General features: G+C 43.4%; 1 protein-coding gene and 1 long non-coding RNA gene across 2 annotated transcripts; both read left to right on the forward strand.

Annotated features, from left to right (window-relative positions):
* Positions 1–29,467: 29,467 nt before the first annotated feature.
* Positions 29,468–108,865, forward strand: LOC130362063 (uncharacterized). Its single transcript, XR_008891261.1, has 3 exons — positions 29,468–29,627; positions 102,063–102,120; positions 108,465–108,865. It is a non-coding gene; the product is annotated as an uncharacterized LOC130362063 (long non-coding RNA).
* On the forward strand, positions 43,006–44,614 carry LOC130362062 (uncharacterized). The gene is made up of 2 exons (XM_056565962.1): positions 43,006–43,667; positions 43,754–44,614. Exons 1-2 carry the CDS (start codon positions 43,621–43,623, stop codon positions 44,352–44,354), a joined length of 648 nt encoding a protein of 215 aa, XP_056421937.1. The 5' UTR covers positions 43,006–43,620; the 3' UTR covers positions 44,355–44,614.
* Positions 108,866–144,179: the final 35,314 nt, after the last annotated feature.

Raw genomic sequence — 144,179 nt, forward strand, 5'->3', positions numbered from 1 at the left:
TAATGAGAACAAGTACAGGATGCAGAATATGGCAACCAAATATTAGCTTTGTATGTATTTTTCTTATTCAGCTTCATTCTTAGACTTGATGGTTGTATCGTCCTCAGATGTAACGACAAACAACTGCTGTCTGCTGTGCAGATGTCAGAGAACCCTCAAACATGCCAAGTACATTTACTGCCTAGGTCTCAAGATAGTTCAGACCTTATTTCCCCCCTATAAAGTAAAGTTGTAGCAAAAGACAAAATCCCATAATCATTTTCACAGGGAGTGGTCCCGTATTTAGATCTAATGTATGTAGACTGCTTCACTATATGCATGGAAACTGATGCTATGTGCTATGCGAATGTCGCTAACGTTATTGATAGACTGATTTTCCCAGCTTGCCATGTATCATTAGTTGGACTCCTCGTCTATTTCATGGTCTGTGCCCTGATAGTACATAAACCCTATAATACACCATCCCTTGAGTTAACCCTTAATGATGCAGCCAATTTTAATTTTTGTATCACATTTTTTATTCCTTTCAATAACCACAACTTTTATATTTCTTTTATATATATGCTTCTGACCCATTTTTTTTTTGTGTGTGATCAGACCAATTGTACTTTGTAATTTTTGTAATACATTATGCTGCAAAAAAAAAAAATGAATAAAAAAAAAGCCAATTTGGGTGGGATGTTTCTTTGTTACTTTGTTCAACTCGTGATCAAACTGGCATGTTATCTTGACTCTTCAGTTCAGTATGATTGCAGTAATATTCTGTTTTATTTATGACTCACTAGTTTAAAAAAAATACCTTTAAAGTGTATACTTAAAATTGCCCTATTCTGACCTCTATAACATTTTTATCTTTTTTGCCTATGGTAATGTTTTGGGATTCATTTTATGCGCCATGATCTGTAGTTTTTATCGGCACCAATTTGGCACAAGTTTGCTGGCTGCTAAAAATGTTGCAACAATTTAAAACAGCATATATCAATGATAAATTATACCCTTTGAGTTTTAATGTAAAAATTGTTATCTAAGGATGTGATGAAGTCAGGTCAGCCTACAAATATAATATATACATAAGAGCGCTTCTATGCTACAAAAGTGTTTTCCAAGTAAGGCATGTTAATACTAGAGCAATGTAACAATACAACAGGATGAACATGTGCATATGCATGTAATACATTATTGTATATTGACAGATGCTGCCCCATCTCCAGTTATGCACCACATTTGTTTGGTTGCATGATCTGATTTTAGCCATCTTATCTTGAGAAATTATTGAAGTAAAATAAAATCATAGGCTGCTTTCACACTATAGAATTCTCAGTTTTAAATTTCCGTTATAATGACCCATTATCAAAGCCATTAAAAATGGCCGTTACAAAATCCCATTATAGTCTATGGGATTTTTACATTACCTGCATGCACTACTTCTCCCGTTACTTTCTCCTATCACAAAATAATGTCCCTTATTCATAACTGGCTATGACTGGTTAAAACGGGTAATGTACAAATCCCATAGACTATAATGGGATTTTGTAATGGCCGTTTTTAAGGGTTTTGTTAACAGGTCATTATAACGGATCTTTAAAACAGAGAATTCTATAGTGTGAAAGCAGCCATAGAGGAGTAATTCTTTGGCGTACAATGTTAAGATAATGGTCTATCTTTTCATGTGCATCTTACAAAACATACAAATGCTTTGCTGCCTAGGGGTATGTTCACACTGAGGAATTGGAGAGGAATTTCCACAAGTAATCTGCTCGCTTTTTCCTCTCCAAATCATTCAGCAGTGACATCCCCATAGAGTTGTACAGAATTTCTACCCCTCAGTTCACATTGAGGAATTTCCTCAAGCAGAATTCTGACGAGGAAGTCTGTTCCGCTTGAAGAACATGTTCTTTCTTTCAGGCGGAATCAGCGTCGTTCTCCCATAGAGATCAATGTTATTTTTTTTTTTCAGTCAGAAGCATTTCCACGCGGAATTCTCGCGGAATTTCCGCATTGAAAAAAAAAAATTTTATTAATAGAAATACTTGATACTCCTCCTCTGCATGAAACCTGGAATTCCGCGCGGTTTCCGCGCTAAATCTCTGTGAGTTCTTGTGGAAAAGTTCTTCTTGATTTCCGCCCTAATTCCTCAGTGTGAACATACCCCAATAAAACTTTATTATAGGCTCCAGTAAACATTTGTATGAAGCTGAACTATATTGTTGCTCTGTATTTTAAGTCGCTTCTGTAGTACATTCTTCATTAAATCATCTTCTCGTAAGTGTCAACCTTACTATTTTTTTCCGGTTGTAAAGCTAGCAAACAAGAGCATTGGACGTTATCCAAAAATTTAGATGAAGGCAGTGTGGTGCATTGTTATGGATACATGGACTATAGCAATACGTTGCTTCATGCATCAAGGTAGGAAAGCGAAGGAGGCCTTGTCACCACCCATGTTTTCTTTGGACTAGGATGCAATCTTAATATAATCCTTTGCAATGTATCTTTTTAGAGCAACCTAATGTCATGTATATCTCAACCTCCTATGCACATCCTTTTCCAAGCAGATTACCGGAATGATTGTAGCAGCAGGGAGATATGAATGTTTTCGTCTTGTAGGAGGGTATGACTCACACAGTTAGAGCTGTGACAGTGACAAAATGACTTTGTGAACCCAGAATGACAAAAATGAACCGCTCAAAGTAGTACTGTGAGGTTTGTCAGGGAAGCGAGTGGTGTTGATACAAAGTGCATTTTATCAACTCTATGTATTCTGAGTAGCTTAGGTAAAAAGAAAAGAAATGTATCATCTGAGCCATTGCCAGCTACACGTGCTACAAGAGTGGCCAAGAGAATTTCATCTCATATGTTTTACAAACTGATTTCCACTATTTCAGTAACAACCTATAAATGTATGTACAGTGGTCCCTCAACATACGATGGTAATCCGTTCCAAATGGACCATCGTTTGTTGAAACCATCGTATGTTGAGGGATCCGTGCAATGTAAAGTATAGAACAGTGGTCTACAACCTGCGGACCTCAAGATGTTGCAAAACTACAACACCCAGCATGCCCGGACAGCCGTTGGCTGTCCGGGCATGCTGGGAGTTGTAGTTTTGCAACATCTGGAGGTCCGCAGGTTGAAGACCACTGGTATTGGAGGTTGTACTCACGTGTCCCCGCCGCTCCGGACCGTCACCGCTCATCACCGCTGCCCTGGATGTCGCCTTCCATGGCTGACACCGCATCCCCGGGGTGTCCCCGACGCTCCGGCAAGGCCTCTGCTTCCCCGGGATCGTCGCTCTCCATCGCTGCCATCATGTTGCTACGCACGCCGCTCCTATTGGATGACGGGACAGCGTGCACAGCGACGTGATGATGACAATGAAGAGCGCCGACGATGCAGGGGATCCTGAAGAAGACGTGCCGGAGCCCCGAGGACAGGTAAGTGATCGTCAGCGGACCACACGGGGCACCGTAAACGGCTATCCGGTGGCAGCTGAAGCAGTCAGCACTGCCGGATAGCCGTTTATGCGATGGCCCCGACATACAAAAGCATCGTATGTTGATGCTGCCTTCAACATGCGAGAGGCCATTGTATGTTGAAATGATCTATGTCGGGGCCATCGTAGGTCGGGGGATCACTTTAATTGATTCATTGTTGAGTATCTTTATACATTATATTTACTTGTATTTATGCATTATATTACTATGTATTCATGTAATACAAGGTCCGCATGACTGACTGTAAAACACTACAAAATGTCTCCTTAACCCCTTAAGGACCAAGAGCGTACAGGTACGTCCTTGGTCCTGCTCTCCTGATATAACGCGGGGTTACACAGTAACCCCGCGTCATATCACGGCGGGCCCGGCGTCATAGTGAAGCCGGGACCCGCCTCTAATAGCGCGCAGCGCCGATCGCGGCGCCGCGCGCTCAGAGCTGAGCCGCGCGGCTAAAAGCGAAACCGAAAGTGGCCGGCTAGCTCAGTCGGGCTGTTCGGGATAGCCGCGGCTAATCGCGGCATCCCGAACAGCTGACAGGACAGTGGGAGGGCCCCTACCTGCCTCCTCGCTGTCCGATCGCCGAATGACTGCTCAGTGCCTGAGATCCAGGCATGAGCAGTCATGCGGCAGAATCGTTGATCACTGGTTTCTTATGAGAAACCAGTGATCAATGATGAAGATCAGTGTGTGCAGTGTTATAGGTCCCTATGGGACCTATAACACTGCAAAAAAAAAGTGAATAAAGATCATTTAACTCCTCCCCTATTAAAAGTTTGAATCACCCCCCTTTTCCAATAAAAAAAAAAAACACAGTGTAAATAAAAATAAACATATATGGTATCATCGTGTGCGGAAATGTCTGAATTATAAAAATATATAATTAATTAAACTGCTCGGTCAATGGCGTGCGTGCAAAAAAATTCCAAAGTCCAAAATAGTGCATTTTTGGTCACTTTTTATATAATTTAAAAATGAATAAAAACCGATCAATAAGTCCTATCAATGCAAAAATGGTACCGTTAAAAACATCAGATCACGTCGCAAAAAATTAGCCCTCATACCGCCCCATACACGGAAAAATAAAAAAGTTATAGGGGTCAGAAGATGACAATTTTAAACGTATTAATTTTCCTGCATGTAGTTATGATTTTTTCCAGAAGTCCGACAAAATCAAACCTATATAAGTAGGGTATCATTTTAATCGTATGGACCTACAGAATAAAGATAAGGTGTCATTTTTACCGAAAAATGTACTACGTAGAAACGGAAGCCCCCAAAAATTACAAAACAGCGTTTTTTTTTTCAATTTTGTCGCACAATGATTTTTTTTCCGTTTCACCGTAGATTTTTGGGCAAAATGACTGACGTCATTACAAAGTAGAATTGGTGGCGCAAAAAATAAGCCATCATATGGATTTTTAGGTGCAAAATTGAAAGAGTTATAATTTTTTAAAGGCAAGGAGCAAAAAACGAAAATGCAAAAACGGAAAAAAAACCCGGTCCTTAAGCGGTTAAACCAAAGTACAAGCAGTATTTAAAGTATTTTTTTCTTCAGTCTTTGAGCCCATGATGCCAAGTCATAATACAGTGTAATATGTTCCTATTACCTCTGCACCACTTTTGTCCTGTTTCATACACTGGACCCACACGTGGAAGAGCTGTAGTGCAAGGATTTTTATTTTACTGTTGTCTCTGCCCTTTCCCACCATTCCATGCGGCCAAAGGCATTATGTCATAAGTCACATGGTTTCCAGTGGACATGGCTATGCTGCAGTGGGTGGATAGCAGGGTAGGATGGATTTGCTGAAGTAATGCTATTCCCCCCCCCCACCCCCCCCCCCCCTCCCCCCACTGCAATGCAGCCTCGCCCCTTGGAGACAGTGTGACTTATGACATTGCATGAAAATGGGACAAAACAGTGCACAAATTTACACATATTACAAACTATTCTAACCTGGCATCATGGGCTCAAAGGCCGATGAAAAAAATCCTGGAATACCCCTTAAAGGGTAACAAGTGTAAAACTAAATTTAGTGTAAGCATATATTAGAAACATAGGGAGAGATTTATCAAAACTTGTCCAGGGAAAAAATAGCAACCAATGAGATCACTTCTTTCATTTTTAACAAGGCTTCTGCAAAATGAAAGAAGCAATCTGATTGGTTGCTCTGGGCAACTTTTTCTTTGCACAAGTTTTGATAAATCTCCCCCAATGTGAAGAATTTGACTGAATTTATTACTATATTTAGTAAACACAGTAAATACGAAGTTCAACAAGGTGAAGGGATAAAGGAAACCGCATGGCTTAGTTTCACTATAGAACATGTAGATCTTTATCCTCCCTTGCAACAATTTATCTTCTGCAGTGTTGAAATAAACCAACCACTCCTAACCCCTTTATCTAAACCTTATGGGCCCTACATTCTGTAGAACCTGAATCATCACCCTTCTCCTAGAAGAAATGTAGAGTTCAGATACAAACCCATCAAGACTAATACTATCTATGGTTCACATGTAGTATTTTGGTCCGTACTTGGGAGTATTTTTGCTACAACCACAAGTGGGTCTAAAACGCAGAAAACAGACTACATGGAGATATTTTTCAGTACAATTGGTTTTATCTACTGAGCCACAGCTTCCATCCACAGAGGAGCACAGACTTAGATGCAGCAGAATTCCACTAGGCAGCCATTAAATTCAGATTTTCCTTCTGCAAAAAGTGTTTAAAGGGGTACTCTAATGCCTCAGAGTTCAGAACATTTTGTTCCGAATGCTGAGTGAGGGCGACGGGGCTCGTGGCATCATGGTCATGCCTCCTTGTGACATCACACCACACTTCCTCAATGCAAGCCTATCGGAGGGGGTGTGGTAGTAGCCACGCCCCCTCCCATAGACTTTCTTTGAGGGGGCATGGTGTGAGAGCACGAGTGGGCGTGGCCATTACGTAACGAGCCCGGGCGCCCGCACTCAGCATTCGGTACAAAATGTACCGAACACCGAGGCAGTGGAGTACCCCTTTAAGTAAATTCAATTTTATAATGTTCATACTTATTTCTTTTCTATTTTTAAATTTTAACCTCATTACTGTTGTCTGGGTTTTCACTTCTATCATATGTTGATAAAATGAATTATGCATATGACTTCAGGCTTTTCATATCTTTTGTGATGTCAACATAATATATCACAATAGCTGATTCATTCTATCCGTACTTCTGTTTAAAGTCTACAAATATAGCTCATTCACCATATTGTCTTCATTTACTGATATTTATAGGATGGTTACATTATATGTTGTTCTGCCTCCAATCTCTGTTCTCTTGAATCTTCTTTACGCGAAGATCAGCAATCTATCAGTGGCTGCGGGTAGGAGCACAATTTATGTGTATCATTTATAACAGTCTGTGCCTTTTGTATAATTTTCTGCTCTGGTACATATATTGACCTTAATTTAAAGGAGTTATCCAACTGTTGAAAATATATTTCGGTGATTCTAATACACATAAATAATAAACTTACTAATATGTTTTCCACTGAATGCCCAGGGATGCTATGCTATATTATGGTTTGATGAACATTGGTCCAATGCCTCCCTAATGCATGTGATGACTACAGTGATGCCACCGAACAAATCGTCATGTGATGATTTTTCTAGGCAATGCTACGCCCCCTGAAGAATATTGATGAAGTTCAAGTTACAATTTATTTTATTGAAGTTGAAGTTTACATTTGTGAGTTACGACTTTTGGAAAAAACGTTAGAGAGTCAGGCACATGCAGACCATATGTTATACTGTATGTAGCTTTTAAATGAGAAGGGGAATGGTCAGGCTATAATGGGTGGTTACCGAAAAGGAAGGCAAGGGGGAGGTTTTTTCGAAACAGACTGAAGAGGGGGGCTGTTTTTTCAGAGGAAGGATTTGAAGGCAGAAAATCATGGGATAAATAGTTTCCCTGCTTCCAGAACAGCCCTAGTTGCCTACAATAAAAAGTGGAGAAAAAGCACAAAACCAAGAAAGAAGGACAATATCAGTGCACATACAGGTTTATTTTTCAAATTTTTTTTTTAGCAGATAACCCCTTTAATAACAATTGTAATTTTATTATAAGATGGAGGCTTCACATTATGCATAAATCCTTCTCTAATGCTTCAATGAGTCAAACACAGCAGCAAGACACAGAAACAGTTAAACATGAAAACATTTAATTTGCTAATAGGTGTGTCAGAGCACCCAATCACAATGTAGCATAGGCCATAAAAGATGATAACTTCCTCTTTCTTTGCTGCTCTGACAAAGATAAGTACTGTTATTCACCTGTTATCTTCTCATATATATTATATTGGTATTTTTCCATATATTACCGTATACTTAGTGTGTTGCATTATATATCACACTCTCTTCCTTGCCTTTGCTTTCGGCTCCCTAATATATCTCTTATATTTTTCCTTATATTTATTTTCCTTCTCAATAAAGTTACATTTTCTTGTCCTTATCCTCCGGTCCTACTCGGTTGGCTTTTCGCCGTGTACGGGCTCTTTTTTTCCCCGTTACATTGCTTTTCAGTTCTCGTGAGACCTCAGCACCTGGTTGGTCATCAGCCATGACTCACCTTATACTTCACCTCACGGGAGCACGTCTCAGTTCTGTCAGAGGCGCGGCTCCTAACAGACCCTGTCATTGTGTCTGCGGTCTGTTCTCTCCTCCTTACCCTCAGTCAGTCATATTCACTGTGAATTCTCACTACCTGCCCTATACTTGACTCCCTGCCATTTATATAAGATAGTATATATATATATATATATATATATATATATATACATATTTATATATTTATTTTTTCTGTCACACTTCATATGTCCTTGGGCCAGACTATTAATTATTATTATTAACACTATTATATACTAAGAATAATTTTTTCCTCTACTGTATTAACATAGCAAAGGAGGATTCCTTCAGTAAACCTTTTTCTCCTGAATTGTCTTATACAAAAAACTATGACGATGTTGATATGGATGTTATTCAATCTATGGTGGACCAATCAGTTTTTAGGTCCGTACAGTCAGCGGTTAAATCCCCAATGTCCTCTATGCAGGATGTTATATCCAAATCTGTGACAATGGCTATGTCAAAATCAAATCCTCAAACCTCTCCTCAGAGAGAAGCTAAGACACCATATGATCTCTTCTGGTCAGCAGAAGATTCAAACACAGAGATGGCTGTTGGCCTTAACCCCTTAAGGACTCAGCCCATTTTGGCCTTAAGGACTCAGACAATTTAATTTTGACGTTTTCATTTTTTCCTCCTCGCCTTCTAAAAATCATAACTCTTTTATATTTTCATCCACAGACTAGTATGAGGGCTTGTTTTTTGCGCGACCAGTTGTCCTTTGTAATGACATCACTCATTATATCATAAAATGTATGGCGCAACCTAAAAACACTTTTTGTGGGGAAATTAAAACGAAAAACGCAATTTTGCTAATTTTGGAAGGTTTTGTTTTCACGCCGTACAATTTATGGTAAAAATGACATGTGTTCTTTATTCTGAGGGTCAATACGATTAAAATGATACCCATTATTATATACTTTTATATTATTGTTGCGCTTAAAAAAAATCACAAACTTTTTAACCAAATTAGTACGTTTATAATCCCTTTATTTTGATGACCTCTAACTTTTTTATTTTTCCGTATAAGTGGCAGTATGGGGGCTCATTTTTTGCGCCATGATCTGTACTTTTTTTTTATACCACATTTGCATATAAAAAACTTTTAATATATTTTTTATAATTTTTTTTTAAATAAAATGTATTCAAAAAGTAGGAATTTTGGACTTTTTTAATTTTTTTTCGTTCACGCCGTTCACCGTACGGGATCATTAACATTTTATTTTAATAGTTCGGACATTTACGCACGCGGCGATACCAAATATGTCTATAAAAAAAATTTTACGCTTTTTGGGGGTAAAATAGGAAAAAACGGACGTTTTACTTTTTTATTGGGGGAGGGGATTTTTCACTTTTTTTTTACTTTTACTTTTACATTTTTTTACATTTTTTTTTACACTTGAATAGTCCCCATAGGGGACTATTCATAGCAATACCATGATTGCTAATACTGATCTGTTCTATGTATAGGACATAGAACAGATCAGTATTATCGGTCATCTCCTGCTCTGGTCTGCTCGATCACAGACCAGAGCAGGAGACGCCGGGAGCCGCACGGAGGAAGGAGAGGGGACCTCCGTCCGGCGCTATGAATGATCGGATCCCCGCAGCAGCGCTGCGGGCGATCCGATCGTTCATTTAAATCGCGAACTGCCGCAGATGCCGGGATCTGTATTGATCCCGGCACCTGAGGGGTTAATGGCGGACGCCCGCGAGATCGCGGGCGTCGGCCATTGCCGGCGGTTCCCTGGCTGCGATCAGCAGCCGGGATCAGCCGCGCATGACACGGGCATCGCTCCGATGCCCGCGGTTATGCTTAGGACGTAAATGTACGTCCTGGTGCGTTAAGTACCACCTCACCAGGATGTACATTTACGTCCTGCGTCCTTAAGGGGTTAAAGGGGTACTCTGGTGAAAACCTTTTTTCTTTTAAATCAACTGGTGGCAGAAAGTTAAACATATTTGTAAATTACTTCTATTAAAAATTATTAATACTTCCAGTACTTATTAGCTACAGAGGAAATTCCTTTCTTTTTGGAACACTGATGACATCACGACCACAGTGCTCTCTGTTGACATCTCTGTCCATTTTAGCAACCATGCATAGCAGATGTATGCTTAGGGCAGCATGGTGGCTCAGTGTTCAGGGACTTGGGTTCAAATCCCACTAAGGACAACAATAAATAAAGCGTTATTATTATGATTATAATAATGTCAGCAGAGAGAACTGTGCTCGTGATGTCATCAGAGAGCATTCCAAAAAGAAAATAATTTGCTCTGTATTATTCAGCAGCTAATAAGTACAGGAAGGATTAAGATTTTTTAATAGAAGTAATTTACAAATGTTTAACTTTCTGGCACCAGCTGATTTAAAAGAAAAAAGGTTTTCACCGGAGTACCCCTTTAACACCTTGGGGACAGGGGGGGAGTCCCATTTTTGCACTTTCGTTTTTTTCCTCCTTACCTTTTAAAAATTAGGACAATTTTGTACCTAAAATTCCATATGATGGCTTATTTTTTGTGCCACCAATTCTACTTTGTAATGACATCAGTCATTTTACCCAAAAATCTACGGCGAAACGGAAAAAAAAATCATTGTGAGACAAAATTGAAGAAAAAATAAAATTTTGTAAGTTTTGGGGGCTTCTGTTTCAGCGCAGTACGTTTTTCGATAAAAATGACACCTGATATTTATTCTGTAGGTCCATACGATTAAAATGATACCCTACTTATATAGGTTTGATTTTGTTGCACTTCTGGAAAAAATCATAACTACATGCAGGAAAATGTATACGTTTAAAATTGTCATCTTCTGACTCCTATAACTTTTTTTATTTTTCCACATACGGGGTGGTATGAGGGCTCATTTTTTGCACCGTGATCTGAAGTTTTTAGCGGTACCATTTATGTATTGATCGGACTTTTTGATCACTTTTTATTCATTTTTTCATGATATAAAAAGTGATCAAAAATATACGCCATTGAATGTGCAGTTTAATTAACCATATATTTTTTATAATTTGGACATTTCCGCAGGCGGCCATATGTTTATTTTTATTTACACAGTTTTTTTTTTTTATGGGAAAAGGGGAGTGATTCAAACTTCTAGGGAAGGGGTTAAGTGACCTTTATTCCCTTTTTTTTTCACTTTTTTTTGTGTTATAGCTCCCATATGGGGCTATAACACTGCACACACTGATCTTTTACATTGATAAATGGTTTCTCATAGGAAACCATTGATCAATGATTCTGCAACTTGACTGCTCATGTCTGGATCTCAGGCACTGAGCAGTCATTCGGGGATCGGACAGCGAGGAGGAAGGTAGGGGCCCTCCTGCTGTCCTGTAAGCTGTTCGATCCCGAACAGCCCCCTGAGCTAACCAGCAATGTCTTACTTTCACTTTAGACATGGCGTTCAACTTTGAACACCGCGTCTAAAGGGTTAATAGTGCGCGGCACCACGATCAGTGCCGTGGCCCAACGTTATAGAAAGGCGATTTTTTTCTACCACTTCCTCTACCTATAAGCCTAAAAAATCGGCTAAAAAATGTAAGGACCAGGTCATATTAACTGCTTTCCCAGAAAGCGATTTGCATTATGCCTCTGTTCAGCATCCCGGACCCTCAGCCCGAGAGGTGGTTACAAAAAATCGTGCAAACAAGGCTTCCGCAAGAATGAAGCCTAACTTCTTCAACACTTCCCCTAGCCAATCCTCTGCTAAGGAGGCAGAATTCTCTGATCAGGATGGCTCATCTGCCTATGAGAATCTGCCAGATAAAGGAGATGAGGATTTTCTGTCTTCAGATAAATCTAAATCTATCATTTTGGATGCTGCAGGAGTACCCTTCTTTGACCCCAGCCTTATTAAACACCCTAGGTCTGGGGAGTGGGTTCCACACCAGTTAGTGGCAAAATATTTGTGCTCCTGGGTCAGAAAACCTGTAGACAGGACTACCAGAAGCAAAATTAAAGCCGAATGCCCTAGACCCACCCTATCAAATAAAATGTCCTGTACTCCGGAACTAGAACTTATTCTAGTAAAATATCTTAACAAGTCAGGAAAGAATTCAGGATAGATCGATCCTTTAGGACAGTGCAGGACAGATTCATGGATCTGCTGGGTCCACTTACAAAACTTTTAGATTTTTCAGAGGAAGCCATCGCCTCTGATAAGCCAGTGGATATGAATATCCACCAAGGTTGGGCCCCAACGGGCAATTTATATAACCTACAAAAAAAGGACCAATATATGTAAATAATGCAAACCGCCACCAATACTATAAACCTAACAAAGGCATCTGCCCAAATTGAATAAACAAGTATCACAAAATTGTAATCATAAAAATGTATGCTTTATTTATACACAAAAATACATATAACAAACAATGGATATACCCATCCTCTCTTAAAAAAACATATACACATGACATAAGACAATGTTAAAAAATCAAGTAGATGGGGGGAACATCCTGGACAAAAATGATGATATGAAAAAGTATGAATATATCCGCACTCACAGAGGTATATGGCTAACAAAAAAATATATAAGGATATATGTTCATCAATATTGCACTATGCCCATATTAGAGGATATAAATAGTCAGACAAATATATGAATCTCATATATTGAGTAATTTTATTGGACTATTCCTTATGTGCAATAACTTGGAATGAAAGGAAAAAAACAACGAGGAGCGGACACACCTATGTTCTTTATGTCTGCATACACACTTTGAATACTTTCACCGGTGGAACTTACTTCACCGAGGGAATCTGAGTCTGTCCTGCTCCCCTCGTGCCGGTGAACTTATGGAATACGCCCGCATACAGGTGAGCTTCAGGGTTCTTCCTTCTTTTCTTTCTTAGGCTGAAATGGTGATCCTGGCTCAAAAATGATGTGTGAACTAAGACTAATAATAAAAGTACAATTTATTTAAAACAAACATAACACTATTTATTTAACACCGAGATAAATAGTGTTATGTTTGTTTTAAATAAATTGTACTTTTATTATTAGTCTCGGTTCACACATCATTTTTGAGCCAGGATCACCATTTCAGCCTAAGAAAGAAAAGAAGGAAGAAACCTGAAGCTCACCTGTATGCGGGCGTATTCCATAAGTTCACCGGCACGAGGGGAGCAGGACGGACTCAGCTCCCCTCTGTGAAGTAAGTTCCACCGGTGAAAGTATTCAAAGTGTGTATGCAGACATAAAGAACATAGGTGTGTCCGCTCCTCGTTGTTTTTTTTCCTTTCATTCCAGTGTATAGATCGGGTGGTAATATTCCACCAGAGAGGAGTGCAGCGGCAACCACAGAAGTTCTCCTTATTCTAAAACAATAATTAAATGCAAGATAAAGTTGTGAGTGGTCTGTTTTTTGGCCACTCACAGAGTGTAAGTTCCTGTTTTTTTTTTTTTTTTCTGTTCCTATAGTGAGAACTGTATGGGAATAGAATTGAAACTGCAGCTGCTCCCCAGTTTTTTCTTTTATTGCTTTATGTGCAATAAAAAGGGGGGGGGGGGGGGTTATATAGGTGAAAATAATCACTAAATCTATAATAAGGTGGCCAGTGCATGTGCACATTTGCAACATAAGGTGCAGGGCAAGGTGCAAGATATCATATCACAGCATATAACAATGTTCCAATATACCATACCAATCAGTCTGAGGTGCGCAGAGTAGGGATCGACCGATATTGAATTTTTAGGGCCGATACCGATAATCTGTGGAGGTTAAGGCCGATAGCCGATAATTGATACCGATATTCCGGTATAAATTATCGGTTATTTCTCTCCCCCCCTGAAGCCACTGCAGATCATTGATTTGAAGCGGGTGCTTTAAATCAATGAACTGTAGCGGCTTTTGCGGTGCCAGAGACCGCCGCCGCCACTTGCTTCTCTCCCCCTGCTTGTATAATGCCCCCCTGACTTATAATACCCCCTTTCCTGTGCCCCTCATATATAATGCCCCATGTTCCGTGCACCTCACATATAATGCCCCCTGAGGGTGCAGAACAGGGGGCATTATATGTGAGGGGCACAGGACATGGGGTAATATATATGAGGGGCACATGTCAGGGGGCATTATATGTGGGGGCACATGATGGGGGCATTGTATGTGAGGAACACAGGACATGGGGCATTATATGTGGGGGTGGGGTCACAGGACAGGGGGTATTATGTATGAGGGGCACATGACAGGGGGATTATCTGTGGGGGCACATGAGAGCCCACCCCTGTCATGTGCCCATATAATGCCCCCCTGACTTATAATACCCCATGTCCTGTGCCCCTCACATATATTGCCCCCTGTACAGTGCCCCTCGCATATAATACCCCATGTCCGGCCCCCTCAGGGGGCATTATATGTGAGGGGCACAGGACATGGGGCATTATATGTGAAGGGCACAGGAGAGAGGGTATTATAAGTCAGGGGGGCATTATATGGGCACATGACAGGGGGGGCTGTCATTTGCCCCCACATATAATCCCCCCTGTCCTGTGTTCCTCACATATAATACCCCCCTGATATGTGCCCCTCACTTATATTTGCCCCCTCACTTATAATTTGCCCATCCATCCATACAGCGCCCGAGCAGTGCTCACCTTTCTCACACGCTGCTACGTTCTTGTACTGTGAGTGAGAGCTGCAGGGACTTGATCTCCGGGCGCTGGCGCGATGATGTGATGTCATCACGCCGGCCTGCCGTGGATGGTGTCCCCACGGCTCTCACTCCCACTGCAAGAATGAAGCAGCGTGAGAAAGGTGAGGGAGTGGAGGAGCGGGACAGCTGACAGCTCCCTCTCCACCATGCTGTCAGCTGTCAGGCAATTGCTCCGCACGGCAAAAAGTTCAGGGCCAGGCCTGAAGTCCCGCGATTCGTGCGCAAGCCTTGTTTTGCGCATTATCGGCATTATCGGCAGGTTAGAAGCCGATACCGATAACGGGGAAAAACGTGAATATCGGCCGATAATATCGGCCGTGCCGATAATCGGTCGATCCCTAGTGCAGAGTATGCTCCAGGATGTCCCCACACCTCACACTCCAACGCATTTTGCCAAGCTTCTTCTAGGGGGATTCTTTCGTGAAGGAGATAAATAAATATGTAGCTTTATTTTCCTCACTGGATAAAGCTCAATATAATCTTAAAAAAGTTTTTCAGGGAAGGGTTTTTGACAAAGCTGGAAAACGCGGGGGTCGGTTTTTCTGCCGACAATCCTATAGAGGAAATACCCATAGAACCCCTTCCCGTTATGAGGTCACCACCTTTGCACCAACAACCTCTTTCCAACTGGCCCCATGCATACAACTCCCTTCTTTCCATCAAGAGAAAGATCCTGGAGACCTGGCTCCCATCGTGGATACCCTCATTCCAGATCCTATACAGGTAAGTCAGAATCTTCCGTGTTTTTCTCACATTCCATTGGGGGGGGAAGAATAGCACATTTTCCCCAGGCTTGGGCAATGATTACTTCAGATAAGTGGATACTAAATACGATTCTAGGTTACCAAATAGAGTTTGTAACCTCTCCACTTCAAATACATAAAACAAATCCCATTCAATTCTCTCAATCAGATGTCAACCTAATAGACTTGGAAATCAAGAAACTATGTTCCAAGGGTGCAATTAATTATACCTGTAAAAAAAAAGATAGACGTGGGTTTCAGGCCTGTGATCAACCTAGAAACCCTCAACAATTTTGTTCTGTATCAACATTTCAAAATGGAGGGTATTCATCTACTAAGAGATTTGTTGATCCCAATGGATGGCCAAAATAGATTTAAAAGATGCCTACTTTGTGGTGCCTATGCACCCCCTGTCTCAACCTTACCTCCAATTTTTATGGAAGGAACAAAAAATTGCAATTTACCAGTCTGCCATTCGGTTTATCTTCGGCACCATGGTCTTCAAACCAGTTGTAGCCGCATTAAGATCCCGTGGTGTCAGATTAATAATCTATCTGGATGATATACTGATAATGGCCCAATCTGTGACGTTGATCAATACCCATGTCCAATGGACTCTAACTTTACTTACGAATCTAGGTTTCTTGATAAATCAAGAGAAATCTATTTTAACTCCTTCAATGGAAAGAGAATTTTTGGGGTTCTTAATCAATACCCAAAGTGCTCTATAAAGCCTTCCTACAATAAAATTAAAAACTATTCGGAAGGAAATTCGAGCTGTATTGAACAAACGCCCGATATCTCTTCGTGCAATTGCTCTTATAGTAGGTCTCTTATCATCTTCTATTCAATCAATCTTTCCAGCCCCTCTGCACTACAGAGCTCTACAATGATTAAAAGCTCAACATATGAGAAGTGGTTTGGGTTATTCAGATGAAATTTCCCTTACTCAAGAAACCAAGGAAGAACTTTTATGGTGGCTACATCACATTCAAGACTGGAATGGCAAAGCCATTTTCAACTCCATGCTGGATCTCATCATAGAATCCGATGACAGTCACCTAGGATGGGGGGCTTGTTGTGGCTCTCTTTTTACAGCCGGGAAATGGTTCACAAAATAATCTTCCCTACATATGAACTGCCTAGAGTTGTTAGCAGGTTCCTTTGCTCTCAAAAGCTTTGCAAAGGACAAATCAAACTGCTGCATGCTTTTACGGATGGACAATATATCTGCAGTGCAATTTATCAATCGATTAAGAGGCACCAGATCGAAGACTCTTGCCAATATTGCAAAAGAGTTCTGTCATTTTTGCCTGGACAGACAGATTGTACTCAAAGCGGAATGTATTCCAGGACTTTCCAATGTCATAGCAGATTGGAATTCCTGGAATCTGATCGATTTCAGCGATTGGTAATTGAATCCGATAATTTTACAACAGATCAATTGCCTTTGGGGTCCTCTTCATATGGACCTGTTCGCATCCCGTCTGAATCGACAGACTCCCCTATTTTTCAGCTGGCGTCCAGATACGGAATCGCAGGGTTTAGATGCCTTACTCCAAATTTGGCCCTCAGAAATTCTTTATGCATTTCCTCCGTTTAACCTGATACCAGGAGTCCTACTTCAGTCCAAGATCCAGAAGTTAACTCTAGTTCTTATAACCCCATGGTGGCCAACTCAACCATGGTTTCCACAAATTCTGGAAATGATTAGATTATCCACGCATAATTCTGATATCTATCCATTCTGAAAGGACCCAGCGGGCAATCCTCATCCTTTAGTGATGTCAGGGCTTCTGTCTCTATTAGCCTAGTACATTTTGAGTCAACAACACCTGAATCAGAATTTTCTCAATCAACAAGAGATATACTATCTGACGTATGGGCTCCAGGTACCAGAATGGCTTACAGATCAGCCTGTCAAATTTGGTGTCATTGGTGCAATCAATGGGATTTGGATCCTGTAAATGCCCCTGTAACTCAAATACTTAATTTCCTTTTAGAATCCTTCAATTCTGGTAAAGCTTATAGATCTATCAATGTCTATAGATCTGCCATTTTTTTCCATCACGCTCCTGTCCAAGCTATGCCTATAGGTAGACATTCTTTGATCTGCAAATGAATGAAGGGCATTACATTTAGATGCCCCCCCCCCCCCTTACCCAAGTACCAATCTACTTGGGATGTCAAACTTATTTTAGACCTCCTTAATTCATGGGGTAATAATGAACTTCTTAATTTTAAATTATCTTTCAAACTGACTGTCTTATTATGTGTAATCTCTTTTAACCCCTTAAGGATGCAGTGTTTTTCTGTTTTTGCATTTTTGTTTTTTCCTCATCACCTTCTAAAAATCATAACGCTTTCAATTTTGCACCTACAGACCCATTTGAGGGCTTATTTTTTGCCCCACCAATTGTACTTTTTAATTTCATCATTCATTTTACCATAACATTTACGGCGAGACCAGAAAAAAAATATTTGTGGGGCAAAATAGAAAAAAAAACACGCCATTTTGTAAATTTTGGGGGCTTCCGATTCTATTCAGTACACTTTTTGATAAAAATGACAACATATCTTTATTCTGTAAGTTCAAACGGTTACAAGGATACCTAATTTATATAGGTTTTATTTTATTTTACTACTTTAAAAAAATTATAACTACATGCACCAAAATTAGTATGTTAAAAATTGTCCTCTGCTGACCCCTATAACTTTTTATTTTTCCGTATACGGGGATATATGAGGGCTAATTTTTCATGAAGTTTTTTATGTATCATTTTTCTTTTGATGGGACTTTTTGATCGCTTTTTATAAATTTTTTTTGGTATACAAAGTGACCAAAAATACGCAATTTTGGACTTTGGAATTTTTTTTACGTGTACGCCATTGATAGTGTGGTTTAACCCCTTAAGGACCAAGGACGTACCGGTACGTCCTTGGTCCTGCTCTTCTGATATAACGCGGGGTTACACAGTAACCCCGCGTCATATCACGGCGTGCCCGGCGTCATAGTGAAGCCGGGACCTGCCTCTAATAGCGCGCAGCGCCGCGATCGTCGCTGCACGCTATTAACCCTTTAGCCGCGCACTCAGAGCTGAGCCGTGCGGCTAAAAACGAAAGTGAAAGTTCCCGGCTAGCTCAGTCGGGCTGTTCGGGATAGCCGCGGCTAATCGCAGCATTCCGAACAGCTGACAGGACAGCGGGAGGGCTCCTTCCTGCCTCCTCGCTGTCCGATCGCCGAATGACTGCTCAGTGCCTGAGATCCAGGCATGAGCAGTCATGCGGCAGAATCGTTGATCACTGGTTTCTTATGAGAAACCACTGATCAGCATAGAAGATCAGTGTGTGCAGTGTTATAGGTCCCTATGGGACCTATAACACTGCAAAAAAAAAAGTGAAAAAAAAAGTGAATAAAGATCATTTAACTCCTCCCCTATTAAAAGTTTGAATCACCCCCCTTTTCCAATAAAAAAAAAAAACAGTGTAAATAAAAATAAAAATAAACATATATGGTATCACCGCGTGCGGAAATGTCCGAATTATAAAAATATATCATTAATTAAACCGCTCGGTCAATGGCGTGCGCGCAAAAAAATTCCAAAGTCCAAAATAGTGCATTTTTGGTCACTTTTTATATCATTTAAAAATGAATAAAAAGCGATCCATAAGTCCTATCAATGCAAAAATGGTACCGTTAAAAACTTCAGATCACAGCGCAAAAAATGCGCTCAGATCATACTGCCCCATACACGGAAAAATAAAAAAGTTATAGGGGTCAGAAGATGACAATTTTAAACGTATTAATTTTTCTGCACGTAGTTATGATTTTTTCCAGAGGTCCGACAAAATCAAACCTATATAAGTAGGGTATCATTTTAATCATATGGACCTACAGAATAAATATCAGGTGTCATTTTTACTGAAAAATGTACTACGTAGAAACGGAAGCCCCCAAAAGTTACAAAACAGCGTTTTTTTTCAATTTTGTCGCACAATGATTTTTTTCCCCGTTTCACCGTAGATTTTTGGGCAAAATGACTGATGTCATTACAAAGTAGAATTGTAACGTCAGGCTGTTACTGTTTGGTTGGTATTTGGCTGAGAATAAAAATAGGGGGAACCCTATATGTTTTTCTTTTAAATATTTAATTATTTATTTTAAAAAAAAACCATAGGGTCCCCCCTATTTTTATTCTCAGCCAAATACCAACCAAACAGTAACTGCCTGACGTTACCAGGGTGGGTGAAGACCATTGTTACTGGCCCTCCCCAGCCTAAATAACGCCAGCCTGTTACCGCCTAGGCCCAGGAGCGCCATTGTTGATGCTCCGGGCCTGTTGGTATCGGCTCTTCCCGGCACTCCTGTGGCATTGGGTACCGGGGTAATAATTGGGGGTTAGCGCTAGCTGTTTTTGTGGCTAACGCTAAGCCCAGCTTAGTAATGGACTCCGTCTATGAGACAGCTTCCACTACTAAGTCTGTCAAGTAAAGTAAGGAAAAAACACAACAGGTTTTAAAAATTGTTTATTACAAAAAACACTCGCCCACAAGCCCTCGTTAACCATTTTATTAAAATCAAACAAAGAAAAACGCTGGTCATCAAAGTAGTCCACCGAATCCGAAGGAGTCCACAGGATACACGGATCTGAAATGAGAAGAAAAAAAAATGGGTTAGTACATTTATTATCACCTGCCCCGCACGACTACAACTGCAAGCATGCCCTTACAGTAAGGACATGCTGGGAGTTGTAGTTGTGTGGGGCAGGAGATGTGTGGGCAAGTGACAAGCTTGTCCCCTGTTCCCAGCTGCAGGACTACAACTCCCAGCATGCCCTTACAGTAAGGTGGGGCGGAGGCCGGGCACAGTGTTTCCCAACCTGGGAGTTGTAGTTTTGCAATATCTGGAGGCACCCTGGTTGGGAAACACTGTTTTAGGCCAGTGTTTCCCAACCAGGGTGCCTCCAGATGTTGCAAAACTACAGCTCCTAAGATGCCTGGACAGCCAAAGGCTAGAAAATGCGGTGTCCCAATCAGCTGGGACAAGAGCGGAGGTCCTCTTACCTTCCTCCGGCATGTCCCTTCGGCGATTGATTGCTACAAGCCTGAGATGCAGGCTTGAGCAATCGACCGCCGATAACCCTGATCAATGCAAAGCTATGGACAGGGTATAAGATCAGTGTGTGCAGTGTTATAGGTCCCTATGGGAGCTATAACACTGCAAAAAAAAAGTGTAAAAAGTTCATGTCATTTAACCCTTTCCCACAAAAAAATTTGAATCCCCCCCTTTTCCCATAAAAAGTTATAGGGGTCAGAAGATGACAATTTTAAACGTATTAATTTTTCTGCACGTAGTTATGATTTTTTCCAGAGGTCCGACAAAATCAAACCTATATAAGTAGGGTATCATTTTAATCGTATGGACCTACAGAATAAATATCAGGTGTCATTTTTACTGAAAAATGTACTACGTAGAAACGGAAGCCCCCAAAAGTTACAAAACAGCGTTTTTTTTTCAATTTTGTCGCACAATGATTTTTTTCCCCGTTTCACCGTAGATTGATTGCTACAAGCCTGAGATGCAGGCTTGAGCAATCGACCGCCGATAACCCTGATCAATGCAAAGCTATGGACAGGGTATAAGATCAGTGTGTGCAGTGTTATAGGTCCCTATGGGAGCTATAACACTGCAAAAAAAAAGTGTAAAAAGTTCATGTCATTTAACCCTTTCCCACAAAAAAATTTGAATCCCCCCCTTTTCCCCCCCTTTATATGTAAATAACAATAAATATAAACTTATGTGGTATCGCCGCATGCGTAAATGTCCGAACTATAAAAATATATCATTAATTAAACCGCATGGTCAATGGCGTACGCGCAAAAAAATTTCAAAGTCCAAAATAACTTATTTTTGGTCACTTTTTATACCATGAAAAAATGAATAAAAAGCAATCAAAAAGTCCAATCAATACCAAAATGGTACCACTAAAAACTTCAGATCACGGCGCAAAAAATGAGACCTCATACTGCCCCAAAAGCGTTAAAATAAAAAGTTATAGTGGTCAGAAGATGACAATTTTAAACATATAAATTTTTCTGCATGTAGTTATGATTTTTTACAGAAGTACGACAAAATCAAACCTATATAAGTAGGGTATCATTTTAATTGTATGGACCTACAGAATAAAGATAAGGTGTAATTTTTACCGAAAAATGTACTGGTAGAAACGGAAGCCCCCAAAAATCACAAAATGGCGTTTTTTCTTCAATTTCGTTGCACAATGATTTTTTTTCCCGTTTCGCCGTAGATTTTTGGGTAAAATGACTGATGTCACTGCAAAGTAGAATAATATGGATTTTTAGGTGCAAAATTGAAAGGGTTATGATTTTTAAAAGGTGAAGAAGAAAAAACGAAAGTGCAAAAACGGAAAAACCCCATGGTCCTCAAGGGGTTAATAGTGATGGGTGGCATTGCCCATATTCGTCCTATATTCGCGAATTTCACGTATTCCTTATATTCGCATATGCGAATATTCGCATATGTGAATATTCGCATATTCGCGTATTCGAGGAAGAAAGCAGAGAGGGGGAGGGGAACTTTACTATTGGCTGCTAGGAATATTGTTGATAACCTCTGACAAGTGTATTTGCATCATTTTAGTTGTCCCACAAGTGAAAAGAAGGAATATGCGAATATGCGCATATGAGAATATGCACATATGCAGAAAAAAGTGAATATTCGCAATATTCGTGAATTCGCGAATTTGCTATACTCGCGATAAAAATTTGAAATGCTAATATTCGCGCCCAACACCATTGAGTGGGTGTAAGAAGCATGCATATTACTATATCAATTCTTGCTTACCCGCTTGGTCATTTATTATTAATTCTACTTGCACTGATATTATTTATATTATCTACTCAGTGTTCTCCCACTATTTTATGGTTTGTTTTTTTTTGTCATATTGATTATGGATATTTGATACCATTTGTGTATATTTATTCTTCAAGGATCTATTCTATTTTTTTGCTTTTCAGACTGTTTTTTTTCTTTTTTCTCTCTCTTCCTTAGTTGGTTATGCACATTCTCTTTTGGAAAGTAAAAGGTTTGGGGGTCCGAATTAATGCATGTTGGTCCAGAAACAAAAGAAGATGGGCTTGGTCCAAATACCTTTCTTTTTTTCCCCACATTTTTTCTGCAGAAGTTTCTCTTTACGTTCATAGGTCAATTAATTTCACTGAAAAAGAAGGTCGTCATCGACCCGCGAGGCAGGTACCGTATTTATCGGGGTATACCACGCACCGGCCTATAACACGCACCCTCATTTTACCAAGGATATTTGGGTAAAAAATTTTTTTTACCCAAATATCCATGGTAAAATGAGGGTGCGTGTGTGGCGTGTATACCCCGATACATCCACAGGAAAGGCAGGGGGAGAGAGGCCGTCGCTGCCCACTTCTCTCCCCCTGCCTTTCCTGGGGTCTAGAGTCCTGCTGCCGGCCCTTCTCTCCCCCTGGCTATCGGCGCCGCTGCTCGTTCTGTCCCCCTGACTATCGGTGCCGGCCAGGGGGAGAGAAGGGGCAGCGGCACCCATTTCCGGCGCCGCTGCCCCGTTGCCTCCCCCCATCCCCGGTGGCATAATTACCTGGGTCGGGTCCGCGCTGCTGCAGGCCTCCGGCGTGCGTCCCCGTCGTCGTTGCTATGCACTGCACGGCGCGGCGCATGACGTCAGTGCGCCGCGCCGTGTATAGCAACGACAAAGGGGACGCATGCCGGAGGCCTGCAGCAGCGCGGACCCGACTCAGGTAATTATGCCACCGTGGATGGGGGGAGGCAGCGGGGCAGCGGCGCCGGCAATGGGTGCCGCTGCCCCTTCTCTCCCCCTGGCTATCGGCGCCAGTACCGATAGTCAGGGGGACAGAACGGGCAGCGGCGCCGATAGCCAGGGGGTGAGAAGGGCCGGCACCAGGGCTCTAGACCCCAGGGAAGGCAGGGGGAGAGAAGCGGGCAGCGACGGCCTCTCTCCCCTTGCCTTTCCTGGGGCGGTATAGGCGTATAACACGCACATAGACTTTAGGCTAAAAATTTTAGCCTAAAAAGTGTGTGTTATACGCCGATAAATACGGTATATTTTTTCACACTTATGAGTTAATCAACATGAAATGATCTTAGCCTTCTTTTATGTCCGTCCCCCCTTCAAGAGCTATATTTTTGAACCACTTCTAACATTCCTGAAGGGACTGGAGAGTCTCCCATTATATGTAATGGGAGACTTTAACTGCCCCATGGATCTGGTCAGGGACAAGTGGAGCGGGGAGGTCTCTCAAAATTTACCACAAGGCAAACAATCTCAGCTTAGTCATATTGTTACAGAATTAAACTGGATGGATATTTGGAGGGAACTCCATCCAGAGGACACAATATACTCCTGTTATAGTGCTTCTTATAGAGCTGCCTTGCGGATCGATTTGGCATTCTGTAACTTATTGGCATCCAAATTTATGAAAAAAAAATCTCGTATGGTAGTAGAACAGTATCTGACCATGTTCCATTGATGGTTGGATATCCAAGTGGAGGAGAGGTCAGGGACTAGTAAAGCCTTTCGACTGAATCCCCATTGGATCTCAATCATTGATGGTAAGGAGAAAATTTTAAAGGAACTAAGGGTATTTTTTTAAAACAACACGGACTCAGCATCATCCCAAATAATTTGGGACACGTGTAAAGCTGTCCAGAGGGGCCTTCTTATCCGTGAAATGTCATATATAAAACTTTTTTTTAGGCAGGAGGAAGAAGGCTTAAGACAGAAGGCTAGGAAAGTGGAAGTGGAGCACGTGTTGGACCCCGGGCCGGATACATTTAAGATAATGAAAGAATCTTTCACATTTTTTGACTAAAAAGGCCCAACACAGGCTCTTCCTCTAGGGGCAGAAATAGTTCTGTGAAGGGGGTAGCCCAGGTAAGTTCTTAGCGAAGGTTATCAATACACAAAAAAATAAGACTCATATAGGGGCCCTTCGAGAGAGGAGAGGTCACTAATAAACAAGAACAGATTCAACAAATAATCAAAAACTATTTAAGGATTTATACATCTCTGAGGTCCTGGGGAACAGGTCTCTTATAAATGATTTTCTCAGTTTTTTCTACAGGACCTGTTCCTCCTTAAGCTCAGTCATGCCCAAGCCAAGGTGTTAGATTCCCCGTTTACCCTGGAGGAGGTGGGGCAGACTATTACAGATCTTCCTCATGGCAAGGCCCCGCGTTTATACTGGTTAGTTGGAGATTGGTATGGGATGAACGGGGAGAGCTTGGCCCCTATAGTCCTTCAATTGTTTAAATCGGTTGCTGAGGCTGACTCTCTTCCGGATTCCATGAGGGAAGCACTGATAGTGGTACTCCCTAAGCCTGGGAAGGATCCTCTGCTACCCGATTCTTACAGGCCTATCTCTCTCTTGAATGTTGATATTAAGATCTTTGCAAAATTTCTGGCTACTTGCCTGTATGGGGTTATTGGCTCTGTCGTTCATCCTGACCAAACCAGGTTTATGCTAGGTAGGGCTACTGATGTTAACATAAAGCCCCTGCAGTTGAATGTTGTGGCAGTGGGGGAAGACTTCCCTTCAGGGGTAGTGGTTAGTCTTGATTTCTATAAGGCTTTTGATTCAGTCCTGTGGCCGTATTTCTGGGAGGTCTTGGGAGTGTTTGGGTTTGGCCCTAGGTGTTGTGCCTGGGTCCGCTTGTTGTTTGATTGCCCAAGGGCCCGTATTCGTACCAATCTAGATGTTTCTGCCCCTTTTCTACTGGGTCAGGGGTCTAGACAGGGGTGCCCCCTTCCACCCTTCCTCTTTGCACTGGCGATTTAGCCCTTAACAGCGGCTATACATAGAGATCCCACTATCTGCGGCATCCCTAGAGGACCCATTGTGGAGAAGGTTTCTCTCTATGCAGATGACACTAGAGTATTTGGCGGTTGCTGGGGGTTCCTTAGTCTCTCTGATTGACCTTCTGGGTAGGTTTAGCTCTCTCTCGGGCCTGCAGGTTAATTTGGGGTAAATCCTCTCTCATGGCTTTCTCACCTGACATTTTACTTCCCTCTCCTCTTCCAGCGGGGGTGCAAGTGGTTTCCCGATTTAGATATCTGGGGCTTGAGATTACTGCGTCTCTATCAGAATACATGTCCCTGAATTTAGACCCACTTTTGAATTCCACAGTAGATAGGTTACAAGCCTGGTTTTCCCTCACTCTCTCCCTAGCTGGAAGGATTGCTATCTTTAAAATTATTTATCTGCCTAAATTCCTTTATCTATTCCATTTGGCTCCCGTGGTCCCCCCCTAGGAAATACTTTAATACATTGTGTGGTGCTCTGGGATCCTTCTATTGGCAGGGGAAGTCTGGCTCTCCTCCAGGCTTCAAAAAGACATGGTGGTTTAGCTGCTCCAGATCTCTATAACTATTTTCTTGCCTCTCAGTTGTTCTATGCAGCATGGTGGATCGACCTGGATCTGTCAAATTCGTCGATGGCCTTGGCTGGAGCGCTTATGGGTTTGTATGAAGCTCTTTCTAACTCACTCTACAGGTATCACTCTCGCTCCTGTTATCCTCTTCCCTTGCAAACTATAGCTAAGGTGTGGTCCGTGGTGTTGAGCTGGTTTCCGCAACCGTTGGTATCTCCTAGGGCACCCCTGTGGGGGAATGTACATTTACCTCGCCTACAAGGGTTACAGGAGGCCGGGTTCTGGGGTTCTCACGGAGTCAGGTTTGTGATTGACTTGTTCTAGGAGGATCAGGTTTTCCTCTCCTTTGCGGAAATGAAAGAAAGACATGATATCCCTGGCAGCGCCTTTTATAGGTATCTCCAGCTTCGCCATGCAGTCCAAGCTCAGTTTGGCTCCCTGACATTAACTGTTTTTCTGAAGTGGAGATTCTCCTGGTCACCGCGGACCTCAGTAAACCTCTCACCCAGTCCTATGCTCTAACGCTTATTATAAATGGGTGGCTGATATACATGACCTGTCCGAGGGCCAATGGAAGGAGGTTGAGGGCTCCTATTATTCCACCGGGGTGAGTAGTAGAGACTAGTGTTGCTCACGAATATTCGCAATTCGAATATTATTCGCGAATATCGCATATTCGCGAATTCGCGAATTTCGCGAATATAGCGCTATATATTCGTAATTACGAATATTCGTTTTTTTTTTTTTTTTGTTTTTTTTTCACAGTACACATCACAGTGATCATCCCTCTCTGCTTCCAGCTTGTGTGGTGGAAAGAAGGCTCTAATACTACTGTGTGAGACTGGCGCGCGAAAATTCGCATATGCGAAAATTAGCATATGCGAAAATTAGCACATGCGAATTTTCACATATGCGAATTTTCGCGTATGTTAATTTTGAATATGCTAATATGCACATATGATAGTTTTCGCATACGCGAATGTTCGCATATACGAAAATAAAACGGGAATATAACGAATATGCGAATATTCGCGAATATATGACGAATATTCGTCCATATATTCGCGAATATTCGCGAATTCGAATATGGCCTATGCCGCTCAACACTAGTAGAGACATGCTGATTCAGTCACGGTATGTTTTAAGGTTATATCATACGCCTGCTAAGCTGAAGCGTATAGGGGTGTCTTCCTCTGATTTATGTTTCCGCTGTTCTGTGGAGGTAGGTACTTTTCTACATGCGGTCTGGGAGTGTCCTGTTATAGCCTCTTTTTGAAGGGAGGTGATGGGGTTCTTGGCGGAGTCATTGGGATGTGTGGTAGTGTGCATCTATGCTTGTTTGTTATTGTGGGGCCTCCCTGGATAGTACTGAGGATGCTTCATTCCGTGATAGAATGCTACTATGTCATACTCCTCCTGTTGATGTGATGGCGTCGACTTATGGACCTACATTGGTACTGGTTGTGGGTTGCATTTTTCTGTGCTGTTTGTTTATTTTATGCAAAATTTATAAATAAATACTTTTAAAAAAGTTATTTTCTTTCAAAATGTGATGTATCACATTTAGATCCAGAAGAGATTGCAGCCATAAACAGCCGTATCACTATCCAGGAACTTTATAAGGCCCTGGCTACTAAGTCGAAGGACTCAGCCCCTGGGGCAGATGGCCTTCCTTTTGTGGTATATGTAGAATTAAGAGAGGTGCTCCTGCCATCTCTCAAGTGTTTAATGAATCCTGTATTAGTAGGTCTCTCCCATTGACTATGCGTGAAGCAAACATAATTCTGCTGTTAAAAAAGAGAAAGGACCCTCTTTCAGCTGATTCATATAGACCCAGCTGAAAAACTTTTGCCAGGGTTTTGGCAATGAGATTGGCCAAGGTTTGTAACAAAATTATTGCTACTGACCAAACCGGCTTTGTACTGAGCCAAAATATTCATTATAATTTGATTAAGCTGTTTGCTAATATTCATATGCCGGAGGAGGGGCTCCAATCTATCCTGTCGATAGATGCCATGAAGGCCTTCGGCAGGGTAGATTGTAGCTACCTCAGGCAGGTGATGGAGAGGTTTGGGTTGGGTGGCAGATTTTTGGAATGGGTCAGGGTCCTGTATGATCAACCTTCAGCTCAGGTTATAGTCAGTGGGAATCATACAGAAACATTTTATACATTGAACCCCTTGCAATACCTATTAGGCAAACAGAGGAGATAGGGGGGGGGGGGTTGGTATTTAAGGTAAGGATAGTAAACTCTTGCTCTACGCAGACGATCTGCTTCTTACGCTTTGAAATTCTGAAAAATCAATTCCGAAATCTATGCAGACAATTGAATGTTTTGGGAATTTTTCGGGATTGAAGGTTAATTGGTCCAAGTCGAGCCTACTACTATTTGATATAGTTAGTAGTTGAGTTGAGGTTGGGCTGAAAGTCTTGGAGCCTGACAATACTATTGAGTGTCTTGGGATATCAGTTAGAATTAACCCAGGCCTTTTTCCTGAACAAAATGTATCCCCTTTATTATATAAAATTAAAAATAAAATTGATACATGGCTTAGACTTCCCATTGCAATGGCAGACAGGGCCTCTATCATCAAGATGATATTACTCCCACAGATTCTTTATATGGTAAGATATGTCTTTTTGCTGATGACACAAAGATATGTAACAGGGTTGATGTTACTGGAGGGATAAACCAAACGAAAACTAAAAGAATGGTCAGAACTCTGGCAACTGAAATTTTATGTGGATAAGTGCAAGGTAATGCACCTGGGGCGTAAAAACCCTCGGGCAGAATATAGAATATTTGACACAGTACTGATCTCAGTATCTGAGGAAAGGGATTAAGGAGATATTATTTCAGAAGACTTAAAGTTAGGAAAACAATGTAATAGAGCAGCAGGAAACGCTAGCAGAATGCTTGGATGTATAGGGAGGGGTATAAGCAGTAGAAAGAGAGAAGTGCTCATGCCGCTGTACAGAACACTGGTGAGGCCTCATTTGGAGTATTGTGCGCAGTACTGGAGGCCGTATCTCAAAAAGGATATAGATACTCTAGAGAGAGTTCAGAGAAGAGCTACTAAACTAGTACGAGGATTGCAGGATAAAACTTACCAGGAAAGGTTAAAGGACCTTAACATGTATAAGTAATGATATATTTAATTGTCTCTATAGTGTCGCAGGACCTTAGGTCACAAGACTAATGTTAATTCTATTAAGGTATGTTGAAGGACCTTCCTAGGTCACGTGTGTGGTCACATGTCTAGACCATAATTCCTTGTAAAGTGAATGACAGATGGTATGGACCAGGGCTCGAGTCCGAACGCACAGGAACGGCGTTCCTTTGCTTTTTCCACAGGAGGAACTCCGTCCCTGTTACACTAGTCCTGCAGGACCGACCTCTCTGTTCTTACCCTCCCTCCGTCTCTTCCCCTGGCCCGGACTGCTAGATGCTGAAGATGTAGGACCTGTGATGATGTCACGATCACATGTTGGGGGCAGAGCTTAGCTGTGGAGGAGAGGAAAGATCATATGGCTGAAGGACATGTGTGATGCGGTGGAGGAGGCGGGGCTGAGGTGGAGGAGAGGTCACATGTCACCCCAGTAAGGTAATTACATGGAAGGAGATTTGTTGCAGTGTGTCACCCCAGTAGTAAGAAGATTACATGAGGAGGAGGTTTGTTACAGTGTGTCACCCCAGTAGTAAGAAGATTACAAGAGGAGGGGGTTTGTTACAGTGTGTCACCCCAGTAGTTAGAAGATTACATGAGCAGGAGGTTTGTTACAGTGTGTCACACCAGTAGTAAGGAGATTACATGTGGAGGAGGTTTGTTACAGTGTGTCACCCCAGTAGTAAGGAGATTATATGAGGAGGGGGTTTGTTACAGTGTGTCACCCCAGTAGTAAGGAGATTACATGAGGAGGAGGTTTGTTACAGTGTGTCACCTCAGTAGAAGGGAGATTACATGAGGAGGAGGTTTGTTACAGTGTATTACCCCAGTTCTAAGAAGATTACATGAGGAGGTTTGTTACAGTGTATTATCAGAATCATAACCCCTTCAGAACATTGGGGGAGATATATAAAGACCTCTGCAGAGGAAAAGTGGAGCAGTTGCCCATGGCAACCAATCAGATCGCTGTTTTCATTTTCAGAGGCCTTTTAAAAAAATAAGACAAAAAGAAAAAAAGAGAGACACGCGCCCCTAGTGTGATACTTCAAAAACTTGGGGTAAGGGAAGGGGTTGGTATTCCACTTACCAGATGGTGTTGCGCTATGGGCACAACACCTAGATGAGCTCGAGTGATGATAAAGTGTGCTGAATGCAGCCTGGATCCTCCGGTATCAGCGTGGCTGGCCGGCTTGCAGAGATATCAGGAACAGGAACGGGGAAAAAAGATCCTCAATAGGCGCAATGGACAGCAGTGAAGGAGAATTCAATGGTCATCCATCATTGATATAAAGATATTTATTGAGCACACAATGGCAACGCGTTTCTTGCCCGGATCGGGCACTTCCTCAGGCAAATGTGCATGTACAAACATAAAAATGGCAGCAACTTAAATAGGCATAGATACGCAGCTATTCAAAGGTCAAATCAATTAAGCTATTCAGGAAAGCTAGTAACTAGACCAGCCGTAGTAAAAAGCACACGTATCTTCTTAGTGATCTAGATAATTTACATAAAACAAACTTTATCATAAGGGACATTTGTCTCTAAAGGAAAAGGGCATATACAATAGTTGTATTTAGTAGGTTTGTGGCTTATTGCGCTATAGTATCCTGATAGGAAAATATGGTTCAGTATTTAAAGACATCTGCTAAAAACCCACAAAACCAGTTGGGTGAATGATCAGCAGGAGCCCTGTGTTAGGTATCAATAAGTGGATCGCTATTTTGTTGTATGGTGAGTTTCACTCACCACCGCTGTCTGGATCGGCTCCGCTAACAGCAGGAGCGCTATGTATATCGTAGCGGAATCAGAGAGGGGCGGGTGCTCAAATTTAACTATGATAGACAGCGCTTCACAGAAAGTGAAGCGCTGTCTATCATAGTTAAATTTGAGCACCCGCCCCTCTCTGATTCCGCTACGATATACATAGCGCTCCTGCTGTTAGCGGAGCCGATCCAGACAGCGGTGGTGAGTGAAACTCACCATACAACAAAATAGCGATCCACTTATTGATACCTAACACAGGGCTCCTGCTGATCATTCACCCAACTGGTTTTGTGGGTTTTTAGCAGATGTCTTTAAATACTGAACCATATTTTCCTATCAGGATACTATAGCGCAATAAGCCACAAACCTACTAAATACAACTATTGTATATGCCCTTTTCCTTTAGAGACAAATGTCCCTTATGATAAAGTTTGTTTTATGTAAATTATCTAGATCACTAAGAAGATACGTGTGCTTTTTACTACGGCTGGTCTAGTTACTAGCTTTCCTGAATAGCTTAATTGATTTGACCTTTGAATAGCTGCGTATCTATGCCTATTTAAGTTGCTGCCATTTTTATGTTTGTACATGCACATTTGCCTGAGGAAGTGCCCGATCCGGGCAAGAAACGCGTTGCCATTGTGTGCTCAATAAATATCTTTATATCAATGATGGATGACCATTGAATTCTCCTTCACTGCTGTCCATTGCGCCTATTGAGGATCTTTTTTCCCCGTTCCTGTTCCTTTTAAAAAAATAAAGAAGCGATCTGATTGGTTGCTATGGGCAACTGGTCAACTTATCCACAGGTTTTAATAAATCTCTGCCATTGGAGGTAAATATACATCTTGGTGCCCTGGTACTTAAAGGGGTACTCCTCCCCTAGACATCTTATTCTCGGCTGTGGCACCCCGCGGTGGAACGTGACGTCGTGAGGGGGGGGTTGTATTAGAAATCTTGGGTGAGTTCCCACACTTTTTTTCCAGGACTTGACCCCTGGTATGGACCAATGAGCTCTAGGTCAGCCCCTGCCCATATAAGGGAGCTGTCAACCAACTCTTGCTCTCTTGCTCCTGAGCTGCAAAGCAAGCAGCATTCTCTTGGGTTCCAGACTAGCAGAGAGTAAAGATCCGCGCAACTTGCAAAGACAAGACCAGGCCAAGCCTGTTAATACTAAACCGTGAGTTATAATACAACTCCCCGCTAAAGCTAGCGTGACTGCTGGACCTAAACTCAATCTCCTAAATCCAGCGGAACAGCGCATACCAATCTTCTGAGCTTAAAACTCACAAGGTCCCAACCAACTGTCAGGATCCAAATAGACTCTTGTACAAAGACTGTTCCTGTTTAATGTTGCATAAAACCTACAGTAAAAGTTCCGACAGTTTTCTGAAAACCTCCGGTTGTGGACAATCATTTAATATACCTCCCAATCGTTCTTGGGATGGGTGGCGATAGGACAAGCATATACAGAGGAGCCCTCATCCTGGCGTCACGAGTGATAAGGATTAAACAAGCACCCTTTAGTTACCGCACAGCTACACCCCATATACCCTACACCCCCAGGCTACCACATAGCTTTTTGGTGTCTTACGAACAGGATACGGGTGTGTGCCTACAGCTGTTGCCACCATTTACAGTGTACTCCCTCCATATAAAGAACTGTATTCATGTGCTGTAAACCACCATTTAAGTGTGTGGGACTGTGTGTGTGGTGTTGCGTGCAAGGAAGACACGCGAAAAGTAAGGGGGGAGGCAAAGATTTATTGGCTCAAGGATGTGTAAAGTACGAGGTAAATACATGCTACGATTCTCTGGTCCAGTCAGCGCTGCAAGAGATAATTCGCTGCCGGAGAAGCGCGCAAAAAAACCCTGCGCTGTGTGACGCCCCACCCCTGGGCGTGGCTACCAAGTAAATGTGTCGCAGCCAAAAGGGAACTTAGATTCACTGATGTTGTTTCCCGGGGGACCGGAAGTCGGGGCTGCACCGATGACGTCCTTCCGGCCGGCGGCCATTTTGGAGAAGCCCATTATAAAAGGAGCCCTGCACAGCGACCTCTGCAGTCTGCACGAGGAAGAGATGGAGTGTACAGACATGGCAGAGAGCAGCGTTCCACACGGATAGAGTTCCAAGATGGCGCCGGAGCAGAGGAAAGTTGTGGCGGTCGCAGCCCAACTATTCCAAGACCTTGCCGATCGTCTGCAGCAGTTATCGTTGGATCCACCGTTGTCCGACGATGAGGACAACTGGCCGAACACCCCTCCAGGAGAATTGCTGGGACACCTGGAGCATCTTCACTGGTGAGATTGTCCCCTCACCACTGGACATGGGGTTCGTGGGCTGAGATCCTGATGGAGGAATCTTCTGTAAGTACCCCACCAGAAGCTGCCTCCTCTTCCTCCTCCAGCCCAGAACCAGAAGTACCCCTGTGTGATTTAAATTTGCCGAGTGCACGACCGTGCTCACCACGTTTGCCTAAATGGACATTCGGGGATGAATCAGAGTTGATTCAATACATGCATGATGTTCTTCAACCCCTGCCTGGGAAGCCACCCCCACCGGTTCCCACAGTGCAGAGGGAAAGGGCCCGTCGAGAAGCCGAAATGGCCGAATTGATAGAGAAACTAAAGGCCCGACACTGAGAACTTTATGCCCCCAAGCATGTTCATCTGCCCTATGAGGAGAGGATCCGCTACCAACAAAATACTAAAGAATTGGAAGAACTCTTTATTCGCATGTGGGACTGTCCCCGAGAAGGGGAGAAGCCTTTAGAGCGCCGCCGTGCCACGGTGGCCAAGTTTGACAACGTCAGAGGTTATGGTACCCTCAATTGATTGCCAAACCGGCTATACCATTCTCGTAAACCGTCGAGCTATTTAAAGGCCTTACATTGACAAGAAGTTCCATTCACTGGAGGTGGGTGAAAAAGTTGAATATACATCTGTACAGGGTCTGTGAGGAGAGTGGGCTGCCGCAGTCACCAGACCCGCAGCTCCTACCCAGCTTCCGTTCCAGTACTACCCCTTCGACGATTGGGAGGCGGACCCCTTTCAGCTAAGTCCGAAATGGCCTGCTCCTGTTGCTTCCACTGATGAGCCTACAGAGAAGAAGACTCTACAGCAGCAGCCGGATACTTCTAACTTCAGCAAAGTTCCCAGGCCTACTCCTACCAAGAAGGTGAGGCCTAAACTGCGGGCACCAACAACAGTGCCGCGGCCTACTCCTACTGAGGAGGTTTGGCCGGACCTACCAGCACCAACCATTCTACCACTGGCATCTTCAGCAGCCGCCATTAATTATATGGTCAATGTTAACCCTACAGTGTCACACTCTACCCTCTCTAATGTGGTGTGGGACACCAACGTTAATCCATTGCCTAGTTCTGAAGTCAAGATGGGCAGGGGTTTTGCAAGATGAGCTGGACGACGAAAGAGCTTCTTCTAAAGGGTTAACCTTCCTGCTTGGTCTTAGGTTTTGATTTTTGATTTTGTCTTAATATTGTCTGCACAGACTGTTGAAATTATTTAAGAAAGCACCTAGCTGAACTTTTCTAACACAGTTTGTGTTATCCATGCAACCACCGATTTGTGCCTGACCCTTGGGTCAAGAGACTCCTAGCCCTTAGGAGATTCGCAAGTGTATGCCCGGCTAAATGTGGTAGCCGTGTCCTATGGACTCCTAGTGCAGGTGGACTGATGATCCTTGCACGTCTATTTAACCCCTTAAGGACCAGGCCATTTTACACCTTAAGGACCAGAGCGTTTTTTGCAAATCTGACCACTGTCACTTTAAACATTAATAACTCTGGAATGCTTTTAGTTATCATTCTGATTCCAAGATAGTTTTTTCGTGACATATTCTACTTTAAGATAGTGGTAAAATTTTATGGTAACTTGTATCCTTTCTTGGTGAAAAATCCCCAAATTTGATGAAAAAAATGAAAATTTTGCATTTTTCTAACTTTGAAGCTATCTGCTTGTAAGGAAAATGGATATTCAAAATAAAAAAAATTTGGGTTCACATAGACAATATGTCTACTTTATGTTTGCATCATAAAATGTATGAGTTTTTACTTTTGGAAGACACCAGAGGGCTTCAAAGTTCAGCAGCAATTTTGAAATTTTTCACAACATTTTTAAACTCACTATTTTTCATGGACCAGTTCAGTTTTGAAGTGGATTTGAAGGGTCTTCATATTAGAAATACCCCACAAATGATCCCATTATAAAAAACTGCACCCCCAAAGTATACAAAATGACATTTAGTAAGTCTTTTAACCCTTTAGGTGTTTCACAGGAATAGCAGCAAAGTGAAGGAGAAAATTCTAAATCTTCATTTTTTACACTCGCATGTTCTTATAGACCCAATTTTAGAATTTTTGCAAGGGGTAAAAAGGAGAAAATTCTTACTCGTATTTGAAACTCAATTTCTCTCGAGTAAGGACATACCTCATATGTCTATGTTAATTGTTCAGCGGGCGCAGTAGAGGGCTCAGAAGGGAAGGAGCAACAAATGGTTTTTGGGGGGGCATGTCACCTTTAGGAAGCCCCTATGGTGCCAGGACAGCAAAAAAAAAAACACACGGCATACCATTTTGGAAACTAGACCCCTCGGAGAACGTAACAAGGGGTAAAGTGAACCTTAATACCCCACAGGTGATTCACGACTTTTGCATATGTAAAAAAAAAAAAAATTTTTTACCTAAAATGCTTGGTTTCCCAAAAATGTTACATTTTTAAAAAGGGTAATAGCAGAAAATACCCCCCAAAATTTGAAGCCCAATTTCTCCCGATTCAGAAAACACCCCATATGGGGGTGAAAATTTCTCTGCTGGCGCACTACAGGTCTCAAGAGAAGGAGTCACATTTGGCTTTTTGAAAGCAAATTTTGCTCTTTGGCATGCCGCTTTTAGGAGCCCCTATGGTGCCAGGACAGCAAAAAAAAAACACATGGCATACCATTTTGGAAACTAGACCCCTCGGGGAACGTAACAAGGGGTAATGTGAACCTTTATACCCCACAGGTGTTTCACAACTTTTGCAAATGTAAAAAAAAATATTTTTTTTTACCTAAAATGGTTGTTTTCCCAAAAATTTTACATTTTTAAAAAGGGTAATAGCAGAAAGTACCCCCCAAAATTTGTACCACAATTTCTCCCGAGTACGGCGATATCCCATATGTGGCCCTAAACTGTCGCCTTGAAATACAACAGGGCTCCAAAGTGAGAGCGCCATGCGCATTTGAGGCCTAAATTAGGGACTTGCATAGGGGTGGACATAGGGGTATTCTACGCCAGTGATTCCCAAACAGGTTGCCTCCAGCTGTTGTAAAACTCCCAGCATGCCTGGATAGTCAGTGGCTAGCTGGCAATACAGGGAGTAGTTGTTTTGCAACAGCTGGAGGCTCCGTTTTGGAAACAGTGGCGTACCAGACGTTTTCATTTTTATTGGGGAGGGGGTCTGTGTAGGGGTATGTGTATATGTAGTGTTTTTCACAGTAGTTTCTCGCTGGCAGTTTGAGCTGCGGCAGAAAATTTGCCGCAGCTCAAACTTGCAGCCGGATACTTACTGTAAACCTCCACCCATGTGAGTGTACCCTGTACATTCACATTGGGGGGGGAGAAACATCCAGCTGTTGCAAAACTACAACTCCCAGCATGCACGGTCTATCAGTGGATGCTGGGAGTTGTAGTTTTGCAACAGCTGGAGGCACACTGGTTGTGAAACACCGAGTTTGGTAACAAACTCAGTGTATTGCAACCAGTGTGCCTTCAGCTGTTGCAAAAGCTACAACCCCCAGCATATACGGACAGCGGAAGGGCATGCTGGGTCTTGTAGTTATGCAACAGCTGGAGGCATACTACTTTGGCTGGGGATGCTGGGGATTGTAGTTATGCAACAGCTGGAGACACACTGGTTTGCTACTTAACTCAGTGTGCCTTCAGCTGTTGCAAAACTACAACTCTCAGCAGTCACCGACAGCCAACTGGCATGCTGGGAGTTGTAGTTATGCAACCAGCAGATGCACCACTACAACTCCCAGCATGCACTTTAGCTGATTGTACAAGCTGGGAGTTGTAGTTATACAACAGCTGAAGGTACACTTTTCCATAGAAAAAAATGTGCCTCCAGCTGTTGCAAAACTATAAGTCCCAGCATGCCCATAAGGGAATGCTGGGAGTTGTGGTGGTCTGCCTCCTGCTGTTGCATAACTACAGCTCCCAGCATGCCCTTTTTGCATGCTGGGAGCTGTTGCTAAGCAACAGCAGGAGGCTGTCACTCACCTCCTACTGCTGCTCCGGGACACAGGTCAGTCCCTCGCCACCGCCGCTGCTCCTGGGGCCCCGATCCTAACATTGACGCCGGGGATCGGGGTCCCCAGCTCCCAGGGTCTTCTTCCCGCACCCGCTCACGTCCTCCGGAAGAGGGGCGGAGCGGGTTGCGGGAGTGACACCCGCAGCAGGTGCCCTGATTGGTCAGCCGGTAAACCGGCCGACGAATCAGGGCGATCGTGAGGTGGCACCACTGCCACCTCACCCCTGCTGGCTATGGCTGTTCGGGGCTGTCAGAGACGGTAATTCCGGGTCACCGGGTCACTGGAGACCCGATTTACCCGGAATCGCCGCAGATCGCTGGGCTGAATTGTCCAGCGATCTGCGGCCATCGCCTACATGGGGGGGTCATCATGACCTCCCTGGGTGATATGCTGCGATGCCTGCTGAACGATTTCAGCAGGCATCGGGCACCAGCTCCCCTCCGGCTAGCGGCGGGGGGCCGGGAATGGACAGGACGTACTCCTACGTCCTCTGTCCTTAAGGACTCGGAAACGGGGGCGTAGGAGTACGTCCATTGTCCTTAAGGGGTTAAATGTACATAATCTAACTAATACATTATTTCCTTGCCTTACTGCACTTATCAGGTGAATGCACCTGAAACTTGTTGTACTCCTAATAAATGTTGTTTTCAGGTCAAACTAAAAGTAAATGGTTCTTGTACATGAAAAATTTCACTCTGCACACGTGTACATAAGATATCAGGTGTTGTAGTAGTTGTAAGTAGGTGGCTCTCTCAGCACCACTGAGAGTAACATTCCTGTCACCCCTCACTAACACCTTCTCAAATGTCTACTCAGGGTAACCTACCCTTAAGATACCAAGACTGACTCTTCACATAATTCAGGTACACATAGTACATCAAATAATCACTCTAGTGCAATGGTTCTTAACCTTGTTGGAGGTACTGAACCCCACCAGTTTCATATGCGCATTCACGAACCCCTCTTAATTGGAAAAATAAAATATGATTTTTTCAAATTCAAAACATAGGGGGTATATATTTAAGTATATATTTATACATAGGTGCACACAATGAACAAAACCATTAAGAACAAAGAACAAAACCATGAAAACATGATTTTCACACAAAAACATAATGAATATTTACTGCAAATCAGTGTGACTTCTGCTGTTGTCTTTCAGAGACCAGTTCAGAAATGCGTGGCTTTACCTTGGCAAGTACCACTCATGTCATTTTCGCAACAATGGCAGTGTTCCCCCACATTAGGCAGGCAGTGTTCCCCCACATTAGGCAGGCAGTGTTCCCCCCACATTAGGCAGACAGTGTTCCCCTACATTAGGCAGGCAGTGTTCCCCCCCACATTAGGCAGACAGTGTTCCCCCACATTAGGCAGGCAGTGTTCCCCCACATTAGGCAGGCAGTGTTCCCCCCACATTAGGCAGACAGTGTTCCCCCCACATTAGGCAGACAGTGTTCCCCCACATTAGGCAGGCAGTGTTCCCCCACATTAGTCAGGCAGTGTTCCCCCACATTAGGCAAGCAGTGTTCCCCCACATTAGGCAGGCAGAGTTCCCCCTCATTAGGTTGGCAGTGTTCCCCCACATTAGGTTGGCAGTGTTCCCCCACATTAGGTTTGCAGTGTTCCCCCACATTAGGCAGACAGAGTTCCCCCACATTAGGCAGGCAGTGTTCCCCCAGATTAGGCAAGCAGTGTTCCCCCACATTAGGAAGGCAGTGTTCCCCCAGATTAGGCAGGCAGTGTTCCCCCAGATTAGGCAGGCAGTGTTCCCCCACTTTAGGCGCGCAGTGTTCCCCCACATTAGGCAGACAGTTCCCCCATATTAGGCAGACAGAGTTCCCCCACATTAGGCAGGCAGTGTTCCCTCACATTAGGCAGGCAGTGTTCCCCCACATTAGGCAGACAGTTCCCCCACATTAGGCAGAGTTAATAGTGATGGGGGGAATTACAGGACGGGCAAACACCAACTCTGCTCGGGGTCCCAGGCCAGCTCGGGGCCCCAAGCAATTGCTTGGTTTGCCTGTCCTGTTGCGACCTCCCCCTCCGAACCCCAGGGACTGACTCATCGAACCCCTGGGGTTTGATAGAACCCAGGTTAAGAACCACTGCTCTAGTGTACTTACCTTACTATAACTTAGTACACAAAACAAAAATATCTCACATTCTAAGTAACCAAAGAAACAAAACTTTAAGGGATTGTAGCCTATGTCATTATTCAGTTCCTGCCACTGTTGTGCACACTAACTTTGTTCTCTTTACGTGTTCAGGATGCTCTTCCTGGCCAGAAGGCGCTTCTGTAAGCCTAAGTATATACACGTATTCATAAAGGTAACCTAGGTAAGGTTTATCTGTTGAGTTCTAGGGATAAGTGCGTGTAGCCAATGGACCCTAGTAGCTAGTTATTGGTAGATAGCCACAGGCAAGCCAATATAACTTCAGTGTACTAGACAGGTAATAAATGTGGTAATGTCGAGGGAGATTTATAATATGTTATATAATGTTTCTAGTCAGTCAAAAGAAAATAGAAACAAATGATAAAGTAAGTAAAAGTGTTTAGGATGTATCTAATGCCTTATAATGTCATCCTGTTACTAAATTCGTGAACAGCATAATCCTGTTCTTGAGTTTATCAATACTCATCTCTGTACATCAAAGTGTATATAAAGTTTGTTTAGAAAAGAAAAAACTAATATATAGTAACTAAACAAAAATTCTTCAGAGCTTGCAAGGACTCTTATCATATGCAAAGACTCTCTTATTATGCATTCATACAGACTGAATAATGGACATTTGAAAGACTATGCCCAGGACTGTAAAAAACAATTGTTGCACTTCGTCCCTCTGGCTTAGGGGACAGACTTCAAGGTCGACTTATCTTAAGTAAGGGGGTTTGTGGTGTCCCGGTACTGTATAGTATACCGTACCTTGTATGGTGGTCCCCAAAGTCAGAGTTACTTCGTTCCAGTAGCATCCTCCTGGTGGGATAGCCCCTAGTCACCTCTTTCTTCTTTGATTTTATGATGTTTACATGTATAAGAAATTATGTATTTAATTGTCTATATAGTGTCGCAGGACCTTAGGTCACATGACTAATGTTAATTCTATTATGGTATGTTGAAGGACCTTCCTAGGTCACGTGTGTGGTCACATGTCTAGACCATAATTCCTTGTAAAGTGAATGACAAATGGTATGGACCAATGAGCTCTAGGTCAGCCCCTGCCCATATAAGGGAGCTGCCAACCAACTCTTGCTCTCTTGCTCCTGAGCTGCAAAGCAAGCAGCATTCTCTTGAGTAGCACAGAGTAAAGATCTGTGCAACTTCAAAGACAAGAACAGGCCAAGCCTGATAATACTAAACTGTGAGTTATAATACAACTCCCCGCTAAAGCTAGCGTGACTGCTGGACCTAAAGTCAATCCCCTAAATCCAGCGGAACAGCGCATACCAATCTCCTGAGCTTAATACTCACAAGGTCCCAACCAACTGTCAAGATCCAAATAGACTCTTGTACAAAGACTGTTCCTGTTTAATGTTGCATAAAACCTACAGTAAAAGTTCCGACAGTTTTCTGAAAACCTCCGGTTGTGGACAATCATTTAATATACCTCCCTATTGTTCTTGGGACGGGTGGCGATAGGACAAGCATATTCAGAGGAGCCCTCACCCTGGCATCATGAGTGATAAGGGTTAAACAAGCACCCTTTAGTTACCGCACAGCTACACCCCATATACTCTACACCCCCAGGCTACCACACATGGAATAGTCTTCCTGCAGAAGTGGTTGCTGCAAATACAGTGAAGGAGTTTAAACATGCATGGGATAGGCATAAGGTTATCCTTCATATAAGATAGGGCCAGGGACTATTGATAGGATTCAGATTATTGGGCAGACTAGATAGGCCAAATGGTTCTTATCTGCCGACACATTCTATGTTTCTATACTAAATGCATCTCCTATATGGATATCAGAAAAATGGTTCCAAGCTCTTACTTGTTTATTAAATTCACTGTTTTGGGGCAGGAAACGCACGAGAATGAAATATGTTTATTTAACGTTAGCTGAGCACAATGGGGATTGGGCACTTCCATTTTTTTATTTTTAGGTACTTTTTATGCACTAAAATTGCAGAATATTATGAGAAGGAGGGAAAATGTAGTCCTATTATTTCTCTCTAATGGGTCGTTATAAGGATATTTTTGAGATTTTGGAAGCTGGGATACTCACTACACCCATGCATATCTATATAGTAAAGTATGGATGGAACTTAAAAAAGTTTTAAAATAACATGGAGTCTTGACTTTACTCCATTATGGTGGAATAAAGCACTTAAAGAATTCCTTAAAATGAAAGATTCACACTTTTGGGTGAAAATGGGGCTTTATTATGTAAATCAATATATGCTTTAGGTCAAATAAAGTCGTTTGAAGAGATAGCCCATAAGTATGGGTAGGCAGACAATCAGAAACATTGTTTTTTTTACAAATAAGTAACGCAGATCATAAACCAATAAAAGGAGAGTTGAGGAGAGTACATTCACATCCCCTTGTTGAATTATTGAGAGGGCCCCCTGTCCCTAAACCCATGACAAAAATGTATAAAATGTTGATGCTATCAAGGGTAGATGGGAAAGGGACTTGGGGGGGGGGGGGGTACATTCAGATTCATGGGGCAGAGCCATTGTAAACTTGAAATTTACATCATATAATAAGGCCCATGTAATTGTACAGTCTAAGATTTTGTATAGGATGTAATCCATGGGGATTGAAGCATATGGGCCTCAGACAGGATGCAAACTGTCCAAAATGTCAGATGGAGGATGCTAACTTTTTGTATCTTATATGGAATTATTCCTATATTCATTTTGGAATCATCGATGTTATTGAAAAAAGGTATAACATTAAGATCGAACAAGACCCTTAGAGGCTTATCCTTGGAGATGTCGGGGATTCAATATATAAGAAAAGTGTGGTGTCCCGGTACCACATTATGTACGGTACCTATTTATGTATGTATTTTTAGCCAGAGTCCCTAGGACGTAGGGATCCCTGTAATGTAGTTTACCCTTGTCGCTTGTATTTCTACTGGTAGACCAGTGGTCTATATAAGGTTAATGTAAATGTAATGATTTATTTGTAAATAAAAGGTTAATTACTTGTTTCCATAGCGTTGCAGGACTTGCGGGTCATGTGACTAGGTGAACTCTATGGTATTAAGCTTAAAGACCTTTGGAGGCCCTGTGACGTAAGCAATCCCATTACACCATGTAATGGTGAATGGCAGAAGTTCGGACCAATCAGATTCGCCCAGCCCCCTGCCCATATAAGGGAGCGGCGGCCATCTTCTCGCTCTCTTGTTCCTGGGAAAGCAAGCAAGACCTGTACAGCAACTGACGCAGTGAGTTAGGCCTGAGCCTTGCGGCGACGGCTGAACAATCTAATTATAGAGTGTATCAATTTCCAAACACTCTGCAGCATCACCGGACCTAATAACTCCCCTAAATCCGGACGGATCTGCAAATCTCTCCCTAAATTCAGAGACTGTATCATTAACTCAAGGTCCGCAATAACTGCCAGTCACTAAGTAACCTAAGGACTGTTTATATGAGACTGTTACTGTGCCGTGGATATTGCAAGCACTTCAGTAAAGTTATTCACGTTCAAGTTGAATCTCTTTGTGGACCTTCAGTCATTTCATGCACCTATCATTACTGGGAAGGGCGGCAATAGGCCGGAACATTGATTCAGCATACCAGCCCTCAGACTGGCGTCACGAACTATAGGGTTAACATTAACCCCCCATATACCGATACTATACCACCACTACCATACACCACCCCCCAAGGGCTACCAAAAAAGTTTAATTAGACTATTTCCTTATGCAAAGTTGCCGTCCGGGCATGCTGGGAGTTGTGGTTTTGCAGCAGTTGGGGGTTCACAGCTTGGAGACCACTGCTATAGAGGGTGCAAATGTATCTGAGCCCTGGAAGTCAAATAATGTGAAATATGAGATGATCAAAATGGAGCCCCTGCACTAATTACTTGGGTTCTGGGGTCTGTAAGGTCCATAGTAGAAACATCAGGTTCTGTCCATAGCAGATACTAAATCATGGCAGCTCAAAGAAACAAGCATTCATTCTGACATCTCACATGTGATGTCATAGACAGCTGGAAGCCTGACATCCCACTGACAGCCGCCCGAGCCTTCAGTCTGTTCCAGTGAGATTAGTGAGATTAGTGAGATTAGCGTCTTCTTCTTCTACTTGTCTGAAATGGAGCTAAAAGGTTTGGGGTTCATCCCCCTCCTGTTGGCGTTTTGATGTGTGGCCTGGCTTGCCACCAGCTACATCATGACGGTCGTCCTCGGCCATGCAACCTCACCACTGATGAGCATCAGGTAAGATAAACAAGCACATGATTCTTATTTCATGTGTTGGGAGTGAGGAAATATCCATAATAACATTGGTTTCTTTTCCTTCACAGTGACGTGGGGAATTTCTTTCCCGAAAGCATATTATTCAGAATTGGATTCATAGGGATGTCCATTGGCACTTTGGTACTAACCTTTCTTATTTATAAGTATATGGTTATGCATACTGAAGAGTTCAGGGGTCATCAGGTCCTGATCCAGAGGATCCTGCTGGCCATTGTGTGGGCCTCCTGTTTTGGCACAGCTGTCATGCATGTATTTTCCCCCAAAGAATATCCCAGGATACACTTTGTCAGCACGATAATTTCAATTACATGTGAAGCCTTATACTACCTTGGGCAGTCAATCCAGATGTATAAATTACCAGGAGCAAACAAAGTCATCCACCATAGTAGATGCACCTGCTGTGGCCTGACTTTTGTCTGCATAATTTTCTATTTTGGATATGAAAAGTTAAAGGAATTATTCTATAATGATGAAGACTGGGACGAGATCCGTGAAATCCCCATCATAATCATTGAGTGGGTGATGCTTTTACTGATCCTGATAAACATTGTGACCTATTATTCCACCATGCAGAGGTTATTGTTGACCGTCTCCAGAAACAGCTGCACGCTCTCTCTTAGAGTGAAAATTGATGACTTCGGGGTGTAGACCACCACGTGGGCCATCAAGTGGACTTCTGGGAGAAGTACTGCACAGGACACGGAAAAACAAACTAAAGAAGAATAACTGGGGGACTATATATGGTGCCAGTAATCATGGCACAATAACATGAGCTGGTGATATTACCTATACAAAAAAATAAAAAATATTGGTGTGTGAAGTGTAATACCTAGTTAGAAAAACAGAATCAAATTCATCATTATAACCACCCTCTGCATTACCCTGTTTATTATTTTTTAAGCAAGCACTTTGTTCTAATCCGTCCACTCTCTGGCGTGCTCCTTGTATAAGGGGTTTGGGATACCCTTTTTGTTTAAAACGATCCTCCAGGTTATCTAGTTGTTGCTGGCATTTTTGTGTGGAAGAACAATTCCTTCGGATTCTTTTCATTTGACCGAATGGAATGTTCTTCTTCCATTATTTCAGATGGCAACTGTTAAAGTCGAGGTATCTGTTTGCATCCACCTCCTTAAAATAGGTGGCAGTATGCAAACAGCCATCCTGAATATAGATATTTAAATCCAGGTACTCCAATTTTTTGGGGGGACTGATGCAGCGCTGCCTTTGGCAATCTCTGGCTCTGCCATAGAGCTTTTTTTGAGGGGGCGTGTTGGCTGCCGCTTCGTCTGGTGCTCAACACGCGCTATCTGGCCAGCGAGCGGTCGGAACCCCCGCGATCTGAAACTTATCCCCTATGCTTGGGATAGGGGATGTTTTTCAACACTGGACTACTCCTTTAATGGCCTCCAAAATGAAGTTCCTCTGATGTATGGGCATCAAGGGATCTTCCACTAAAAAAGATCACACAGCTTCCACTCCTCTGTCATGTGGTATGTTACTATATAATGAAGAAACATCTAGTGTTGCCCACATCTAGTGTTGCCCTCTTCCCGTATGATATCTTTCAATAGGGTTAATAAACGCCCTTTTATTTCTGAGGTATGCTGGTAAAGACACCACACATTTCTGTAACTGATGGTCTATATATTCAGATAAACATCTGGCAACTATCGGACGACCAGGTGTTTTTTTTTCTTCCAGTCTTTATGTACCTTAGGTAGGGAATAAAAATAAGGTACATTTGGGTTGGGGTTAAATATATATCATGTTTTTCCCTCTTAAAGGGGTACTATGCACCTAGACATCTTATCCCCTCTCCAAAGGACCCCCGTGATCTCGGTTGCGGCACCCTGCTGTCATCACTGCACAGAGCAAACTTACTCTGTGCGTAATAGCTGGTGATACATCGGCCAGAACATCGGCATAGCCATTGACTGTCCTGGCATGCTGGGAGTTTTGCAACAGCTGGAGACACCCTATTTGGGAAGCACTGCCGTAGGGTAATTTGGTGATGGATGCAAAACCCTAATTTAGGCCTCAAATGCACATGGTGCTCTTTCACTTTGGAGCCCTCTCATATTTCAAGGCAACAGTTTTGGGTTACAAATTTTTTTCTCTTCTTGTACCCCTTAAGAAAAGGTAAATTTGGGGTCTACACCAGCATGTTAGTGTAAACAAATTACATTTTTTACACTTACATGCTGGTGTTGCCCCATTCTTTTAATTTTCACAAGAGGTAAAAGGAAAAAAAAATTGTATATTTTGACGCAAAGTGCTCTGCAGGCGCATAACATGGCTCAGTAGGGAGAGTGTACCATATACATTTGAGGCCTAAATTGGTGATTTGCACAGGGGTGGCTGGTACTTACAGCAGTTCTGACATAAACATAAAAAACACCCACATGTGACCCCCATTTTGAAAACTACACCCCTCACATAAAGTAACAAGCGGTATAGTGAGCCTTAACATCCCACAGGTGTTTGACAAATTTTTGCTAAAGTTGGAGGTGAAAATAAAAAAAAAATTATATTTTTTTCACTAAAATGCTGGTGTTACCCCAATTTTATCATTTTCACAAGGGGTAATAGGAGAAAAATCCCGCAAAATTTGTAACCCCATTTCTTCTGAGTCAGAAAATATCCCACATGTGGATGTAAAGTGCTCTGCGGGTGAACTACAGGGCTCAGAAGAGAAGGAGCACCATTGGGTTTTTGGAGAGAGAATCTGGCTGAAATTGAAGGCCATGTGCATTTAGGCCTCCATGGTGCCAGAACAGTGACCCCCCCCCCACATGTGACCCCATTTTGGAAACTACACCCCTAATAAAAGGTGCAGTGAGCATTTACATCTCACAGGTGTCTGATAGATTTTCTTGAGCAGTGGTCTGTGAAAGTGAAAAATGAAATTTTTTCATTTGCACAGCCCACTGTTCCAAAGATCTGTCAAATGCCAGTGGGGTTTAACCCCTTTACCCCTTAAGGAACCAGCCCATTTTCACCTTAAGGACCCAGCCATTTTTTACACATCTGACCACTGTCACTTTAAGCATTAATAACTCTGGGATGCTTTTACTTTTCATTCTGATTCCGAGATAGTTTTTTCGTGACATATTCTACTTCATGTTAGTGGTAAATTGTTGTTGATACTTGCATCATTTCTTGGTGAAAAATTCCAAAATTTGATGAAAAAATTTAAAATTTAGCATTTTTCTAACTTTGAAGCTCTCTGCTTGTAACGAAAAAAGACATTCCAAATAAATGATATATTGATTCCCAAAAACAATATGTCTACTTTATATTTTCATCATAAAATTGATATGTTTTTACTTTTAGAAGACATCAGAGGGCTTCAAAGTTCAGCAGCAATTTTCCAATTTTTCACAAAATTTTCAAAATCAAAATTTTTCAGGGACCAGTTCAGTTTTGAAGTGGATTTGAAGGACCTTCATATTAGAAATACCCCACAAATGACCCCATTATAAAAACTGCACCCCTCAAATTATCCAAAATAACATTCAGTAGGTTTGTTAACCCTTTAGGTGTTTCACAGGAATAGCAGCAAAGTAAAGGAGGAAATTCATGGGGGTCCATTGTTTTGGCACTATGGGGGCTTTGTAAACACACGTGGCCTTCAATTCCGAACACATTTTCTCTTTAAAATCCCTATGGCGCTCCTTCTCTTCTGAGCATTGTAGTGCACCCACAGAGCTCTTTACATCCACATATGGGGTATTTGTATACTCAGAAGAAATGGTGTTACAAATTTTGGGGGGCATTTTTCCTATTTTACCTTGTGAAAATAAAAAATTTTGGGTAACACCAGCATTTTAGTGAAAAACATTTTTCAACTTTAAAGAAAATTCTTCAAACACCCCTTGTTACGTTCCGTGAGGGGTATCATTTACAAAATTTGGTCACATGTGGGTATTTTTTTTTTCCGTTTATATCAGAAACGCTGTAAAATCAGCAACCCCTGTGCAAATCACCAATTTAGGCCTCAAATGTACATGGTGCACTCTCACTCCTGAGCATTTTACGCCCACATATGGGGTATTTCCGTACTCAGGAGAAATTACGTTACAAATTTTGGGGTCTTTTTTTGCTTTTACTGCTTGTGAAAATAAAAAGTATGGGGCACCACCAGCATGTTAGTGTAAAAATTTTAATTTTTTTACACTAACAGGCTGGTGTAGCCCCAAATTTTTCCTTTTCATAAGGGTAAAAGGAGAAAAAGCCCCCCAAAATTTGTAGTGCAATTTCTTCCGAGTATGGAAATACCCCATATGTGGCCCTAAACTGTTTCCTTGAAATATGACAGGGCTCCAAAGTGAGAGAGCGCCATGCGCATTTGAGGACTACATTAGGGATTGCATAGGGGTGGACATGGGGGTATTCTACGCCAGTGATTCCCAAACAGGGTGCCTCCAGCTGTTGCTAAACTCCCAGCATGCCTGGACAGTCAGTGGCTGTCCGGAAATGCTGGGAGTTGTTGTTTTGCAACAGCTAGAGGCTCCGTTTTTGAAACACTGCCGCATGATCCGCTTTTCATTTTTATTGAGGGGGGACAGTGCAAGGGGGTGTATATGTAGTGTTTTACCCTTTATTATGTGTTAGTGTAGTGTAGTGTTTTTAGGGTACATTCGCACTGGCGGGTTGCGGTGAGTTTCCCGCTAGGAGTTTGCGCTGCGGCGTACAATTTGCCGCAGCCCAAACTTGAAGCAGAAAACTCACTGTAAACTCGCCCATGTGAATGTACCCTGGGGGGGGGGGGGGGCAAACCTTCAGCTGTTTCAAAACTACAATTCCCAGCATGCACTGACAGACCGTGCATGCTGGGAGTTGTACTTTTCCAACAGCTGGAGGCACACTGGTTGGAAGACCTTCGGTTAGGTTCTGTTATCTAACTCAGTGTTTTCCAACCAGTGTGCCTCCAGCTGTTGCAAAAGTACAACTCCCAGCATGTACTGATCGCCAAAGGGCATGCTGGGAGATGTAGTTATGCAACAGTTGGAGGTACACAATTACAACTCCCAGCATGCCGAGACAGCTGTTTGGGCATGCTGGGATTTGCAGTTTTGCAACATCTGGAGAGCTACAGTTTAGAGACCACTGCACAGTGATCTCCAAACTGTGGCCTTCCAGATGTTGCAAAACTACAAATCCCAGCATGCCCAGACAGCAAACTGCAGTGTGGGCATGCTGGGAGTTGTAGTTTTGCAAAATCTAGAGGGCCACAGTTTAGAGATCACTGCAAAGTAATCTCCAAACTGCAGCTGTCCAGCTGTTGCAAAACTACAAATCCCAGCATGCCCACACAGCAAACAGCTGTCTGGGCATGCTGGGAGTTGTAGTTTTGCAACATCTGGAGGGCTACAGTTTAGAGACCACTGCATAGTGGCTCTGTACACTCAGGACTAGCGGGACTCTGTACACTCAGGACAAGCGGGGCTCTGTACACTCAGAACAAGCGGGCTCTGTACACTCAGGACAAGCGGGGCTCTGTACACTCAGGACAAGCGGGGCTCTGTACACTCAGGACAAGCGGGGCTCTGTACACTCAGGACAAGCGGGGCTCTGTACACTCAGGACAAGCGGGGCTCTGTACACTCAGGACAAGCGGGGCTCTGTACACTCAGGACAAGCGGGGCTCTGTACACTCAGGACAAGCGGGGCTCTGTACACTCAGGACAAGCGGGGCTCTGTACACTCAGGACAAGCGGGGCTCTGTACACTCAGTACAAGCGGGGCTCTGTGCACTGAGGACAAGCGGGGCTCTGTACGAGAGAGAGTGCAGCCAGGGCGGCGGGCCCACTGATCGGTGGCACCATGAACTCCGACGTTGCGCTGCTGCGCTTAGACGTGAGGTCACGTCACCCCCACGGTGACGTGACCTCACGTCTAAGCAGGGCCGGTGCAAGGATTTCTGCCAACGCATGCGAAGCTCCATTTTGGTGACCCCCCCCAAGTCGAGCCCTACTCTCCACCCCCGGCCACCAGAACTCCCACACGCTAGTACAGATAAAGTAGTAGATGTGACCTGCAGTCCTATGTAACACCACAGATAACTCTCTAGGACTGCAGGTCACATCTACTACATTAGCTGTACTCAGAGAGCTATCATTCTGTTATCTGTGGTGATACATAGGACTGCAGGTCACATCTACTACATTATCTGTCCTCAGAGAGTTATCACTGTGTTATTTGTGGTGTTACATAGGACTGCAGGTCACATCTACTACATTATCTGTCCTCAGAGAGTTATCACTGTGTTATTTGTGGTGTTACATAGGACTGCAGGTCACATCTACTACACAGGGGAGGACTGACAACTTATGGGGATGGGGCCCCCGGGCAAAAGATGATCATGGGGCCCCCGTGCGCCCACCCATGTATGTCACACAGCACAGTATTGATCATTGACGCCACACTCTGATTGTCAGTTTGTGTTGTGCATATTATTCACTCGGTGTCAGGAAACGCTGGAAGTTGCAGTTAGTTACTAACTACAACTCCCAGCATGCCCTGATACAGCCTATGGTTCTGCAGCTGTCCCAAACCAAAATGATGCGGTCGGAGGCTGCGAGTCCCAAAAATCCCACAGCATCCTCAGTGACAGTCTCAGCTCCACCCTCCGATCAGTGTTCCCAGTTAGGTGATCCTCCCAGGGCCTCCGTCCATGTGTCTGTCTGCTCTGCACTGCTATACACATGGGGGTATGTGCAGACAAAACATTTCACTCTAGGGTCTTAGGGTGCAATGTTCTGCAGCCTGCACATAACCTTCCCCCCCCCCAACCCCCAGGTGTATAGCAGTGTATGCACATTTCTATACAGGTGGGGGTATGTGCAGAGCATTGCACCCTACTAAAGACAAGGGTGCAATGCTCTGCACATACCCCCACCTGTATAGGAATGTACATACTGCTACATAAAAGTTTTAATTCCCCCCCGGCCATTCCCATTTAACTAAAACAGTGTAAAAAATGTTTTTATGTGGTATTGCCGCATGCGTAAATGTCTGAACTATTAAAAAATAATGTTACTTAAATTGCACGGTGGTGGGCACTCCGTCTCCTATACACATGGCAGTATATGCTTACAAAGAGATTGCACCCTAGTGTCTGTAGTACTGTTTTAATATGGCCATTTTACATAGTGTTACAAGTATTTCACTATATAGTAGTTTAGGTTATGCTGCAACCTGCAGCGCTATAGGCTGTCAAAGAATGATGGGAGTTGCAGTTAGTAACTGCAACACCCGGTAAACTCTGAAACATGCCTTGGAGCAGCACGCACGTTGTAGTTTTGGGTCTACAGCCATAATCTAAATTGTACTCCTATAAAGTACAAGATGTGCTGAGTTGTAGTTTTTGTCACCATAGATTGTATCAGGGCATGCTGGGAATTGTAGTTGGTAACTGCAGCTCCCAGCATTGCTTCAAGGAATGCAATGCTGGGAGTTGCAGTTACCAACCACAATTCCCAGTATGCCCTGATACAATATATGGTGGCCAAAACTACAACTCCCATTATGTTGCACTATACTATAGTATAGGTTATATGGTGCTACATGCTGGGGGGAGCTGTAGTTTTGGGTCAGCTGCAGAGATATAGGCTGGAATCTGGATCATGGAAATTTTTTGAACCAGATTCCAGCCTATATCTCTGCAGCTGACCCAAAACTACAGCTCCCCCCAGCATGTAGCACCATATAACCTATACTATAGTATAGTGCAACATAATGGGAGTTGTAGTGTTGGGTCAGCTGCAAAACCATAAGCTGTATCAGGGCATGCTGGGCATTACAGTAACTATAGTTACTATATTATAATTCTACATTAATGCTTATGCAGAATTATAAAACTACATCCCTTTCCCTTATCCCCTTACATCCTTCCCTTCAATCCCCTGGTTGGACTTGATGGACGTATGTCTTTTTTCAACCATACTAACTATGTAACTATGTAACTGCAACTCCCAGCATGCCCTGATACAATCTTGGTCTGCTCTGCAGCTGTCCCAAAATTAATGCATTGCTTCGCCAGGACTCAGGAGTATAGTTCAACATAATGATCGTTGTAGTTTTGGGTCAGCGGCAAAACCATAGACTGTATCAGGCTGATGCAACCTATGGTTTTGTCACTGACCCAAAACTAATTTTGTGACAGCTGCAGAGCAGACCAAGATTGTATCAGGGCATGCTGGGAGTTGCAGTGAATACTAACTGTAATGCCCAGCATACCCTAATACTATTACAATTAGTAACTGCAACTCCAAGCATGCCCTGACCACACCACACATGCTCAGGACTACATCCCCATCATGTATTATTATGACTCCATTATACGTAGGCTCATGGCTCAGGACTACATCCCCATCATGTATTATTATGACTCCATTATACGTAGGCTCACGGCTCAGGACTACATCCCCCTCATGTATTATTATGACTCCATTATACGTAGGCTCACGGCTCAGGACTACATCCCCATCATGTATTATTATGACTCCATTATACATAGGCTCATGGCTTAGGACTACATCCCCATCATGTATTATTATGACTCCATTATACGTAGGCTCACGACTCAGGACTACATCCCCATCATGTATTATTATGACTCCATTATACGTAGGCTCACGGCTCAGGACTACATCCCCATCATGTATTATTATGACTCCATTATACATAGGCTCATGGCTTAGGACTACATCCCCATCATGTATTATTATGACTCCATTATATGTATGCTCACGGCTCAGGACTACATTCCCATCATGTATTATTATGACTCCATTATACGTAGGCTCATGGCTCAGGACTACATTCCCATCATGTATGATTGTGACTTCTTTATACGTAGGCTCATGGCTCAGGACTACATTCCCATCATGTATGATTGTGACTTCTTTATACGTAGGCTCATGGCTCAGGACTACATTCCCATCATGTATGATTTTGACTCTTATATGTAGCCTACGTATAAAGAAGTCACAATCATACATGCTGGGGATGTAGTCCTGAACTGTGAGCCTACATAATGTATGATTGTGTGACTGTCTATTATATGTAGGCTCACAGTCCAGAACTACATCCCCATCATGTAGGATTGTGACCATTTATAATTTTTAACACTTTAAGAGCTCCAGTGCAACCCTGTCCTTGGCAGCAGGCCAGCAGCCACTTACCGTCACTTGCTGCTGCAGGCCTCCCTCTCCTTAGCCTCTCCAGTAGCCCAGAGCCGGGGGCCGTGGCTGCTCCTGTCCTGGCAGCGGCCAGAGGGGCTCCTGTCCTGGCAGAGGGGCTCCAGTCCTGGGAGCGGGGCTGTAAGTGTGGCCTGCACCTCTCCCGTGCGGGCGGACGTCATCCAGATGTAACTTGCGGCCGTGCACCTGAACCATCAGCCCCTGCGCTCTTAAAGGGGCCACAGGCGGCAATTTAGGTGAGCGCGGACCGGACAATAATTTGCTGGCGGCGGCGGGAGGGGGGTTACGGGGTTTGCTGGGGCGGATGGAGGAGGTCTGTGGGGCAGCAACGCGCTTCGTTGGAGGCAGTCGACCACCCAGGACCGTAAGTAAGAAGCAGGGCCAAAAATGTAATAACCTTTTTTTTTTCCCTCACTTCAGATATGTGAATGCGGAGGACTACGTCACATTCGGTGGATTGCGACAATGACCAGAGTTTTTTTTTTTAAATGTCAATAAAAGGGTTATTGAGGGCTGTGGGGGAGTGTTTTTTTAATTAATTTTTTTTTCAATGTGTCGTGTTTTTAAAATTGAATTTTCAGGCTTAGTAGTGGAAGCTGTCTTGTAGACAGAATCCATTACTAAGCTAGAGCTTAGTGTTAGCCACAAACCAGCTAGTGCTAACCCCCAATTATTACCCCGGTACCCACCCAGGGGTGCTGGGAAGAGACGGTACCAACCAGGGCCGGACTGGGCATTGGGCATAGGGGGCAAATGCCCGGTGGGCCGGGCCGTCAGACTGCCGTAAAATAGGCCGAAAATAGGCCCTGTCAGGATTCGGCAGGCTGGTGGTGGATCCTCTGTGTCAGTGAGGGATTGGCGTGGACCGAACCGGTGGACCGGTTCTAAGTTGCTACTGGTATTCGCCAGAGCCCGCCGCAAAGCGGGATGGTCTTGCTGCGGCTGTAGCAACCAGGTCGTGTCCACCGGTAGCGGCTCAATCTCACTGACTGCTGAGACTGGCGTGGTACAGAAGGACAAGGCAAGAGCAAGGTCGAATGTAGCAGAAGGTCAGGGCAGGCAGCAAGGGTCGTAGTCAGGGGCAACAGCAGAAGGTCTGAAACACAGGCTAGGAACATACACTAAACGCTTTCACTGGCACAAGGCAACAAGATCCGGCCATGACAGGAAAGGGAAGTGGGTTTAAATAGGGAAGGCACAGGTGCAGGTACTGATTGGGACAGGCGCCAATCAATGAGCCGGGGCAGGTGAGGAGACTGGGATGTGAGCCGCGGGCGGGTGCGTCCCGCTACGCGGGTCTCATCCTCGCTGGAGACAGTAGTGCAGCGCCCCCGGTCAGCGGGTCTGACCGGGGCGCTGCACGGAGGTGAACGCCGCGAGCGCTCCGGGGAGGAGCAGGGACCCGGAGCGCTCAGCGTAACAGGCCCACTAGCGGCCCGCACAGGCCGCCCGCACACCTGAAAAAGCCGCCCACCCGCACAGGCCGGTCACCAGGCAGCCAGCACGCACAGGCCGCCCGCATGCCTGCACGCACAGTCCACCCGGCGGCCGCCACAGCATTACTATTAAAGTGGGCCGGCCTTGCGTTGTCCCAGGACGGCCCACTGGCTTACCTTAGGCCTCTTGGTGACGTCGCTGGCGCTGCGACGCGTACCCTGCTGACCTGCGTCCCACACGTGACCAGGCCAGCGTACGAGACTCCTCCTCCCTCCGGCCAGCGCCCAAACTGCTGTGTGCCGCCACACCAAAAGAGGTCCTGCCGCCGGAGCAAATTACAGAAGGCCTGGAGACAGTCTTCCCCCAAAGATACCACTAGTCCACCAGGCATGAACTGACTTGCCATTCAGGAGCCCAGAAAAGCTGGGTGACAATTTTGTCACCTAGCTTTTCCATGCTCCAGAATGGTATGTCTGCTTATAGTAGATGAGCTATGATAAGCAGATATGCCATTCAGGAACATGAAAAAGCTAGGTGAGAAATTGTCACCCAGCTTTTCTGGGCTCCTGAAAGCCATATCTGCCTATCATAGCCCAGCTATTGTACAGATTTACCTATAGCACATAGTGAAAGTTGTCTATAATAGCTCAGCTATGATAAGCAGATATGGCATTCAGGAGCCCAGAAAAGCTAGGCGAGAAATTGTCACCCAGCTTTTCTGGTCTCATGAATGGCATATCTGCTTAAAATAGCTCAGGTATTATAGACAACTTTCACTATGTGCTATAGGTAAATCTGTACAATAGCTGAGCTATGATAAGCAGATATGGCATTCAGGAGCATGAAAAATCTAGGCGAGAAATTGTCACCCAGCTTTTCTGGCCTCATGAATGACATATGTGTTTAAAATAGCTCAGCTATTAAAGACAGGTTTGACTATATGTTATAGGTAAATCTGTATAATTGCTGGGCTATGATAAGCAGATATGGCATTCAGGAGCCCAGAAAAGCTAGGCGAGAAATTGTCACCCAGCTTTTCTGGGCTCCTGAATGGCATATCTGCTTATAATAGCTCAGCTATTATAGACAGCTTTGACTATATGTTATAGGTAAATTGCTGGGCTATGTATAATTGCTGGGCTATGATAAGCACATATGGCATTCAGGAGCATGAAAAAGGTAGGTGAGAAACTGTCTCCTGAATGCGATATCTGCTTATCATAGCCCAGCTATTTTACAGATTTACCTATAGCATATAGCAAATCTGTCTATAATAGCTGAGCTATGATAAGCAGATATGCTATTCTGGAGCCCAGAAAAGCTAGGTGACAATTCCTCACATAGCTTTTCCATGCTCCTGAATTGCATGTCTGCTTATAAAAGCTCAGCTATTATAGACAGATTTGACAAAAAGTTATAGGTAAATCTATCTGTAATAGTTGAGCTATTATAAGCAGACATGCCATTCAGGAGCATGGGAAAGCTAGATGAGGAATTGTCACTTAGCCTTTCTGGGCTCCTGAATGGCATATCTGTCTATAATAGCTCAGATATGCCAAAAAATCATTGTGTGACAAAATTGAAGAAAAAACGCTATTTTGACACTTTTGGGGCTTCCATTTTACGTAGTAAATCTTTATCTTTATTATGTAGGTCCATATGGTTAAAATGATCCCCTGCTTGTATACTTTAGATTTTGTTGTACTTCTGAAAAAAATCATGACTAGATGCAGTAAAATTTATATGTTTAAAATTGTCATTTTCTTACCCCTATAACTTTTTTATTTTTATGGGGACGGGGCGGTATGAGGGCTCATTTTTTGTGCCGTGATCTTAAGTTTTTATCAGTACCACTTTTGTTTTGATCGGACTTTTTGATCACTTTTTATAAATTTTTTTATGGTTTGAAAAGTGACCAAAAATACGCTATTTTGGACTTTGGAATTTTTTTGCACGTACGCCATTGACCTTGCGGTTATTTTAATTGAATAGTTTTATAGTTCGGACATTTACGCATGTGGCGATACCACATATGTTTATATTTATTTTTGTTTACATGTTTAATTTTTTTTTATGGGAAAAGGGGGGTGTTTTGAACTTTTGCTCAGGAAAGGGTTAATACATATTAATTCACTTTTTTTTATACAGAGGGCAATAGCACTGCATACACAGATCCTATACACAGATCACTGCCATGGGTTACCATGGCAGCGATCAGTGTTATCGGCAGTTGACTGCTCCTGCCTGGATCTCAGGAACGGAGCAGTCATTTGGCGATCGGACACCGTGGAGGAAGGTAAGAGCCCTCCTGGTGTCCTGCTTGCTGTTCGGGACGCCGCGATTTCACTGCGGCGGTCCCGGACAGCCCGACTGAGCCGGGATAGTTTTACTTTTGCTTTAGACGCGGCAGTCAGCTTTGACCGCCGCGTCTAAAGGGTTAATACCGCACATCGCCGCGATCGGCAACGTGCAGTATTAGCCACGGGTCCCGGCAATTGATGGGCGCTGGGACCAACACGATATGATGCGGGGTTGCAGCGAGATCCCGCTTCATATCGCGGGAGCCAACGCAGGACGTAAATATATGTCCTGTGTCGTTAAGGGGTTAAGTGCAGGGTCACACAGGGCGCATCCGCAGCTTATTTCAAGTTGCAGATGGACCTGCGGCGGCAGTGACTGCAGTTCGAGCACCCAGCTGTGCCCAGGTAGCTCTGTGTCTCCTCTTGTAGTGGTGGATTTCTACAGCAGGAAATCCGCCACTATGAGCAGACACACAGAGCTACCTGGGCACAGCTGGGTGCTCGCACTGCAACTACACAGTGATGTGTCCTGTATGACCCAGCACTTATAAAGCAAATGATCAATGTATGGATTCAGACCCATATCAGGGTTTTATTTTTTGCGCCACCAATTGTACATTGTAATAACACCACCACTGATTTAACCATAAAATGTAGAGCAAATGAAGGAAAAAAATTGGTGGGGGCTAAATAAAAAAAAAATAATAAAAAAAAAAAGCCATTTTGCAATATTTGTGTGTCTCTCTGTCTATACAGTGTTAATTCTGGTAAAACTGATAATTTTTATTGATTCTGTAGGTCCATATGATTGCAATGATCCCCAATTTATATCGTTTTTATTTATTTATTTTATTACTACTACTTACTACTAAAATATCGACTTTTTGTATAAAAATAATAATGCTGAAAATCATTCTCCTCTGACCCCTATTTATTTATTTTTTGTTTTCATAGGACTTTCTGATCACTTTTAGTTTATTTATATCTGGTATATGAAGTGAAAAATTCAGCAATTATGGACATTGGTATTTTTTTAGGTATATGCCATTGACCGCGCAGTTTATTTACGTTTTTAATGGTTCGCACATTTTCTACATATGGCAACCATATATGTTTATATTTATTTTTGTTTACTTTTTTTATTTTAAAAAATGGGAAAAGAAGGGTGGTTCAAACTATTAGAAAAGGGGCTTATTCACATTTATTTACATTTTATTCACTATTATTTAGTACTTAGTCCCCATAGGAGTCCATTATATGGAATCTTTTAATTGCATATACTGATCAAAACTATGCTATAGATAGCACCTTCCGCAGGTATGCGCAGCTTATCGGATTTTGGTGTGGTGGTCCCGTTCAGCTCCCTGAGCTAGCAAGCAATGCTTTTAAAGGACACCTGCAGCAAAATTTAACTTATCTCCTATCCACAAGATAGGGGATTAGTATTTGATTGCGGGGGGGTCCCCCGCGATCTCCCTAACAGGGCGCTGGAATTAGTGCTGATTGTGAGAGCTAATGTGCGTAGCGCCAACCTTAGAGGTCGATGGTTACGCCCCGTCCCCATACAGTTCTATGGGGGTGACGGGGAGGCACGAACACTGCCTCCCTGCCTCTCCCATAGAGATGTATCGCGGGGGGTCTGACTGTTAAGACGCCAGCGATCTCCTGTACGGGGCCGCGGCTCTCCTGTGCAGGGGGCGTGCCGGCCGCAGAATGACATTGCAGCCGACACGCCCCCTGCACGGGAGAGCCGCGGCCCCGTACAGGAGATCGCTGGCGTCCCAACAGTCAGACCCCACGCGATCAAACACTTATCCCCTATCCTGTGGATAGGGGATAAGTTTTCCTTTTGTGGTTTAAACACACCAATTCAATTGGTCTCCTACCAGTACGTATATGCTTTATGATTAATGTAGGGACTTAAAACTTCACTTTTAATTCTTTGTTTAAAATATAAACCAATTCTTAATTTTTTAATCACTCTGGCCGCCACCATTTTTTCCAAAGCATTGCACATTTGTGACGAACAGTAGACAACAGCATCCTTATACAATATGTGTTTTATATACTCACACCCTATGTACTTGTTTTGTTCCCAAGTTTCTGGATTACATCTCTGCACCATGTATATTCATCATTGCACATAGTCCCATATAGTTAAGCAGCATAAGTAAGAGTCTATTATTGCACAGTCCCGTGTGACAATTCTGCTTATATAGGTACCGTTGATATTGCACACAATCCCTTGGCAGCATATATCTGATCGCACCTTCCTGTGTTATTGCAGCTTATTGTCCCAGAAGGTATTTTGTATAACACACACTTCTTATTGCACAATGTCCATAGTGTATGTGATTGATATACTTTGTGCTGTGTTTCACACTAGTGGCAGCTATATGCTCCAGAGGAACTCTGTCTTTAACCATGTAAAGTGCAACGTGCTATTATGTGCTTTTATCTCCAATTATTGAGGACACCTTCTCATAGCACCTCCACTGTAAACAATCATTTGCACACATTCCGGTATTCAAATTGCACAGTCCCCTTCATATATTGCACTTGTGTATTGCACTTATATCTTTCCTCATATGTAAACACAGCAAAACAGTTTTCCCATTTAGAAACCTGTAATCCGGTACTTGCTTCTCCTGTGGTCCTGATACAGATGCTCCTACTCCACTGGTCCGGTCTTATTCTTATTCCTGGACAAACGGGGAGGTAGTTGTTAGTCCTTATGTTTGATTCTACACGTTTCTCGCTGTCAGTTCATCAGGAATCAGATGGACAGCATTTTTTCAAAACTGCACTTGTGGATTTCTCCTGGTGTGCATGTGCACGGCTCTGATGGCGGCCGTACACTAAGGTATTTATCCTGCTGGTTTTAAAATACCTATTAAACCCTTCCACCTTTTACTCTTATCCTATCAGGTCAGTTCCCCGAACCTCACCTGTTTTCGGGTACCAATTTTTAGTTCCGGGGTCTATTTCCACCTAATGGAGTTGAGGGGAGGGATTCCTTTCATGCGCACTCGGGCGCTCTGCGCTTCATGCCTTGCTTCCATTCCTTCCCATGGGAACTACAGACGCTATTTCAGCTGGCTTTTACCTAAACAAACCGTTCCTATTTGCGCCTGTGCTGTGCTCTGTTTCGCACTGCGCATGCGCTGGAGTGCACCAAGCCTCACTTACAGATCACCACCATATTCTTGCGTTCCATCTCCGGATCAGGTGGTCATCAATACAGGGCTATAGAATACTCAAAAATACTGCTCAAATCAAAATCTTATTGATACACTGGAGGCACTCCTTTCTATACTGGCCTGCCACTGCATCACACATTTGATTTTTAACCCGTTGATGCATTTTAGGCCATGGCCACCAGTGTATCAAGTTTCCATACTGTTGGCTACTTCATCTCTTTCCCTAGGCATGTCCATCAATATTGGGGACATGTCTCTTCATCCATTAGATAAAGCACGAGTATCCTATGTAATCATTCAGTCCTCTGGGTTTTACACAATCAATTTTAAAGGTCCATTCGGCTTCTTTTTGTAACAGAATACGGTACCAATTCCCTCCCCGGGCCGGGACCTCCACTACCTCTATTACTTGTACTTTGAGGTCGTGATTGTAACCCTCATGACATGCTTTGAAGTGCACTGCAATTGGCGTATTTCTTTTATTCAGGATATCTCCTAGGTGTTCCTGCATGCGTTTTTTCAGTGGACGAAAAGTTTTGCCCACATAATTTTTCATGCATGGACACGTAAGGAGGTAAACCACCCCCTTCGTGTTGCAATTAGCAAAACTTTTTAATTCGTACTCTCGCCCTTTTACTTGGCTTTTAAAGGTTTTTCCCTTTATCACATGTCTACATATGGAACACCGTCCACATGTATGCATGCCTACAGCTCTGTTCATCAGCCATATCTTCTGCGGGGTTTCAGGGGCAAGGTAGCTGTGTGTGAGGCGATCCTTTAGATTTCGACCTCTATGGTACGTAATTGACAGCACCTCTGGGATAACTTCATCAGCCTATAAGATATTCCAGTGTGCCATCAATATCTTTCGCACCTCATCTGCTCTTTCGTCGAAAGTCCCTATAATTCTGGACTCTATCCCTGAGTCTCTGGTCCTATCCTCATCTCTCGGATTTAATAATGACTCCCTATTGCTGTTCAAGGCTCTAGAATACTCTCTTTTAAGAGTTTTGTTTGGATACCCCCTGTCTCGTAGTGTTGAGCGGCATAGGCCATATTCGAATTCGCGAATATTCGCGAATATATGGACGAATATTCGTCATATATTCGCGAATATTCGCATATTCGTTATACCCTCGTTTTATTTTCGCATATGCGAATATTCGCGTATGCGAAAATTAACATATGTGAAAAGTTGCATATACAAAATTAACGCATGCGAAAATTCGCATATGCGAAAATTCGCATGTGCTAATTTTCGCATATGCGAATTTCCACACGTCAGTCTTACACAGTAGTATTACAGCCTTCTTTACACCACATAAGCTGGAAGCAGAGAGGGATGATCACTGTGATGTGTACTGTGAAGAAAAAAAAAAAAAATAAAAAAAAAAACGAATATTCGTAATTACGAATATATAGCGCTATATTCGCGAAATTCGCGAATTCGCGAATATGCGATATTCGCGAATAATATTCGAATTGCGAATATTCGCGAGCAACACTACTGTCTCGTAGTCTCCGGCACAATCCTGCCGCTTTCTGTTTAAATTCTGCAATTGTTGTGCAGTTGCGCCGGACCCTAAGATACTGACTGGTGGGTATACCCTTCTTCAGTGGGGGTGGATGGCAACTCCCCCACTGAAGGAGAGTATTAGTGGCTGTTTCTTTACGGTGTAGGGTTGTCATCACATTATTGTCTGTTGTCACCCAGATTTTTAAATCCAGGAAAACCATGTCAGTTTTACTGATTGCATGTGTAAATCTCAACCCCAAATTATTGGAGTTGAGCACAGATACAAATTCCAGAAAGATCTCTCCGTGGATGTCCATATTAGTAAAAATGTCGTCAATGAACCGGATCCACATATTTATGTGTCCGGTCCATGACGACATCTCATCTATGAAGACATACTGGTCCTCCCACCAGCCGAGGTACAGGTTAGCATAGCTGGGGGCACAAGGGCTCCCCATGGCTGTACCTCACTACTGGTGGAAGGACACTCCCTCAAAGAGAAAATAGTTTCTGGTCAAAATAAACTGTAACAGTTGCATCACAAAGTTATTATGTGTCTGGAATTGGACCCCTCTTGTTCTTAGAAAAAACTCAACTGCTTTGCAGCCCTCCCCGTGAGGGATGGATGAGTAGAGGGCTTCCACATCTAGGGAGGCCAAAAATGCCCCCTCCTCTAGATGTAGGCCCTCAAGTCTTGTGCAATTTGGGACTGTGCAATTTGAATACCGGAATGTGTGCAATTGATTGTTTACAGTGGAGGTGCTATAAGAAGGTGTCCTCAATAATTGGAGATAAAAGCACATAATAGCACATTGCACTTTACATGGTTAAAGACAGAGTTCCTCTGGAGCATATAGCTGCCACTAGTGTGAAACACAGCACACAGTATATCAATCACATACACTATGGACATTGTGCAAAAAGAAGTGTGTGTTATAGAAAATACCTTCTGGGACAATAAGCTGCAATAACACAGGAAGGTGCGATCATATATATGCTGCCAAGGGATTGTGTGCAATATCAACGGCACCTATATAAGCAGAATTGTCACATGGGACTGTGCAATAATAGACTCTTACTTATGCTGCTTAACTATATGGGACTATGTGCAATGATGAATGCACATGGTGCAGAGATGTAATCCAGCAACTTGGGAACAAAACAAGTACATAGAGTGTGAGTATATAAAACACCTATTGTATAAGGATCCTGTTGTCTACTGTTCGTCACAAATGTGCACTGCTTTGGAAAAAATGGTGGCGGCCAGAGTGATTAAAAAATAAAGAATTGGTTTATATTTTAAACAAAGAATTAAAAGTGAAGTTTTAAGTCCCTACATTAATCATAAAGCAGATAGGGGATAAGTTACATTTCGCAGCAGATGTCCTTTAAAGTAACTCCCTGTTTTTAAGGTAAACCCCTATTTATTATTATACCAGTGTTTCTCAACCAGGGTGCCTCTAACTGTTGCAAAACCACAACTCCCAGCATGCCTAAAAAGCCAATAACTGCTGCAAGTTGTAGTTTTGCAACAACTGGAGGCACATCGGCAGGGAAACACTGCATTTTACTATCATTAAGACTTTGTGTGATTTTAATTAAGCAATTATCTAATAATGTTGCTCAGGGAATTAATAAGGTGGCTGCACTGAGGCACTGAGGGGAATCTCAGTCCAGAGCTGTACTCACTATTCTGCTGGTGGGGTCACTGTGTACATACATTACTTATCCTGTACTGATTCTGAGTTATATCCTGTAGATCTTTTATTAAAAAATATAAAACATTACAAAAAGAATAAACATCATCATAACAATAATACAAACAACATACACCTGTGTAATATATACAATAATGAGTCCATATTAGTCCAAAAATGTCCAACCAAGTATCTTCTGGTCCAGCCTCATTTTCACCAAACACACCGCTATAATAACAACAACTACTAAACACTCTACAATAATAATAATACTTACAGTAATAATAATAACAACAATAATAACTAAAAACTGGTCTGGTTGCATTTCACCACCCAAAATAATAAATATGTGTCAAACCACCAACAAACACCGCAAACAGAAAAACAGAATATACAATTTTTTATTTTATTTATTTTTTATTTATTTTTTATTTTTTTTGGCCCTGAGCTGGTCCCGCACCCATGCCCCCAGTACATGATAACAGACGTCCATGAACCAGTCCAGGATTTTACTTATTTATTTTTTTAAATAAAAAGTCCCACACAGAATCCCCCCTCCTCCATCTACCCACCACCCAACCTAACACTAAACCCCAACACAACACAACCCCTAGAAAAAAAATACAATATATATACATATATACACATATACATAAATGTAAAAACAAATATATACAAAATAATACAAACTATACAAACCAAACAACAAACAACAATAAGGCTTTTCAATCACACAAACCCCTAAAGCTCAAGTTCAGTGCCTGCAAGCCCTATATCACCATATATCTACAGCACAAAACAAAAAGACTCATGTGCCAGCATCAGCCCACCACCAGGGGGGAGACAACAGGCTAAGGCACTTTAAAGGCAGAGCCCCTCCACAGACGAGAGGCCCTGCCAGCACCCAGCCTCTCGTACTCCAGAGAATGCACCTTCACCAGGTCACCGAGAATGTTCCTAACCACCTCACCCACAGGGAGGATTTTACGCTGCGTCGACACTAAACACTGTGCGTTCCACGTGTAATACCTGACCACTGAGCTGACTAGAAATAAAGTGCACCGGTCCCAGCCTCCAAGGTTTCTGAATGCCCCATAGGCCCATTCCGCATATGAGAGACTGGCCAGCCGAGGCCAACCAATGGAAGCGCCCACCCTGTTGTAAACCTCTGTGTTAAAGGGACAATGAAGCAGAAAATGCTCCATGCTTTCCAGCATGCCTCCACACTCTTCGCGGGGACATCCCCGGTCATCAGAGCTCCTGCACTTCAGATTGTCCCTCACACACAGTTTCCCATGGAAGCAGCGCCAAGTCAAGTCCCAAAACTTCAAGGGGATCCTGATAGAATTCAAAAGCTCTAAACCCACCTCCAGATCCCGACTTGGGCAGTCCTTGAGCGCCAATGGCCTCTGGAAATGAGAAGACAGGACCCTCTTGTCAAGGAATTTCCTCGACAGAGTCCTAATCTCCCACATCCCCAGACCCCACCGACGAATAACCTTCAGAACCAGGGTAGCATAAGCCGGGAGATGTCCGTGTGGTGTGCGAAGATCCTTCACTTGCCCTCCTGTCTCCCATTCCTGGAAGAAAGGCCGAAACCATCCCCTACAAGAGGATACCCACGGAGGAGCCCTCTCTGACCAGAGGTTTGCTATATTGGTCTTAAGAAAGTTATTCACTAGGAACACCACAGGGTTGACCATAAACAACCCCCCAAGTCTCCTCGTACGGTAAGTAACCTCCCTCTTCACTAGGTTCAGTCTTTTCCCCATAACATTTGGAAGAACACACTGTAGACCCGGGTCCAAAGAGGTTCTGGCAACATGCATACACTGCCCAGATATATCAGCAAAGGGAGCAGGAAAGTTTTCATCAGGTTAACCCTTTCCCGGAGGGTCAAAGACCAACCCTTCCACTGATCCACCTTCTGAGCGGCGATCTTAAGCCTGCTGTCCCAGTTTTGTTTGGGGTAATCCCCTTGACCAAATTCGATGCCGAGGACTTTTGCGGATACCTGGGGCTCTGGAAGGGCGTCCGGGAGATCAAAATCAGGATCTCCCCCTCCCAGCCAGAGACTCTCACACTTATCCTGATTGATCTTGGACCCGAATGCCTCCGAGTAGCGGTCCACCTCTGACATCACCCATCTGCCCTCCTCTTGTGAGGAGACAAACACGGTGACATCATCAGCGTACGCTACCGCCCTCAGAGCCGAATCCGGCACCACCAGGTCCATTCTCACCCCCGCCAATGGTCCACAATCAATCCTCCTAAGGAAAGGATCGATTGCAAACACGTACAGCAAAGGGCTCAAAGGACAACCCTGACGGACACCAGACCCAACCTCAAAAGAGCGGCCAATCCAACCATTCACAAGCGGGAAACTCTCTGCCCCTACATACAAGGTCTTAAGCCAATCAACAAACCCCCCTGGCAGGCCATATCTCAGAAGGACAGACCAGAGGAACTCATGGTTAGCCCGATCAAACGCTTTTGCCTGATCCAAGGACAGCAAGTACCCCTTCCAGTGGCCAGCCCTACCCTGCTCCACAGCCTCTCGGACACTGAGCACAGCACTGAATGTACTGCGGCCCGGAACAGAGCAATGCTGAGCCCCCGAAAGGAGCCGGGGTGCAAACTCCACCAGCCGGTTAAACAGCACTTTTGCAAGAATCTTTCTGTCCGCATTGAGAAGTGCTATGGGACGCCACTTCTCAATGTGGGACGGGTCTTTACCCTTTGACAGGATGATCAGTGCTGACCTCCTCATTGACTTTGGCAGAGTGCCCGAGGATAGACACTCGTTAAAAACCGCGGTCAAGAGGGGAACCAAAGTGTCCTTAAAGGTCTTATAGAACTCAGATGTTAAGCCATCCGGACCGGGTGACTTCATGAGGGCAAGCCCATCAATAGCCATCCTGACTTCCTCTTACCGGATCATCTCTGTCAAAACGTCAAGAGAGGGGTCTACTCCTGGTTCAGGGACGGTTTCAGCCAAGAAAGCTGATACCTTATCTCGATCTAGATCCTTCCTTCCCAAGAGGTGCGAGTAGAAGGATCTGACGACCTCCAGGATCCCTGATCTGGACCTTTTCAAGGATCCCGTACTATCAATCAATCCTGAGACTACTTTACTATTCACTGACATCTTGCAGTTTCTGTAAGGGTCGGGCGAGCGGTACTTCCCGTAATCCCTCTCAAAAACCAAAGATGCGTGCCTATCGTACTGGCACTTCATCAGCAAGGACTTCACTCTGGAGATATCATCACGACTACCTCCAGTCGAGACAAGGTTCTCAAGTTTGTTCCTCAGGCCCTGGTACAAGCGGTACCTGTTTAGGCTTCTGAGGCCCGAGAACTGGCGGAAGAATCTCGCAACCCTTTCCTTGAAGATCTCCCACCACTCTGACTTACTGCTACAAAGGCCCAGCTATGGTACCTGGCTCTGAAGAAAATCCTCAAAGGACTGTCTTATCTCCGCTTCTTCCAAGAGAGATGAATTCAGCTTCCAATAGCCTCTGCCCATCCGGGGGGTCTCTGTGACATTCAGAGAAAACAAAATTAAACAGTGATCGGAGAACTCCACCTCAACAACAGACACTGCTGAAGAGACGGCTTCCTCCTTTAAATAAAACCTGTCTATCCTAGACCTACAACTACCCCTATGATAGGTGAATCCCGCGTGGCCTGGGGTGTGCGGATGTGGACATCCACCAGGCGAGCCTCACTCGCTATGCTATTAAGGGAGACGCTATCATAAGTCAGCTTGTCTCTGGCACCTCCCCTGTCTTGGGGCCTCGTGACAGCATTAAAGTCCCCTCCAAAGACCACCTGCCGACTTGTAAAAAGATAGGGCTTGATCCTCATAAAGAGACACTTCCGGTCCCACTTAGACTGTGGGCCGTAGATGTTAATAAGGCGAAGTTCTTGTCCCCTCATGAGGACATCTAAGATCAGGCACCTCCCCATTTCTAACTCGATAACCCGTCGGCATTCTACCGCTGCGGTAAAAAGGACCGCCACTCCGCTATACGGCTCGGCCCCAAGAGACCAGTAGGAGGGCCCATTCCTCCACTCTCTTTTAGCCTTGTAGATAGATGACATATCTGTTAGCCTGGTCTCCTGCAAAAATAAAATATCAGCATTAATCATAGGCAGCAAAACGAGCCATATCTGACTTAATGCTGGCGACATTAATGGACGCCAGCGTCAACGGAGAGGGTGCCGCCATCAAGGGAGATTGAGTTAAACAGCTTTCTTTTTCCCACTCCCCTTCTCACCCTCCACATCAGAAGAACTCTTCACCCTCTTTAGAGAAATAGAAGTGTCCATCTCACCAGACGTTGTTTTACTTTCCTCGTCTCCGGATTCTAGGCCAGTCCCTTCCCCCGAGGACATAACCTCCCCAGGGGAAGAGGACTCGGCGCCCCCTGGAAGCCCCTCTGCCACCTCCCCCTCATCCTCCCCTTCCGAAGAAGAGGAGGAGATGTCCCTGAGGGGTCAGAATTGATTGGAAAGGCCAACCAGAGGGGAGTCAGTTTTGCCTTCCTTTGGCACCTGGACCAGGGTGGGAGAAGATCTTAAATCTCCCTTTTTTTTTTCTACTTGTACCCCGCTTTCGTGTCTCCTTCTGCCATCCCCCATCATCCTCCTCCACGCTATCTGAGGAGATGGCACCTTCCTCATTCTGTATCCTCCTGACCTCCTCATTCAGCTCGCCATCCCTCAGGGTCTCAGCAGCAAGGTTGGCCTCTGGGACAGAATGAGAGGTCGTCCCAGTAACCCGGGCTTTCCCCATCACCCTATCCCTTTGGGGTTTATCAAGACGTCTTAGTTGGGCTGGTGTCTTTCTCTTGCTGTTCCTCACTGACCCCTCAGTTCCTCCACCCCTGCTAGTCCCCTCCCCAGCAGATTCCGGCTCGTGGTCTTCACCCGCTGGGACAAGACTGCATTAGCGAAAGAACGAGGACAATGACTGAATGGGTGACCTAAGTCACCACACAGGTGACACCTAATCTCCGCACAAGATGCGGCAAGATGGCCTACACCCCCACACAAGGCACATTTCTGCACCGTACAGTTTGCACTGAAGTGTGTGGGGTCACCACATCTGTGACAGAGCTTCGGCTGACCCCGGTAGAAAATCTGGATACGATCCCTACCGAGAAAGGCAGAGGATGGAATATGGGTAACTGTATTTCCTGAACGTTTAAGTTTGACCAAAAACGTCCAGGCTCCTGACCAGATGCCAAACTCGTCCCTGTTCTTCTGCGGGACCCCCATTTCCTCGCCATACCGTCCTAACCAGGTGTCCTGGAGGCTCTGAAAAAGGGGGAAAGGTTGATTAATGTAGAGGGTAGAGCAGTTGATCTGTCCTTCTGGATAGAGATCACTGTGAGATCACTGTGTACATACATTACATTACTTATCCTGTACTGATCCTGAATTATATTCTGTGTTATACTCCAGAGCTGTACTCACTATTCTGCTGGTGAGGTCACTGTGTACATATGCTACACTGTGGGTCCGCTGTGCTGTCACAATGTGCCTGCTAGCCACTGCCTGCCAGAGCTGCCACTGACGTAACAGGGAAGGTGAGAGAGCCTGCAGAGAGCACAGATTTGGAGGTACCACTATTAGAAGCGTATTCCTCATTGTATACTCCTATTATTGCTAATATTGGTCTCAGTATACAGGATTTGTTCAGTAACAATACGATGGCAATATGTATAGTCCTAATCATCCATGTATACTTTTATTGCTAATATTGGTCTAAGTATACAGGATTTGATCAGTAACAGTATGATGGTAATATATCATATGTATGGTCATATTGCTCCTTGTATACTGGTATTATTGGTAATATTGGTCCCAGTATACAGGATTTGGTCAGTAACAGTATGATAGTAATGTGTATGGTGATAATATTACTCCTTGTATACTGATATTATTATTAATATTGGTCTCAGTATACAGGATTTGGTCAGAAACAGTATGATGGTAATATATATGGTGATAATATTCCTCCTTGTATACTGGTAATATTGGTCTCAGGATACATTATTTCATTGCAGAAAGATTGAGTCTGTATTTTTAACATTAATGTGCTCTATGTAAGTTTATGGGGGGAAAAAATTAATTTTTTGACATCCATAACTTTTTTACACAGTTATAGAAAATATGCCCTTTTTTTTACATACTATGTGCACAGACACTACTTTCCCATAGACATTAAGCACAATAATGTTAAAAATACAGACACAAGTTTTGTGCATTTTTGTGAATGTATTATTCACACTGAAATACACCTACACTGCTTTACTCTAGCCTAATGTTTATATAGCATACATTTTCTGTTACGTACCCAGTTGTGATTAACATTTGGCCCCTCCCATTTCTGGCTCCGCCTCCACATAGCCACTCCCACAATCAAAATGGGCTGCTTAATCTAAAATGCCTGTGCCTATTTTTGGTCCCAGTCCGGCCCTGGTACCAACAGGCCCCGAGCATCAAAAATGTCGCTCCCGGGCCTAGGCAGTAACAGACTGGCGTTATTTAGGCTGGGGAGGGCCAGTAACAATGGTCCCCGCCCACCCTAGTAACGTCAGGCTGTTGCTGCTTGGCTGGTGTCTGGCTGATACTGAAAATATGGGGAACCTTATGCGTTTAACCTTATGCATTTATAAAAAAAAAACGCATAGGGTTCCCCATATTTTCATTCTCAGCCAGATACCAACCAAGCAGCAACAGCCTGACGTTACCAGGGTGGGCCAGGACTATTGTTACTGGCCCTCCCAGCCTAAATAACACCAGCCTGTTACTGCTAAGGCCCAGGAGCCCCATTTGACACTCTGGGCCCGTTGGTACCGGCTCTTCCTGGCACCCCCTGTGGCGGTGGGTACCAGGGTAATAATTGGGGGTTAGCGCTAGCTGTTTTTGGTGTTAACGCTAAGCCCCGGCTACAAGATGGCTTCCACTACTAAGCCTGAAAATTCAATTATAAAAAACACGACACGTTGAAAAAGGACATTTTATTTTAAAAAAACACTCTCCCCACAGCCCTCGTTAACCATTTTATTGACATTAAAAAAACGCTGGTCATCATCGCAGTTCACTGAATCTGACGTAGTCCTCCGCATTCACACATCTGAAATGAAAAAAAAAAGAAAAACACAAAAAATGGGTTAGTATTTAATGCAGTGTGTTCCTAAACAGGGAGCCTCCAATTTTTGCTAAACTACAACTCCCATCATGGGGGCTGTATTTAAACAACAGCTGTAGTCTCCCTGTTTGGGAACACACTGCCAGAAAGGCTCTGTTCCCATTATGCAAAATGCATAATGAGAACAGAGCCATACTTACCACCCTGGCTTCAAGCCTGAAATGTCTAGCTCCGCCCCCTAATGATGTCACTAGGGGGCAGAGTAGTAAAGGTCGCAGGGGGTCTCAGGAATGAGACCCAGTGCGATCTGTCCTTCTGCCGATCTGTCCCTTGGACTACTACTCCCATCATGGGACATTCTTTGTCCCATTATGGGAGTATGTCTGTAGAAATATATATATTAGGGCTCAGGGTTTGAGACAACTGGACAGGTTGTGTTTAAAGTAATATTTCAATTTATTGATTGTATATAATGTGACAATTGAATATTAGATAAAATGTAAATAGCAGCAACTGCGTCTCACAGGGCCCTTGTGTAGGCGCAGCACCAACTATTAAGAACTATAGCATATGTATAGTACAGTATATAAAATATAAAAATATACTTGTAAAAAATTATAAAAGATATAAAATAAGAATATAGAGACCACCATAAACATATATATAGAGAGGTATCTGGATGGGAGAGTCTTAGTCCATCCTCTATGGTAAATAATCTCCTCTCATAAAAAAGTCCTGCTCATATAGACCGATTCTGGTATTGTGGTAACCAATGGCAACCATAAGGTTAGTAACCCGTAGCAACCGTTCTGATGAGTCCGGCTATTTAAGCACTTCAATGTTTAAGTAGAAGATAAACTTGATATTTGTAGACAATATTCAACATGAACAGCTAGTGTGCAGTCACTGTTAATATGCATGCATATTTGTATGGTACTTTGTATCTCACCGCTCCCGGACACTGATGCGCTGGACTTCACGGGGATGCTGCGATCTCCTCCTGATGAGCTGTGTAATCCTGCAGTGTATTAGCACTGAGTAGCTGTCTTGGTAAGCGGCAGCATCACCGGAGACTCGGCAGTCTCCCACAGTGGTGATGTTGGTAGATGGTGGGTTGCGGGTGGTGTTGTCGCAGCGGTTCTGCGGATGCGCACGTACATGTGCCGGAGGCGTCCTCGTGGCAGCGAGGCGCGGATGTCTCCTTCACCGGGTGTCGGGTGATTGACAGTTTATTGTCCGGTATCGGACTGCTATTGACTTAAGCAGGGCAAATATACTGGTGGTCTCAATAGGTATTGAGGGGACGCTGGACGCGTTTCAGAACTCTCTCAGTCCTTTCTTCAGCAGCAAAGAATAAGTGTAATGGGGGGTCACTGTGTCGTATTTTATACATATAACTCCTCCTCCGAGTTATAGACTTAGCAGAAGGTCAAGGCAGGTGGCAAAGGTGCGTAATCAAACAATGTAGCGGAAGGGTCAGAACACGAGCAAGGCAAAGAGACAGTATGGAACACTTAATCTCAGGCAAATGGCGAAATGGCAAATCGTCAGTGCCATTTGCCTGAGATTAAGTGTTCCATACTGTCTCTTTGCCTTGCTCGTGTTCTGACCCTTCCGCTACATTGTTTGATTACGCACCTTTGCCACCTGCCTTGACCTTCTGCTAAGTCTATAACTCGGAGGAGGAGTTATATGTATAAAATACGACACAGTGACCCCCCCATTACACTTATTCTTTGCTGCTGAAGAAAGGACTGAGAGAGTTCTGAAACGCGTCCAGCGTCCCCTCAATACCTATTGAGACCACCAGTATATTTGCCCTGCTTAAGTCAATAGCAGTCCGATACCGGACAATAAACTGTCAATCACCCGACACCCGGTGAAGGAGACATCCGCGCCTCGCTGCCACGAGGACGCCTCCGGCACATGTACGTGCGCATCCGCAGAACCGCTGCGACAACACCACCCGCAACCCACCATCTACCAACATCACCACTGTGGGAGACTGCCGAGTCTCCGGTGATGCTGCCGCTTACCAAGACAGCTACTCAGTGCTAATACACTGCAGGATTACACAGCTCATCAGGAGGAGATCGCAGCATCCCCGTGAAGTCCAGCGCATCAGTGTCCGGGAGCGGTGAGATACAAAGTACCATACAAATATGCATGCATATTAACAGTGACTGCACACTAGCTGTTCATGTTGAATATTGTCTACAAATATCAAGTTTATCTTCTACTTAAACATTGAAGTGCTTAAATAGCCGGACTCATCAGAACGGTTGCTACGGGTTACTAACCTTATGGTTGCCATTGGTTACCACAATACCAGAATCGGTCTATATGAGCAGGACTTTTTTATGAGAGGAGATTATTTACCATAGAGGATGGACTAAGACTCTCCCATCCAGATACCTCTCTATATATATGTTTATGGTGGTCTCTATATTCTTATTTTATATCTTTTATAATTTTTTACAAGTATATTTTTATATTTTATATACTGTACTATACATATGCTATAGTTCTTAATAGTTGGTGCTGCGCCTACACAAGGGCCCTGTGAGACACAGTTGCTGCTATTTACATTTTATCTAATATTCAATTGTCACATTATATACAATCAATAAATTGAAATATTACTTTAAACACAACCTGTCCAGTTGTCTCAAACCCTGAGCCCTAATATATATATTTCTACAGACAAACTACAATCTGACACCTTGGGTATAAGTGTCTAATTAGGTAGCCCGGGTTTATTTGGTGGGTAGTTAGACAAGAGCCTCTCCAACTCTTTCCATTATGGGAGTAGTTGTAGTACCGCAGTGCTGAGGGATGGCTCTTGCACATCCCCCGGCTGCCGGACTCTATTGGGACTGTTAGGACTACTACTCCTATCATGGACAGACTTCATCCATGATGGGAGTTGTAGTCCTGGGGCTGAGGTGCAGATTGCAGTAGGTCATTCTGCAGAGACCCGCTGCGATCCGCAATTATTAACTTAAAAAGCCGGCGGTACATGTGGCTTCACTGCACTGCAGCCGACTCCTGTATACACTGTCATAATTCATAATTCCTGCTGCCGGAACACGGGAGCTCTGATTGATTAATAACTATTCACCAATCAGAGCTCCCGTGTTCCAGCGGGGATTATGAAGTATGAGAGCATATACAGAAGCCAGCGGCACGTGCGGCTTCACTGCGCTACAGCAGTCATAATTCATGTATACAGCAGTCATGTATACAGGAGTCGGCAGCAGCGCAGTGAAGCCGCATGTGCCGACGGCTTTTTAAGTTAATAAATGCGGATCACTAAGGGTTTCTGCAGAATGACCTGCTGCGATCTGCACCTAAGCCCCAGGACTACAACTCCCATCATGGACGGAGTCTGTCCATGATGGGAGTAGTAGTCCTAACAGTCCCAATAGAGTCCCGCAGCCAGGTGATGTGCAGGAGCCAGCCCTCAGCACTGCGGTACTACAACTACTCCCAGCGTCCGACACTTTTCTATTTGTCCTTGCTACCACTCGTAAATTTTTAGTTGATTTTTGCAAAAAAAAAATCGCAATTGCGCAAAAAAAATCTACATTTTTTTTCCGCAAATTATACTTACCAGTCCACTGGATTAAGTTTTCTATGGTACACCAAACAGGTGACAACTTTAGAAAATCATCCACCCAAAAAAACGCAGCTCAAATGCAAAAAAAGCGCAATTGCGCAAAATCTGTAGACATGAAAAGTAGTCTAAAGGCAATGATACATGTCCCCCATTGAGCCCTCCCTTCTTTACTCATGGGCTTCTTTACTCATTAACGATGTGATGTGATTACATTTTTACATACCGTGAGATCCCCATAGACCACAATGAGCCTATTGGTTTAAATGGGAAAAAATCACAGAGTTAATGCACTAGCCCATGAGTTCTCTGTACCATACACTTACCCTGGAGGCTCACATCACACTCAGCCTCCAATAGCGTTCAGACACGCCAAAATTCAAAAGTTTAATGTAATGATGTATTCATGGTTCTTTGTATATATCAAACACTGTATCCATACACTGTAACTTGGACCTGAGGAAGGAGGGAGCCCCTCTGAAATGCGTAGTCCTTATGTAGTACCACTTTTTATGATAGTAATAAAAAGTTTGATACAAGCTACTCCTGACTCCCGTGTCATCACGCCGCCAGTGTAGTGCTCACAGTGCCGAAGTCGGTTTTTGCTGGAAGAACAAGGGAACCCCTGCCAGGATTCCCATCCTCCACATCTGTATCCCTGCAGTATGATTAAAATGATACCCATGTCTAGATACTTTTATATTTTTGTACAAAATCAGTAATCTAAAATTGCCCCATTTTGACCACCTATAACTTTTTCATTTTTCCGTATATAGGGCGGTATGAGGGCTCATTTTTTTGCACGTCATCTGTACTTTTTATCGATACCACATTTGAATGTTTAAAACTTTTTGATAATTTTTTTATAAATTTTTTTTGAATAAAATGTGACTAAATCTTTTGGATTTTTTAAATTCTTTACGCTTACGCCGTTCACCGTACGGAATCATTATTTTGATAGTTCGGACATTTATGCACGCGTCGATACCAAATATGTTTATAGAAAAAAAATTACGTTTTTTGTGGGTAAAATGGGAAAAACTGACAATTTACCATTTGATTGGGGGAGGGGAATTTTCACTTTTTTTTATTACTTTTTTTAAATTAATTTTTTTTACATTTTTAAACTTTTTATTACACTTTTTATGTATAGCAATCATTTGATTGCTAATACTGTTCAGTGCTATGCATAGAGCATAGCCCTGATCATTATTATCAGTCATCTTCTGCTCTGGTCTGCTTGATCTCAGACCAGAGCAGGAGACGCCAGGAGATGGACGGAGGCAGATGATCGGATCCCCGCGGCAGCGATGCGGGCGATCCGATCATCTAATTTAACATGCGCACTGCCGCAGATGCTGTGATCTTTACTGATCACGGCATTTGAGGGGTTAATGGCGGCCATCCGCGTGATCGCGGATGTCGGCCATTACTAGCGGGTCCAGCCGTGTATGACACGAGCACCGCTCCGATGCTCACGGTCGTACACAGGATTCCACGGACAGTATTCTAGCTCCTATCACAGTGGTCTTCAACCTGCGGACCTCCAGATGTTGCAAAACTACAACTCCCGGCATGCCCGGACAGCCTATCACATTATCCATCACAAGAAACTGCAGGGAGCTGCTACTGGGAGGAATCTTATATAGTGAAGGGGTGGGATACTTTCCTATAATGGTTGCTATAGATGTTGCTAACCTCTGACAGCTGTATCTGCACAATTCTCATTGGTCCACAAGCTTCGCGAATATTTGCATATGCGAATATCCACATGTCAGTCTCGCACAGCAGTATTAGAGCCTTCTCTGGACCAAACACAAGCTGGAAACAGAGAGGGATTATCAGTGATCACTGTGATGTGTACTGTTTATAGAAAGAAAAAAAAAGCGAATATTTGTAATCGCGAACATATATAGTGCTATATTCGCAATATTCGCAAATTCGCAAATATGCGATATTAACGATTAAAATTTGCATTGCGAATATTGCGAGCAATACTATTCTTTAAATGATATTCTGAAAGCAGCTGATTGGTCTGCAGAATCTACATTCAAGACTTTCTATTTTCGTCCTGAACCCCATGTTCCTATGACTGTAATTTAATTATTCTAGTTCTCCTATACTTATACAGTGATCCCCCGACCTACGATGGCCCCGACATACGATAATTTAGACACACAATGGCCTCTCATTTTGCTAAAGACCTCTTCTTGTTACCTAAATGGTCATCGTTGGATCATCAAACATAGACTGTTCCTGTTGTCATCATAACTTCAGAGACAATTTTTGTTTTTCATTTTACTTCGTCATCAAAGAAAGAAGATGTTATACACCTGTTTTCACCTTTTTATGGCCTATGCTACATTGTGATTGGGTGTTCTGACATACCTATTAGCATATCCAATTTTTTCATGTTTACCTGTTTCTGTGCCTTGCTGCTGTGTTTGACTCATTGAAGCAGTAAAGAAGGATTTGTGCATAATGTTCGCCTCCTATCTTTAATAAAATCTATATTTTCCTTCATTAAAACTAGGAAAATCTCCAATTGTAGCAAATGTAGATCAATTGGTATTTCACAGCGCTATGTGCTGGGTAAAATGCTTAGGTTATGAATATGTTATGAGGCTTGTAGAAATGTGCTGTAATTAGCTTCTACTGTAATGACTAATAATAAACATAGTGTAAGCATAATGTTTATCCCTCTAGTCATCATTGTTGATTATAAGGTACAATAGATTCCTGCTGTTCAGGACACGGTTGGACATTTTACTAGGACAATCCTGGAATGTGTAACTGAATACTGTAATCTTACTAGCATTTGTGATAGCCTGGGGGAGTAGAGTATATAGGGTGTAGCTGTGCGGTGACTAAAGAGTGTCTGGTTAACCCTTTCTATTCGTGACGGCTGGGTGAGTGCTCCTCTGTAATGCTTGTCCTACCGCCACCCTTCCCAAGAGTGATAGGGAGATATAGAATAATTGAACATCCACAACCGGAGAGTTTGCTGAAAACAGTTGGAACTTTACTGAAGATTTTATGCAAACGTCATAACCGGAACAGTCTCTATACATGCAAAGTCTCTCAGAGATTGACAGTGGTTGGGACCTTAAGCAATTTAGAGTCCGTAGACTGATATGCGCTGTTCCACCGGATTTAGGGGCTTAATTTCAGTCCAGTAGTCACGCTAGCTTTAGCGGGGATTAGTTTAAAACTCACGGTTTAGTTTAGGCTGAGGCCGGTAGGTTTTCTGGCCTAGCGTGTCTTTGAAAGTTGCGCAGATCCATCCTGCTAGTCCGGCATCCACGAGAGCAGCAACCCAAGAGAGCGATAATTGGCTACAGCTCCCTTATATGGGCAGGGGCTGGACTAGAGCTAATTGGTCCAATACTTCTGTCAATCACCTTCTCATAGAATGATGGGTAGCATGTGACCCAAGGACCTCCAAAGGTCCTCTAACATACCATAGAGGAATTAACATAGTCACATGACCGAAGGTCCTGCGACACTAACCAGGTAAGCATACTATAGATTATATTAAATATACCTTATTATTAAATATGTACATAGAAACATTATAGAATTAGAGTAGAAGAGAGGCGACTAGGGGCTGTCCCATCTGGGGGACTCTACCTGAACGTAGTAACTTTGACTTTGGGGACCACCATACAAGGTACGGTATGCAATACGGTACCGGGACACCACACATTGCTTTAGTGATGTATTGCTTTCTACCAACCAATAATGAAGAAGAATGGAATCCAGAACTTTGTAATGCAAAGAGTGACATGATGACTAAATAACAGACAGGGTAATACACCAGTAATAAGTAGAGATGAGTGAATTTTTGAAAAATTCAATTCAGCCTATTCGCTGAATTTTTCGGAAAAATTTGTTTCAATCCGAATTTATTCATGGTGAATCTATATTAAAAACGGCTATTTCTGACCTAAAGAGAGCCTCAATAGGGGTGTAGAACACTTTGCTGTGTTCTAACACGCATATGGAGTGTGCTGGGGTAGTGAAATAATACTGTTATTCAGTATGACATGCAGATTATCAGCATTTCTTTTAGAATCACTGCCGCAGAGCGGCACAATGACAGAGCCTGGAGGTGGCATTAGTATGAGGAGACCATGGCACAGCCTGGAGTTGGAAGCAGCATGACGAGACCATTGACATTTTTGATTTTTACATTTAAATTTGAAGATTTTGAAATTGATATTATGGATTTTGTCATTGAAATTTCACTACTCTTCCTGACATACTTATTGCATATATGAGGGGAGTACAATACGCTTCACTTCGCTTAAAACAGTATTTGTCTAGAACAGCAGCAGGTGTGTACTATTGGCTGTCCTTTTACAGTATATAGACCCTTCACAGATTAACAGGTACAAAATAGTACACTACTTAGATGTAGGAAGAACAAAGAGAGATGGATCCAGCTCGGTGCAGATAAAATGATTTTAATCCATAGGACAAGGAGGATACAAGTAACGCGTTTCCAGCGCTGTACGTGCTCTTAGTCATACAATTCTTGCATGGTACATGCTGGTTTATATAGGTGGGGAACAATTCCGGTCGATCACAGGTCATGTGACCGGCAGGGATTAACCCCTTACACATAGAAACAATATGGTAGAAGCAAGTAAAAATAGATACACAGGTCACTGAAACACAATATACGTATAACATATGATCCAAATAAGGAGAAGCATAGAAAAGAAAAACTTTCAGTTACAAAGTATAAGTAACAATGAAGAAATGGAAAAATGGACAAAATTGTTAACATGTTCAAATACCGAGGATGTCACAGGAATAAACCAAAGATGTATCACGTATAAAGTAGTGATTGTATATATGTTGTTAAAATGAGGGATGTCTGATAAATGTTTCCTCAGTCGAACTTTAAGAGGATTTGTGGTACAACCGACGCACTGTACGAGGCTCTCAGGTCTCTGTTTTATCACAGGGTTTGTCTTTTTCTCCAACTACTGGATTTGACTTGTTTCGAACCTTGATTGATATTAATAGGTTTGTGAGGGGTATTACTATTCGTAGACATTTTTCTACAACCACTGTAACAGATGATTCAATTGTATCAGATTGTGATGATATTAAAAATCATGATTTAGCATTATCTCCCTCACCAAGTCCAGTTAATTCAGTACGCAGGTTAGCCACTAACTTTTCTTTCCAACACATGATGTCCATTTCTGCCCTAGATCAACTGTGTGATCACAGCTCTACTGCCTTGGACACTGTCCGGAGGATTATGATTCATAACCCCAATTTCTATCCTGTCATGTCCAGAACACCTGTTCTGGACCTGTTTCAGGATGCAGTCAAGCGTGATCTCACAACTTCAGCACAGACTAACAGACAATCTGTTTCTAATCTTACCCGCCAGGAAAGAGAAGCCCTTGACAGCCTGTCTAAAGCAGATGATCTGGTTGTTCGACAGGCTGACAAGGGGGGCACTGTTGTTATTTTAGATAAGGGCCTTTATCGGAAAATTAACTTAGACATGTTATAAGACCCCGGTACATACCGTGTCCTTAGGTCCGACCCTACCAGTGTCTTCAAACAACAGCTAACGGAGCTTGTGAATCTTGGGATGGAGAAGGGTTTTTCAATTCCCGTGAAGAAGATTTTCTTATTATTGATCACCCAGTAATCCCTATTTTCCACTCCCTTCCCAAGATTCACAAACTATGTTTTCCTCCACCCTGCAGGCCTATTGTTGCGGGCATAGGCTCTCTTAATGAGAATCTCTGTGCTTGGATAGATTCACTCCTCCAGCCACTCATCCCCCAGATTCCAGCCTACATTCAAGACACCAAACACCTGCTTCTCAATTTAGATTATATACACTGGTTGTCACAATATTCGTGGGTATCAGCGGATGTCACATCCATATACTCAGTCATACCCCATCACTTAGCTCTCACTGCACTTCACTGGTTCCTAGCCACCTATTCTACTTACCCTGCTGATCTCCAGGAATTTTTGGGTCTTGCTGTGTCTTTTCTTCTTGAGCACAATTTCTTTGATGGGTGTTTCTTTCTCCAAATCACTGGTGCTTCTATGGGGCCAAATTCTCCCATTCTATTTCTAATATCTTTATGTGTTGGTGGGAATCTATCTATCTCTTCTCTCCTACTAATTCTTTCTCTGATCATCTTATCTGGTACGGTCGCTACATCGACGACCTCATATTTATATGGAGTCCCGGTGCGGCGACCGTGCCAGAGTTCTCACAATATCTTAATTCTAACACTGCCAATTTGCATTTCATGGTCACTCAACACACCCACACCATTTCATTTCTTGATGTCAATTTAAAGAGCGATCACATTTAAGGCAATATTCACTCCACTTCTTACCGCAAAAGCACAGCAGTCAACTCCATCCTGTGTGCCCGCTCGTGTCACCCAACGCATGTTATAAAAAACTTGCCGGTGGGTGAGATGATTAGGGGAAGCAAGAACTGAGTTTTTGGCGGAGGCTGAATCTATTCGAACACGTTTAAAGGCATGTGGATATCCAGATTGGTCACTCAAGATAGCAATTAAAATTGCTTTTGACCGCAATAGACAGGAACTTCTTAACAGTTCCCGCAAACCCAAAATGAAAAATAATAGTCCATCCCCGGTTGCCTTTACCACCTCTTACAGCACTGATTTCTCTGCCATCTGCAAAATTATACACACATACATGTCTATGATTCTAACTGACCCGCTGTATGTGTGCATAAAAGATGTTGGTTACCGATGTATTCCTAAAAAAGCCCCTACTATAGGTCAAATGGTTTGCCCTAGTCTCTTCTCTAGTTTCAGACCCACTCCACCTACCTGGTTGTCCTACCCTGGTTCTTACAGGTGTGGACACAGCCAATGTGTCTGTTGCTCAGTCATGCACGTCACCAGATCTTTTACATCATTTGTTACCAATATTACCTATACAATTAAACAATATATAAATTGTAACACCACATATGTGGTGTATCTGGTGTCGTGCATGGCCTGCTGCGTACAGTGCGTCGGCTGTACCACAAATCCTCTTAAAGTTCGACTGAGGAAACATTTATCAGACATCCCTCATTTTAACTCTAGAAACACCTCAGCAGTGTCGAAGCATTGTGCTGAATTACATCATGGAAGCTTCTCCTCCTTACAATGTGTAGCAATTGAACGTGTTAATTTACCCAAAAGAGGAGGTGATCTAAAACAAAAACTACTCAATCGAGAAGTTTTTTGGATTCTCAAATTATGTACCCGTGTCCCTCTAGGCATGAATAAACTCCAAGATGTTATCCTTCATTATTAAACAAATTTATTTATATATGCTCACTCTATATGTTACCATTTATATATTTGATTATGAGTAGCGACATATTCATTTTTATATGTTCACTCTATACGTCATTATTTATATACTTGATCATGAGTAGCAACATATATACAATCACTACTTTATACGTGATACATCTTTGGTTTATTCCTGTGACATCCTCGGTATTTGAACATGTTAACAATTTTGTCAATTTTTCCATTTCTTCATTGTTTTTCTTTTCTATGCTTCTCCTTATTTGGATCATATGTTATATGTATATTGTGTTTCAGTGACCTATGTATCTATTTTTACTTGCTTCTACCATATTGTTTCTATGTGTAAGGGGTTAATCCCTGCCAGTCACATGACCTGTGATCGACCGGAATTGTTCCCCACCTATATAAACCCGCATGTACCATGCAAGAATTTTATGACTAAGAGCGCGTACAGCGCTTGAAAGGCGTTACTTGTATCCTCCTTGTCCTATGGATTAAAATAATTTTATCTGCACCGAGCTAGATCCATCTCTCTTTGTTCTTCTGGTTGGCTGGTGCCGTCCAGCACCTGGATCCGTGCTCTGTTGTCCGAGGCGGGATGAGCTGGTCTTCACTTTACTTGCACTACTTAGATGTAGGTATGTGGTATGCACTAATGAGGGCAGAATACCACCTGACATTCAAAATAATAAAATGATACATACTGTAATGCCGAGCGCTCCGGGTCCCGCTGCCTCCCAGGAGCGCTCGCGGCGTCCCTTGGTATGCAGCTCTCCAGTCGGCGCCGCTGACTGCGAGCGCTGTTCTTCTGTCACTGGAGGGGACGCGATCCGTGGGACGGGACGTGCCCGCTCACGGATCGCTTCCCATGTCACTTACCACACGCCTGCTGCTGCTTCTTCCCGGCGTGCGCGACCCTGCTCCCAAGGGTGCACGCGCACCGCCTTTCTAAGATTTAAAGGGCCAGTGCACCACTAATTGGTGCCTGGCCCAATCTGTGTAAAACACATAAAAACCCACTTCCCCTTCCTGTCCTTGCCGGAGCTTGTTGCCTTGTGCCCTGTGAAAGCGTTTCTGTGTGTATCCCTAGCCTGTGTATCCAGACCTCTTGCCGTTGCCCCTGACTACGAACCTTGCCGCCTGCCTTGACCTTCTGCTACGTCTGACCTCGCCTTGCCTTGTCCTTGTGTACCGCGCCTGTCTCAGCTGTCAGTGAGGTTGAGTCACTATCGGGTGGAACGATCGGGGGTTACCTGCAGCAAGTCCATCCCGCTTTGCGGCGGGCTCTGGTAAAAACCAGTAACCCCTTAGATTCCGTTCCCCTGGTACGGCCCACGACATCGCCTCACTGACACAGAGGATCCACTCCCGTGTCCTCCCCGCATACCAGTCCGGACCCTGACACATACGTTCTCTGAAGAAAAGGATCCTTCATTAGATGACAATATGCGTTTTGTGTGTTCCAGTGACATTAGATCATCGGAGGGACAGGAAAACATGATACAACTTAATTCTGCAACTGAAGAACCACAACAAAAAATGAACGACTTAAAGCCTACTGGAACTGAGGACCTTCAAAATGTGTAATCTACCACCTGGGATAGTCAGTCAATTCCAACAGCCGGTGGTCAGTATCCACAGTTCCCTGTATCTGCTGGTCCTTGGCAATATTCCTTTTATTACTGGTCTGGTATCAACATGGCAATAATACTGGGAGAGTAACTCAAGGATAGCCACATGTTTCCTACAATACACGGTCAATATATGGAGACCATATAGTGGCTGAATGACACAGCCTGGAGGTGGCTGAAGCATGAGGATACCATATAGTGTTTGAATGGCACAGCCTGGAGTGGACAGCAGATGAGGAAACAATCAGATGAATTTTGAAATTTCAATTGAAGATGTATGGTACCTAGTGCTACCATAAATATATATATATATAGGCAATGTCCTGGGCCCTGCAGCATCACAAAACCATGTAGTTGCTGAATCACACAGACAGAAGCATTCAGCAGCAGGAGTACACAAGAGGGTTTCATAACCTACAAGATTGAAAGATCAATGTTAAAATCTCTATTAAGCATGTATGTAAGCTAGTGCTAACAGCCAAAGATTTGAGGCCCAAGCCCAGCAGCATCAGAGAGCCAAGTAGTTCCTGAAACACACAGTCAGGAGCAAGCATCAGCAGTACACAAGAGGGTTTCATAACCCCTTACGTTGAAAGATCAATGTTGAAATCTCAATTAAGCATGTATGTAAGCTAGTGCTAACATCCAAAAATTTAAGGCCCAAGCCCAGCAGCATATGTAAGCCAAGTACTTCCTGAAAGACACAGTCAGGAGCAGTCAGCAGCAGTACTCAAGAGGGTTTCATAACCCCTATGATTGAAATATCAATGTTGAAATCTCTATTAAACAGGTGCAATCATCAAAGAATTTAAGGCCGAAGCCCAGCAAAATCACTAAGCACAGTAGTTTCTGAAGTACACAGCCTGGAGCAGGAATCAGCATGAGTTTACAAGAGGGCTTCATAACCCCTAACATTAAAATGTTAATGTTGAATTCTGTATAGAAGATGTATGTTAGCTAGTGCTAACAGCAAAAAAATTTAGGCACAGGCCAGGCAGCATCAGTAAGCCAAGTAGTTCCTGAAACACACAGCCTGGATCAGGCAGCAGGATGCGTACATCAGAAGGCTTCACAACCTTTAACATTAAAAGATCAATGTTGAAATCTCTATTGAGCATGTATGTTTGCTAGTGATACCATAAAGAAATTGTAGGTAATATCCAAGACAGCCCCAGCAGCATCAGAAAACAATATATTGGCTGAATGACACAGCCCGGAGGTGGGGAAAGCATAAGGAGCCCATTTAGTGTCTGAATGGTAAAGCCTGGAGGTGGCCGGAGCATGAGGAGACCATATAGTGGCTGAATGGCACAGCCTGGAGTTGGCAGAAGCATAAGGCGACAAAATAGTGGCTGAATGAAACCGCCTGGAGGTGGCAGCAGCAGCATCAGGAGTCCTGAAAGTGACCCGGTGACAGAGTGCGGTGGGTGGCAATACCAGTACCTGGTGATGAAGGTGGCTGGAATGTTTGTAAATGGGGAGAAGTGCCTTAAATCTGTGTTGCAGTGCACTTTGGTACACACCGACAGGCTCAAGGACTGAACCACCTTCTCTTCCACAAAATTGTGCAAGGCTGGTAATGCCTTCTTCACAAAGAAATGACGGCTTGACACTCTCCTTCTCGGCCCGGCACAAGCCATCAGTTCTCTGAAAGGTGCAGAGTCCACAACTTGAAAAATGAGGGACTGCAGCACCTATCTGCAGACATATCTTGCCTGTGGCTATGTGAACCTCCTCCGGATGCTTGATGAAAAACTGCCACACCGCTGAGTAGCTGATTTTCCCACCGACAGTCCGCACTAATTAACTACTACTGCCACTGTCTCCAGGAACCCCCGTGAAGGTAGGCTGCCGCGAAGCAGGTGGTCTCCCCCGGGCACGTTTGGCTCCAGAACTTCCACTCCTGCCACCACGCTGACTGCCAACCATGCTACCAACTTGCTGGCTCAGCTGCTGCCTCACGGGCAACCTGCAACTCTCTTCTACTAATGATGGTGAAACCCCTTCTGCACCCGGCTCCCAATTGCGATCGACTTCATCATCATCATCATCATCAAGTGTCTGCACGTCACTGATGCCCTCCTCAGGTTCCTCAGCAGTGTCTGCTTCAGGACCCTGAACCCTTGCAACACCGCCTCCCACGTCACTCTCCTCATCACTTGCATTCACTTCCAGGCTGTGAAGAAAGAGGGGCTGTTTGGTAACTATAAAACCAAGTATATCTAGCGATTGTCTGAGCTAGTGATTGTGTGTCTGTGTACAAGAGTGTGAAGTATACAAGTGAGTGAGTATAAAAGTGAGGGGACTTAAAGTTAAGGGTATACTGTAAAGTATTGTGAGCATTTTGAGTGCATTTCTGCGTTTTTTCCCCCTCTCTGTCTGCTCCAGAATGGAGGGAGGAGTGCAGGGCAGGCCAGACAGGTACTGGTAGGGGGGACTCAATTATTAGGGGGACAGACAGGGCGATCTTTCACAAAGACCGGGATCGCCGAACAGTGTGTTGTCTTCCTGGCACTCGAGCTCGGCACATCGCGGATCGGGTTGACAGGTTGCTGGGTGGGGCTGGAGAAGACCCAGCAGTCATGGTACATATTGGCACCAATGACAAAGTAAGAGGTAGGTGGAGTGTCCTTAAAAATGATTTCAGGGACTTAGGCTGCAAGCTTAAGGCAAGGACCTCCAAGGTAGTATTTTCTGAAATATTACCTGTACCACGAGCCACACCAGAGAGGCAGTAGGAGATTAGGGAGTTAAACAAGTGGCTCAGAAGCTGGTGTAGGAAGGAGGGGTTTGGGTTCATGGAGAACTGGGCCGACTTCGCTGTTGGTTACTGGCTCTACCGTAGGGACGGGCTGCACCTCAATGGGGAGGGTGCAGCTGTGCTTGGGGAGAAGATGGCTAGAAGGGTGGAGGATTGTTTAAACTAGGGACTGGGGGGGAGAGAACCTACAACATAGAAGGGGAAGATAGTGTATAAAGAGGGGTGGGACTTAATAATGTACCTGGGTGGAGCGGAGGGAGGGGTTAGAATAGTTAATAGGGATAGGCATCATAGGAAAAAAAACATACACCATTGAAGTGCATATTGACTAATGCCAGAAGTCTGACCAATAAAACTGACGAACTGGAGTTAAACATTTCTGAGGAGGATTATGACATTGTAGGTATAACAGAGACTTGGTTGGATGACACCTGTGACTGGGTGGTCAACATACATCGTTTTAGTCCATTTAGGAAGGATCGGACAAAATGGAAAGGGGGAAGAGTCTGTCTTTATGTAAAGTCCAATTTGAAAACCGCACTGCTGGAGGATATTTGGGAGGGAAACGATAATGTGGAGTCATTATGGGTAGAAATGGAGATAAAAGTAAAAAAATTCTGATAGGGGTTTGCTATAAGCAAACAACAAAAAACGTGGTCTCAAATGGCTGGAGGTGCTCAACCCCAAATGCGGTTGTGCATTTATACTGGGGGAGCAGATCCTGCCCTTGTAGTCCGTTGTTAGGGGCGATCCCCAGCATAAAAATGCATACAATAGAGGATGCCTGCAGCGGACTACAAGTGCCACAATAGAATCCTACACCAGATAGACGGTGTGGATGTGTAACAATTAGAATAATACAATACAGGAATATGGGTGTACTACTGTGGTAGATGTATACAATGACATTGGCTATCCCTCAACACTGATGTTAAAATTGAGACATTCAGAAGCATATCCTTATATGAAGGACATACCAGAGCCCGCACACCAATGCCAAGGTTTCTCAAAATGGCGCGGGACCTAACGCTAATCCTACCTGTGCGTGATAAGCAAAACAGGGGCCAGTGGGCAATTACGGCAGCATTCGATCGACTCACAGCCTCCTCCCAGGTACCCTCCAGCGTGACTGAGCACACATACAATGGGAGGGGGGGGGCAAGCCCCACCTGAGTTGGCTAATATAGGTGCATGGCCGGACAGGTGCTACCCTAATGCTGCCTGGAAGATATTCAAGGCGCATTAACTATGGAGTTTACACACCTCCAAGTATAAAATTTAAACAAACAACAAAAAACGTGGTCTCAAATGGCTGGAGCTGCTCAACCCCAAATGCGGTTGTGCATTTATACTGGGGGAGCAGATCCTGCCCTTGTAGTCCGTTGCTAGGGGTGATCCCCAGCATAAATATGCATACAATGGAGGATGCCTGCAGCGGACTACAAGTGCATCAATAGAATCCTACACCAGATAGACGGTGTGGATGTGTAACAATTAGAATAATACAATACAGGAATATGGGTGCATATTCCTGTATTGGGTATGCTATAAGCCACCAAACATAACGGAAGAGGCAGAAGATCAATTATTGAGGCAAATAAACAAGGCAGCAAATCAAAATGATGTGATAATAATGGGGGACTTTAACTATCCTGATATAAACCAGGAGACTGAGACCTGTGAATCTCATAAGGGAAACAGGTTTCTGACTGTAGCTAAAGACAATTATCTGTCCCAAATGGTGCAGGGCCCGACCAGAGGGGGTGCCCTACTAGACTTAATATTAACCAACGTACCTGACAGAGTAATTAATGTGCAAGTAGATGGACACCTAGGAAATAGTGATCATAATATAATACATTATAACTTGTTCTTCAATAAGGGAATCTCTCGAGGGGCTACAAAAACAATGAACTTTAGGAAGGCAAAGTTCGATTCATACATACACAGCAACTAAGTAAAGAAACCACGGCTGGTCTGCTACAACATAACACTACCAACAAAATAGAACCAGATCATGTAAAATGACTTTTATTAACACATATGCAAAAAATACATACAATAAAAATAAGAAGAGAATAAAATAAGGCAGTCACAGAAGATGGGAGCAGGCAAGTGGTGTGGCTCTACATGGAGTACAGGGAATAGCTGGTGTACCATAGAAAATGGAAATGTAAACATGGAAATGGTCACTGGATATTATTATAAGATGGCTATAAACATATGGGTAACAATTAATGTAACAGTGACACATCAAAGAATGTCCTAAATGGGAAAGAATACAATAAACAGAGAGTAACCGAGAAATGAATGAGACACCATAAAGTCCTCCTGCCATGCAGCCACACACCTACCTCCTCCTACCCCAACGTACGTTTCGCCTGTGCTTCGTCATTAATGTGCAAGTAGATGGACACCTAGGAAATAGTGATCATAATATAATACATTATAACTTGTTCTTCAATAAGGGAATCTCTCGAGGGACCACAAAAACAATGATCTTTAGGAAGGCAAAGTTCGATCAACTCAGAGAAGCCCATAACAATATAAAATGGGATAATGTCCTCAAAAAGAACAATACTGACACTAAATGGGAGACTTTTAAAAATATCTTAAATTTTCAATGTAAGATGTATATACGTTATGGGAATAAAGGGTCAGAAATAAAAGAAAACCAATATGGATGAATAAAAATGTTAAGGGGGCAATAAATGACAAAAATAAAGCATTTCAATTACTAAAACAGGATGGCAGTGAAGAAGCATTAAAAAGCTATAGAGAAAAATGTGAAATATGTAAAAAACAGATAAAAGCCGCAAAAATAGAGACAGAAAGACTCATTGCCAAAGAGAGTATAACTAACCCCAAAATGTTCTTTAATTATATAAATAGCAAAAAGGTCAATAATGAAAGTGTTGGCCCTTTAAAAAATGATGAGGAAGAAATTATAAACGGGGATCAGGAAAAAGCAAATATACTAAACAAATTCTTCTCCACTGTGTTCACCGAGGAAAATGAGATGCCAGGTGAAATACAGTGTGATAAAGTAAACTCCCCAGTACAGGTCACCTGTCTAACCCAGGAAGAAGTACAGCGCCACCTACAAAAAATCAAAATAGACAAATCACCAGGTCCAGATGGCATTCACCTCCATGTTCTAAAGGAATTAAGTAATGTAATAGACAGACCCCTATTTTTAATATTCAGGGACTCTATAGTGACAGGGACTGTTCCCCAGGACTGGCGCATGGCAAATGTGGTGCCAATATTTAAGAAGGGGTGAAAAGGTCACCCCGGGGATTATTGACCTGTTAGTTTAAACTCGGTTGTATGTAAAGTGTTTGAGGGTTTCTTAAGAGATGCTATTTTGGAATGTCTTGATATAAATAAATGCATGACCCTGTATCAGCACGGAGTTATGAGAGATCGATCCTGTCAAACTAACCTGATCAGCTTTTATGAAGAGGTGAGCACCAGACTGGACCAGGGGCAATCGCTGGATGTCGTATATATCTGGATTTTTCCAAAGCATTTGATACGGTTCCACATAAAAGGTTGGTGCATAAAATGAGAAGGTTTGGGCTGGGGGAAAATGTGTGCAAGTGGGTAAGTAACTGGCTCAATGATAGGAAACAGAGGGTGGTTATTAATGGTACTTATTCTGATTGGGTGACTGTTACTAGTGGGGTACCACAGGGGTCCGTCTTGGGTCCTGTCCTATTTAATATATTCATTAATGACCTTGCAGAGGGGTTGAATAGTAAAGTAGCAATCTTTGCAGATGACACTAAACTCTGCAAAGCGGTAAACACTATAGAGGACAGTGCACTGTTACAAATGGATGTGGATAGGTTGGAGCTTTGGGCTGGGAAGTGGCAGATGAGGTTCAACACTGATAAATGTAAGGTAATGCACATGGGGAAGAAAAATCTGAGCTGGGATTATGTATTAAATGGGAGAACACTTGGGACGACTGACATGGAAAAGAACTTAGGAGTCTTAGTTAACAGTAAATTTAGCTGTAGTGACCAGTGTCGGGCAGCTGCTGCCAAGGCTAATTAAATCATGGGGTGCATCAATAGGGGCATAGATGCCGATGACAAGGAAATAATTCTACCGCTGTACAAATCCCTAGTCAGACCTCACATTCTATACTGGGCACCAGTATAAAAAGAAAGATATAGTGGAGCTGGAGAGGGTTCAAAGACGGGCAACCAGAGTAATACAGGGAATGGGAGGACTACAGTACCCAGAAAGATTATCAGAATTAGGGTTATTTAGTTTAGAAAAAAGAAGGCTTAGGGGAGATCTAATAACTATGTATAAATATATCAGGGGACAGTACAGAGATCTCTCCCATTATCTGCATCAATAACAAGGGGGCATCCTCTACGTCTAGAGGAAAGAAGGTTTCTACACCAACACAGATGGGGGTTCTTTACTGTAAGAGCAGTGAGACTGTGGAATTCTCTCCCGGAGGAGTTGGTCATGGTGAACTCTGTAGTAGAGTTCAAAAAGGGGATGGATGCATTTTTGGAGAGTAGTAACACTACTGGTTATGTATACTAGATTTATAGGGACAGAAGGTTGATCCAGGGATTTATTCTGACTGCCGTATTTGGAGTCGTGAAGGAATTTTTACCTCTAGTATGAGGGTTTTTTTGCCTTCTCCTGGATCAACTCAACTCAATAGGGACTTATTAGGGTTATAGGTTGAACTTGATGGACTCTGGTCTTTTTTCAACCTTTTGAACTATGTTACTATGTAAAGTGCAGTTTTTCCCCCCAAGTTTACCATTTTTACAAAGGGTAATGGGAGAAAATGCCCCCCAAAATTTGTAACCCCATCTCTTCTGAGTATGGAAATACCCCATGTTAGGATGTAAAATGCTCTGCGGGCGAACTACAATGCTCAGAAGAGGAGAAGCGTCATTGAGCTTTTGGAAAGAGAATTTGTTTGGAATGGAAGTCAAGGGCCATGTGCGTTTACAAAGCCCTCTGTGGTGCCAGAACAGTGGACCCCCCCCGCCCCCCCCCCCCCACATGTGTCCCGATTTTGGAAACAAAACCCCTCACAGAAATGTAATAAGGGGTACAGTGAGTATTTACACCCCACTGGTGTTTGACAGATCTTTGGAACAGTGGGCTGTGCAAATGAAAAATTAAATTTTTCATTTTCACGGACCACTTTTCCAAAAATCTGTCAAGACACCTGTGGGGCGCAAATGCTCACTGTACCCCTTATTACATTACCTGAGGGGTGCAGTTTCCAAAATCGGGTCAAATGTGGGGGGCGTCCATTGTTCTGGCACTATGGGGGCTTTGTAAACACACGTGGCCTTCAATTCCGGACACATTTTCTCTTCAAAATCCCAATGGCGCTCCTTCTCTTCTGAGCATTGTAGTGCACCCGCAGAGCACTTAACATCCACATATGGGGTATTTATATACTCAGAAGAAATGGGGTTACAAATTTTGGGGGGCATTTTTCCTATTTTACCTTGTGAAATGTTTTTTTTTTTTTTTTTTCATTTTTCCATCCAACTGTAATGAAAATTCTTCAAACACCTGTGGGGTGTTAAGGCTCACTATACCCCTTGTTACGTTCTGTGAGGGGTGTAGTTTCCAAAATGGGGTCTGTGGGTATTTATTTATTTATTTTGTTTATGTCAGAACTGCTGTAAAATCAGCCAACCCTGTGCAAATCACCAATTTAGGCCTCAAATGTACATGGTGCGCTCTCACTCCTGAGCCTTGTTGTGCGCCCGCAGAGCATTTTACGCCCACATATGGGGTATTTTCGTACTCTGGAGAAATTGCCTTACAAATTTTGGAGTCTTTTTTTGCTTTTACCGCTTGTGAAAATAAAAAGTGTGGGGCACCACCAGCATGTTAGTGTAAAAATGCTTTTTTTACACTAACAGGCTGGTGTAGCCCCCAACTTTTCCTTTTCATAAGGGGTAAAAGGAGAAAAAGCTCCCCAAAATTTGTAGTGCAATTTCTCCCGAGTACAGATTCATCCCATATGTGGTCCTAAACTGTTTCCTTGAAATACGACAGGGCTCCGAACTGAGAGAGCACCATGCGCATTTGAGGACTACATAAGGGATTGCATAGGGGTGGACATAGGGGTATTCTACGCCAGTGATTCCCAAACAGGGTGCCTCCAGCTGTTGATAAACTCCCAGCATACCTGGACAGTCAGTGGCTGTCTGGAAATGTTGGGAGTTGTTGTTTTGCAAAAGCTGGAGGATCCGTTTTGGAAACACTGCCGTACAATACGTTTTTCATTTTTATTGGGGGGGACAGTGTAAGGGAGGTGTATATGTAGTGTTTTACGCCTTGTAATGTGTTAGTGTAGTGTTTTTAGGGTACATTCGCACTGGCAGGTTACGGTCAGTTTCCCACTAAGAGTTTGCACTGCGGCGTACAATTTGCTGCAGCCCAAACTTGAAGGAGAAAACTCACTGTAAACTCGCCCGTGTGAATGTACCCTACATTCACATGGGGGGGGGGGGGCAAACCTCCAGCTGTTTCAAAACTACAACTCCCAGCATGCACTGACAGACCGTGCATGCTGGGAGTTGTACTTTTGCAACAGCTGGAGGCACGCTGGTTGGAAAACCTTCAGTTAGGTTCTGTTACCTAACTCAGTATTTTCAAACCAGTGTGCCTCCAGCTGTTGCAAAAGTACAACTCCCAGCATGTACTGATCGCCGAAGGGCATGCTGGGAGATGAAGTTATGCAACAGCTGGAGATACACAACGCCCAACATGCCGAGACAGCTGTTTGCTGTTTGGGCATGCTGGGATTTGCAGTTTTGCAACATCTGGAGGGCTACAGTTTAGAGACCACTGCACAGTGATTTCCAAACTGTGGCCCTCCAGATGTTGCAAAACTACAAATCCCAGCATGCCCAGACAGCAAACTGCTGTGTGGGCATGCTGGGAGTTGTAGTTTTGCAAAATCTAGAGGGCCACATTTTAGAGATCACTGCAAAGTGAAGAAGAGGACGGCGATGTGGCTCCCTGGATCTTATGGAAGCCGGTGAGTTGCCTAGCAACATCTGGAGGGCTAAAGTCTGAGACCACTATACAGTGGTCTCTAAACTGTAGCCTTCCAGCTGTTGCAAAACTACAAATCCCAGTATGCCCACACAGCAAATAGTTGTCTGGGTATGCTGGGAGTTGTAGTTCTGCAACATCTGGAGGGCTACAGTTTAGAGACCACTGTATAGTGGTCTCAAACTGTAGCTCTCCAGATGTTGCGAGGCAACTCACCGGCTTCCATAGGATCCAGAGAGCCACATCGCCGTCCTCTTCTTCGGTCAATCCCGTCTGCTGATCACTACCTGCTACCGCCGCTGATGGGTGAGTGGACTTCGGCGCCGGTCCTCTGTCGGTTTCCTGTTCTGTCCAGCCTATTGTGGGTGGGCAGAGCGGGGAAACCAAAAGTTAACCCTTCTGCCCCCGATCTGCTATTGGTCGTCGCTTCTTGATGTCCAATAGATATCAGCAGTCCCCCTAGTCTGGTTCTTGCAGAACGCCCTGGGTCCTTAAGTACCAAGGCGTACCTGTACGCCCTGGGTCCCTATGTGGTTAATGACAATTAATAAACATATTTGATATTGCCAAAATTGCTGCATTTTTGTCACATTTTATTCCAAAAAAATTTATAAAAAAATTATAAAAAGTAAAACCTAAGCAAAAGTTGTAATGATAAAAACTACAGATCACAGCGCCAAAAATGAGCCCTCATACCACCCCGTATACGGAAAATTTTTAAAGTTATAGGTGGTCAAAATAGATCAATTTCAAATATGCAATTTTTTTTTATAGTTTGAGATTATTTTTAAGTGGTACAATTATAGAAAAGCATATATCATAGGTATTATTTTAATCGTATTAACCCATAGAATAAAGAAAACATGTCATTTTTAGTGATGAGCAGCATAGGCCATATTCAAATTCGCGATATTTCGCGAATATATGGACGAATATTTGTCATATATTCGCGAAATTCGCAAATTCGTTATATTCGTTGTTTCTTTTTTTATACACATATATGAAAATGTATATGCATATATGAAAATGTATGCGCATATGCGCATATTCACGAACATTGAGCCCTCCCTTCTTTACTAGCATAGGGAGCTCATGGGCTAGTGCATTAACTCTGTGATTTTTTGCCTTTTGAATCCAATAGGCCCATTTTGGTCTATGGGGATCTCATGGTGTGCAAAACTGTAAGATAAGCAGGAAGGTCTTAGCAATACAGTGGATGGGAAACCCTGGTGGTGGTTTGAGTCCTGGGGTGGGACAGAGTGTTACAGTGTTGTGGTTGAACTTTACTTGTGATTGACAAATGTAGGTCAATTGAATGGGGTACCAAATATGGGTGTGGATGTAATGTGTAATGCTGGGAATGAATGGGAGGTTAAGGAACATAGGGGGAGATTGATCAAAACCTGTGCAAAGGAAAAGTTGTCCAGTTGCCCATAGCAACCAATCAGATCGCTTCTTCTGCAAAATGAAAGAAGTGATCTGATTGGTTGCTATGGGCAACTGGACAACTTTTCCTTTGCACAGGTTTTGATCAATCTCCCCCTATGTTCCTTAACCTCCCATTCATTCATACCAAGCCTTACACATTACATACAGTTTCAATTAACCCCAATATCCATATTTGGCTCCCCATTAACCTAGTTCCCACAGTTCAAACACTCAGTTAATTACCAATTGACCTACATTTCTCAATCACGAGTAAAGTTTAACCACAACACTGTAACACTCCGTCCCACCCCGGGACTTGAACCACCGCCAGGGTCTCCCATCCACTGTACTACCGAGACCCTCCTGTTTACAGTATGCTTATCTTACAGTTTTACATACCGTGAGATCCCCATAGACCACAATGGGCCTATTGGTTTCAACGGGCAAAAAAATCACAGAGTTATTGCACTAGCCCATGAGTTCCCTATACCATACACTTACCCTGGAGGCTGACGTCACACTCAGCCTCCAAAAGCGTTCAGACACGCCAAAATTAAAAAGTTTAATGTAATAATGTATTCATGGTTCTTTGTATATATCAAACACTGTATCCGCACACTGTAACTTGGACCTGAGGAAGGAGGGAGCCCCTCCAAAATGTGTAGTCCTTATGTAGTACCACTTTTTATGATATTAATAAAAAGTTTGATACAAGCTACTCTTGACTCCCGTGTCATCACGCCACCAGTGTAGCGCTCACAGTGCCAAAGTCGGTTTTCGCTGGAAGAACAAGGGAACCCCTGCCAGGATTCCCATCCTCCACATCTGTATCCCTGCAGTATGATTAAAATGATACCCATGTCTAGATACTTTTACATTTTTGTACAGCTTAAAAAAATATCTAATATCTGTACTTTTTATCGATACCACATTTGCATATTTAACCCCTTCATGACCTAGCTAGTTTTGGCCTTCATGACCCAGTCTGTTTTTTCAAATCTGTGTCTCTTTAAGTGGTAATAACTTTGAACTACTTTTACCAGGCAAAGTGATTCAGAGATCGTTTTTCGAGACATATTGTACTTTATATTAGTGGTAAATTTTTGTTGATACATGAAGCGATTTTTGTGAAAAACTTTAAAATATTGTGAAAAATTTTAAAAAAATTGTATTTCTCTATGTTTGCAACTCTTTACTTGTAAGAGAAATAGTCATGCCAAAAAAATTTAGTTATGAGTTCACATCCACAACATGTCTACTTTATGCTGGCATCATTTGTTAAACATTCTTTAACTTTTTTTTACGACATTAGAAGGCTTATATCATTATGAAAATGTTTTCAAATTTTCTACAAAAGTTCAAAATCTATTTTTTTGGGGGGGATCAATAACATTTTGAATATATATGTGTGTGTGTGTATATTTATTTTATTTATTTATTTTTTATGCAAATATATATATATTTTTTTTTCTCTACAACAGCTTCCCATAGTGTCTAGTGCCCAAAACATGCAGTATGCAGTACCAAGTACAAGGGGGAGCTGTTGTACAATAAAAAAAATAATAATAATAATTTGAAAATGAAAGTGAAAGTAAAGCATGCCGTCGGGCACAGAGCTGTCAGCTAAGGTAATACTAACAGGTAAGGGACACGGGGGGAAGGGACACAGGGGGAAGGGGGACACTGGGGTCTCCTAGCAGAGCAGTGTGTGTCCCGATCCCCGTGATCGGGACACACTCACCACGCTGCTTAGGATTTTTATGTGCAAAATACTGCCATCAGCTAGTCAGATTTGACTAGCTGATTGGAGCAATTGCTGTGAGGGGAGGGGGATGAAACCCCCCTAGGTCCCGAGGCAAGTTGGCTGGCTATCAGTGATAGCCACCATCTTACTGGGCTTAGCACTGCACTTTTAGTGGTGGCCAATATAATACATGACGTACATGTACGTCATGGGTTCGGAAAAACTTCCCTTCCATGACGTACATGTATGTCATAGGTCGGGAAGATAACTTTTAGATAATTTTTTATTTGACTAAAAAGCTGCACTTTTGGATTTTTACATTTTTTACGTTTACGCTGTTCACTGTACAGGATCATTAACATTATACTTTGATAGTTCGGACATTTACGCACGCATCGATACCAAACATGTTTATTAAAAAAAAGTGTTTATGGGTAAAATGGGAAAAACTGACAATTTACATTTTTATTGGGGGAGGGGATTTTTCACTTTTTTATTACTTTTTATTTTTACATTTTTCAACTTTTTATTACACTTTTTATCTATAGCAATCATTTGATTGCTAATACTGTTCAGTGCTATGCATAGAGCATAGCCCTGATCAGTAATATCAGTCATCTTGTGCTCTGGTCTGCTCGATCTCAGACCAGAGCAGGAGATGCAAGGAGACGGATGGAGGCAGATGATCTGATCACCGCGGCAGCGATGCGGGCGATCCGGTCATCTAATTTAACATGCGCACTGCCGCAGATGCCATGATCTGTACTGATCACGGCATCTGATGGGTTGATGGCGGACATCCGCGTGATCGCGGATGTTGGCCATTACCGGCGGGTCCAGCCGTGTATGACGCGAGCACCACTCCAATTCTCACGGTCATACACAGGAGTCCACAGACAGTATTCTAGCTCCTCCAGACCTCCAGATGTTGCAAAACTACAACTCCCGGCATGCCCGGACAGCCTATCACATTATCCATCACAAGAAACTGCAGGGATCTGCTGCTGGGAGGAATCTTATATAGTGAAGGGGTTGGATACTTTCCTATAATGGTTGCTATGGATGTTGCTAACCTCTGACAGCAGTATCTGCATAATTCTCATTGGCCCAAAAGCTTCGCAAATATTTGCATATGTGAATATTTGCACGCCAGTCTCACACAGTAGTATTAGAGCCTTCTTTGGACCAAACACAAGCTGGAAACAGAGAGGGATTATCAGTGATCATTGTGATGTGTACAAAAAAAGCAAATATTTGTAATTGCGAATATCGCATATTCGCGATTAAAATTTGCATCACGAATATTTGCGAGCAACACTAGTCAATGATCCTTTGATGTATACATATTAAGATTGTCTTCCTCATGATGTTGTTACAGACATATGCATTTAAACAAATTTTATGTCAAGACAGGAGCAGCAGCGAAACAGTTAATACAGAATATAAGTAAAAAACTTGAAAGCGCAACCAAGTGTGTTGTACATGTAAGGTGACCAATTAGGATAGAGCTCAGGTGATATAACCATATAACCAGGTGAAACAGTAGCTCCTCCTCTTTCTTTGCTGCTTAGCATACAAGATAGGTGTATTAATTCAGTGTATTGTATAAATGCTTATATATGTCTGATTTTTCTTTTATTCTTCAATATTATATACATAAAATTGTCTCTTTTTCTTATTATTCTCCCCTTATGCTTTTCTCGTTTCCATTCAATGTATTTTTTTCCAATAACCTACTATTGTCCGTTTTTCTTTAAATATATATTATTTTTCCTATTCTCTTATTTCTCACTCCTTGACAATGCATTCTGTTTTTCTCCATTTCTCATTATATCCCCACCTTTCCCGTAGTACATTCTATATATTGTAATTTATGAAAAAATTTATATTAATGTATTATTATATTTAAAAAATATTAAATATACATACATTTTTTGAATATATATATATATATATATATATATATATATATATATATATATACTTGACATTTATTATAATGTCTTCTGACCAATCCCAAACTAAGGACTGCCAATTTTTAGCAGGGGACCAACTGCAGGATCAAAAACGCCATGGCTACCATGCATGACTCTATAACAAAATCAGTTAACATGGCTATAGCCCAATCTAGTACACAATAATCTACCCAGGATGTCCCATCTACACCCACCAATATATTTTGGTTGGCGGACGACTCTACAATACCCCTTCCAAAGGGCATTATTAAACCTATAAAAGCTACTTTAAAGAGGCGTTTTCATGATGACAACCAGTCCTCCCATATTTAAAGAAAAAAGGTCATTAAACATACTGGTCAAGACCCTACTGAAGGCTCGCAACCATATAGCAGCCACATTACTGGTGTCAAAAAAGGACACACACAACCCTCTACCGGTGAGGAGGTATCCATCAAATGGGGACATAAAGCCTCTTCCATAAATAAGCCTGATTCTTTTGTTGAGATAGACAATGACTCCTGGGATTCAGAATATTCTGAAAATGATGACCCCTCTTTTTGTGCTATGGACACCGAGGGAAGTGGTATTGAGTTTAATGATGGTACTTCCAAGGATACCACCATTTAAGATAGTTTGGGCATCCCATTCTTTGATCCCTCCCACATAAAACATCCCAGGTCAGGAGAATGGGTGCCCAACCATTATGTTGCCCAGTTCCTGAATAACTGGATAAAAAAGGGTCTAGACAGAAAGGCCCATAATAAGCTCAGGGCTGAATGCCCATGCCCTACTCTCAGACCCCTGAACTAGATCCCATACTAGTCAGATATATGCTTAAGTCTGGCTCAAACCCAAAAAAGGTATAGACCGTTCAATAAGAGCCTGCCAAGACAAGTTTCTAGATCTATTAGTGTAGTGTAAAGTTTTTAGGGTACGTTCGCACTGGTGTGTTACAGTGAGTTTCCCGCTAGGAGTTTGCGCTGCGGCAAAAAATTTGCCGCAGCCCAAACTTGAAGCAAGAAACTTACTGTAAACCTGCCCGTGTGAATGTACCCTGTATGTTCACATGGGGGGGCAAACCTCCAGCTGTTTCAAAACTACAACTCCCAGCATGTACTGACAGACCGTGCATGCTGGGAGTTGTAGTTTTGCAACAGCTGGAGGCACACTGGTTGGAAAACCTTCAGTTAAGTTCTGTTATCTAACTCAGTATTTTCCAACCAGTGTGCCTCCAGCTGTTGCAAAACTACAACTCCCAGCATGTACTGATCGCCAAAGAGTGTAGTTATGCAACAGCTGGAGGTACGCAACTACAACTCCCAGCATGCCGAGACAGCTGTTTGGGCATGCTGGGATTTGCAGTTTTGCAACATCTGGAGGGCTACAGTTTTAGAGACCACTGCGAAGTGATCTCCAAACTGTGACCCTCCAGATGTTGCAAAACTACAAATCCCAGCATTCCCAGACAGCAAACAGCTGTTTGGGCATGCTAGGAGTTGTAGTTTTGCAAGATCTGGAGGGATACAGTTTAGAGACCACTAGATAGTGGTCTCTAACTGTAGCCCTCCAGCTGTTGCAAAACTACATATTCCAGCATGCCCAAACAGCTGTCTGGGCATGCTGGGAGTTGTAGTTTTGCTAAATCTGGAGGGCTACAGTTAGAGACCACTATCTAGTGGTCTCAGACTGTACCCTCCAGATGTCGCAGGGCAACTCACCGGCTTCCGTAGGATCCAGCCACATGACATCGCCGCTCACCTATCTCCGTCGCCTCCCACCGATCTCCGTCGCCGCCCGCCGATCTCCGTCGCCCGCAGCCTCCGGATCGGTAAGTGGATCTTCGATGCCGGTCCCTCTAGGGTTTCCCCATCGTGCCCCACCTATTATGGGAGGGCAGGACGGGGAAAACAAAAGTTAACCCCCCCGCCCCCGATCTGCTATTGGTGGTCGCGTCTAGACCACCAATAGCAGGGATAGGAGGGGTGGCACCCCTGCCACCTCACTCCTATCCCTTCAGGGGGATTGTGGGTGTCATGGGGCGATCCCCCTTCTATTCCGGGTCACCGGGTCACCATAGACCCGTATTGACCCGGGATTGCGCAAATCGCAAGTGTGAATTCACTTGCAATTTTCCGCGATCGCCAACATGGGGGGGTCTGATGTACCCCCTGGGTCTTTGCACGGGAGGCCTGCTGAATGATTTCAGCAGGTATCCCGGTCCGATCCCCGCCCGGTGCGTGGCGGGGGCCGGAATTCTCCATGACAAACGCGTGTGTCATGGGTCCTTAAGTACCAGGGTGTCATTACGTGCGCGTACGTCAAGGGTCCTTAAGGGGTTAAATAAGAAAAATATTACCCTATCCCCTTATAGGCATTATATGGTTTACCATATTGGGAAGTGTGGTTGCCAATATTAGGTAGATAAGGAGTTTCACAGGATGTGGTTCCATCAGTTGTCTATTTTTGGTGTATGTTTTCTCGGTGGATATAGGATGAGATGTTTTCAGCATCTGAGGGTAAATTGATATACACTGCTCAAAAAAATAAAGGGAACACTAAGATAACACATCCTAGATCTGAATGAATGAACTAATCGTATGATATACTTTCGTCTTTACATAGTTGAATGTACTGACAACAAAATCACACAAAAATGATCAATGGAAATCAAATTTATCAAACCATGGAGGTCTGGATATGGAGTCACACTCAAAATCAAAGTGGACCACACTACAGGCTGATCCAACGTTGATGTTATGTCCTTAAAACAAGTCAAAATGAGCCTCAGTATTGTGTGTGGCCTCCGCGTGCCCGTATGACCTTCCTACAACTCCTGGGCATGCTCCTGATGAGGTGGCGGATGGTCTCCTAAGGGATGTCCTCCCAGACCTGGACTAAAGCATCTGCAAACTCCTGGACAGTCTGTGGTGCAACATGGTGTTGGTGGATGGAGCGAGACATGATGTCCCAGATGTGCTCAATCGGATTCAGGTCTGGGGAACGGGCGGGCCAGTCCATAGCATCAATGCCTTCCTCTCGCAGGAACTGTTGACACACTCCAGCCACATGAGGTCTAGCATTGTCTTGCATTAGGAGGAACCCAGGTCCAACTTCACCAGCATATGGTCTCACAAGGGGTCTGAGGATCTCATCTTGTTACCTAATGGCAGTCAGGCTACTTCTGGCAAGCACATGGAGGGCTGTGCGGCCCCCCAAAAAAATGCCACCCCACACCATTACTGACCCACCGCCAAATCGGTCATGCTGGAGTATGTTGCAGGCAGCAGAATGTTCTCCACGGCGTCTCCAGACTCTGTCACGTCTGCCACATGTGCTCAGAGTGAACCTGCTTTCATCTGTGAAGAGCACAGGGCGCCCGTGGCGAATTTGCCAATCTTGGTGTTCTCTGGAAAATTCCAAACGTCCTGCACAGTGTCGGGCTGTAAGCACAACCCCTACCTGTGGAGGTGGGGCCCTCATATCACCCCCATGGAGTCTGTTTCTGACCGTTTGAGTGGACACATACACATTTGTGGCCTGCTGGAGGTCCTTTTGCAGGGCTCTGGCAGTGCTCCTCCTGCTCTTCCTCCGACAAAGTCGGAGGTAGTGGTCCTGCTGCTGGGTTGTTGTCCTTCTACGGCCTCCTCCATGTCTCCTGCTGTACTGGCCTGTCTCCTGGTAGCGCCTCCATGCTCTGGACACTACGCTGACAGACACAGCAAACCTTCTTGCCACAGCTCGCATTGATGTGCCATCCTGGATGAGCTGTACTATCTGAGCCACTTGTGTGGGTTGTAGACTCCATTCTACCACTAGCATGAAAGCACCGCCAGCATTAAAAAGTGACCAAAACATCAGCCAGGAAGCATAGGAACTGAGAAGTGGTCTGTGGTCACCAACTGCAGAACAACTACTTTATTGTCTTGCTAATTGTCTATAATTTCCACCTGTTGTCTGTTCCATTTGCACAACAGCATGTGAAATTGATTGTCAGTCAGTGTTGCTTCCTGAGTGGACAGTGTGATTTCACAGAAGTGTGATTGACTTGGAGTTACATTGTGTTGTTTAAGTGTTCCCTTTATTATTATTTTTTGAGCAGTGTATGTCATGTAATGCAGGCTAGATAAGGACATGTCGGGGATGAACTGCTGGTCTAGTTACTATGTATTGTGTATGTCAGGGAAGATTTTCTCATGGATTTATATTGGGGGATGATGTGTATTGATATTCTAGGTCATTATTCTCTCAAGACGAAGCATCTTTATTACCCTCATGTGTTGTCTTATTTCTTTTGTCTTTAATAGGTTGTCCACAAAGGAGAAAGTGAGGTCCTTCCCTGCCACCCATTGAGACACTGGATAGGTACATAGAAATATTTTATGTTATGAAAAATGGTAAAAAGCCAGTGCTATTGGAAGTCTTCATGTCATCGCCACTAAATTCATATAAATATCTGTATAATTGTCTGTGAATGGGTTAATCACTTCCTTATCTTTGACTATTTGTTTACTGAAATAATTTAGAAAAGAATAATGAAGGACATTTATCAACGGGTTTAGTCAGGTTTTCTTTACTATAATTGTCACAAAATTGTCGCAACTGCAACTACGTGTGTTTTCGTGCGACAATTTGCATGAAGAACAAGAAAAGCAAGAAAATTCAAACTTGCTTACGTAGTAAATTTTTCAAAATGGATTTGCTTTAGTCGGGTATTTATCAACTGCGCAACAAGGTTAAAAATTTACTAAATTTACGTCAGCTCCTCAAACATGGAGCAGAAAAAGCCACTACCAAAGTAAAAAAGGAAAAATTGCTTACGTGAAAGAAAATTATCAACAGGCTGAAAGCAGTTGATAAATAAGTCGCACATAAGCAAAAAAAAATAAAGTAAGGAAAAAATTACTAAAAAAAAAAAATACATAAGCAAACATTGATAAATGTCCCTCTATATTATTGCATGATAATTCCCATAAGATCCAGAGTAGCAGTTGACTGATCTCTCTGGCGACCTTGATGTGCAGGTTGACTGCATTGCTTTGCTGCTTCATTTGTTTACTAAGAATCATTTTCTATAAACCAGTTTATAAAAATAAAAATAAAAGTTCAGACTTTATTTTTATGTTATTCCGCTAGTTAAAAAGATTTATGTTTCACATAATGAATTATCGAGTGTAACTGAAATCTGGCACTATTTGTTCCCTCTGCGAGTACTGTCTTTTTTGTAATGCTGCACCTGCTACCAGACAAAAGAAGTAGGACAATGTCTACTTTTACCTATTTTTTAAAGCTACAGTGCTATATTTGTCATTCTATTGACATATTTAGGATGCATGAAAGTTACTGCATTAACAGCAAACGTACTTACAGTCACAGCAAGTGAGCCCATATTACCAGGAGTGGAAAAATTGTGGTAATACACAGCTGAAGGTCAGGGGACCCTCTATATATCATTCAATGGGGGGAGTGAGGAGGAAAGACCCCTTTCCATCATGTGAGGGAATAGCTGTGATACAGTTAAGGAACATATGAACAGTACTTTGCCACAAATCATCCTGCAAAAAAGGCGCGTACAGTTAGTTTAAGAAAAAAAAAATAATAATAATTATGACTGCCATATAACAAAGAAGACAAATTAGGAGAAATACTGCTCCAGTTCTCAAGGCCAAAAGTCGCCTGGATCTCAAGGGGTTAAGTGACCAACCCTACATATAAAAAAAAAAATTACCGTATATACTCGAGTATAAGCCGAGTTTTTCAGCCCCCCCCCCCAGTGAAAATGGACAGCCCGCAACGACTAATCCTCCCCACTGGACGGTCCCTGCAGCATAGATGGCCTGGACCAGCTCACCCTTCCTTCCCGCCGAGGGGAGGTGAGTACAAAACAAAAGGGGGGGGGGCTGGATGATGATGAAGGCTGCAGTGGTCTTCAACCTGCAGACCACCAGAGGTTTCAAAACTACAACTCCCAGCATGCCTGGACAGCCGCTGGCTGTCCGAGCATGCTGGGAGTTGTAGTTTTGCAACATCTGGAGGTCCGCAGGTTGAAGACCACTGATGAAGGGATTGACAGGCAGTGATGATGAAGGGGGGGGGGGATGATGAAGGGGGTCTGGATGATGACAGGGGTCTGGATGATTACATGGGGGGATGATGTATTTCCCACCCTAGGCTTACAGTCAGGTTAATAACTTTCCCTGGGTTTTTGGGGTTAAATTAGGGGCCTCAGCTTATATTCGGGTCGGCTCATACGCCAGTATATACGGTATAGAAAATGGTCAAGTAAAGATGTTAAATGAAGCCTAGCGAAATGATTGCATTACAAACATGAAATGTGTAAAAGAATGTTCCCCCCGCTTAGTAACATGTGTCTAATGACTCTGCTGGAACATTACTCCAGGGCACCAGTTCTTCTCAATGTTCCACTTGTTTGGACCACAATTGTACAGTAAGCACAGTGGAAAAGATTACTTTGAGTACATTGAACTGTTGACTTCATAAAGGGAATGTAGCTGCAGTTTCCTTGCATACAACTAAGATTTTTAAATGTATATACTCGAGTATAAGCCGAGTTTTTCAGCACGATTTTTCGTGCTGAAAACACCCCCCTCGGCTTATACTCGAGTGAACTCCCCCACCCGCAGTGGTCTTCAACCTGCGGACTTCCAGAGGTTTCAAAACTACAACTCCCAGCAAGCCAGGGCAGCCATCGGCTGTCCGGACTTGCTGGGAGTTGTAGTTTTGAAACCTCCGGAGGTCCGCAGGTTGAAGACCACTGCGGCCTTCAACATCATCCAGCCCCCTCTCACCCCCCTTTAGTTCTGAGTACTCACCTCCGCTCGGCACTGGTCCGGTCCTGCAGGGCTGTCCGGTGAGGAGGTCGTCCGGTGGGATAGTGGTTCCGGGCTGCTATCTTCACCGGGGAGGCCTCTTCTAAGCGCTTCGGGCCCGGCCTCAGAATAGTCACGTTGCCTTGACAACGACGCAGATGCGTCGTTGTCAAGGCAACGGCTCTATTCCGGGCCGGAAGCGCGGAGAAGAGGCGCCCCCGGTGAAGATAGCAGCCCGGACCACCTCCTCACCGGACCACCTCCTTACCGGACAGCCCTGCAGGACCGGACCAGCGCCGAGCGGAGGTGAGTACTCAGAACTAAAGGGGGTGAGAGGGGGCTGGATGATGTTGAAGGCCGCAGTGGTCTTCAACCTGCGGACCTCCGGAGGTTTCAAAACTACAACTCCCAGCAAGCCCGGACAGCCGATGGCTGCCCGGGCTTGCTGGGAGTTGTAGTTTTGAAACCTCTGGAGGTCCGCATGTTGAAGGCCGCAGTGGTCTTCAACCTGCGGACCTCCGGAGGTTTCAAAACTACAACTCCCAGCAAGCCCGGACAGCCGATGGCTGCCCGGGCTTGCTGGGAGTTGTAGTTTTGAAACCTCTGGAGGTCCGCAGGTTGAAGACCACTGAGGGCGAATGATGAGAAGAGGATGATGAAGGGGGGTGTGGGGATGATGAAGGGGGGTGGGGATGATGACAAGGGGATGATGAAGGGGGGTGTGGGATGATTACAAGGGGATGATGAAGGGGGGATGTGTGGGATGATAAGGGGATAATGAAGGGGGGATGTGTGGGATGATGACAAGGGGATGATGAAGGGGGGATGTGTGGGATGATAAGGGGATGATGAAGGGGGGATGTGTGGGATGATGACAAGGGGATGATGAAGGGGGGGATGTGTGGGATGATAAGGGGATGATGAAGGGGGGATGTGTGGGATGATGACAAGGGGATGATGATGAGGATGTTAATGACGGGTCTGGATGATGACAGGGGGGGATGAGGTATTTCCCACCCTAGGCTTATACTCGAGTCAATAACTTTTCCTGGGATTTTGGGTTGAAATTAGGGGTCTCGGCTTATACTCGGGTCGGCTTATACTCGAGTATATACGGTAGGTTTAGGCGGAATTCACTAGTAGCCGATTTTCTGCACATTTTTCATCCAGATTTGCAGTCAGAAAATCTGCTTCAGAATACAGTTCCAGCAAAGTAGTTGATATTATAACACATTTCATTTACACACTGCAGAATATTTCTGCATGGATATTGACAATGTCAATTTCTGTGCAGATTTAACCATGGATTTCTCCCCTATGTACAGAATAATTTCTGCATAACCTGCCAGTACAAAGGTAAAATCCCCACGTGACGTTACACATGTGCATCTTGCTGTATATTAACTGCAGATTTGGGATGAAATCCAAGGCAAGCTTTGTGTCCAATGTTTCTGTCCCATGTGTAAATACTCTCTAATTTGCTCAGTTGGCATTACATGTTAATCTGGTAATTATATAGCATTCAAACAAACATGTAGAAATAAATGGCACTCAACACTGTGAACGTTTCTGAGATCCGTCTGGGACACGGCAGCGCCCGGTTTTGACATTTCTGGTGACCAGCGCCGAATCTCATTCATTTAAATGGGCCTCCCGGAGTCAGATAGGGACTCTGGTCGGCTCATTTTGTCCCTGTATCCAGTTTTGTGGCCGGATCTCGGAAATGTGGTGTGAATACACCCTTACACAAGAACAGCACACATTAGACATTCTCATAAATACAAAATTTCAATATAAAAACATAGCAATAATCTCATGTTGAACTACAATAATATTTAAATACAGAATGTTTACACTCTCAGATTGCCCTTTATTTTTTAGAATTTTTGTATTTATGAGAATGTCTGCTATGTGTTGTTCTTGTGTTATAAAGTTTGTTATTTAAAGGATAGGCTTGGGTGATAATGCTAAGGCCAGGTAAAGCATAAGATTTCCGCAAAACAGGCATCGCCTAGTGTTGTCTGCACCAGGCCAAGGGTGTACTTCACTGTATTCTACAATAAACTATGAGTTAGATTTTATCACAGTTATGAGTGCCGTTATTTCTACATCTTAATGGAAATTGTTTGCTATGAACTTGAGCACTTTATCAGCTGAGCCCCATCACATTTCTGCTTAACCCCATCCCTCTATAGGACGCATGCATACGTCCAATCATCCAACATGTTCGCTCAATTGGACGTATGCATACGTCATAGCGATCTCCGGCACTGCCGCGGGCAGCGCAGGAGATCGGCGACGGGAACCGGCTGTCAATCACAGCCAGAGTCCCGCCGCAGCTGCTGGAGCCGCGATCGCGTTGGTCCCGGCAGAATTATCCCCATAGATGCCGTGATCAATCCTGATCACAGCATTTATGGTGTTGACAGGGGGAGCGCTCTCCCCCTGTTCTCCAACAGCGGTGCCATGATACAATCGCGGGTCGTCGTTGGTTGCTATGGCAGCAGGAGGTCCGATCATGACCTTCTCTCTGCCTGCTACGGAAGCCTGTAAGATCCAGCCAGAGGCTGGATCGCACAGGCTGTAGTGTCTGCGCTTCATCAGATCATACTGTGCTGCAGTACAAATGTATTGCAGCATAGTATAACCTGTAAAAAGTGTAAAAAAAATGTAAATAAAAAGTTCTTCAATAAAAGTATGAAGTGTTAAAAAAATAAATTAAAAAAATGCCCCTTCCCCAGTAAAAGCCCTGTATTATCACCAAAAAAGATCAAAAACACAAATCATATACATAATAGGTATTGCCACGTCTGTAATGATGTGTACTCTAAAATTATAATGTAAATTATCCCGCTCGGTGAATGCCGTAAAAAAAAAACATTAAAAAAAGCGCAAAATTTACCAATTTTGGTACAAATAGCGGAATAAAAAAGATCAAAAGGTAGCATGTAGCACAAAAATGATACCAATAAAAAGTACAGCTCATCCCGCAAAAAATAAGCCCTTAGGCAATGGTGTCGGACGAAAAATAAAAAAAGTTACGACTGTTGGAAAATGAATGGCAGAAAAAGAATTTTTCTCAGAAAAGGAAAAAGAACATAGAAGGCTATATAAAATGGGTATCGTCATAATCGTACTGACCCAAAGAATAAATATAGTATCACTTTTACCGCACAGTGTACACCATAAAAAAATTAAATAAAAAAAACGCCAGAAATTTTCCAGTTTTTCACAATATTTTGAAGTTTTTCACAAAAAATGCTTCATGTGTCAACAAAAATGCACCAGTTATATAAAGTACAATATGTCAGGAAAAACAATATCAGAATCGCTCTGCTCAGAAAAAGCGTTCTAAAGTTACTACCATTTAAAGAGATACATGTCAAATAAAAAAAAAGAGCCTGGTCATTGAGGTAAAAAATGGGTCGGTCCTTAAGGGGTTAAAGGGGTACTCCACTGCTCAGCGTTTGGAACAAACTGTTCCGAATGCTGGAGCCGGCGTTGGGAGCTCGTGACATCATAGTCCCGCCCCCTCATGACATCATGCCCCACTCCATCAATGCAAGTCTATGGGAGGGGGCATGACGGCTGTCACGCCCCCTACCATAGACTTGCATTGAGGGGGCAGGGCGTGATGTCATGAAGGGGCGGGGCTATGACTTCACGAGCTCCCGACGCCGGCTCCAGCGTTTGGAACAGTTTGTTCCAAACGCTGAGCAGTGGAGTAACCCTTTAAAGATTTTTATTACAAACAGTGGGTAGTGTCGAATTGCTTATGTGAGAAATCCATTGACAATATACAGGATGGTATAGATATTTATTTTGAAAAAGTATGCCTTGTAAATGGATTGTGTCTGATAATAACATTATGTTACACAGGAATTGTCTATTCACCTGCCGTGTTCTGTCTCCACTTCTCATCCCTTACTGGTGACCCTTACTCTGCCAGTCATTTGACACAACAGTGACCTGCATAAGCCACTGATGTCAAGACCAGGAAATACCGAGCAGCAGGACCATGCACCATCCAAGTACATCACTTTATGTGGATATCACACTTTCTTTACTGAACAGTCAATTTACAGTCAAACCCTCTATTTAGTTCCTTGAACCAATCGGGGATTAAACGTTTTTGAGGACTTGGTGTATGGGTGAAATCTAAATATAACCTCACTCAATTGGCCTAGACTACCATATGCTCAGATGAAAGTCTTCTATCTCAGAAGGCTCAGAAAAAACCCAAATGGCAGAATGATTTGATTTGTTCATTAAAAATGCTATTTTGTAGAGATCAATATAAAGATCCTGTCAAAGCTTTTCTCCCAATCGCTGTTCAAAGATTTTTGGGGAAATAAACAGATTGAGAAAAGCTGTTATGAACCTGCAATTGAGGAAAACCTACTTTAATTTTGCATATAAGGCCATTTATGCCTGTTCCCAGCTCCAAGAGTTATCCCCAGGGGGATAACAAGCTAATCAGTGGGAAAATAAGGAAAAGTGTCCCCAAAACAAATGGTGTGTACTGCATGTGCCCAGTCAGTGCTCCATTCATTCTCTATGGGGCTTGTGAACATTGCCAAGCACTGAGCAAAATCTCATCTGATTAGCTGTCCATATTGTGGCCTACCTAAGGCGAATCTGGTTCACTTCATATTGACTCCAGTCAGGTGAAACAATTCTAAGGATAAGCACTGTTTTGCATTAAAAAGATCTGGGGTCTGATATTAGAATTAAGCATTAAAAACATATTATTCTATGATAACCCCATCTCAGGATTCTTTCTACAAACTATAATACTTCCTTTACAAATACCAAAAAGAACTCAGAAATGGTTCCAGCCTTCGGTACTTCACACTGATGGTCAAAGGTCAAAATACAGCCTAAAATGTATGTGTTTAGAATAATACATGGTAAAATTACACACATAAGAGATCCAGTTATGTTTTTATTAAATTGGGTTTATGTAAAGCAAAAACAAAATGACACATGACTTTTACAAAACACATGACTTTTACATATGGGGACTCTCTTCATCTTCCTAAATTAACAAGAACGAGAAGTCCTTAAAGGGGTACTCATGTGGAAAACTTTTTTTTTTTTTAATCAACTGGTGCCAGAAAGTTAAACAGATTTGTAAATCATTTCTATTAAAAAATCTTAATCCTTCCAGTACTTTTTAGGGGCTGTGTACTAAAGAGAAATCCAAAAAAGAAATGCATTTCCTCTGATGTCATGACCACAGTGCTCTCTGCTGACCTCTGCTGTCCATTTTAGGAACTGTGCAGCACAGGAGAAAATCCCCGTAGCAAACAAATGCTGCTCTGGACAGTTCCTAAAATGGACAGCAGCGGTCAGCAGAGAGCACTGTGGTCATGACTTCAGAGGAAATGCATTTCTTTTTTGGATTTCTCTTTACTATACAGCCCCTAAAAAGTACTGGAAGGATTAAGATTTTTTAATAGAAGTGATTTACAAATCTGTTTAACTTTCTGGCACCAGTTGATTTAACCCCTCTGCGCCGGCTCCCGCGATATGAAGCGGGAACGCGCCGCGATACCACATCATATCGCGTCAGTCCCGGCGCTCATCAACGGCAGGGACCCGCGGCTAATACCACACATCGCCGATCGCAGCGATGTACGGTATTAACCCTTTAGAAGCGGCGGTCAAAGCTGACTGCCGCTTCTAAAGCGAAAGTGAAAGTGACCCGGCTGCTCAGTCGGGCTGTTCGGGACCGCCGCGGTAAAATCGCGGCATCCCGAACAGCTGACCGGACACCGGGAGGGCCCTTACCTGCCTCCTCGGTGTCCGATCGGCGAATGACTGCTCCGTGCCTGAGATCCAGGCAGGAGCAGCCAAGCGCCGATAACACTGATCACAGGCATGTTAATACACCCCTGTGATCTGTGTAAAAGATCAGTGTGTGCAGTGTTATAGGTCCCTATGGGACCTATAACACTGCAAAAAATTTTAAAAATAAAGTGTTAATAAAGGTCATTTAACCCCTTCCCTAATAAAAGTTTGAATCACCCCCCTTTTCCCATAAAAAAATAAAACAGTGTAAAAAAAAAAAAAATAAACATATGTGGTATCGCCGCGTGCGTAAATGTCCGAACTATAAAAATATATCATTAATTAAACCGCACGGTCAATGGCATATGCGCAAAAAAATTCCAAAGTCCAAAAAAGCGTATTTTGGTCACTTTTTATACCATTAAAAAATGAATAAAAAGTGATCAAAAAGTCTGATCAAAACAAAAATCCTACCGATAAAAACTTCAGATCACGGTGCAAAAAATGAGTCCTCATACCACCCTGTACATGGAAAAATAAAAAAGTTATAGGGGTCAGAAGAGGACATTTTTAAACGTATACATTTTTCTGCATGTAGTTATGATTTTTTCCAGAAGTGCGACAAAATCAAACCTATATAAGTAGGGTATCATTTTAAGTGTATGGACCTACAGAATAATGATAAGGTGTAATTTTTACCGAAATATGCACTGCGTAGAAACGGAAGCCCCCAAAAGTTACAAAATGGCGTTTTTTCTTCGATTTTGTCGCACAATGATATTTTTTTCCGTTTTGCCGTGCATTTTTGGGTAAAATGACTAATGTCACTGCAAAGTAGAATTGGCAACGCAAAAAATAAGCCATAATATGGATTTTTAGGTGGAAAATTGAAAGGGTTATGATTTTTAAAAGGTAAGGAGGAAAAAACGAAAGTGCAAAAACGGAAAAACCCTGAGTCCTTAACCTCTTCAGGACCCATGACGTATGCATACGTCTTCACACCCTGGGTCTTAAGGACCCATGACGTATGCATACGTCATGTCTTTTCCTGGTCTCCGCCGCTCACCCGGCGGAGATCGGAAGCGGATCCCTGCTGAAATCCTTCAGCAGGGATCCAGGGCAAATGTCGAGGGGGGCCATGTATGCCCCCCATGTCGGCGATCGCCGCAAATCGCAAGGGAAATCGCCCTTGCGGTTCTGCGGCGATACCGGGCTGATCGGGTCTCTGGGACCCGACCGCCCGGTAATTTCGCATGATCCCGGCTGTCACAGACAGCCAGGACCATGCTAATGTATAGGAGCGAGGTGGCAAGCCGGCCACCTCCTCCTATTCCCTGCGATCTGTCGGTTAGTTAACCGACCAATCGCAGGAGGGGGGGCGGTTACTTCCTCCCGTCCTGCCCGGCCCATGAAAGTCCGGAGAGGACGGGAGGAAGACCGGAGAACGCGGCGGGGGACGGGGGAGTGCTGGGGACCGGCCCCGGTACTTACCTCGTCCCTGAAGACCAGGATCCCTGCGATGAAGATGGCGGCGGCGGCGACAGGTGAGTAGATCTTCAGCCGCGGTCGGGCCCTTTACAGCAATGCACGTCGCCGTAAAGCGACATGCATTGCTGTAATAGGACCCTGTAAACTACAACTCCCAGCATGCCCAGACAGCCCTTGGCGCCTGGGCATGCTGGGAGTTGCAGTTTTGCAACATCTGAAGGTCCACAGTTTGGAGACCACTGTGTCCTTCCAGATGTTGCAAAACTACACATTCTCAGCATGCCCTTACTGTCCAGGCATGCTGGGAGTTGTAGTTCTGTAACATCTGGCCCTTCAGATGTTGCAGAACTACAACTCCCAGCATGCCTGGACAGTTTTGGCATACTGGGAGTTGTAGTTTTGCAACATCTGGAAGGGCACAGATTGGGAACCACTGTATTAGTGGTCTGCAAACTGTAGTCCTCCAGATGTTGCAAACTACAACTCCAAGCATGCTGGGAGTTGTAGTTCAGCAACATCTGGCTCTAAAGATGTTGCCGAACTACTACTCCCAGCATGCCTGAGAATGTTTGGGAGTTGTGGTTTTGCAACAACTGGAGGCACACTGGTTGGAAAACATTGTCTGTTTCCTAACTCAGTGTTTCCCAACCAGTGTGCCTCCAGCTGTTGCAAAACTATAACTACCAGCATGCACTGATAGACTGTGCATGCTGGGAGCTGTAGTTTTGCAACAGCTGGAGGTCCCCCCCTTGTGAATGTACAGGGTACATTCACATGGGCAGGGGGCTTACAGCGAGTATCAGGCTGCAGTTTGCGATGCAGCTAATTTTGCGCGGCAGCTCAAACTCGCAGCGGGAAAATCGCTGTAACCGCCCCGCCCGTGTGACTGTACCCTAAAAACACTACACTACACTAACACAAAATAAAATAAAAAGTTAAAAACAGTACATATACACATACCCCTACACAGCCCCCTCCCCTCCCCAATAAAAATGAAAAAAGTCTGGTACGCCACTGTTTTCAAAATGGAGCCTCCAGCTGTTGCAAAACAACAACTCCCAGAATTGCCGGACAGCCGTTGACTGTCCAAGCATGCTGGGAGTTTTGCAACAGCTGGAGGCACCCTGTTTGGGAATCACTGGCGTAGAATACCCCTATGTCCACCCCTATGCAAATTCCTAATTCAGGCCTCAAATGCGCATGGCGCTCTCACTTTGGAGCCCTGTCGTATTTTAAGGCAACAGTTTAGGGTCACATATGGGGTATCGCCGTACTCGGCAGAAATTGCCTAACAAATTTTGGGGGGCTTTTTCTCCTTTCACCCCTTATGAAAAGGTGAAATTGTGGTCTACACCAGCATGTTAGTGTAAAAAAATAATTTTTTTACACTAACATGCTGGTGTTGTCCTATACTTTTCATTTTGACAAGAGGTAAAAGGGAAAAAAGCCCCCCAAAATTTGTAATGCAACTTCTCCCGACTACGGAGATACCCCATATGTGGGCGCAAAGTGCTCTGGGGGCGCACAACAAGGCTCAGAAGGAAGAGTGCGCCATGTACATTTGAGGTGATTTGCACAGGGGTGGCTGATTGTTACAGCGGTTTTGACAAACGCAAAAAAAACCAAAAAACACATGTGACCCCATTTCGGAAACTACACCCCTCACGGAATGTAATGAGGGGTGCAGTGAGAATTTACACACCACTGGTGTCTGACAGATCTTTGGAACAGTGGGCTGCGCAAATTAAAAATTTTGTACAGCCCACTGTTCCAAAGATCTGACAGACACCAGTGGGGGGTAAATGCTCACTGTACCCCTTGTTACGTTCCTCAAGGGGTCTAGTTTCCAAAATGGTATGCCATGTGGGGGTTATTTTGCTGTACTGGCACCATAGGGGCTTCCTAAATGCGACATGCCCACGAGCAAAATTTGCTCTCAAAAAGCCAAATATGACTCCTTCTCTTCTGAGCATTGTAGTTTGCCCGTAGTGCGCTTCAGGTCAACTTATGGGGTACCTCCATACTCAGAAGAGATGGGGTTACAAATTTTGGGGGCTATTTTCTGCTATTAACCCTTGCAAAAATGTGAAATTTGGGGGGAAGCACACATTTTATTGAAATTTTTTTTTAATTTTTTACATATGCAAAAGTCGTGAAACACCTGTGGGGTATTAAGGCTCACTTTATTCCTTGTTACGTTCCTCAAGGGGTCTAGTTTCCAAAATGGTATGCCATGTGTTTTTTTTTTGCTGTTCTGGCACCATAGGGGCTTCCTAAATGCAACATGCCCCCCAAAAACCATTTCAGAAAAACGTACGCTCCAAAATCCCCTTGTCGCTCCTTCCCTTCTGAGCCCTCTACTGCGCCCGCCGAACACTTTACATAGACATATGAGGTATGTGCTTAGTCGAGAGAAATTGGGCTACAAATATAAGTATACATTTTCTCCTTTTGCCTCTTGTAAAAATTCAAAAATTGGGTCTACAAGAACATGCGAGTGTAAAAAATGGAAATTGTGAATTTTCTCCTTCACTTTGCTGCTATTCCTGTGAAACACCTAAAGGGTTAAAATGCTGTCTGAATGTCATTTTGAATATTTTGGGGGTGCAGTTTTTATAATGGGGTCATTTGTGGGGTATTTCTAAGATGAAGACCCTTCAAATCCACTTCAAACCTGAACTGGTCCCTGAAAAATTGTGATTTTGGAAATTTTGTGAAAATTTGGAAAATTGCTGCTGAACTTTGAAGCCCTCTGGTGTCTTCCAAAAGTAAAAACATGTCAACTTTATGATGCAAATATAAAGTAGACATATTGTATATGTGAATAAAATAAAATAATATTTGGAATATCCATTTTCATTACAAGCAGAGAGCTTCAAAGTTAGAAAAATGCAAAATTTTCAAATTTTTCATTAAATTTTGTGATTTTTCACCAAGAAAGGATGCAAGTTACCAAAAAAGTTTACCACTAAGTTAAAGTAGAATATGTCACGAAAAAACAATATCGGTATCAGAATGATAACTAAAAGCATCCCAGAGTTATTAATGTTTAAAGTGACAGTGGTCAGATGTGCAAAAAATGGCCGGGTCCTAAGGTGTAAAATGGCTGGGTCCTTAAGGAGTTAAAGGGGTATTCCAGGCAAAAACTTTTTTTTTTTATATATATATGTCAACTGACTCCGGAAAGTAAAACAGATTTGTAAATTACTTCTATTAAAAAATCTTAATCCTTCCAATAGTTATTAGCTTCTGAAGTTGAGTTGATGTTTTCTGTCTAACTGCTTTCTAAAGACTCACGTCCCGGGAGCTGTCCAGCTCCTATGGGGATATTCTCCCATCATGCAAGGGATAGTCTCCCATCATGCACAGCTCCCGGGACGTGACATCATCATTGAGCAGTTAGACAGAAAACTTCAGAAGCTAATAACTATTGGAAGGATTAAGATTTTTTAATAGAAGTAATTTACAAATCTGTTTAACTTTCCGGAGCCAGTTGATATATATATAAAAAAAGTTTTTGCCTGGAATACCCCTTTAAAAAAAAAGTTTTCCACGGGAGTCCCACATTGCTATTGGGGGGGGGGGGGGGGGGGAGAGATTTATCAAAACCTGTGTGGAGGAAAAGTGAGGCCAATCAGATCGCTTCTTTCAGTTTTCGGAGGACTTTTTAAAAAATCAAAGAAGCAATCTGATTGGTTGCTGTGGGCAACTGCACCAGTCTTTTGATAAATCTCCCACATTGTTCTTTTTATGGCAAATGTTGATTTACCCACGAAATGTATCTAACTGCTACATATCACTGCCAATTGTTATACCACTAAACAATATATTGTCTTGGGCAACGTTTTTTCCTATCTGTCTCTGGATGCAATGTCTTTTTTCCCCCCTGTAAATCACTGTACAGTAATGGGTTTTTTTTTCTCACTGAGGGTATTTGCTGTCGTATTTTACACACACATTTTCTTTCCTAATTTTAAAACTTAAAATAAAATGTGCTACCAAATCTTTTACACTGTATAAAAAAAACAAACAAAAAAAAAAACCTTTTAACTCCTGTGTTTTTATGATCGTTTAATAGTATAATTTATTTGCCGGCTGATATTACTCACTTGGGTAATGTTAAGTTAAGGTAAATCTTACCGTCATAATTGATGGAATCATATGTATTCCTATGAATACTAATCACTAATTTCAAAGAGGGACATTCCAGTATCCTCCAATAGTGTATGTATAAAATGACTTCTATGTATTCATAGTCATAGCTCTTCTAGCTTTTACAGATCTCCCCGGAGAACTCAACGGTTTGTTTTGAATGTTTTCCAATTATTCCGTTTACGATATACACAATTTACAGAATAATAAGGCCAAATTTTAACAGTAAATCATCAAAGAAAAAAATCCTTCAATGCCTCAAATCACTGGATTTTCAGTCTCCTCTTAGTAAAAATAATAAGAGAGACCCTGGACACATACATAGCTGTGGATAAAATAGCTGAACACTAATGTGTGAACAGCTATAAATAAATAAATGGATAAATAGATTAATAGATAATATGTAAACAAACAAATAAACAAATAGATAAACAAATAAACAAATAAATAAATATACCGTCTTCCGCCAGAAGAGGATGTTACCAATTGCAATCATATGCCATTTTGTCTACAAAGTGCCACGTCACTGCCTTCATTTCCTATCATTTAAATGGACGATAGTTGTCTGGCATAATGATGTCACTGTGATATTTCATGAAATTATAATGTCGCCTCCATACAATGCAGCACAACTAATGAGTTACTCTTCTGAGTGTTTTGAAGGGCTTTAATAAGCTTTATTCTCTTCTGATTCTTGTGGCAGTTATGAATAATAACAGTGGACCTATTACTTTAGAACCCTTAGAAACGATGTTTTGTTGAGTGATGTTGTTAGATTTAATGAACATGAGAACTGAGGCAATCTGTCTTTGTAACATGCCTCCCATTTTTTATGAGAAATCCATGCCGCCTAATTGTATGTGTAATTTTGTCTTTTGAGCCTAAAATAATTAGAAATGAATGTAATTTCTCCGTCAATGATTCTATTGCATTAAATTGCGATCCACCTTAGGCAACGCAGACAGAATTGTTATGAACTATTATCTGATGACTGTTTGGTTTTGTTGATATTCTTGCTGATGGCTTGAAATCTTTTCTAATTGTCCGCACGGATTATCTTTGTCTACTGACAAGATTTCCTGATTTTAAACACAAAATAACACACTCTTTTAACATACATATAGTATAAACTAGTTAAAGGAGTACTCCGCCCCTAGACATCGTATCCACTAACCAAATGTCTGATCGCTAGCAGCACCTAGAATTCTAAACAGCACAATCTCTGGGCCAGTGTGAGGTGTTTTTTTTTTTTTTGCGCCCCCGTAGATCCATGCGTCCGCTCCTGCCCCAGCTCTCCAAAGATTTCCGAAGCTAGAACTGGGGGAGGGCAGAGCAAGGGGAGGGAGGAGGTTCACGCCCCCTCCCTCATCTCCCCTCCCTGAGCTCGGCTGGACGCAGATCTCTATGGCAGGTCCCCTCCCTCATCTCCCCCAGCAGATCACTGCTCTACGTCCTCAGCTCGGGGAGATGAAGGAGGGGACCTGCCGTGGAGATTTACGTCCTCAGCTCGGGGAGATGAGGGAGGGGACCTGCCGTGGAGATATACGTCCTCAGCTCGGGGAGATGAGGGAGGGGACCTGCCATGGAGATCTATGTCCTCAGGGAGGGGGCGTGCCGTAGAGATCTGCGTCCAGCCGAGCTCAGGGAGGGGAGATGAGGGAGGGGGCGTGAACCTCCTCCCTCCCCTTGCTCTGCCCTCCCCCAGTTCTAGCTTCAGAAATCTTCGGAGAGCTGGGGGAGGAGCGGACGCATGGATCTACGGGGGCGCAAAAAACCACCTCACACCGGCACTCTGGTGTTGTGAACATTATGTTCAGAACGACGGCTTCAGGCAGCTGTTGTTGTGACATCACACCACACCTTCCATTCATGTCTATGGGAGGGGGCGTGGCAGTTGTCATGCCCCCTCCCATAGACATGAATGGAGGGGGTGTGGTGTGACGTCACAACCACGGCCGCCCGAAGCAAGCGTTCTAGGGTCCCAGTGGGTCCTTTGCAAAGGGGATAAGATGTGTAGGCACGGAGTACCCCTTTTAGTTTGATAACCTAATATTTATAAACAATTATCACTGTGAGCTTGGGGATACACCTAGTCTACATGGTGAGAAAAGCATCTGCACACAAACTGCATGGGTACTGACCTGCACAGTGGATTTAAAATAGCAGTTTTTGCAGGTACACTGGAATTGTTGCAAAATCAAAATTTGCAACAAATCCCTAATGAATTTTTTTTCTTACAGTTTTGCTGTGGAAATGCTTCAGTTCGCAACAAAAATCAGAATTTTTGTTTTATTTCCATAATCCACAGTAGAAATTCCCATTGGCAAAACAGAATAAAATCTGCACGATTTCCGTAGCATTTCCACCCTATGTGAAAACACCCTCTGGATCCTATTGAACCCCTTTTAATTATGATTAATGTTGCAATCTAATTATAATATTAAAGGGGTACTCAGCCCCTAGACATCTTATCCTCTAGGATAGGGGATAAGATGTCTGATCACGGGGGTCCGGCCCTTGTGTTCAGAACACTGGGTTCGGGTGGCCGTGGTCGTGACTTCATACCACGCCCCTCCATTCATGTCTATAAGACGGGGCGGGATGGCCATCATGCCCCCTCCCATAGACATGAATGGAGGGGGCGTGATGTCACACGGGAGCATAGCGTGATGTCACCACCACGGCCACCTGAATCCAGTGTTCTGAACATAATGTTCAGAATGTCAGATTGTGTGCACCGAGATTGTGGGGGGTCCCAGCCGGACCACCGTGATCCATTGGATAAGATGTCTAGGGACGGAGTTCCCCTTTAAGTAATTTTGTAGCATTTTACTATTACTCTAGAGTTATATAGAGGGAAATCTGTCATATGCCACCTTTTCACTCCCCTTTTCAAGCTTGCAGTTTCTGTTCTATGCCTGTTTTAAATGTGCAAGATTTATCATATTGTCACATGGTGTTTGACGAATTTGAAATTTTTTACAATGCACTTATTTAACTTGGGGATTTTTACGCCACACAGTGAGTGTATCCCCTTTTCCACCAATAATGTACATTTATGTCATGGGTTTGATTAACGGAATAGGGAGAAAATGTGTACTGCATCATCTTTTTCAACAAATCTGGTGCAGTCTACACAAAAAAAAAGATTGTTTCAGTTTTGACTATTCCCCCCCCAATGTGCTTTAAATTCAATGAACCAACAAAAATGCATATACCCATTACTGTCTCAATATCACTTACAGACTACGAATGTTGTGAATTATACTATTTAAAGGGGTATTCCGGGCAAAAAGATTTTATAACTTATCCAAAGGATAGGGGATAAGATGTCTGATCTCATGGGGGCCGGTGCTGAGACCCCCCGCGATTTCCCCCACAGCACCCACAGACGGGGCTGTGTCTCTAGTTTCGGAAACCTCCGGGTTTCCGGGACTGGGGACATGACGTCACGCCCCCTCCCATAGACCTGTATGGAGGGGGTGTGGCGTGACGTCACGTCCCCAGTCCCGGAAACCTTGAGGTTTCCGAAACTGGAGATTCAGCACCCGCTTAGAATGCGGGTACTACAGGGAGATCGCGGGGGGTCTCAGAAGCGGGCCAACGCGATCAGACACCTTATCCCCTATCCTTTGGATAGGGGATAAAATATTTTTTGCCTGGAATACCCCGTTAAGTCTACATGTCTAAATGTGTTATAGAACAGTAGGTATCTAGTTTTCAAACTGTTCAGTATAAATGAAAGGATACATATATAAAATTTGTCAAACTTGCAATATCACTTTAAATACAACCTGTTTAATTATTTATCTTCTACTTCTTTAATCTTTATAATCTCTTTTTTTATGGTGAACTTAAAAAATGCCATTGAAGATCCAACACATTCCAGGGCAGCAACTGAATTCTTTGGCTTAATCTTACGCTTTGATCTGAGTGTGTTCATTCTTTTTATACTAAAACTAACTGAATGTCCTTTAAGCATGCCATACCCTGTTAGCTAAACTACCTTAAAAACATACATGTTCTCATTGGCTAAAGCATGTAACTTGATCCTTCAGTCTATCTTGCCTCTAAAGGCAGACTTTACTAGTGAATTGAATGGGAATAATTTGTGCTGGAGGCAAGGGAGGAAATATGTCTCATAGTAGAGAAAAAAGTTTTGTTCTCCACTTAAGACATATAACAGAGTTTATATTCGCCTGTACCATTGGATTATGCAAAGTGCCCATGTAACCATCATATCTGCTTCAATGGTGCCTCAAACAAAAACAAAAAAAAACAGTTGTCCTTAAGGGGTTAAACAATAGGTTATTTTCTTGACATATTTCCTTTAAACTGTTTTAGTATAAGGCAGTGTAACTTAGGTGTAGCAGATGCACCTAGGCCCAGATGCCTGAGGGGCCACAAAGACTTATCTGCCATATAAGAAAACCATTGTCTTATAAATGGCAGGTGGAGGCCCTGGAGCAAGTTTTTGCTATGGCCAGTAGTAGAGATGAGCGAACTTACAGTAAATTCGATTCGTCACGAACTTCTCGGCTCGGCAGTTGATGACTTTTCCTGCATAAATTAGTTCAGCCTTCAGGTGCTCCCGTGGGCTGGAAAGGTGGGTACAGTCCTAGGAGACTCTTTCCTAGGAGACTCTTTCCTAGGAATGTATCCACCTTTTCCAGCCCATCGGAGCACCTGAAGGCTTAACTAATTTACGCAGGATAAGTCATCAACTGCCGAGCCGAGAAGTTTGTGACGAATCGAATTTACTATAAGTTCGCTCATCTCTAGCCAGGAGCAATAAGTTAGTCCTCTGGTGTTGGGTGATAGTTTAAAGAGTACCTGTCATCAAAACATATTTTCTAATCTAACTCAGATCATATTCCCTAACTTCTCCTAACACCCCTCCTGCCCTTAAAAAAAAAAAATTCTGAGCTTTAAAGGGGAACTCCGGTGGAAAACATATTTTTTTTTCAAATCAACTGGTGCAGCAAAGTTAAACAGATTTGTAAATCACTTCTATTAAAAAATATTAATCCTTTCAGTACTTCTCAGCTGCTGTATGTTACACAGAAAGTTGTATTTCTTTCTGGAATTCTTTTCTGTCTGACTACAGTGCTCTCTGTTGACACCTCTGTCCATGTCAGCAACTGTCCTGAGTAGGAGAGGTTTGCTATGGGGGTTTGCTTGTACTCTGGACAGTTCCTGACATGGACAGAGGTGTCAGCAGAGAGCACTGTGGTCAGACAAAAAAGAACTCCAAAAAGAAACACAACTACCTGCAGGTGGTGACCACAGACCACTTCTCACTTCCTATGCTTCCTGGCTGATGTTTTGGTCACTTTTGAATGCTGCCGATGCTTTCACTCTAGTGGTAGCATGGGATGGAGTCTACAACCCACACAAGTGGCTCAGGTAGTGCAGCTCATCCAGGATGGCACATCAATGCGAGCTGTGGCAAGAAAGTTTGCTGTGTCTGTCAGCGTAGTGTCCAAAGCATGGAGACGCTATCAGGAGACAGGCCAGTACATCAGAAGACGTGGAGGAGGCTTTAGGAGGGCAACAACCCAGCAGCAGGACCACTACTTCCGCCTTTGTGCAAGGAGGAGCAAGAGGAGCACTGCCAGAGCCCTGCAAAATGACCTCCAGCAGGCCACAAATGTGCATGTGTCCACTCAAGCGGTCAGAAACAGACTCCATGAGGGTGGTATGAGGGCCCGACATTCACAGGTGGGGGTTGTGCTTACAGCCCAACACTGTGCAGGACATTTGGCATTTGGCCAGAGAACACCAAGATTGGCAAATTCGCCACTGGCACCCAGTGGCGTCTCCAGCACTCAAATTTAGGGGGGGCACATGGGGGGCCAGTGACAAAAGTGGGGGGGCAATTTTAAAACGTGTGTATGTGTATATATATATATATATATATATATATATATATATATACATATACACACACACACACACACACACACACATATATATATATCTATATAAACACACAATGATTTTTTTTCCGTTTTTGCCATAGATTTTTGGGTAAATGACTGATGTCATTATAACGTAGAATTGGTGGCGCAAAAAATAAGCATCATATGGACTTTTAGGTGCAAAATTGAAAGGGTTATGATTTTTAAAAGGTAAGGAGGAAAAAACTAAAGTACAAAAACGGAAAAACGCTCGGACCTTAAGGCTTTAAAACTTTTGGACACTACCATCAACTTTGATAGCGGCATCTAAAGTGTTAATGTCAGACATCAGCCTGATTGGTGATGTCTGGCATTAGCCGAGGGTTCTAGCTAATGATTTATACAACACAGTGGGAGCAGGCACTGTGCGTACACATACGCCTTGTGTCCTTAGGGCTCATTTACACGGATGGATCCCCAGCATATTTTACGCTGCGGATCCCCCGACAATGCACACATAGCGCCTGCTCTCGGCCTAGCTCAGAGAGCAGGAGGAGCGGCCATGATGTGCGCGAGTATACACATGAAAGCGTGTCTGCTCGTAGCGGAGGATTGCCGTTATGAGCAGGCACAGATAGAGGCAGCACTGTAGGGTCCATTGTCGGCGTATCCGCAGCGTAAAATACACTGTGGATCCACCCCTGAATGAGCCCTTAGGATACGCTCACATGTACAGGATCTGCTGCATATTTTCTGCAGCTGATTTTGCTACCTATTGAAGCTAATGCAGCAAAAATATGCAGCAGATCCTGTACATGTGAATGTACCCTTGAGGGGTTAATGAGGGGTTAATGTGTTCACATATTGTCCTTCCAGAGGGGTCACTTTCCCTCCTCCAGTGTCCACAGGTCACCAACAGGTCACATTACCAGAACAATTTATGGAAAAATCGCGGCAAAAATTGCGCTGTTTTACCGCGATTTACGAAAAATCGCGGCAAAAGCGCGCAATTTTTGCCGCGATTTTTCCCAAAAATTGTTGTGATAATGTGGCCTGTTGGTGACCTGTGGACACTGGAGGAGGGAAAGTGACCCCTCTGGACTGCTACCATACACATTACTCAGCCCCGGGTTATACTGCTGATCAGGGGGAGAGAGGGAGGACACGGGACATCACTCACCTCACATGAAGCGGCCGCTCTGCTGTGTGACCTGTCAGCTCTCAGCCCGTCCTCTCCTGTGCCATCAATGTATCGGGACATCCCTATTAATTTTAAATTGGGGGGGGCCCAAGGGGGGGCACAGCCTGATCTAAGGGGGGGCCATGGCCCCCTCTGGCCCCCCCCCCCTAGTGACGCCACTGCTGGCACCCTGTGCCAGATAAAAGCCGGTTAACACTGAGCACATGTGACAGAGTCTGGAGACGCCGTGAAGAACTTTCTGCTGCCTGCAACGTCCTCCAGCATGACTGGTTTGGCAGTGCGTCAGTAATGATATGGGGTGGCATTTCTTTGGGGGGCCGCCAAGCCCTCCATGTACTTGCCAGAGGTAGCCTGACTGCCATTAGGTACCGAGATGAGATCCTCAGACCCCTTGTGAGACCATATGCTGGTGCTGTTGACCTCCTACCTGGGCTCCTCCTAATGCAAGACAGTGCTAGACCTCATGTGGCTGGAGTGTGTCAGCAGTTCCTGCAAGAGGAAGGCATTGACGCTATGGGCTGGCCCGCCCGTTCCCAGACCTGAATCCAATTGAGCACATCTGGGACATCAACAATGTTGGACTTCGCTCCATCCACCAATGCCACTTTGAACCCCAGACTGTCCAGGAGTTGGCAGATGCTTTAGTCCAGGTCTGGGAGGACATCCCTCAGGAGACCATCCGCCACCTCATCAAGAGCATGCCCAGGCGTTGTAGGAAGGTCATACGGGCACGTGGAGGCCACACACACTACTGAGCCTCATTTTGACTTGTTGTAAGGACATTACATCAAAGTTGGATCAGCCTGTAGTGGGGTTTTCCACTTTGATTTTGAGTGTGACTCCATATCCAGACCTCCAAGGGTTGATAAATTTGATTTCCATTGATAATTTTTATGTGATTTTGTTGTCAGCACATTTAACTATGTAAAGACGAAACTATTTCATACAATTAGTTAATTCATTCAGATCTAGGATGTGTTATCTCAGTGTTCCCTTTATTTTTTTTTATTTTTTTTGAGCAGTGTATATTGCATAAAATGTGGTAATGTCTCCAATGTGGATAAACAGAGGGTTGGTAACCGTCTATAAATTTCTGGACTATTAATAAAAGTAGGAGACTTTTTCCAGTGTCCTTTAAAAACAATTTATGTTTTTGTTATTTTGTAGAAGCTGAAGGAGCTTGTACAGGTTATTGAGGTTGTATGTCTCATCATTATACAGTTCTGCAACTATGTTTATATTCTTCTAAGTTATAGACAAATATTACTCTATTATCTCTATGATATTTTGAATTTTCATATTTTCTGTAAAAAGACTCCACGTCACTAGGATGTGGAGCACAGAAAATGAATATGTAAATTAGGCCAGCAGGGCCCCACCCCCAACACGCAATTCCCAAATTATAGCAGAGGATCTTCAGTTGGACACATCTCCAGACCTAAGGTACATATCTTAGTCAGTGACCCCTCGTCAGACTCCTGTTCCCCCACACTATAACCCAGTTTATTGGGTTTAGTATGGGTGAACAGGCTGACTGGGTTTTCTTTAACCTCCTGAGCGGTATTCCCGAGCGCGACTCGGGTTTAATTTTCCCTGCCAGGATCGGTAACCCCCAAGTCACGCTCGGGGTAGAATTGCAGAGTTCCCAGCCGGGATGCACGATATATCGCAAAAACATTGCGATATAGCAATACGGTCCATGGGAAAACATGCGATTATCTGCTCTGGTCGGCTCCCGTTGCGGGGGCCGGCCAGAGCAGGTAAAGAAAAATACTAAAAGTCAGTGTTTCCCTACCAGGGGGCCTCCAGCTGTTGCAAAACTACAACTCTCAGCATGCCCGAACAGCCAAAGGCTGTCTGGGCATGCTGGGAGTAGTAGTTTCACAACAGCTGGAGGCACCCTGTTAGAAAAACACTGAGCTAAGTGTAAAAGGAAAAAGTAGTAAAATAAAAAAACTTTTGCATACCTAATCCCGGTCCCTGCAGATGCTGTTCCCCTCTGTGCGCTCTGGTCCCTGCTCTCTCCACTATTCATCTTGCAGGACCTTTCCCTTTTCAGCCAATCACAGGCCGCAGTGGTGTAAAGCCAGTGATTGGCTGAAGGGGAAAGGGCTTTTATCTGCAGCAAATACACTGGGGGACATTTACTAATCTAGTCTATTCTGGGTATGCTTATAGACCAGCGTATGTGGTAGTCTCCTGTCTATTGTGCTCCTAATTTATCAAAGGTCTCACAGCCCTTGATAAATTCTGTGCTCAGACTTCAGGGTCTACAGCTTAAACTGCATTTAGACCTGCTCCAACATGGTCTGACATTTCAGCGTATTTTGGGCAGATGCGACTTGTCGCACTTGATAAATTCAATGCATTTTCCAATGCATTTTCCAATGCATTTCCGTCTAAAATAGACTAGAATGCATTATGTTCTAAAAATCCTCTACAGCAAAAGTCGCAGAAAAGTCGCACATATTTAGACTGCGAATTTCTGTGCGACAAATTTAGACAGGAAAACCCCCCACTAGGTTTGAAATCTGCCCGGCAAGCCCAGTGTATGCTGCTGCAGGACAAGACAAGGTGAGAAGGGGGGGGGGGGGGATAAATGTGCCGGGGGGGGGGGGGGCGGGGGGGGGAAGAATGTGAGAAAGGGGGGAATGTGACAGAGGGGGGGAATGTGACAGAGGGGGGGGGGTGACGGGGGGGAGGGGAATGTGACATGAAGGGGGGGGATGTGACAAGGGGGGAAGAATGTGACAAGGGCGGGGGATGTGACAGGGAGGGGGGAGAATGTAACAAGGGGGGAATGTGACAAGGGGGGAATGTGACAAGGGGGGAAGAATGTGACAAGGAGGGGGGAGAATGTGACAAGGAGGGGGGAAGAATGTGATAAGGGGGGGATGTGACAAGGGAGGGGGAATGTGACGGGGGAAGATGTGAAATGGGCGGGGGGAGATGTGAAATTTAATGCAAAAAATTGTACCGCTTTTGGTACAAATTTCCAGACAGAATCATACCGCCAGGGAGGTTAAAACCACCTCCTTATTATTGAGTACCTGACTTGCCGATGAAGAGAAAGTGTCCTGTGGTATCTGCTACCAAGACATTAGCAGCAGATACTTAAAGGGGTACTCCGCCCCTTGACATCTTATCACTTATCCAAAGGATAGGTGACAAGTTTGGAACGTGGGACCCCCGCGATCTCCCAGCTGCACCCAGTGTCCGTTTAGAGCATTGGGTGCAGTACCGGAGGCTTGTAACCCCACTCGTGAAGTCACGGCGACGTACCCTCAATGCACGTCTATGGGAGGGGTCGTGACGGCCGTCATGCCCCCTCCCATAGACTTGCATTGAGGGGGCGTTGCCGTGAAATCACAAGCGGAGCATGACCGTCACGTCACAAGAGGGGCATGATGTGACGTCACAAGCCTCCACCCCAAATCGCCAGTCATCCGGCACGGAGCGAAGTTCACTCCGTGCACCGGATTTCTGGGGTACCGCAGCCAAGATCCCAGTGGCGGGACCCTCGCGATCAGACATCGTATCCCCTTTCTTTTACATGGGCCTATAGACTGCAGATGACCAGTGCCAGACTCGCTGATCAACGCTTAACCAATCGTGTGGCCATGTGGCACGAATAATCACGGGATTTTTAACGCGGCCCATTAAAGCCTGTAACTGGTATTAATATGTGGCTGATAGTTGTATATAAGTAATAATGTGAAAGCTATGTATTGCATATAATAACTTCAGCAGTCCGCAGATGTGGTCTAACAGGTAACAGATTCATTTTCTTTCATTTTTAAGATAAAACTGATGGGTACAAACATTATTTGTACTGTGTAAATTCACTTAGATGAAACACTGGTGAAACTTCCCATAAGGCCACTTCTTGGCAGAGCCCCTAAAAATGAGAATGAGAAAATAATCCATTATGTGTTTAGCTATTGAACTATATCAGCAAATATTTCTGCAAAGAATGTTGTTTCTTTACTTTTTACCTTTAGGAAATCAATCTCCCTTAATGGTATTTGTAGAAGTTAAAACTGTTCTGTACTGTATATTCCGAACAGAGTTGCTTTGCTTTTTAATTGAAATAGGTCCAGAAATATGTGCTGAATTGTTTTCATATCTTTATAAGGCTAAGTTCACACCGCATTAATACCAGAATATTTCAAGGGTGTTCACTGGCCCCTCAATACTTCTGACATACTGTATAAACCAGTCTTCTGCCACTTTATAAGTCATACAGAAGCATCTATTGGACATTGGGTGCAATGTAAAAAATGTATATAGTACGGTATGTACAGCATAGACAGTGCAGTCTGCTGTACTTTTTACATTAGAAAAAAGAAGATATGCCAACTCACACCACCCCTTCCATCAGGACACTTGGGGCTATCCCAACACATATGCCAAACATGTTTATTACCGGAATGTAGTGTTAATGAAGCCTTCTCACCACTGCCTTCTCCACACTGTCCCTTTCAATTCACTACTAAAATCCATTTTAAGAGATGAATCGGCTTATCATCTCACTAAAATATTAAAGTGGTACTCCTGAGAAAAAAAAATGTTTTCAAATAAACTGGTAGCAGAAAGTTATACAGATTTGTAAATTTCTTCTATATAAAGATCTTAAATGGGCACTGTCATTAAAAGTTATTTTTAATATGTTATAGACACAATATTATAAAACAAATTTGTAATATATTTTTTTAATTTTAAAAAAAGGTATATTTATATGTTTTATTTTACTGTAAACTTTTGGCCACTAGGTGTCTTCCTTTCAGGTCCTGACGCATTCCCTGTCTCCTCACGCTGGGGTTTTGGCAGGAGACCAAACTCAGGAAATGTGGGGGACCGGATCTCAGCACAGTGCTCGCTCTGCCCTGTCAATCATACTGTGTGCAGCAGTGTGGCAGGTCTGCTCCGATCTCCTTCCTCTCTGTGTTACACATACAGAGAAGAGGGGATGAAGAAGCAGCCTGCCACGATTGGCTCCCTCTTCTTTTCTGCACTACCTAGTGTGAGCCCAGCATAAAAGGGAACACCCCCTCCAGTGCTACAAGGCTTAAACACAGTGAGCTGTAGACAAAGATCTGGGAGATGAAAAAAATAAATGTTGGGGGGGGGGGGGGCTGGGGGTCCTATTATCATTAGGGGGGATTGTTAGAGATAAAAAGAAAAACTGTTTTATGACAGGAACTCTTTAAGTCTTCCAGTACTTAGGGGGAAAGTTGTGTAGTTCTTTCCTGTCTGACCACAGTGCTCTCTTCTGCCACCTCTGTCTGTGTCAGGTACTTTCCAGAGCATGAGCAAATCCCCATAGCAAACCTCTCCTGCTTCAGACATGGACAGAGGTGGCAGCAGAGAGCCCTGTGGTCAGACTGAAAAGAACTACACAACTTCCTCTGTGGTATACAGCAGCTTATAAGTACTGGAAGACTAAAGATGTTTAAATAGAAGTAATTTACAAATCTGTATAACTTTCTGGTACCAGATGATTTAAAAGGGGTATACCGGTGAAAAACTAATATTTTAAAATCAACTGGTGCCAGAAAGTCAAACAGATATGTTAATTACTTATATTTAAATATCTTATTTCTTCCAGTACTTATCAGCTGCTGTATGCTCCAGAGGAAGTTGTGTAGTTATTTACAGTCTGACCACAGTGCTCTCTGCTGACACTTCTGTCCGTATCAGGAACTGTCCAGAGTGGGAGAAAATCCCCACAGTTCCTGACATAGACAGAGGTGACAGCAGAGAGCACTGTGGTCAGACAGAAAAGAAATTCAAAAAGAAAAGAACTTCCGCAGCTGATAAGTAGGATTAAAGGGGTATTCTGGGCAAAAACATCTTATCCCCTATCCAAAGGATAGGGAATAAGATGTCTGATCGCGGGTGGCCCGCTGCTGGGACCCCCCGCGATCTCCCTGCAGCACCCGCATTCTATGCGGGGCTGCATCTCCAGTTTCGGAAACCTCCGGGTTTCTGGGACTGGGGACGTGACATCACGCCACGCTCCCTCCATTCATGTCTATGGGAGGGGGCATGACGGCCATCACGCCCCCTCCTATAGACATGAATGGAGGGGGCGTGGCGTGAGATCATGTCCCCAGTCCCGGAAACCCAGAGGTTTCCGAAATGGAGACGCAGCCCCGCATAGAATGCAGGTGCTGCAGGGAGATCGTGGGGGGGGGGGTCCCAGCAGCGGGCCACCCGCGATCAGACATCTTATCCCCAATCCTTTGGATAGGGGATAATATGTTTTTACCCGGAATACCCCTTTAAGATTTTTAAATAGAAGTAATTTACAAATCTGTAACCCCTTTAAGTTACATGCTGCTCATGGAAGTATATGGAGTGGGAGAAGGCAGAAGGAAGGGGGGGGGGGGGGAATTACAATGAGAGTTGAACCCAGCGAAATTAAAACCAGAGAAAAACGTAAACAATGCCATATACAAGTTATATAATGGGCAAAAATAGTGCCATGTACTAATATTTTCATTTATTTTCTGAAAAGTCATCTAAAACAAGAGAACGTTAATTAATAAATGATTACTTTCTAATATGAACCCATTTAGCATTGAGCCCATTGATATGTGATAAACTCTTATCACTTGATGGACTCTTTTAATAGAAATAATTATGTCCAAAAAGTCAAACAGCAGGGACTTCATGACACTTGTATTTTTAACCTGATGGTAAGAACAGTAGTTTCATAAAAGATAAGAAAAAAACCTCAAAAGTACTCTAGTCTCAGGAACACCATTATTGGAAAAACCTAAAATGAAAGAAAAGTTACCAACTCAGAACAGGGAAAACAGAACAGCAATGTAACGTAGGAGGAAAGTAGACCACTTGAATCATATTGCAGTTCTTTACTTCTTAACAGAGATAACAGAATGGTTCCCTCTGGCTCTTACATTTAATCATTTATCTTCTCATGCTGTGAATTTGTTAACAAGGAATACCAAACTTTCAGCTGTTCTTATCATTTCGGCAGTGACTTTAGCTTGAGTGAAGAATGACAAAGGAAAGTTTGTTGCATTATAGACCTAAAATATTAATCTTATACGTCTTGTACATCTGAAACTTTAGATAGTATCTAAATACACAGTGAATAGAAACCTTCTTTTTGCTGTAGGTGTCTACTAGAAATGAGCGAATCGAAGCTGACCAATCCAAATTTGTTATGAATTTCATGAAAAATTTGATTAGCAACGAATGTGAATATCGCTGCGATTCTATCATTAAACTATATTTAGTGCGGTCCAGGCTCCAGGGCATCTAAAATGGCAGATCTACATGTGAAGACATGGGGCAAGGAACTCTGGGAAGGAGGGAAGGCAAGGTGGGTAGGCGGGATGACCCTGAATCAAATGCAGGATGCAACCTATCAGCAGCCAGTCACCCCTGTGATGTCACAGCCCTATATACCGTATTTTTCACCCTATAGGACGCACCGGCGTATAAGACGCACCCAATTTATAGGTGCAAAATCTAAAAAAATTAAGATTCTGAACCCAACAGTGGTCTTCAACCTGCCGCAGGTTAAAGACCACTGGTATAGGAGGTAATACTCACATGTCCCCGCCGCTACGGACGCGTCACCGGTGCCCTGGATGTCTCTCCATTGCTGTCGCCGCGTCCCCGTGGTGTCCCCGACGCTCCGGACTTCTTCTTCCCCGGGATCCACGCTCTCCGTCGCCGTCATCACGCCGCTACGCACGCCGCTCCTATTGGATGACGGCGTGCGCGACGACGTGATGACGTCGAAGGAGAGCGCAGGGGATCCCGGCACGGAGAAGACACCAAGGAGGCAAGTAAGGTCCCTCCCGATGTCCTGTAAGCTGTTCGGGATGCCACGATTTCACCGCGGCGGTCCCAAACAGCCCGACTGAGCAGCCAGGTTAGTGTTATTTTCGCTTCAGATGCGGCGGCCAGCTTTGATCACTGCGTCTGAAGGGTTAATACAGGGCATCACCGTGATCGGTGATGTCCTGTATTAGCGGCAGGTCCCGGCCATTGATGGCCGCAGGTATTCGCCGTATAAGACACACCAACTTTCCCAACCCAGTTTTGGGGAAGAAAAAGTGTGTCTTATACAGTGAAAAATACGGTAATCGACAGCTATATTCCAGCTAGTCACTTTATTCAAGGATGAAAAAAAAAAGCATGACTTCATACTCTCAGGTGCTGTTCAAACGCTTCCACTCCTTGCAGCTTACCAGGGGTTCCTGTGACATGTCAACCCAATAGGAAGTGCCCACTAAGTCAATTACTGGCTGACACAGGTCGTCACTGTGGCCTGTGATTGGTTAAGTAGACAGTTCCTGTGAGGTCAATGTGTCACAGGAACCAGTCAGTGGTGACTGTGGGCACTGGAACAGCAGCTGTAAGAGATCTGGGCAGGTGAATATGACCTTTATGTCAAACCAAGGAAAACAACAGTATTATAAACAAAAAGGGCAAATAGGGCAAAATAAACAAAAATCTGCACTGCAAACAAATTTTATAATATGCAAATCCAAAACCACAGACAGCCATTTTGCGTCTTGCCTGACGTTTTATTAAACTTTGATAAAGATTGATAAGCCTCAGACTAGACGTCAAACTACTGTTGTTGTGGCCCCTGTCCACCTTCACGTCTACACGATTGGACTGAAATAAAGTTTGAAGGTTTATAACTACACAATAGGTTAAAGGGATATTCCAGGATTTTTTTTATTTGACTATGCTACAGGGGCTGTAAAGTTAGTGTAGTTCATAATATAGTGTCTGTACCTGTGTGTGACGGTTTTCTCACAATTCTTTTGTGATTTTCCCCCCACTTTATTTTTACCAGCATACAAAATGACTGTTGTCTCGGATTTTTCCCAGCTTGCAATGCGGCTGAGACCTGACTTACTAGTCAGCTGATGACAGGGAGCCTGTCTGCTTCAATGGGTGGAGGGATCACTTGGTGGGAGAGAGATCAACTTCAACTAATGCAACAGCTATAGGCACCCTGATTTAACCTTTTGTTTCAATAGGTGGGGTGGCTGATGTGTGGGAGGGAGGAAAATGGAATTGTGGGATTTGTAGTCAAAAAAGAAAAGTCAAACAGGAAATACTAGTTCACAAAAAGCTAGCCACAATGTTATGGTAATCTCATGACATAGCCATTTAGCCCCAAGACAAGCACAGATCCTTCCTAAGCATGTCCATTACTGTCTGGCAGGTATGTACTTATATCACCTTATGGTGGATAACCCCTTTAATTATTTCTACATTCCTCATTGATGATATTATCATAAACAATATATACTCTTCTTTTCTACCCAATTTAAATTGTGTATTAAAGTGTTACTGTCATTAAAGAAAACTTTTGGTTGGTGTCCACACATGTCAAAGGTTTTAATTCCACCAGGACTTACTCCTAAGATCCCTTGTGATTGCTAGTTATAAGATGGAGAAAAAAACAGCAGCACACAAGACTTTCTGGCTGGCCATCAGATCTGACCTTTTTTCAGTAAAAGTCTGCATAGACTTTTACAGAGAAAAGGTCGGATTTGATTGACAGCCGGGGAGTAAGCTGCCGTGCTGTTTTCAAAATAGGTCTGAGTGTGATTAAAACCTTTAGCATGTATGGGCAACATGTCCCAAATTTTTTTTTTTTTATGACAGTTACCCTTAAAGCATGTCTTGGTTAATGTCTAACTTAGAACCTATTGTTTTGTAATGAATAAACTAGATATAATTGGTAAAATATTATGTTACACAGAAGATATATGTAACGCCGAGCGCTCCGGGTCCCGCGGCTTCCCCGGTGCGCTCACGGCGTTATACTAACAGCAGCGCTCCGGTCTCTGTCTCTGGCCGCGAGCGCTGCTGTGTTCATGCCGGCGAGGACGCTATCCGCGTGGCGGGTCAGACCCGTTCACGGATCGCGCCCCGTTCTATTCACCCTCCTCCTGTGGCTGTCTCATCCCGGTGCGCGTGGCACCGCTACCTAGCGCCGATGTTCTAAGATTTAAAGGGCCAGCGCACCCCTAATTGGTGCCTGGCCCAATTAGTTCAATCACCTCCCTACACATAAATACACACTTCCCCTTCCCTTCCTTGCTGGATCTTGTTGCCTTGTGCCCTGAGACAGCGTTATAGTGTGTTCCCAAGCCTGTGTACCCAGACTTTCTGCTGTTGTCCCTGACTACGAACCTCGCTGCCTGCCCTGACCTTCTGCTACGTCTGACCTCGCCTCTGTCTAGTTCTTGTGTACTGCGCCAGTCTCAGCTGCCTGAGAGGTCGAGTCGCTACTGGGGAACACAACCTGGTAGTTACCCCCGCAGCAAGTCCATCCCGCTTTGCGTCGGGCTCTGGTGAACACCAGTAACTGCTTAGAACCGATTCCCCAGTACGAGCCGCGTCATCGCCTCTCTGGCACAGAGGATCCACCTCCAGCCGCTAGTCCGGACCCTGACAATATAGCAAAGGATGGGACATGCAACTAAAATCAATATCCAACTACAGCTGGGGTAATTGTCTGAGCTGGTCACTTCTCATAGAGATAAGTTATTACTTTTATTTACAGGGACAAAAAATTGATCCATTAGTATCACTGCAGAATGAAAACTCGCAGGGAATCAAGGTCTAATGGATCTAGTCATTACAATATGATAATTTTAACTCAGTCATAATAAAAATGTTGGTATATCCATTCAATCCACACAGTGCACAACACGCTACTAGTAAAACAGCAATCCTCATGTAATCATTCATGTACTATGTGTGGTTTATGGAATGGCTTCTGGCCATGTTTAAAAAATGTGTCACAATGTTACATTAATGTAAAGTAAATCACATAGCCAAGTTGAGTTTCTTCCATAGAGAAGTCTAGAATTTTCTATATGCAGAGGCTCTATGACCCTAGCTAAGCCATAGACTATATTGTACACCTGTTTGCTAGAGTTACAGTTTAACCTTTTCCCTGCCAAGGATTTAATCATACTTAAAGGGATATTCCAGGATTTTTTTTATTTGACTATGCTACAGGGGCTGTAAAGTTAGTGTAGTTCATAATATAGTGTCTGTACCTGTGTGTGATGGTTTTCTCTCAATTCTTCTGTGATTTTCAACCCAATATTTATTTTTAACAGCATACAAAATGACTGTTGTCTCAGATGTTTCCCAGGTTGCAATGCGGCCAAGACCTGACCTCATCAGCCAGCTGATGACAGGGAGCCTGTCTGCTTCAATGGGTGGAGGGATCGCTTGGTGGGAGAGAGATCAATCTGCAACTAATGCAACAGCTGTAGCCACCCTGATTGAAAACCACAGGTCTTTTGAATGGATGCAGCTCATTTATGTTTCAATGGGTGGGGTGGCTGATGTGTGGGAGGGAGGAAAATGAAATTATGGGATTTGTAGGCAAAAAAAGAAAAACTCAAACAGGAAATACCAGTTCACAAATAGCTAGCCACAGTATTATGGTAATCTCACAACATAGCCATTAAGCCCCAAGATAAGCACAGATCCTTCATAAGCATGTCCATTACTGTCTGCCAGGTACGTAATAAAATCACCTTATGGTGGATAACCCCTTTAATGGCAGGGAGGCACTTCAGCAGCCAAGGACACATGTGATGCACTCTGGCTAAAGGTAGCTTTATCTCAGTCTCCAACAGTTAGATCACCTGAAAACAAAGCCTGAAAAAAGGAAAGCGATAAATATACACATAACTGCCTTCTTCTGATTCTGCTTCTATAGGCTTTAGTACTCTGGTGAAAAACAATTTTGTTCATATCAACTGGCTTCAGAAAGTTAAACAGATTTATAAATTCTATAAAAAATCTTAATCCTTCCAGTACTTATCAAATGCTGTATACTACAGAGGAAGTTGAGTTGTTCTTTTCTGCCTGACCACAGTGCTCTCTGCTGACACCTCAGGAACTGTCAGGAACTGTCCAGAGTAGAAGCAAATCCCCATAGCAAACCTCTCCTGCGCCTGACTTGGACATGATTCATGTTTTGCTTGTTTGTGTTTTTTAGAGTGTCCAGTGGCCCCTCTTGAAAGGGTGGGTACTGTAATGTCCCTTTATCTGTATTTTGTGCTTTCGTTCCTGTTCAGGTATTTGGTTTCTGTGTTAATTCTCCCTGGGATAGGAAGTGTTAACCATCTTGACTTTAGCACTGGGAGGATATAAAAGGCCTCTTCAGATGTTGTTCTGTGCTGGTGATTAGACCTGTATTCTGGTCATGTTGGCTTGATGTTTACTATGTCTTTCTGTGCACATATCCTGAGTTTTAACATAGTTATCTATACTGTTTGATAAATAGATTTTAACCTGCTTTGTTTTAGTATGTTTGTCGGATTTTAGTATTTTGTATGTTCGTTCTGCATTTTGCTTTGTGTTGCCTTAGTCGGTATTCACACTGGGCATTATTTCTGTCCTTTTGTAACCTTGTTTGATCCTGCAACTCCGAGGATAGAATCCTGTTCAGGATAGAATCCTGTTCTTAGCCTTGGGCTAATCCTTCTATCTAGGAGTTTTGTGCCTGTACCCATGTTTGCTGGTATTTAGAATTTTAGTTTCCTCCTAGGCCAGTATCCTGATCACTTGGGGGAGAGTCCCCGCTGGTAGGAGCTTATTTGGCTTTGGTATTGATGTCCCTCCATGCTTGGAGTGGGGAGTGTTCCTTGTTCTGAGTCCAGTGTGAACAGTGCTCTTGATTTCCTGACCGATTTAGTGTTCTGACATTCAGTTAACCTGTTCATCCCCTGCATCTCCTGGTTTTGTCTGCTGTAAACATATCCCCATATGTACTCTTGTTCATATTATCATATCTGCCGTTAATCTTGATTCTTGTTCCTGAACTGTATGTTAGTATGCTATATCCTGCCTTGTTATATATATATATATATATATATATATATATGTATATATGTTTGTTGGTTCTGTTATGTTCCGGACTTGTTTGTCGTGTGTTTGTTTTGTTGACTTCTACGCCAATGCACTTTATCGCAAGGAAGGGACTGGCTCCAAGTTGTCGATCATGACAATACCTATATAATCTACAGTTTAATTTGCATTCATAAATTGGTGGGCACAGTCCTGCACTTTTGGTATATGTTTGCACTGTGTAGATTAAAGGGGTATTCCAGGAAAAAAAAATATTTGACTATGATACAGGAGCTGTAAAGTTAGTGTAGTTAATAATATAGTGTCTGTTTTCTCACAATTCTTCTGTGATTTTCACCCCAATATTTATTTTTAACAGCATACAAAATGACCGTTGTCTCTAATGCAACAGCTGTAGGGACCCTGATTGAGAACCACAGGTCTTTTGAATGGATGCAACTCCTTTATGTTTCAGTGGGTGGAGTGGCTGATGTGTGGGAGGGAGGAAATGGAATTATTGGATTTGTAGGCAAAAAAGTAAACTCAAACAGGAAATACCAGTTCACAAAAAGCTAGCCGAAATGTTATGATAATCTCACAACATAGCCATTTAGCCCCAAGACAAGCGCAGATCCTTCCTTCACTGCTTATGTGACGTTTTTACTTTTCAAGATGACCTATAATGATCTACTGGATATGTCTATAATATCCGCAACATACAAAGACATGATTCTGCAAATTAGTATTTCTACATACAGCTGAGTGATTGTTTTATTAACATTTATATAACTGTGTTATATTTGTTTTGTATTGTTCCTTGGCCACGTTGTTTTCTTTGGCCAATCTTTCCTTTGTTATAAATTTCTAAAAAAAATCCAATAAAAATCATTTAGCCCCTAAGCCTGTCCATTACTGCCTGCCAGGTACATACTAAAATCACCTTATGGTGGATAACCCATTTAGCTTTCTGCTTGGGTCATGTTTTCAAAGGGTATTCATTTTGTATAAAAAATTACACTTTGACACAAAATTATATGAAAGTGCTTGTGTGTAATATACATTGTGTACGAAAATCCTGAATATAGGTTGTATTATAACTGTTTTGTTCACTTCCTGGCTGATGTGTGAGCCCAGAAATCCATTGTAATGTAGTCATGCAGGCTTGTAGGCTGGAGCCCCGTGAGATATCAGTTTGACACACACTTTAATAAATAAACATTGACTAGTCTAGGGACAAAAATGCTAAACTTTTGAGAAAATATAAAAGACCAGCAGCACAGCTTATCCAGGAAGAACCTCAACGGGTTCAAGCAGCTTAAAATCCCGTTCCAAGGATCCTCGTCACATAAAAAGCCAAAAATTGTCTTTTATTGATCAACATCTTTGATATTTCCACTCCTGCTGGGGTCTTTCCCTAGATTGCGAAAGACCCTAGCAGGGTTAAAACATTGCAGATGTTTGGTGAATAAAAAAAAGATTTTTGACAGAAGTTCTTGGAATGCTACAGTCAACTTTGACTTTGTATTTCCTTTGTAGATGAAGATTACACTACACATGTGGACTCGGGAGGACCTTGACATTTTCCTTTATCTGGAAATACAGCTTAAATTTCTCTTTATGTAAGAAAAAGAGGAATACATAGCTTAAAGTTATGACAAAAATTCCAGTGCTCGTATCTGTCAATACTGTAACAGGGTAATTTCTGCTAAACGTTTCTATCTAAAAGGAATTTTTAATGACGTTTACTAAGGGATCCACATAACAACAAACACAGGACAAGGGGCTATAATGTGAAGAAAGACCGAGATATGGAGTGAGGTTACATATGGATTAGACAACAGGTTTATTAGGAAATGTGGTAAACATCACGAAGAGGATAGAAGATATGAGAATAACATTCCTGGAAGTACTCAATGTAAGGATGAAACGTGTAATTTATAGGCAAGTTTGAACACCAATGTACTGTAGAACTACATACAGTGAAACCACTCTATTTCTATTATTGTTTATTTGTTCCGTACTCATTTAGTGAATCAGATACAGTTAATTAAAAATTTTTTGACAGCTACGGAATATCATTCCTGCTTTTCCAATGTATCTTCTGAAGTGTCAGTGCTGATCCACCATAGGGTATACTTCTTGCTAACACAAAGGCTATACAATGCATTCTGAAAATTTTTAGACCCTTTCACCCCCATAACACCCCCCATAACATTCCCCATAGCACCCCTGCACCTATTATCACCCCCATAACACCCCCCATAATATTCCCCATAACCCCCCTGCACCTCTTATCACCCCCATAACACCCCTGAACCTCTCATCACCCCCATAACATCCCCATAACATTCCCCATAACACCCCTGCACCTCTTATCACCCCCATAACACCCCTGAACCTCTCATCACCCCCATAACACCCCTGCACCTCTCATCACCCCATAACATCCCCATAACATTCCCCATAACACCCCTGCACCTCTTATCACCCCATAACACCCCTGCACCTCTCATCACCCCCATAACACCCCTGCACCTCTTATCACCCCCATAACACCTTCCATAACACCCCTGCACCTCTCATCACCCCCATAACACCCCCATAACATTCCCCATAACACCCCTGCACCTCTTATCACCCACATAACACCCCGGCACCTCTTATCACCCCCATAACACCCCTGCATCTCTCATGACCCCCATAACACCCCCCCCACACACACACACACACAAACACACATCCCTCACATCACCATTGTAGTCCCCTAACCACCATACAATCCCCCCCCCCCTCCCGGGCCCCCCGCACCAGTTTACTTACCCTGCCGGGGATCGTTGCAGCGGCGTGAGTCTGCTGCTGCTCCTGTCACTGCACGGGGAGGATGCTGGAGGTTCGCGTGGGGACGTAAGCAGGCACAGGTCAGGCGATTGGAGTAGACGTGCGTGCCTGCGTGGGGAACGTGACGTCTCTACTCCCATCAGCCCCTGGCCTGTCCGGCCCTGCTTTGTTTCTTAAGGGGTAGACTTGGGACTCTCCACCTTGGCTCGGCACAAGCCATTAGTTCTCTGAAAGGTGCAGAGTCCACCACTTGAAAAGGGAGGGACTGCAGCACGAGCAACTTGGACAGGAGCACATTCAGCTTCTGCGTCGTTGGATGAGTGGGCACATACTGTTGTATCTTGTACATGGCTTCGCCGATGGATTGCTGACGGAATAACTGATGCAAAGTAGGAGGAGCAGGAGCATCTGGAGCGACAGAAGATGGGTATGATACACAGCTCACTTTGGCTGAGGTGGTGGAGCCTTGGCTGGCTGAAACAGGGAACGGCGTGCCACTGGGTGATGCAGCAGGCTGGATCACCACATCGAAGCCACGGTTCTCCCAGGCCGCTTTAAGGTGACGCTGCATATGTTGACGTTGGGCTGTGGTGCCAACATTGGGAGCCTGGCCACGCTTCACCTTCTGCCAACATATCTTGCATGTGGCCAGGTTTACATCCTCCAGATGCATGATGAAAAACTGCCACACCGCCGAGTAGCTGATTTTCCCACCAGCTGATTGACTGCTACTGCTGCCAACTCCAGGAACCTCTGTTCCACTGCCTCCCGGGAAGGTGGTCTACCCCGGGCATGTTTGGCTCAAGACTTTCCCCTTCTTCCACCATGCTGACTGCCAACCATGCTACCACCTTATTGGCTCAGCTGCTGCCTCATGTGCAACCTGCAACCCTCTTCTCCTGATGATGATGAAGCCCCTTCTGTACCCGGCTACCAAGTGCGATCAGCTTCATCATCATCAAGTTGTGTCTGTACGTCACTGATGTCCTCCTCAGGTTCCTCAACAGTCTCTGCTTCAAGAGCCTGAATGCTCACAACACCACCTCCCAATCTCCTCATCACTACTTGCCTGCCTAGCAGAGGAAGCGGCGGATGTCTCCTCCACTTCTTGGCTGGGCAGTAGCTGCTGACTGTCCTCTAGTATATCGTCCTTACTAAATTGTGGAGCTGAACCGACAGCACAAGATACTTCTGTGGGGGAGGGAACAGCAAAGGACAGAGGCAATGGGAGGACAGGGACTGCTCCCGGGCCATGCCAACTGAGGGTTGTGTCTGAGGAACCCACCCACTCTTGACTGGGGGTATCAGATGTCAGTTGTGATGAAGTGGATGACCATGTTAACCAATCGATAACGGCAGATGGGTTACTGGTTAGACACTAAAGCTAACTGACCAGGAGCTCAGACCTCTCGCTGCGACTCCTGCTGCCACTCGCCACTAGTCTGCTGCGACCTCTGCCTGATGAATTTAGGCCTCTGCCCCTCCTCTGTGCACATTCTGGCACTTCTCTGCCTGACATACTTAGTGTGTATATGAGGGGAGTACAATACGCTCCACTACGCTTAAAACAGTATTTGTCTACAACACCAGCAGGTGTGTACTGTTGGCTGGCCTTTCACAGTATCTAGGCCATTAAGACTTTAGCAGGAATTGTTAGTTAGATGTACGTAAGTGGTATGCACTTATGAAGGGAGGACAATGCGCTCCAGTACGCTTAAAACAGTATTTGTCCACAACACCAGCAGGTGTGTACTTTTGCCTGGCCTTTCACAGTATCGAGGCCCTTAAGACTTTAACAGGAACAAAATGGTACACCACTTAGATGTACACACAGGTTACACTTAATAGAGGACAATACTCTTTTAGTACTCTGCTCGCCCTAACTGGCTGGCTACTATTAGCTTTTCAGTTGTTGTACACACCACTGCTGCAGCACACAGTCGCTGTGTACTACACCCAAAATTGCACTTTCTCTCAATCAAACTCCCTTCCCTATCAGTGCTTCTAGGCTGGATTTGGGCTTGAGGTGAATCGCTGCTGTAAAAAAGTTTTTCTGTGCAACACACTGCTCTCTGTCCGTCTCTCTCTGCAATGGAACGCTGATGTGACTGAGAGGTGAATCACTGCTGTAAAAAAAAGCTTTTCTTTGCAACACACTGCTCTCTGTCCCTCTCTCTCTCTGCAATAGAATGCTGATGTGACTGGGAGGGGAATCTCTGCTGTAAAAATGCTTTTCTGTGCAACACACACTGCTGTCTGTCCCTCTCTCTCTCTGCAGTAGAAAGCTGATGTGACTGGCCGCAAGATGGCTGACGATTATATAGGGCTGTGACATCACAGGGATGGCTGGCTGCATGCTGCATGTGATTCAGGGTCATCCCGCCGACCCATGTCCTCACATGTGGATCCAACATTTTAGATGCCCTGGAGCCTGGACCGCACTAAATGGAGTTTAATGAAGAGATTTGCACAATCGAATCGCTGCGATATTCGCATATGTTATGAATCAACTTTTTCCTGAAATTAGGATTCGTCAGATTCGATTCGCTCATCCCTAGTTGCCAATTGTGTTTCAGGCTGATTGATAAATATCGGCCATTGTCTTGACTAGAGTGTAAACAGATATATATGAATGGGTATTTTAACTGCATCTTAGATGCACAGAATGATAGGATTAGTGAAATCAGGCCCCTCTAAAATTGGTCCTCTTGTTTGCCTAAATTCAGTAAGAAGATGGGATGGCCTGATATATGGAGGGATTTATGTGGAAATTATAAGCTTGGTTTAGTTCATCCCATAACATGGCTCCAGAATTGATATTTCATACTGCAATGTTTTAGCCTTAGGTAATGTCAAGAAGCAAAAATATATCAATTAAAATCTGTATCTGACCACTCTCCAATGGTATTGGAAATCTGTGGGGCAATAGTAAAGGGGGGAGGGGGACATTTTTTTGTCTTACACTCTGCAAGAGTTTTCTTCAAGAGAAAATTTATAGAAACTTAAAGGGGTTTTCAGGATTAGAGAAACAGATGATTTCTTCTAAAAACAGCACTACACTTATCCTCAGGTTGTGTGTGGTATTGCAGCTTAGTTACATTGAAGTGAATAAAGCAATGTTGTAATACCACAAACAACTTGAGGACAAGTGTGATGCTGTTTTTGGAAAATAAGTATCTGTTTTTCAATTCCTGGATAACCCCATTAAAAAAAAGGAGAAACATTATAGTCAGTTTTTGTCAGAAAACATACAGAATTACATGTTTCTTATTTTAAATTAGCATCTAAAAGTCAGAGGTCAATAAGGAAGAGGAGGAGATTAGTTTATTTCTGGACTACTCTAATATTCCCAGTTTGACAGTGGAGCAAAGGACGGAGTTGGAGGCACATTGCAGCATCATTAAAGGTTTACTCCACCTTTGGACATCTTATCCCCTATCCAAAGGATAGGAAATAAGATGTCTGATCATGGGGGTCCCGCCGCTGGGAACCCCGCAATCTCTGTTCAGTGTCTGGCATTTGTTTAGAATGTTTGGTGTGGGGGCTGGGGGTCGTGATGTCACGGCCACACCCCATCATGACGTCATGCCACACTCCCTCAATGCAAGTCTATAGGAAGGGGTGTGACTGCTGTGGACTTGTATGTCTTCCATTTTCTAATAATTGCTTCCACAGTTCATTTCTTCACACCAAGCTGCTTGCCTATTGCAGATTCAGTCTTCTCAGCCTGGTGCAGGTCTACAGTTTTGTTTCTGGTGTCCTTCGACAGCTCTTTGGTCTTGGCCATAGTGGAGTTTGGAGTGTGACTGTTTGAGGTTGTGGACAGGTGTCTTTTATACTGATAACAACATCAAACAGGTTCCATTAATATAGGTAGCGAGTGGAGGACAGAGGAAAATCTTAAAGAATAAGTTACAGGTATGTGAGAGCCAGAAATCTTGCTTGTTTGTAGATGTCCAAATACTTATTTTCCACCATAATTTGCAAATAAATTCTTTAAAAATCAAACAATGTGATTTTATGGATTTTTTTTTCTCATTATGTCTCTCATAGTTGAGGTATGCCTGTGATGAAAATTACAGGCCTCTCTCATCTTTTTAAGTGAGAGAACTTGCACAATTGAGCAATCAAGCGCAGATTACACTGATCAATGCTATGCTATTGCATAGCATTGAACAGTGTATGCAATCAAAGGATTGCAAGTAATAGTCCCCTATGGGGGCTAAAAAAAAAGTGGAAAAGTAGTTTAAAAAAAAAAAAAAAGTTAATAAATGTGATTTAACCCCTAAATAAAAGTTTGAATTACCCCCCCTTATATGTAAAAAAAAAAATATGTAAACAAAAATAAAAATAAGCATATGGGGTATTGCCGCATGCATAAATGTCCGAACTATAAAAATATAATGTTAATTAAACTGCACGTTCAATTGCGTACACGTAATACCCTAAAAAAATGTATAAAAAGTGATCAAAAAGTCTGATCAAAACAATCATGGTACCGATAAAAACTTGTGATCACGGCGCAAAAAATGAGCCTTCATACCACCCCTTGTACGGAAAATAAAAAAGTTATAGGAGCCAGAAGAGGACAATTTTAAACATACCAATTTTGGTGCAAGTAGTTATAATTTTTTTTAAGCACTAAAATAAAATAAAAACATATATAAATTGGGTATCATTGTAACCATATGGACCTACAGAATAAATATATGTTGTCATTTTTTACCGAAATGTGCACTGCGTAGAATGTTTTTTTTGTTTTTGTTTGGCTATACACTTTTGGGTGAAATGATCGATGTCATTACAAAGTATAATTGGTGGCGCAAAAAACAAGCCCCCATATGGGTCTGTAGGTGCAAAATGGAAAGCGTTATGATTTTTGGAAGGTGAGGTGGAAAAACAAAAGTGCAGGAGATCGCGGGGGGATAGGGGATACATTTTTCAGCACTGGACTACTCCTTTATGGGGTTAAAATAAAATAATGTAAACAAAAATAAGCATAAACGTGGTATTACCGCGTGCCTCTTTTCTGTATCAGATTGGTGATTTGGAGAGTTTGGTTTACTGACTGAATTCCTCCTATTTCGAAATGGAAAAACGTAACCCATTAACACCATGGGGACGGTGGGTTTTCCCATTTTTGCACTTTCGTTTTTTCCGCCTGACCTTTTAAAAATCATAACCCTTTCAATTTTGCACCTAAAAGTCCATATGATGGCTTTTTTTTGCGTCTCCAATTCTACTTTGTAATGAAATCAGTCATTTTACTAAAATATCTACAGCGAAACGGAAAAAAAATCATTGTGCGACAAAAGTGAAAAAAAAAAATGCCATCTTGTAACT

Source organism: Hyla sarda, chromosome 3, assembly GCF_029499605.1.
Source record: "Hyla sarda isolate aHylSar1 chromosome 3, aHylSar1.hap1, whole genome shotgun sequence".
Lineage (NCBI taxonomy): Eukaryota > Metazoa > Chordata > Amphibia > Anura > Hylidae > Hyla > Hyla sarda.

Excerpts from the sequence above, each read along its gene's own strand:
- LOC130362062 (XM_056565962.1), top strand. The coding sequence starts at position 43,621 with ATGACGGTCGTCCTCGGCCATGCAACCTCACCACTGATGAGCATCAG. Across the intron at positions 43,668-43,753 it reads TCACCACTGATGAGCATCAG|TGACGTGGGGAATTTCTTTC; the intron begins GTAAGATAAACA and ends TTTCCTTCACAG.